At 36.4% G+C, this 130993-nt stretch overlaps 4 protein-coding genes across 6 annotated transcripts; 3 read left to right on the forward strand and 1 right to left on the reverse strand.

The window, feature by feature from the left end:
- The first annotated feature begins 1629 nt into the window (after positions 1-1629).
- On the forward strand, positions 1630-26383 carry bace2 (beta-secretase 2). Its single transcript, XM_058745155.1, has 9 exons — positions 1630-2225; positions 11804-11892; positions 12106-12322; positions 12827-12958; positions 18531-18665; positions 19025-19126; positions 19248-19397; positions 20106-20274; positions 23748-26383. The coding sequence occupies exons 1-9, from the start codon at positions 1950-1952 to the stop codon at positions 23987-23989; spliced, it is 1512 nt and encodes a 503-aa protein (XP_058601138.1). The 5' UTR covers positions 1630-1949; the 3' UTR covers positions 23990-26383.
- A 2306-nt stretch (positions 26384-28689) lies between these two features.
- Positions 28690-88526, reverse strand: atm (ATM serine/threonine kinase). Of its 3 annotated transcripts, none has more exons than XM_058744496.1 (63): positions 88380-88526; positions 88097-88201; positions 87215-87327; positions 86988-87133; positions 86674-86838; positions 84203-84365; positions 82361-82599; positions 81631-81800; positions 81185-81357; positions 80056-80430; positions 78412-78615; positions 76867-76968; positions 75726-75960; positions 75457-75588; positions 73813-73938; positions 73341-73433; positions 72912-73101; positions 72605-72798; positions 72351-72433; positions 71366-71530; positions 71123-71198; positions 70862-70992; positions 70632-70746; positions 69217-69387; positions 68943-69118; positions 68480-68723; positions 68239-68345; positions 66524-66650; positions 66225-66424; positions 65196-65370; positions 63293-63457; positions 62675-62807; positions 61772-61867; positions 61211-61382; positions 60915-61056; positions 60323-60499; positions 60009-60186; positions 59780-59891; positions 56993-57151; positions 56731-56839; positions 56388-56476; positions 55268-55370; positions 55034-55182; positions 54703-54807; positions 54164-54283; positions 49614-49848; positions 41313-41480; positions 41098-41217; positions 39728-39945; positions 39385-39592; positions 38221-38343; positions 37983-38123; positions 37535-37673; positions 36252-36334; positions 36019-36159; positions 35584-35700; positions 35162-35311; positions 34221-34386; positions 33939-34025; positions 33739-33853; positions 31745-31808; positions 31511-31656; positions 28690-29350 (listed from the first exon to the last, which is right to left on the reverse strand). In XM_058744496.1, exons 2-63 carry the CDS (start codon positions 88166-88168, stop codon positions 29170-29172), a joined length of 9273 nt encoding a protein of 3090 aa, XP_058600479.1. In that variant the 5' UTR covers positions 88169-88201; positions 88380-88526; the 3' UTR covers positions 28690-29169. The 3 variants fall into 3 exon arrangements, with proteins under 3 accessions (XP_058600479.1, XP_058600477.1, XP_058600478.1); XM_058744494.1 differs by having other exon boundaries at positions 62660-62807; XM_058744495.1 differs by having other exon boundaries at positions 62660-62807; positions 88385-88432.
- Positions 88527-89615: 1089 nt separating this feature from the next.
- Positions 89616-98196, forward strand: nop53 (NOP53 ribosome biogenesis factor). The gene is made up of 12 exons (XM_058745589.1): positions 89616-89852; positions 90236-90324; positions 90404-90491; positions 91438-91646; positions 91731-91786; positions 92176-92271; positions 92387-92485; positions 93461-93622; positions 93710-93885; positions 97698-97764; positions 97844-97920; positions 98049-98196. The coding sequence occupies exons 1-12, from the start codon at positions 89647-89649 to the stop codon at positions 98107-98109; spliced, it is 1386 nt and encodes a 461-aa protein (XP_058601572.1). The 5' UTR covers positions 89616-89646; the 3' UTR covers positions 98110-98196.
- An 8001-nt stretch (positions 98197-106197) lies between these two features.
- On the forward strand, positions 106198-129133 carry LOC131554028 (gap junction delta-2 protein). Its single transcript, XM_058799043.1, has 2 exons — positions 106198-107046; positions 122731-129133. The coding sequence occupies exons 1-2, from the start codon at positions 106976-106978 to the stop codon at positions 123572-123574; spliced, it is 915 nt and encodes a 304-aa protein (XP_058655026.1). The 5' UTR covers positions 106198-106975; the 3' UTR covers positions 123575-129133.
- Positions 129134-130993: the final 1860 nt, after the last annotated feature.

Genomic DNA, 130993 nt, shown 5'->3' on the forward strand with positions numbered 1-130993 from the left:
GAATTTAGCTCTGACTGGTTCTCTGTCTTGCCTCTCAAGTCTTGTTCCAATCAGGGTTCGGCGAAGATTAGGAAGCAATGTTCCAGTAAAGGCGATTTGGACAGTAAACTGTTAGCCTGCTCACTCCGATAATCTCCCTCATTTACCGCACAGTTTGATAGGCGGGGGGTCGGTGGGTAAGCGGTAAACTATGCCCTCATCTGACTGTCAATGGTACTGCAAGACAATAGGCTGAATGGAAGGAGAATTCTGGATATAATAGGCCTACTGCTCCTGCAGCCTATACACACACAGCCAAACCAACATTTATTCAGACACCAGATATAATTTTTGATTTTTTTTACTAGAGGGTGCAGGACACTATAGTTTATTTATGTAAGTGAGGATAGCAAAATAAAGTAAACTGTGACATATTATATCCCAAAATGCTTCATAAATTGGACTACCAGAAAAATTGATACAAATTTGGGACCAAAAATTATTCAGACATTTTGACTTGACCATGTTTTGCTTTAGTGTTTTTTCTTTAATGCAAACTTTTTACACCACTGACTGATGTAAATTGGTTGGTAATTGGTTGACCTAACTTGGTATTATCTAACTGTGTACTTAAATTTAACAGCTGACAGCTACTCAACCTAATTCATATTACATACCTTTCTATCAAAGGATGAATTTGTTCTTGTGATGAGTTCTTGTTATTTTATTACCATTTTCTAAACTATAGCAAATAGTCTGTGCACACGACTACAACAGAGGCTCTATTTTTTAAGAAGGCTGAGACTGTATGGGTAGCAATATATTGCTTGTTTTTTACTGAGCCATGTTTGAAAGTCTCATTTGCTATGAAATTACAGTCTGGTTTGGAAACTTGTCTGTTCAACTGAAAAACAAATTGGCTCATATCCACAAAACAGCCATGAAAATCATAGGAATAAAACAATATGTGCCTGTACAGACTTTATATGAACAGGCAGTGGTGAGACGGGCAAAAAGTATTAGCACTGATCCCGATCATCCTCTTTTTAGTGAATACCAGTTGCTGCCATCAGGAAAGAGACTGAGAATGCCTATGTGTAAATCTAATAGATTGAAGCTTTCATTTGTTCCTGCCTCCATAAAACTATTGAATTCTAATAAGAACAATGCACCTATTAGCACTTTACTGTGTTTTTGCATTTATTTATATTACACATTGTTGTATTTTAATGTATACATAATTGTTTTATTTAATCGGTTTTGTCTATCGTTATTGTATGTATTATTGTTTAGAGCAACATTGTAGCACTCTGCCCGAGACAAATTTCCTTTCGGGGACAAATAAAGTTTATCTTTATCTTTATCTTTAACTGTGATAATGTGAGAAATGTTGAAGGTGTCTGAATAAATTTTGATTTGACTGTATATATATATATATATATATATATATATATATATATAACAATTTAGCATTTATGTATTCTTAGTTAGAATATGCTACTTATTAAAACAGCCAGATTAAACATTACTCTCCAAAGATTTTTCCCTGTGCGTTCCAGGCTGATTCTCAAAACATACAGAGCTGTCTTCTTAGACAGCATTTTAAGCGTCACCGTCGCGTCCTCAGCCTAGCCGCCCAAAAACGCTGTCTAGCGGCCGCGGCACACAAGCTTTTGAGACACAACCCAGTCGTCTTTCCCTCTCCCGCGCCTCGGGCCCTTGTTAAACGCTGGAATGTTTGGATTTGCTCGTCATATCCGTCATATGCTCCTTCAGGAAGTTATCAATTGAACACATTACACACATAGCCTACTTTATATCCCTGCGGCATCTGTCTGGTTCACATAGCCTACTCTCTGCCGAAGATTATTCCCATAACTAATAATGAGAATGGAACTATCAGCGACAGAGTTCTGCACTTTGAAGCGAAGCTGAGTGTTGTCTGTCTGGTCAACGTCAAGTTTGGCGAGATGCGGCTGTACGGGCTTCTGCTACTTTCTCTTTCCTTCTGGACGTCTCATTCAGTGTTTAAAATACCTTTAAAAATGTTTGCGGGGAAGTTTAACGCGTCTGTGCAGCTGGACCTCAGGCCTTTGAGAAGGTATCAAAGCGCAGTGGAGAGTGGACTTTCCCTGGCATCGGATCCAGCTGGGATTGTCGACTTTCTGGACATGATCAATAATTTAAAAGGAGACTCAGGTAGGGGATATTACATGCAGATGGTCATTGGGACTCCGGGACAAACGGTATGTCATTTTTTCAACATTTTGATACCTCTTTTCTATCATTTGTACATGACGTGACATGTTTTGTAACGGTACGTTTATTAATTTTGTATCTGTCTCCAGATAATGTTACATCGGAACTGTTAAATAGCTATTTAAACTAGATTCTGCATTTTTATTATACGGTGGCCTTAAAAGTATCTGGACATTTAAGTCGCACGAATGTCGTTGCATTAAACAAACATCAAACCAGCCATTATTTGTTTTAAAGAGAGATAGCAGAAGCACACTTACAAAAAAAAAAAAAAAAAAAGGAAGTGTACCAACAACCACACCTGTGTTATACTTTAGATACAATACTGTTCTGTTTGTCAGACATTAGTGAAGAATTGTTGGGATGAAATACAACTAGTTACTCTGCAAGAAAGACCTGTGCGAATTTGAGAGGATGACCACTAATGACCTCTCATACCTCCAATAAAATTACTTTGGGACCAGAGTCAAGTTAGAAGATTTAAGATATTATAATTCTGAGAAAATGTGTTATATTTTATATAATGAAATGACATTCAGACATTCGTAAGTGTGGCTTTATACATTTAGGGCCACTACATCGGTTTCAACAGTTTTCATATTGTTTGCCCTTCACGGTCTTATTTAAAACTCAGCTGATTTCTGATCAGCTGTTAAACATCAGAGTAGATGGGTACTGTAGGCTAAGGCTGATCTCAAAGCAGCGTTTCAGCTTTTAAGAGCATATCAGTTCAAGAAGCATGTGATGTGAAAGTCTCTATGAGATGCCTTGGGCGCAGGATGGAGACCAAAGAGCCCTTGATCTTTGTACTGAGAATATGTTAGAGCCAGCTCACATGGGTTCACATGACAGCGGGCCCCTCGATGAGAGCAGCTGACTCAGATTAGGGCCTGAAGCAGACGCGTGTGTCCACTTGTATGTACAGGCTTTATGGTCAGTTGGTATTGCTGTTATTAATTACTCTTTCTTATCAAAAACCCTGCAAAACTCTAAGTATTTGATTAATTTTAGATGTATTTAAAAAAAAAAAAAAAACATTGAAGTGAATCTCGCAATCTATTGATTCAGCTGTACCGCGCAGCGCCATTTATTTTCACAAAATGGCTAAAAAATGCAATCTAACTTGACTAACAAATTCTACCAAAATAATAGAAAACAATATTCAGCCTACACAGTTACTCCTCGTGATTGCTGGATAACAGCAGGGAAAGCACAATATTAGTGATACAACCGAGAGATCGTTGTTACATTCCTTAATTCTTCCTCTTTACTACTAGTTGTAGCATGAAATAAACATGAATGAACATCAGAAGGTATGTTGAAAGAAACAGTTCAACTTTGTATGAGTTATACAAGGCATATTTGTACATTCAAAACAGTACAGAATTACATTTACAATGGGCTTCTCATCTAATTCGTTTAAGCCTAGCCCACTTCCAGTTTTAGCTGAATACAGATAATTTTGAGATTGATACAGGTAATGGTGATTTATGATTCATAATAGCTTGAACCTATAATTAATTCATAAATATCATTAGGCCTACACTTTGCACAACATGATATTTTACAACCTTATCTAACCAGTTGACCTTGTCTGCATGTTGGTTGCACTACATGATTTTGATTTGGCACACAAACGTTTTTCAAATATTAGTCTAATAATCAAAGCAGTGAAGCAGTTTTGTTTAATTATTTTTAAAGAACTAATATAAAAGATTAAGCCATACTACTATAATTTCATTCTTTTAATGAGGCTTTTTTATTTTATTATGTTGTCAAGTCAGTTGCATCACCTTGACATTTCTCCAAAAATATTAAATATATTTTCAGGTTTGTTTTCAGTTGTTGAACTCCCTAATTCTAAAATTGAAGGGTTCAAACAATGAACACCACTTCCTAAATTCTGTTTAAAAATTGATGCATTACTTTTTCATGTAGAAGCATTTTAAACCCCTGCTATAACTGTAATTGCATTCCTCTCTCTTTAGAAAATCAAGCTTGAATGTAAGTGATCATAATTCATCACGTGGTGTGTCTCTCTGGAAATATTCTAATGAAATCTGCAGTGTCATTGAACATCATGTTTATTCTCTCATCTCATCACAATTGAATGTGTAAGGTGAACTGCGAGAGGCCAGGATCTTCCCACATCCTCTGCGAATATGTAATTAAGGGTACTCATGTTAATTGAGGCGCTCTTTCTAAACGAGCCACTAATTGCGGAATCTGTCGTATGTGAGGAGGCGTCGGACTGGAGTGGCTCACATCTGCTAATTGGTACAAACAGGTAGCAGATGCGTTCCCAGTGACATAGCGCCTGCCAATTAGCTAAGCCACCTCGATAGGGGTGATTAGAGCCCGCTTCACCAGTAGAGGAGCCATGGGAGCGCAGTGAGGAGGAGTACAGGGAGAGACAAGCACAGGGAAGGGGCCAGATTCTTGGAACCAAAGGGAGTATGTGTGTGCCAGGGCCCTGTTGCGGACAGACTTCATGTTTACTGGAAGTAGCCAGTAGTCATGGCTGTGGCATGGCTGGATTTTTCGTACCAGACAGGAAGTGGCAGGAACATTGCCAAAGTGAGGAAAGTGTCCTTAATGCATTCTCCAAACTTAGTAGTGGCGAGGCAAGCATTACTTTTACTGTTGGTTTTATGAGCAATTTTACATTGCTATTGTAGTTTTGTTTTTTTAACCAATGATAATTTGCACTGTGATTTTTAATTGAATAACCACAAACACTTTCTGCCTTTCCCCGCTGAAGACTGTGATTGTAGTCGTATGGGAAACAGCGGTTGTACTTTGTGCTGTTTGTCTGAAAATTCGTACTTAATAATTGCCTTGAGTTAAAGCCGGCAAGGAATGAGGAATTATACACAATAACTGGCAACTTATTTGGAAAGGTCTCTAGTTAAACACAATAAGAAGATTATTCCTCTTGAATTTCTTTCACACCCTGCAAAAACAAGGTCTATGCTTGGAATAAATACTATTCATTCTGTTCATGCTTGGAAAAACACACTGTTCATTCTATTTCTGCAATACTTTACAAAGCAGACATGTTATTAACCACTGGTTGTTCTAATCAGTTTGCTTATTAATGTGAATAACCAAGATTTGTAATATTTAACCCTTGTGAAAAAAGATGTGAGCTTAAATGTATTGAATGTGCACTTGTAGTGTACTTCAGATCTTAAAGTATTTTTTTTTTCCAAAACTGTATTTGCAGATAATAAAATATTAATGAAATAAAAGGCCACTTAAATGTTTCTTAAAAAGTACACTTTTGCACTTTCAGAAGTAAAAGTTTACTTTAAAGTACAGTTTAAATCATTAGGCTTTAATAAGCTGCTGTTGTCCTACACCCCTAAAAATAAAGGTGCTTCATGATGCCATAGAAGAACTTATTTGTCTAATTGGTTCCATAAAGAACCTTTAACATCTGAAGAACCATTCTGTTTCACAAAAGGTTCTTTGTGGTGAAAACATTTTTTTCAGATTATAAAAAGGTAAGAAAGAGATGGTTCTTTAAAGAACCTTTGACTGAATGGTTCTTCTATGGCATTGCTGTGAAGAACCTTTTAAGCACCTTTATTTTTAAGAGTGCAAGTATGCTTATTTTAATGTGTCGATTAACATAAAGCACATGTAAAGTACTTCATTATATTTAACTGTAGTGTGTTATTCGATATTACATTTAAAGTTAATGTAGGCTATTTTAAATGTCCTAACTTGCAACTGCCTCATTACAAATGTGTATTAGAAATATATTAAAATATATGACATACAAGTTTCAATAAAGTTGACCTTAAAATGTGTTTTAGTTTACCATCATCAGTATACTTTTGGCAGTACACTTTATCCAAATCAAAGACAATATATAAGTAATTCTGTAAATAATGTAATACTTTGAGTAAAACAAAACAACAACAAAAAAGTTCAACTAATTGCATTTATTATAAATGTAAACTATAATAAATTTCATGCAATTAAGCATCCGAAACATTATATTTAGTATATTAAGTACAATATTTCCATTAAAAGTATATGCTAAAATATACTTCAAGGAAAGCGTTTGCCTTCTCCTGTTTAAATAGCCAATCATTATCAGTGGTGATGTGTGGATAATAGGAAAATCCAGTTATGCCTTCAGAAAATACAGCACATTGCATTTGCTATTACAACAGAGCACTGGGTACTGTATATACAGGTGCTGGTCATATAATTAGAATATCATCAAAAAGTTGATTTATTTCACTAATTCCATTCAAAAAGTGAAACTTATATATTATATTCATTCATTAGACACAGACTGATATATTTCAAATGTTTATTTCTTTTAATTTTGATGATTAGAGCTTACAGCTCATGAAAGTCAAAAATCAGTATCTCAAAATATTAGAATATTACTTAAGACCAATACAAAGAAAGGATTTTTAGAAATCTTGACCAACTGAAAAGTATGAAAATGAAAAGTATGAGCATGTACAGCACTCAATACTTAGTTGGGGCTCCTTTGCCTGAATTACTGCAGCAATGCGGCGTGGCATGGAGTCGATCAGTCTGTGGCACTGCTCAGGTGTTATGAGAGCCCAGGTTGCTCTGATAGTGGCCTTCAGCTCATCTGCATTGTTGGGTCTGGTGTCTCTCATCTTCCTCTTGACAATACCCCACAGATTCTCTATGGGGTTCAGGTCAGGCGAGTTTGCTGGCCAATCAAGCACAGTAACACTATGGTCATTGAACCAGCTTTTGGTACCTTTGGCAGTGTGGGCAGGTGCCAAGTCCTGCTGGAAAATGAAATCAGCATCTCCATAAAGCTTGTCAACCGAAGGAAGCATGAAGTGCTCTAAAATTTCCTGGTAGATGGCTGCGTTGACTGTGGACATCAGAAAACACAGTGGACCAACACCAGCAGATGACATGGCAGCCCAAATCATCACTGACTGTGGAAACTTCACACTGGACTTCAAGCAACATGGATTCTGTGCCTCTCCACTCTTCCTTCAGACTCTGGGACCTTGATTTCCAAATGAAATGTAAAATTTACTTTCATCTGAAAAGAGGACTTTGGACCACTGAGCAACAGTCCAGTTCTTTTTCTCCACAGCCCAGTTAAGATGCTTCTGACGTTGTCTCTGGTTCAGAAGTGGCTTGGTAGCCCTTTCCCTGAGTGTGGTGACTCTTGATGCACTGACTCCAGCTTCAGTTCTCTCCTTGTGAAGCTCTCCCAAGTGTTTGAATCGGCTTTGCTTGACTATATTCTCAAGCTTGCGGTCATCCCTGTTGCTTGTGCACCTTTTCCTACCCAAATTCTTCCTTCCAGTCAACTTTGCATTTAATATGCTTTGATACAGCACTCTGTAAACAGCCACACCTTTCAGTAATGACCTTCTGTGACTTGCCCTCTTTGTGGAGGGTGTCAATGTTCTTCTGGATCATTGCCAAGTCAGCAGTCTTCCCATTATTGTGGTTTCAAAGAACAAGAGATACCCAGAATTTATACTGTAGGGATGGTCATTTATTCAAACTCAAATGTAAATATTCTAATATTTTGAGATACTGATTTTTGACTTTCATGAGCTGTAAGCTCTAATCATCAAAATTAAAATAAATAAACATTTGAAATATATCAGTCTGTGTGTAATGAATGAATATAATATACAAGTTTCACTTTTTGAATGGAATTAGTGAAAGAAATCAACTTTTTGATGATATTCTAATTATATGACCAGCACCTGTATATGGGATACAGTATGTGGAATGCATTGTGCATGACTTGACCTTACACATCCTTGTAATGATGAACAAGCTGATAATATAAACCATGATTTCCTTTTTTGACTCAACATTTATGATTGTGAAGAGTTACATTTTTATAGACATTTCATGCAAAGTAGGATTTCAAATCTTTCTCGCTTTTTCTCCTCCTGAAAAGAGACATAAAAATCATTACTTAATAACAACTCAAGATTTTCTATAATGTTTCATTCAAACACGGCATTAAAATGCGTTCCTGGGTTTAAGAGTTTAAGTGTTTTTAAATTAAGCTGTTAGGATCAGTGCAGTGGAGCAGATCTGTGTGTATATTATGATGGTGTTAACGATGAGGAATGCCCATAATGGCCTCTTTGGCAACTGGGTGAGATGGCACAGCTCTGTTATCTCATTAGTTCCCCCTCGTTGAACCAGCGCTCCAACAACATTATTCCAACTGCCGTGACCGCCTCGCAAGCGCCTGGCAAACAGAAACATATGTGTGGAGAGGCTAAATTGGAGGGCTGTGTGCCAGCAGGGTTTGATGGTATTTAGGTGGTTGACATTTAGGTATAAATAATCTAAAACAATACCATATAGTTGTTTGCACATACTTTTGGGTGCTCTGAAAATTTCTGATTTTCAATTTGTATTTTAACCTAAGCTAAGATACATGGGTTTTGGTGTTTTATGCCTTTTTGTTTAGATAGGACAGGAGGTCAACAGGAAGTGAAGTGTGTGAGGGGGGTGGGATCGGGAAAGGTCCGTGAGTCGGGACTCAAACTCGGGACGCCCGATGCGCGACGGCGCTACATGTCGGCGCAATTAAGTATTTGTATGCTAATAATACTTTGTTTTTTGTTTTTGTTTGTTGCTTAGATAGAAGATATTCTGATATAATGTATTATTATTTCTACTATTATTGTTGTATAGTCTTGTTTCAGATATATTGCACATTTATTTATTTATTCTGTGACATTACTTTCTTTCTTTTTATTCAAATTCAAAATCAATTAATGGCATGATATACTAATTAATCAAATTAATCATAATTGATCACTTATATCAATATTTGCTGAGAACAGTTCCAAGGCATTTATGTGACATTTAAAAAACTTTGTGGCATACAAAAAGTGGCTTTAAAAGTGCATGTATTGGTTGTTTTATTTCCGTATAATTGAACATGCGCAATATGGCCAAAACTATGTGGAAACTCATAGTTACTTCAGTTACTTGTGTGAAGTCAGTTTTTTAATGCTACAAAATAAAATGACATTCTAGAGATCTCTGTGCTTACAACTGTATTGCAGCAGCTTGGGACGGGTCTTTTTCTGTTCCAGCATGACAATACCTCTGTGCACATGAGTCTGGAAGAACCTGACGGGCCTGCAAAAAAGCATTGACCTGAACCCCATTTAATGCATTCAGGATCAATTGAAATGGGACCAAATCTCAGCATGTTTTAACAGTGAAAGACCTTCCCAGAAGACTATAAGCTATTATTGCGATTGATAAACCCGGTAACTTTTATATGCTACAGGATGTGACTTAAAGGTACTTACGTGGAAATAACTCCACCTACAGGAATTGCATTGCTAATGTGTAACCAAAAAATGTGTCCGCCCAATAAAGCAGTGCAAATCATTTTGGAAATTGGTACAGGAGCTAGACATTTCTGCTTTTAAACCTCCAGCATTTGACTTTTTGACTTCCATTAAAAGTACATAACTGTAAATGTAATTTTTATTTATTTATTTTAGCTGAGGGATGTTGTTTATTTTCTGTAGTAACATGTCACAGATGATCATAAGCTGTATCTAATGCAGAGTATTCCTCTGAAACTATTTCCAGCTAATGCATAAAAAATGACCCACCATTTAGTGATATATGTTAATACATACAGTGGGGGAAATTTTGTACGTTTGCCCACTGACAAAGAAATGATCAGTCTATAATTTCAATGATAGGTTTATTTGAACAGTGAGAGACAGAATAATAACAAAAAAAAAATCCAGAAAAACGCATTTCAAAAAAGTTATAAATTGATTTGCATTTTAATGAGTCAGCTATCAATCAGCAAGATTTCTGGCTCCCAGGTGTCTTTTATAGCTGAGATTAGGAGAAGTCTCTTAAATCTGTCCACAGAAGCAATCAATCAATCAGATTCCAAACTCTCCACCATGGCCAAAGACCAAAGAGCTGTGTAAGGATGTCAGGGACAAGATTGTAGACCTACACAAAGCTGGAATGGGCTACAAGACCATCGCCAAGCAGCTTGGTGAGAAGGTGACAACAGTTAGTGCGATTATTCGCAAATGGAAGAAACACAAAATAAATGTCAGTCTCCCTCGTTCTGGGGCTCCATGAAAGATCTCACCTCGTGGAGTTTCAGTGATCATGAGAACGGTGAGGAATCAGCCCAGAACTACACAGGAGGATCTTGTCAATGATCTCAAGCCGGCTGGGACCATAGTCACCAAGAAAACAATTGGTAACACACTACGCCATGAGGGACTGAAATCCTGCAGTGCCCGCAACATCCCTGCTCAAGAAAGCACATGTACAGCCCGTCTGAAGTTTGCCAATGATTCAGTGGAGAACTGGGTGAAAGTGTTGTGGTCAGATGAGACCAAAATCCAGCTCTTTTGGCATCAACTCAACTCGCCGTGTTTGGAGGAGGAGGCAGAGCCGATACTCCCTATACGCAAAGTACGCAAGCTGCGTAGAGCCCCCAAAACACCAGGGGGGGGCCCCCTTGCTCTTGAAGATGATTTAATTTTTTGGCGGTTAAGAAAACATTAATGTTAATTTCTTTTAATGCAGTGCACTGTCGCCCTTTCTATGTAAAATTCAGTCAAATCATGTAACGTAAATGTCATACAGTCTGTTGCTCGAGACAAAAAAAAAATTGAGTAGAAAGCATACTGAGAGACGCTGTTTCTCAAATGCTTTCCGTGAGCATGATTCAAGACCGAGTGAAACACGGACAAAGACGTTTCATTCATTCACAACTTGCCATCCCTCCCCCTTCCCCCCAGTTTTGCATAGGGCCCCCAGAAGTCTAGGATCGGCACCGGGAGGAGGAATGCTGCCTATGACCCCAAGAACACCATCCCCGCCGTCAAACATGGAGGTGGAAACATGCTATGGGGGTGTTTTTCTGCTAAGGGGACAGGACAACTGCACCGCATCAAGAGGACGATGGACAGAGCCATGTGCCGTCAGGGCCAGGGCATTGAAAATGGGTTGTGGATGGGTATTCCAGCATGACAATGACCCAAAACACACGGCCAAGGCAACAAAGGAGTGGAAAGAAGAAGCACATGAAGGTCGTGGAGTGGCCGAGCCAGTCTCCAGACCTTAATCCCATAGAAAATCTGTGGAGGGAGCTGAAGGTTCGAGTTGCCAAACGTCAGCCTCGAAACCTTGACTTGGAGAGGATCTGCAAAGAGGAGTGGGACAAAATCCCTCCTGAGATGTGTGCAAACCTGGTGGCCAACTACAAAAAACGTCTGACCTCTGTGATTGCCAACAAGGGTTTTGCCACCAAGTACTAAGTCATGTTTTGCAAAGGGGTCAAATACTTATTTGACTCATTAAAATGCAAATCAATTTATAACTTTTTTGAAATGCGTTTTTCTGGATTTTTTTTTTTTTGTTATTCTGTCTCTCACTGTACAAATAAACCTACCATTAAAATTATAGACTGATAATTTCTTTGTCAGTGGGCAAACGTACAAAATCAGCAGGGGATCAAATAATTTTTTTCCCCACTGTAAGATAATGACGTCATTGTTTTCTGTCTTTGCAGTTGAACATCCTGGTTGATACTGGAAGCAGCAACTTTGCTGTGGCTGCAGCAGCACATCCCTACATTACACACTACTTTAACAAAGCACTGTAAGATCACATCCCTACATCACATTCTACTACAACAGAGCACTTTAACATCAAAACGCACATTACCACTACATCACATTCTTTTATAACAGAGCATCCAGAAAAAAATTGCATTCATTATATTCCAGTTTTTTTAGTTTTTTTTTGTGTGAGTGATGTTTGTAAGTTCAGCAGCGCATTAGTGATGAATCAATGTCATGATGATTTGCTCAGTTCCAGTACATATCAGAGCTCCGGGAGGGGAGTTGCAGTAAAATACACACAGGGAGAATGGGAGGGGGAACTGGGAACTGACCGCATCACCATTCCTCAAGGGCCCAGTGGTACAATCACCATCAACATAGCCGCAATCCTCACCTCAGAAGGCTTCTTTCTGCCTGGAATCAACTGGCAGGGAATTCTTGGACTTGCATATCCTCTACTAGCTCGGGTAAGTGACATGTTATTGAGAATAGGTGTGTTATTTTAGGGATGGGTGCTACTGTTTGATTTAGCTCAGGTATAGTTGTCACGTGTTAAATTTTGGTGTCACAAAGGTGTGGCTTAGATCCTCAAACAGCAGTGCTATTATCTGCAAATGTCAATGTATATTTGCTATTACTTAGAGCCATGTTTCAGAAAGTAATGGATAATGTACCATGGTAAATGATTAGTGCCATGGTACATTTCTAATATATTACTGTGCGATAGTATCAAACTTTTTTTTTTCTTCTCTTTTAGGGACTTTTTTTTTTACATTTATGAGAGCATATTTTTTTCTCATCTGTTCCTTGTCTTTTCTTTGTCTTATATTTTTTTCTCAATTATTAATAAATACTCAATACAAATATTGATTTGTACTATGTTAGGCGTTAGTATTATATTATTTGAAAATGCATATTTAAAAATTGGTTTCAATTTCCTTAAGATGAATTTTGTATTTTTCTCCTCCCAGCCTGACCCATCAGTGGAGCCCTTCTTCAACTCTGTTGTGAGACAGACTGGCATTCCAGATGTGTTTTCTCTCCAGATGTGTGGAGCAGGAGTCTCTGCCAGCTCTACAGCAGACCCGGCAGGCGGCAGCCTGGTGTGTACCAAACCAGAAGCAGTCTTGCACCCAACTACAAAAATATACAATCTAAATTAGTTAAAAACTAATCCAACTTAGTGCTATTGAGTGTACACAACTCTGATCGTGTTAACATGAAAACTATTATGTATTATGTACAGGACCTCTAACATATATAGGTAATAATTTTCATTGCAGATGTTTGAAAAAGTTATAAGTTTTGTTTATAATGATTTGTCAAGTTAGTGCCAAAAATTAAGTATTTGTATTAATAGTTATTAATTCAGTCCAAAAAAAAAAACATTTTATTTTAAAAGTCAATTTAAATCATTGTATCTATAAAATAAATTAATATGTCCTTGTTCAGTTAAAAAAAATCCAGAAAACTTCTATGGCACTTACTTTTAGTTTGTTTACATGGTGTTTAGGTAGAGGTTTATTAGTTTATTAGATTGAACAAATACACACACACACACACACACACAGTGCTGGATAGAGTATTTACAAATTGAAATCAGTTACTGATTCCAAATGAATACATGACAAAAATTGTAGTTAGTAACGTAATCAGACGACTTTTTAATTACTTTTAGATTACTTTTGACCTATCGATCTCGTTATCACATTGTTTCAATAACATAATCTTGTACCATACTGATATAAAAAATACAAAGAGAAAGAAAATGTATTCCATTATTAACAACATGAAGCGGATTAAACATTACATAACGTCAACATTATGTTTCTTAAACTGGGATTCGAGAGTTTAATGAAAAGCGAATAAGTAATTAAATAATTTAAAAAGGAGAATTAAAATAAATCACTTTAAAATAACATCAATCAAAATTAAAACGCTTATTAAAAACATGAAAAAATTGTATTTGTCTACCTGGATGTCATATGCCCATTAACCAATGTCAGAGAACTGCGAACATGCAAATGTGATACTTAATTATTAAAATATTCATTTTAAAATATAATAAAGTAAATATATTAGGTGAAAGAGGTTCAGATGACAACAAGTTTAAGATTGCCTGCATTACATGTCAATAAGGAATACTGTAAATTGTGCATTTTAATGTGTTTGACAGACCAAAGCCTTCCACACACACACAAGTGTTGGGGAAAGTTACTTTTAAAAGTAATGCATTACAATATTGCGTTACTCTATAAAAAAGTAACTAACTGCGTTACTTAGTTACTTTTTATGGAAAGTAAAGCTTTATGTTACTTTTGTGTTACTTTTTGTCATCTGGGCTGGGCTCGCTTATTTATTTTTAATAACAGAAAACCCAAAACTTATATTTTTGGCAACTGTAAAGGCCCTTTCGGACAAAGAGTATAATTAATAAGCCTCAGGCTGAAAAAAATGGCTCTGCCTCTACACTTGCTCCCAATTTCTCTTAACGCGAGGACAGGAAAGGTGTCAGTGAATAAATAGGAAAACAGTAACTGAATTTGAAAAAGTAACTCAGATATTTTCTTGTTAATTTAAAGTAATGTTACTTTACAAGTTACTTGAAAAAAGTAATCTGATTACATAACTCGCGTTACTTGTAATGCATTACCCCCAGCACTGTATATGAATAAAGCTTTACCGAAAGGGCTCTCATTGCATTGGCTACCAATCGCAGCTCGCATCAAGTTCAAGACACTGATGCTTGCTTATAGAACAACCACAGGCTCAGCACCCGCCTACATGCACTCACTATTAAGAATCTACATCCCCTCCAGAAGTCTGAGATCTGCTAGTGAGCGACGCCTCGTGGTACCATCACAAAGAGGCTCAAAATCACTCTCCAGAACATTCTCGTTCACCATTCCTGGCTGGTGGAATGATCTTCCCACCCATATTCGGAGTGCTGGATCCCTGTCAATCTTCAAGCAACAGCTGAAAACTCATCTCTTTCGACACTACTTGACTTCACCCTACACATAAAAAAAAAAAAAAAAACTCTTTCTCCTTATTTATTCCTTCCCTTGCTAGCTTGTACTTATTTAAACAATGCCTGAGACTTGGAGTTACAAGCACTTCGTTTGTCGGATTGCCTCTTCAAGATGAATCGCTTTATGTATTCCCCAATTGTAAGTCGCTTTGGATAAAAGCGTCTGCAAAATGACTAAATGTAAATGTATTGTCCACAATTTGAAGCAAAGTGGCTAGACCCATAGTCTACAAAATCTGAGACTCTGATCAAAATTGGCCCCTAGTGAAAGATTTGAGACGGGAGTCTCATGTTATTAACAGGTAAACTGGAGTTTAACCATATGAGTTGCTGCCGTAGGTAGCGTTTAGGCTTCCAGCTTTCATAAATCAGATCAGTTAACTCCTCTCAAGGACAGATGAGATTGGGTTTCGCAGCACTACTCATGAAACATAATAGCTCAGCGCGTCTCTGCGTCTCACACCTCCGCTGCCTCCTATAGGACGACGTGTCTCGTTAGTGAGAAGCTAATTAAGCTAAAGAGAGCCCCCTGCTGCTGGCACATTCTGTTAGCAATACGGGAGCGCTGGAAGAAGAGGCGGCCATGTGTCACGCAGAGAGGAGCAGATGGTAAGCACGGTGGGGAGGGGTGTGTCCTGTGTCCACCGCTGAACAATGTCCAAAGCCTTTTGGAAATATTTGACTAGCCTCTTAATTGGATGCTATTTGCAGAAGTCAGAAGCTCCAGAAAGTCCATTTTATTTTTATTTATTATTTATTTTTTGTTTGATCTGATATTCTTAGACATAAGCTAAGGAAAAATAGGTAGATGAGCAATCGTATTGTAAGTAAAACAAAAATCTGATTGATTGATTGATTAATAATAAAAAATGTACTTTTAATTTTTTTTTAGATTTTATACAAAGAATTACGACTTTTATTTTCGATTAGGACGACAGCAGTAAAACAGATAAATAAACACAAAATACAGCTAATAAAAGTAGAAAACAGTGTTTATCTAGATTAATTAATTAATCAATCAATTAATCAATTTCACAGTAGGTCACTGACACTGGTCAATTTTGAGATTTAAGTATATTATGCTTCCAAAACTTGCCATCTTTCAGACTAGTGGAAATTTCTAAATATACCTACAGTGGCATGCGGAAGTTTGTGAACCCCTTGCAGAATCTGTGAAAATGTTAATAATTTTAACAAAATAAGAGAGATCATACAAAATGCATGTTATTGTTTATTTAGTACTGTCCTGAGTAAGATATTTGACATAAATGATGTTTACATGTAGTCCACAAGACAAAAAAATAGCTGAAATGATTAAAATAACCCCCTTCAAAAGTTTGGGAACCCTTGGTTCTTAATACTGTGTGTGGTTACCTGGATGATCTACGACTGTTTTTTTTTTGTTTGTTTTGTTTTGTGATGGTTGTTCATGAGTCCCTTGTTTGTTCTGAACAGTTAAACTGAGCACTGTTCTTCAGAAAAAAATCCTCCATGTCCTGCGGATTCTTCAGTTTTCCAGCATCTTTTCCATGTTTGAACCCTTGCCAGCAGTGACTATGATTTTGAGCTCCATCTTTTCACACTGAGGACAACTGAGGGACTCAAACACAATTATTAAAAGAGGTTCAAACATTCACTGATGCTCCAGAAGGAAACACGAAGTATTAAGGGCCGGGGGTGAAAACTTTTGAACAGGATGAAGATGTCCACATTTTTCTTATTTTGCTGAAATATCATCTTTTTATTTATTTATTTATTTATTTATTTAGTACTGCCCTTCGGAAGCAACAGAAGATACTTTGCATGTTTTCTGCAAGACAAATTAAGGACAATTTACCTTCATCTTCAAATTCAAAAAGTTTTCACCCAGGTGAAAAACAAGTACACTTCCATAATGTATGATCCACACATGGATCATATTCATGGTGTCTCAAAATATCACAGTTGAGAACACTTAGATGATCTTAAGTTTATCTTAAGAAGTACTAAAGAATCATTTTTAGTATATTAAGTACAAAATTAGTGCGTGAAAATAGAGCACTTTAAGTACATTATGGAAGTGTACTTGTTTTTTACCTGGTGGAGCATCAGTGAATGTTTGAACTTTTTTTTTAATAGTTGTGTTTGAGTCCCTCAATTGTCCTCAGTGTGAAAAGATGGAGCTCAAAATCATATAGTCACTGCTGGAAAGGGTTCAAATATGGAAAAGATGCTGGAAAACTGAAGAATCTGCAGGACGTAGATGATTTTTCTGAAGAACAGTGCTCAGTTTAACTGTTCAGAACAAACAAGGGACTCATCAACAACCATCACAAAAAAACAACTATGGATCATCCTCAAACTTTTGAAGGGGGTTATTTTAATAATTTCAGCTATTTATTTTTTTGTCTTGTGGACTATATGTAAACATCTTTTATGTAAAATATCCTACTCAGGACAGCATTTTGTATGATCTCTCTTATTTTGTTAAAATTATTCACATTTTCACAGATTCTGTAAGGGGTTCCCAAACTTTCACATGCCACTGTAAATATCAAAAATCCCCTTGGTGAAGAAAAAATTTAATAATTTAATGTCAACAAATTAAAACAAAAATGTATCCAATGTTCACATTTCTGTTCTCAAAATGTATGCAAACCTGCATATTTTAATAATACCTCATTTGCATATCTCAACATAACATTTCAGAAATCTTGTAATATAAAACAACTGTCTTAATGTACTGTGACTGATCAACAAAGGAAATTATTGGTAAAAATTTAAAACCCTGTTAACCTGTATTGTCTTGCCTTAATTTTAATTAATTGTTAATATCTTGGAAGATTTTTAATACAGGTGCTGGTCATATAATTAGAATATCTATAGAATACTAACTTTCATCTGAAAAGAGGACTTTGGACCACTGAGCAACAGTCCAGTTCTTTTTCTCCACAGCCCAGGTAAGATGCTTCTGACGTTGTCTCTGGTTCAGAAGTGGCTTGGTAGCCCTTTTCCTGAAGACGTCTGAGCGTGGTGACTCTTGATGCACTGACTCCAGCTTCAGTTCTCTCCTTGTGAAGCTCTCCCAAGTGTTTGAATCGGCTTTGCTTGACAGTATTCTCAAGCTTGCGGTCATCCTTGTTGCTTGTGCACCTTTTCCTACCCAAATTCTTCCTTCCAGTCAACTTTGCATTTAATATGCTTTGATACAGCACTCTGTAAACAGCCACACCTTTCAGTAATGACCTTCTGTGACTTGCCCTCTTTGTGGAGGGTGTCAATGTTCGTCTTCTGGATCATTGCCTAGTCAGCAGTCTTCCCCATTATTGTGGTTTCAAAGAACAAGAGATACCCAGAATTTATACTGTAGGGATGGTCATTTATTCAAACTCAAATGTAAATATTCTAATATTTTGAGATACTGATTTTTGACTTTCATGAGCTGTAAGCTCTAATCATCAAAATTAAAAGAAATAAACATTTGAAATATATCAGTCTGTGTGTAATGAATGAATATAATATACAAGTTTAACTTTTTGAATGGAATTAGTGAAATAAATCAACTTTTTGATGATATTCTAATTATATGACCAGCACCTGTATATACAAAGGAAAGCTGATATGTCTCAGATTACATGCTTTGATGTCTTTGTGTTGTATTTCAGATCATGGGCGGAGTTGAGCCCACGTTGCACCGGGGTTCAGTTTGGTACACGCCAGTCCTAGAAGAATGGTACTATCAAGTGGAAGTCTTGAAGCTTGAAGTTGGAGCCCAAAATTTAAACCTAGACTGCAAAGAGGTACATGACACAGCCCAGCTCAAAAATATGCACTTTTGCATTTATTATGAACAAAGCCAATTCAACCAGAAAATATAGTCCATCCTGGACTATGATGGAGTTAAAAACACTGTGGTTATTTGACCTTGTGAGGACAGTAGAGTCGTGACTGGAATTGCTCCAAGGCTGAGCTGAAATTGTACCTTTAAAGGCTGCCAGTGGAGTAATTCCAGCATTCAATAAGATATACGGCAGAGAATATCACTACTAAGAATGCAGTGATCTTGTTCATGAAATCCTGAGAGGAGCAGAGCAGGTATTGCTTTTTGTTTGATGGAGGCCTTGACTGATCTTTCTCTCCCTTTGGTCGTTTCATTCAGTACAACTCAGATAAAGCCATTGTGGATAGTGGGACGACTTTACTGCGACTTCCTGGAAATGTGTTTAGTGCTGTGGTGGAGGCCATTATGCAAACATCACTGGTATGACCTTCCATTTTGGCAAACGAGTTGCCTCTTGTGCATGCTTAAGGGCCTCGGTCTTCAAAATGACTCCTTAGTTACAATTGATTGTGTGGAACCCTGTTCTCTCCTGCTCTGCCAGATTGAGGATTTCTCGGTGGGATTTTTTGATGGGACCAAGCTTGCATGTTGGATGAGAGGTGAATCACCATGGAGGTTTTTTCCGAAAATCTCAATCTACCTCAGAGCAACAAACACCAGCCAGTCCTTTCGCATCACCATTCTTCCACAGGTTAGGACTAAAGCCCAAAGTATACGTCAGGTTTTACGCATACGCGAGTCCGCATATAGTGCATTTTGTCACCAGAATAATGTGCACGTCCTGTAACCTTACTTATTTTGTAACCTTACTTTGTAACCACAGGTCACACATGCGCTTTGAATTTGTTGTTACACAAGTTGGCAACACTGTTGTTATTTCACAGTAGAAGACCAAACTAAAGAGTCAAAACAACAACAAAATACTGGAGACTTTAACAACAACAGATGTCTGAAAGGCTACGCATTTGAAGTAGTAGTTAGTTTGGTAGTAGTTTATTGTTAAAAAAAATAAAGATTTTTAATTTAAGTTACTCAAATTTAAAATTGAAATTTCAGTTAGTTGCCGCTGTAATATTTCTCATTTTCATTTAGTTGTAGTAAATTAAACCAAACTAAAACTAGAACTGAAATAAAAATAAACCTAAATTAAACTTGCTTTTCAAGCAGGTTTGGTTTTGGCGTATTTGTCATTCATTGTCTCTTTCGGGATTGAAGAAATTGTAGCTCTCTTTTGAACAGTTTAAACATCATCATCATATTGCGCACTATTGTACATGGGCTCTAAATTAATAATATACTTTGTGGTTTTTGATGTGATGTTACACAATTTCTTAAAATTACCAGAAACCAGGATTGTAAATACTTGCTCTTTCCTTGACACCACATTTTGTCTCCGCAGCTGTACGTCCAGCCAGTCACTGATATTGACGGCACATTGGACTGTTTCCGTTTCGGAATCTCCCCTTCAGCAAACGGCCTAGTCATTGGAGCCACTGTGATGGAGGGCTTCTACGTCATCTTTGACCGTGCACAAAAGAGGGTGGGCTTTGCCGTTAGCACTTGTGCAGGTAGGTGGGTTCAAGGGTGTGCAGATTAATATTTCAAATTCTAATTTTGAAATTGTTTCTGATAGAAACGGTTACCGCTGTACAACAGTGTATACAGTGGGTACAGAAAGTATTCAGACCCCCTTAAATTTTTCACTCTTTGTTATATTGCAGCCATTTTCTAAAATCATTTGTTCATTTTTTTCCTCATTAATGTACACACAGCACCCCATATTGACAGAAAAACACAGAATTGTTGACATTTTTGCAGATTTATTAAAAAAGAAAAACTGAAATCACATGGTCCTAAGTGTTCAGACCCTTTGCTGTGACACTCATATATTTAACTCAGGTGCTGTCCATTTCTTCTGATCATCCTTGAGATGGTTCTACACCTTCATTTGAGTCCAGCTGTGTTTAATTATACTGATTGGACTTGATTAGGAAAGCCACACACCTGTCTATATAAGACCTTACAGCTCACAGTGCATGTCAGAGCAAATGAGAATCATGAGGTCAAAGGAACTGCCTGAAGAGCTCAGAGACAGAATTGTGGCAAGGCACAGATCTGGCCAAGGTTACAAAAAAATATCTGCTGCACTTAAGGTTCCTAAGAGTACAGTGGCCTCCATAATCCTTAAATGGAAGACGTTTGGGACGACCAGAACCCTTCCTAGAGCTGGCCGTCCGGCCAAACTGAGCTATCGGGGGAGAAGAGCCTTGGTGAGAGAGGTAAAGAAGAACCCAAAGATCACTGTGGCTGAGCTCCAGAGATGCAGTCGGGAGATGGGAGAAAGTTGTGGAAAGTCAACCATCACTGCAGCCCTCCACCAGTCGGGGCTTTATGGCAGAGTGGCCCGACGGAAGCCTCTCCTCAGTGCAAGACACATGAAAGCCCGCATGGAGTTTGCTAAAAAACACCTGAATAAGATTCTCTGGTCTGATGAGACCAAGATAGAACTTTGGCCTTAATTCTAAGCGGTATGTGTGGAGAAAACCAGGCACTGCTCATCACCTGTCCAATACAGTCCCAACAGTGAAGCATGGTGGTGGCAGCATCATGCTGTGGGGTGTTTTTCAGCTGCAGGGACAGGACGACTGGTTGCAATCGAGGTAAAGATGAATGCGGCCAAGTACAGGGATATCCTGGACGAAAACCTTCTCCAGAGTGCTCAGGACCTCAGACTGGGCAAGGTTTACCTTCCAACAAGACAATGACCCTAAGCACACAGCTAAAATAACGAAGGAGTGGCTTCACAACAGCTCCGTGACTGTTCTTGAATGGCCCAGCCAGAGCCCTGACTTAAACCCAATTGAGCATCTCTGGAGAGACCTAAAAATGGCTGTCCACCAACGTTTACCATCCAACCTGACAGAACTGGAGAGGATCTGCAAGGAGGAATGGCAGAGGATCCCCAAATCCAGGTGTGAAAAACTTGTTGCATCTTTCCCAAAAAGACTCATGGCTGTATTAGATCAAAAGGGTGCTTCTACTAAATACTGAGCAAAGGGTCTAAATACTTAGGACCATGTGATATTTCAGTTTTTCTTTTTGAATAAATCTGCAAAAATGTCAACAATTCTGTGTTTTTCTGTCAATATGGGGTGCTGTGTGTACATTGAGGAAAAAAAATGAACTTAAATGATTTTAGCAAATGGCTGCAATATACAAAGAGTGAAAAATTTAAGGGGGTCTGAATACTTTCCATACCCACTGTACATCAAGTTATACCATGGTCTCTCTGAATACTTGATTCTGACTGGCTGGCAAGGTATGCAGTAAAACCGTTTAATGCACAGGTAGTTCCAAGTCAGTTTAATCACCGTTCTATATATTAATGCGCTGCTTTAATTGATGCACACACACACACACACACAGAGGGGGAGAGAGAGTCAGAGATCACTCTCTCTGCACGCACGCACAAACTCGTCAACGCTTCCCTGTGACTTTAATTAATAAAATGGCCTAGATACTAGATTGCTACATTATATTCCTCAGCAAGGAGTTGTAAAATCGCTCTTGTTGACCGCTTCAAATTGTTTGGCACACAGCTTCATTGTTTGGAGAGAGATGCGCAGACGCAGGTAATTCACAACTATCATCTCTCTCAATCGAAAAATTCATTCAAAGACTATAATTCTTTCAAATAAATGTGATCTTACCGCACTATTTCATCTCTGAGTCTGATTTGAAGCGGGCAGAACGCTAGTGCTAACGAGCCTTAACTGATGAAAATAACCATCATTTTTACCCTTCCGGTCAAATATTGCACTACGAACATGGTTAACAGGTTTAACTTGTCAATGCTGGCAAATAACCAAGTTATAAGCGAATAATGCAGGGCTAGCTGTGGATTAAACGATTTTAATGCACTTCGCGGAGACGCACTCCGCTTCGCGTCGGGTGGTTCTTGGCCTCCACGTTGTGCATTAAAATCGTTTAATGCGCAGCTAGCCATGCATTATTTCTTACATATGTCAAAGACAAAGTAACTTACAGTTCAAGATAGAACCTGATTATTGAACAATTTCTAATTTAATAGTTACGATAACACGCATTGTCCTTATATATTTACTTATAAGCAGTGGTGGATGAATTACAAAAATCAAGTACTTCAGTAAAAGTACAGTAAATACACTATCAAAACATTTAACTTTATACTAAACACGTTAACTTAAAGACATTAACAAAACATTGAACAATATACTAAAATGTCAAAAATATACTAAAATGTCAATTTAGGTTATTCGTAATTCAAGTGTGCAAACAAGTGTGTAAAAAATGATTATGGTATTAAAAAAATATACTGACGTCACATGGGGCAAAATATGGTGGCTGTACCTTTTAAGAGATAGGATACTGGCTTCATATATGCATGGGCAATACTTCTATTTTTTTTTTTTTTTTCCTAAAATAGCCTAACCCATACAACAAATGCATCCATATTCAAGCATTTCAATGGGCTTAAACTGCTCTATTTACAGCAGATTTAGTTCACAAATAACTGATAGTCATGACCTAAATATGATTTTCATTTACAATAATCAACTAAAATTCGGTATTAGTAACTTTTTGTACCATCAGCCGCGCACACATTTAAGCTCTGACGATATCCCGTTTCTTGCCCATTTTGACTGGATCACTGAGTCTGAGAATTTGCTGCTATCGGATCAGCCTGAATGAATCAATGAGTGAACGAACGGGTTCATTACAAAGAATCGTTCTTGCATCTCAGAGGGAGTGGTGATTTCTTCCTTTCAAAATAATGAGGAATAACCTTTTTTTTTATTTTATTTTTTAATGAAAAGTGGTGTAAAAACTTTGATACTATGCTTTGGAATGTAATGAAGTTTGTCAAAATAAAAACAATCTGAGAAAGTAGAGCTATTGGAAAAATGTGCTTACTGTCCACCATTGCTAAATCTGGCCCTCAGATCCCAGACCTCTCAAACTTAAATTACCTAAGTAAATACCTCTTCTGTCTTTCCAACAGAAAATGGTGGTGTGCCATTTGCAGAGATCGCCGGGCCGTTCCTATCTGAGGGCGTAGCGTCAGACTGCACGAGTGGCGTGCCTCTCAGGGAACCGGTGATGTGGGTGATCGCGTACGCTCTGATGGGCATATGTGCCTTGGTTTTGATCGTGCTCCTCTTCTTGCTCATACTGCCTTGCCGACCGCACAGAGACGGCGAGATTACAGACGAATCCTCGCTGGTGCGGCATCGCATCAAGTGACGTCAGGCGTCAACTGAAGATGAGGAGGCACCAACTCAACAAAACAGGGCTGAAGGAACTCAGAGCAGGTAACGGGGTGAACACACTGCACTGAGCTCCGGGTGAGATTACATACATTCCTGATTGTCTGGGTGGAAGATGCTGGGATTTGGACATTTGTTGACACTTGTGGACATTTACAGTTGACTGAACTTTAAGGAAGAGGATAAAACTACTGAAAGATGAAGGAATCATGATTATACATGTGATTCTAATAAAAAAAAGAAAAAAAAAAAGAAATCATAAATAAAAGTGCCAAAATATTAGTATGAATATGGCATTGGAGTAAATGGTGATGTTGATGCTCCAATGTTTCTTCAAAGTATGCTGCTCTTTTTATTCTTAGTCTTCAATATAATTGAGTTAATAAAACTACTGGAAATCAGCAATGGTCTCTCTGAGGACTGAATGAGGTTCATGGTTCAATGAAGTAAGTTTATTTACTGTTATTGTCTAGAGGATGATGTTTCCTTTTAGATGTCCCTTTTTAGCAGTGCACTGAAAGGAATAATTCAGCCAAATATGAAATTTGTCATAAAATTCTCCCCTATGTTTTTCCAAACCTGTAAATTGAAAATGTTTGACAGAGTGTGATGCTGCTCTTGCTTATAAGAGTACAATAAAAAAAGCAATGGGAAGGGATGCTGTTGAGGTCAAATATAAAAAAAATATGCTATTGTATGGCTTCAAAAAACTTAGTCCATATAGGTTCTGTGCTATATTATTATTATGTTTATGATCTTCTTCATTAAGCAGTTATCTGCTGTAAACTTTATTCAGGAACTTTCGCTGAAAATCAACAACGCACAATAAAATAATAAACCTAGTTTCACATTTCACTGGGCAAAGACGGCAGGAGAGTTCCTTGTACAGAGTTCCTTATTCCTTTCATTTAAAGTTCACTCCGAATGTCTGTATGCCCCACTGAGTGAATTCATTGGGTCTCATTCGCTAAGCATGCGTACGGGTAAATCTGTGCATGAAATCTGTATACAAACAAATCAAGATTCACCAAAAAATGTAAGGTTTCTCTAAAGAATGATGCAGGCATATACAGTATGTACAGTTGGCTAATGAGAGATCTGTAAACTGGGTCTATATAAAGTTTTTTTTTTTATTGTGTTTAAAATGTATAGTGACTGACTCATGATATTCAGAGAGTTAAATGACTTGGCACAAGCTGATTGGTTTATGTTGCATATGCAGCCAATGAGCTTAATGTCTTGCATTTATATGGCTGACTAGCATTCACTTGAGATTTTTGCAGCGTGCTTTCAGAGTTTTTCTGAAACCCTCCACCTTCCCCAGCTCCACCTGTATAGATCTGCTGTGGGTTATTTTATATGCTATTTGTGCAGCAGCAGCATGTCTTAAATACTCACAGCACCATATCAGTATTGGCAGTAGCAAGTTCCTGTATTTGCTCACAGAAGCAGCAGCAACAATCTACAACTACAGCAATAACCAACAGCAGCAGCAGTTCAGCAGCAGTGTAGCAGATCTATTCCGACAAGACCAAATAAATTAACATTGTCATATCCATTACCATGCTAAAATCTTCAGAGTTGTCATGATTGAACTGGTTTTGAGGACTGCGCACTTGACATTGCACACTATACACACTCTTGCAGATCCTTAAGCAAAGGCATATGTTTGATGAAAGGCTGTAAAGAAAAGGTAGCGAGTAAGGCCCATATATAGAGATGGTTATGCAAATGACTAACATGTTGAATACTCCAAATCCACTGACATTAGAAAAACGAGGGTAAGAACAAATTTGTGTGCATATGCATGTGGTGTGAATTAAGTGGAAAGTTTTCGTGAGAAGTTCAAATGTGCATGTAAATAGGAATAAGCTATGCAATTATTAGTGAATGAGACCCATTGTTTTTCTCCTTCATGTTTGGTAGCCTTTTAAATGTGCTTGTGTGATTGGTACAACAATGTCATTCTTATAACATTAGATCAGATCATAATCATGAAGATTTAAAAAATTAGGGACTCTTCTTTGTTTTTAAGGGTGTGCCGCCTTGTGTAATATCTTCCTTTTATTAAAAATTACATTTAGGCCTAGATCAAATTTGACCCCTCAGATCAGACGGAAGATTTTTCTTGAATTTCAAATTTCTCTAATGTGGGTTTCTTAAGAAGACTGGAAAAAGAGCGAGGAGAGAATCTTTAGCCAAAACTCCTGCACATTTGCAGTTTGTATTTGTATTCCCAGGTATGCATCTTTGACCTATTTTTATGCTTTTATGTTTTATTTGTGTAATTGATTTTGGATTGATCTTTTATTTCTTAATTCTTTCATTTACATGTGTAGCCCTACCTGGTGAATAAACTTGTCAAACTTGATTTGTTCTGGAATTGTGATTAAATTATTTCTAGTAGATTCTATGGCTTAAAATATTTCGAAACCCCAGATTAATGCAATCCTGGGTTATCTTGGTTTATGTTACACACTGTTCATACCTGGAGTTAACACTTAATCCTGGGTATTAAAAATGTGATGTTTTACACTATATTCCTAAAAATAGTTGTGAGTTACCTGCGTCTGAATTAACATTCTTTTTCCATATTTGCAGTGTCAACAACCATTATTGGATAAATAAAGCATATGAACATTACAAATAACGGCTCATGCTTCTGTATCAATTCAAAACACCCATGATTTGAATTGAGAAGTGGCCACTTCATATGGGACCTTCAAATTTCTTCTTGTTATCTTTTATCTTATTGACTTAGCAAGTTGTACAAGCTGTTGGAAGTTAACCACTGAGTATGATCAGACTGGCTTGTTTGTGACGGTGTTTCTGACCAATGTGGAGTGTTTTGTTTACTGCCTTTAGAGATACTCCAGGTGTACTGTATCGTATATTATAAATTGCGTGGGATAAAGCATTGGCTAAATAATTACTTGTAAAAACTAGTAATAGTAACTAGATTGCATTTTCTAAAGGAGAAGAGTGTTACAAGTGGTTTTTAGGGTGTTCTGGGTGGTTGCTGATGCGGTGCCAACCAGTGGGGACATTTGCTAGAGCCAAATGCGATGTGGCAAATATAATGTTATACTGCTAGAACCATACTGAATAACGTACTTGCATTACAAGGGAAATATAAATATGCTATGAACTCTTGTTCATATATGCTACATGCTGTACTCCTGTCTGAAATCAGCTGGGATATATCAAGAGGGCATGATTCAACTGCGCACACACATACACACAGGCTCAAGTCTTTTTGTGAGTTATGTAACAGCCTCTCCGCTGCTGTTTTAAGTAGGTTTGCCTCATGAAGCCACTAATGAACCTAAAGCAGCTCTAATCATCCTGCAGCTCAACTCCAGACTCGTTCACTCTTGATAACTTCATTAACTGCACCGACACATTGATTAATGAAGCAGAGATTGTACAGTATGTGGCTAACAGTCTCATGGGATACTGCAGTCGGCAGATGTGTACAGTAGAGATAGTATGCTGCTATCAGGAGTAAAAATTAGCTTATATATTCAGGCATACAGCACCTTCTAAAAATTTTGACAATATCAGCATGAATCCTTATTTCTCGCCATAAATGCATTAAAGTAACTTTAAAAATTAACACTGGGAAGGATTTTTGACTACTTTTATTGTGCAGTCTTGTTCTTTTTGGAGCTTGACAGTTCCTGGTTGCGGCATGCTTTCATATGGAAGAGTACCTTGGACATTCTGCTATATATCTCCTTCCTTGTTCCATGTTAGAAATTTAGAAAGTATGATAATAAACTGTCAACTTAATTTTTTCCCTGTCAGCGTTAAAAAAAAAAAAAAAGAGTTGCCAGCAAAACATGGAAAAAAGGCTACTTCATTGTGGATGATTTATACATTTTAAAACAACAACACCACAACAAATGCTCTGTATTTTTGTATTTAACATTCATTTAATAAGGTGCTCAATTTTTTAAAGACCATTTGGCCTTGTCTAATCATGTCCACTTTTTGAGTGTATAAAAAAAAACAACAACAACAACAAAAAACACTAACATCAGCATCATTTTCACCTTCTATTCTATCCGTCACAACTTGTGAAAGATAAAAGCCAGTCCTCGGTCACTGAGCTAGTATAAACATTGTCAAGGTGATCAAAAATGATGCACTGCTTTGAATGCTTGGAATCCTTTCCTCAGGATTGACCTGATGTAACTTTATACCTGATTCAGTGTTAAAGACCGCAGGTTTGATTCAAGGCAACTGGTATCGTATTCCTCTGCTAACATTCATGTTTTCAATAAACCGAAAACACTTTAAACAGCACCATATTGTTCATGCATGTGGTCTCTTTCACTTGAAATAAATTGTGCTTTTATCAGAAAAATAATGTTAAAATGCTATAGTAAGTTAAATGTTAGTTTCCCATATTTTGGTTACAATTTTACTTTAAAATATTGAAATAAGTTTGTTAATATAATTTAATTAAAAAAAAAATAATAGTTTTACATGAAACCACCTTATAATTTGTGGTGAATATACATTTGATTATATTTTATATAAATGTTTTAATTAGACTTATTCATGTGTTTTCATCAAATGTAATTTCATCTAATGTTAAATAAAAGACACGATCTACTAACAAAAGTTGTTTTACCGTAAATTGAAATAGACAAAATGAGAACTAAACGGTTTAACCGTGATTTATTGTGCATCAAATATGCCATGAAAACAACAACAATTTACAGTATGAGCAATATCTGTACTGTACATTAAGTACACCTTACAAAATGAACCAAACAATGAGGACTTATGCATGTGATTTTTAAAAAATTCTCTTTCTTTTTAATACATACAATTCAAAGCTTGTGGTGTTTTGAAAAAAAAGAAGATATTTTCATTGCAGAAGCATTATCATTCTAAATGTTTTTTAATTTAGAGTAAGACAACAGACTGTTCAGCCGTTCACCATAAGTATTAAGCTATAGTGATCATTGCTACGTACTAAATATATTTATTTAATTCAATTATATACAGGCAAATAGTGCAACAAGTATTAAAGTATTTCAATCTTAACCAGCTATTTGTTACATTTCTACTGTCAGATTGCATTAATTTTCTTTGGTGTGCGATTGTTCTATCAAGTGGTAAGTGCTGCATCCACACAAGCACGTGTCAGACCCAGGCCTGCCAGCCGGGGAAGAGGCGGCTGAGGTTTTTGGGGTCCATTGCCTGCTGAATGAGGAGGTTTACCTGGCCGCCCACGCTGAGCACCGTCCCCTCCTCAACACCCTTCAGCTTCTCCTGCAGTCTGAGTAACACACGCTCCGCCACTTTATTAAAGCTCTGACTGTCACTGCAGAAACACACAACACATCAACCTATCAGAGAAGTCACGTCTATGCTCTGAAGCAATCTTTGCTCCTTTGAAGAAATCTGTATTGTAGAAAGTATATAAATAAGCTTGGCGATGTTGGCCTTGCAATGGAGAATGGTAAATATGTGTACATAAGCTTAATACATCTGTATTTTCATTTAAAGCCTTTATTCAAATTAGTGCATGTGTATGGTATACTTTTCTCTTACTAAAACTCTTACTGACTCTATACTGCCCTACGAAGGCAAAATACTGTAACTACACTTGTACTTTTTAAATTTAAAAGGCTTTTTTCATTTATTTATTGGGTTTGAATTTTCACACTGGCTCTGAATCCTTCGGAATCAAATCATTCTGTCTCAGAAAAATCACAATTTTAGCACATTTACAAGACAGGTGACATCGATTTAACCTTTTAAAGCCTAGTGTATGATACTTGACTGGCAAATTTCTAAGGCCTCTAAATTATCAGCATGATCAAAAGTTTGCTGAAAAATAAAACATTATACACAATCTACTTGCCTTCTCTCATTAAAAAAATCATACTTTTTTTTTTACGCACATGAAAGTTTTAGTATAATTGTAAAAACATCCCCTTTCAGGTTGTGGTACATGTGTCTTTATGCTCCAAAATCTTTAATGATTTTAAAATTAGCATTAGCAATATTTCAAGATAAACATTTATTGCATTAAAGCAACTTAGGTTTACTTGATTATACATCATTTTTTAGAAAAATAAAAATAAAAATCTATGAAAATTATGAGTATTAAATATGATACATACGGCTTTTGAACAATATTTGGTAACACAAATTATTTTTGTATAATGCATTATAAAGGTATTCATAATGTATTTTGTAATGCATTATATCTTTTCATAAATGCAACCAAAGTCAAAATGCATTATAATATTTGAAGGTTTGTTTGTCGTGTTTTAATGCATTATATTTTCTAAAGAATAGATAGATAATTATTATAATGTACTATAACTGGTTACAATGAGATCATACAATGCATTACAAGGTATAATTAATGCATTAAAACTACTTTTATAATGCATTATATATTAAGGCTTTAAGCAAAGTGTTACTGAATGTTTATTTGTACATCTATCAAATCATCATGCATTGCATCGCATTATACAATATGTTTTGTTCCCCACAATAAAAACTATGGCGCTTTTATCATAAAACGAATCATTTAAATACCATCTTACTATGAGATATTATAGATATAGATATATATAATATATATATAGAGTTATAAATTATATTAATATGCATTTTATGTTAGTAGTCTGTTATACAGTTTAAAGTTCTCATTGATTTGAACTACAAGCTATCGATTTTCTTCTTACTTTATGGCCATACAAATATGAGGAGGAACTGCACCAAATTGCATATTTTCACTCAATTTGGGCCTCTAAACAAATTTTAATTGTTTTTTCCCCCTCCTCGAGAGTGAGCTACATGGTCTCCTGTATCATACTATATGATCCAAAATAAATAAATGATGTAACAAAAATAAAGTTTTCAAATTTGGACTGAAGGTTCAATAAACTCTTTCATTTCCAACATTAGATTTTTCTGACTAATATTTCATATGTCAGGCTTTACATGGTTTAATACAGCATGCAACCTGTTTTAATAACTGAAGATGTTGCTATTAACAGTTTGACATTTTTACTTCCCACAATTGCTTAAACTAAATAGGATGGGGAATGTTTCTGTGCACAAAGCTCAAGAATATGTAACGAGGCTCAGTTTATGATTGGTTTTCTGTTGCTGAACAACATTCTATAACAGAAGTTGTTTCGCATTGTATGCCTTCGTCACCTCAATTCAGAACGGGTTAATGTTCAAGGGTTAAAAGTGATGTTAAAAGTGAAATGACAAGTAAATGTTGCATAAACCGTGTAAAAAAAAAAAAAAACAGGTTTAGCATGAAAAGTTGATATTTGTTAATTCTCAATATTACATTTAAGTGCCTCACATTCAATGTACATTACATTATTTCAGAGATAAACAGGACGTGTTCATGTAGTTAAACAGAACAGAACACCGGGGTTTCAAGACTCAGTAAAGTCTTGTGTGTTTACCCCATATGTTGTGAAATTGGGCTCCAGACAGAAGGAGATACCTGGCCTTGCGGTGGGCGTCGATCTCGTCTCCTCCCTGCGTGGGGTTGAGAGTGGCATTGAGCTCTGCGTGCTCGTCGTGCTGCTGCAGGTAGAAGGCCTTCAGAGGGTTCATGGTCCAATCAAACAGAGGGTCGTACAGCAACACCTGCACACACAAAAAACAAAAGCAGCATTCATTTACTGACGAATGACACCTGTCCGGTATGAGATGTGATGAATTAATTCATGTTTACCTCAACAATGGTCAACAGGGCTTCCTGAGAACTCCTCATAACTTCCATTGTTTTCTCACAACATCTAAATAATAATAATAAGAAGAAGAAGAATCGTTCAGCTCCTTTCACAGAAACCCAAATACTTGTAACAAAACATCTGGAGTCTCATTTTGGTGTTTTCACACTTGAGTCATTTCAGTAGCCTGTTACATGAAGCTGGATGAAAAAACTCGGAGTTTCAGAGTAGGTTTAGAGTTGCCAAAACCAAACAAATGCAACCTGGTTTAGATCAGGATCAGTGAGCTCAGAAAGCTTGCTATAAACATTCTCTGTCGACTCAGGATTCGATTCAAAGTTACCTGAAATGCACACCTGAAAATGTGACATCTGTAGCAAACAGCCAATCACACAAACCATGGAGAGTGTCAGTTTGATTCACTGACACTTGGGGTTTAATATTCAGTAATATTATTGATTTCACTGCACTGCCTGTATCAGATGAGAACAACATTTGAACTGAATTGAGCAGGATAATGACACAGTCACACTTTATATTAGGTGGCATTAACTACTATGTACTTGCATCAAAAAATAAGTACAATGTACTTCTTGTGTTGATATTGTATTGCAAAACACTTTTGCTGCTACTGAGGTGGGATACGGGCAAGGTTAGGGGCAGGTTTGGTGGTATGGGTAGGTTTAAGGGTGGGTTAAGGTGTAAGGGATGGGTCAACAGTGTAATTATAATTACAGAAATTAATTACAGATGTAACTACATATAGGTATTTTTTAAAATATAAGTACAATGTAAAAACATGTATGTACACAATAAGTGCATTGTACCAAATTAATAATTTAAAAGTACGTACACAGTAGTTAAGGCCACCTAATATAAAGTGGGACCAATGACACTAACTTTGCAACACTGCCACTGCGCTGAATTGAGTTAAATAATGACACTCTAATCTCCTGTAGAGCTACTAAAATTGAATTCGTTTTACAATTTATGAATTTTATAACATTAACACTGTTATTTTCTTGATTATTTATAATTATGCCATGGTCTGTCTGAATTCTGGATTCTGATTGGCTGGCAGGTGTTGATTAAATTCGTTGAACTGCAGGTAGTTCCAGGTCAGTTTAATCACGTTCTATATTAATGCGCTTCCTATAAACATTGGTAACCATAGTAACATACAGTTACAGTTGAATAGTAATACAGACGAAAATAACCATCATTTTTATCGTTCCGGTCAAATATTGCAGCACAAATATTATTAACATCTTTAATATGTGAATATTAAAGATTGCTGCGCGTCGGGTGGTTCTTCGCCTCCACGTCGTGCCTTCAAATCGTTTAATGCACAGCTAGCCGTTGATTATCCCTTACATGTGAAGCTGCTTTGAAACAATCGATATTGTATAAAGCGTAATATAAATGTGACTTGCCTTCTCACAATAGACTCAGCACAATTAACTTCTCTCCTGAAGATTAAAAGATTGTTATAAATATATATTAACCTAATTTATTTAATTTATCTAGCTTCAAAAAGAGCTTTTATTTATGTGTATATATTTAAATTAATTTAAAGGTCAAATATTAAATGTCAAAATATTATTGCTCATGTGTAATGCATTAAGGATATAATATTACATAATACATAATTCATATGAATTAAATTCTTAAATAATTACCAGCACAAACTAGGAAATATTCTTTTGCTGTGAACTGCTTTAATTTGGTTTTGCTTTCCAATCTCTTACCCAGAATAGAACCTGCTCCGGAGCAGGTTAGCTGTGTAGTGTAAGACATCACGGTGGTAAACATAGCTAAAAACCAATCCATATTCTTAAACCCGTAAAACTAATTTTGGCTCAAACTACACTCAAACCTACCTGTGTAGCCACTGAAAATGGCTTTGAGAAATGGGCTATAGGAGTATAAAGAAATAACATTCTTTTAAAAATGACTGAAGTGTGAAAACACCCAAGGTTGCCCCGTGAAGACTCGCCTCCTGAAGACGCCCTCCACCCCTGTGATGCCCATCCCATCCACAATGTCTCGAGACAGTCTGAAGGGAACCGTCTCAGGGGTGGGTAAGATTTTGCCCTGCTCAAACGCAACACCTGTGTGGAAAGATGATGAAGGTGAAAATTAAAACATGAAGAGAGCGAAGATCTTATGCAGCGTTAGTTTTCTGTGTACACATACCCAGGTCTATGTGGACCAGTTCTGCAGTCTGTTCATCAATAAGAATGTTCTGAATGTGCCGATCGCCCAGGCCAACGATGTAACCGACTGTCAGACACAAACATGTCACTATTTTAACATCATTTCAAATTAATTGCCCATGAAATTCATAAAATAATACTGTTAAAAATGAAAATCTCAGGCCAGATGCAGCTCTTTTCTCTCCCCACAGAAATGACACGTCAGCTATAATAATATGGTTAAATTTAAAACTGTGAATAATAGTATTATGTGTGTGTGTACCAATAGAAGAGGTGGCCACACTGCGGGTGTACGCTAGCTGTCTCTCCAGCCACACCGCAGGGTCCAGAAAGCGCTCCATGCAGAAGTATCGGAATACCGGCCGGAAGTTCTGACACACTTCGGTGAAAGCCTGGAGTTTGTCATCAAATTCCAGCCGTTGAGCCTCCTACACAATTACAACGAGAACATGAGGCAAAATGCTTCATTTTTTTGTGGAGACAATCTCTAATACTCAAGTCACATTTATTTCAAAAGTTTACATACACCTTGCAGAATCGGCAAAATTATTTTACCAAAATAAGAGGGATCATACAAAAGGCAGTTTAACTGTTCAGGACAAACAAGGGACTCATGAACAACTATCACAAAAAAACACAGCTGTGGATCATTCAGGTAAAAACACAGTATTAAGAATCAAGTGTATGTAAACTTTTGAACGGGGTCATTTTTATAAATTAGAAAATTATTTTCTCTTGTGAACTATAAAAATCTTTTATGTGAAATATTCAGGTCAGTACTAAATAAACAAAAACATGCTTTTTTTATGATCTCTCTTATTTTGGAAAAATAATTAACATTTTGCAGATTCTGCAAGGTGTATGTAAACTTTTGACTTCAACTGTATATAGCACTTTACACAGTGCATTTTGTTTGAAAGCATCTTCATATTAATAAGCAGATACCAGTGTTAATGTTGCAAAATTAATCAATTAAGAAACAAGCTGTAAAGCAGCTCTACAGAAGTCAATAATGTCATTAATCAGCTAATTAATTTAGTTGAACATTGATTCAATTCAGTTCAATAAAAGTGTTGCAAAGTTCATCAATTACAAACTAGAATTCTTCTACTCTTACAAAACAGTTTAGGACTATTAATAGTATAATGCCTGTAAGAATGAATGTGCAGAGTGAAAATGAAATAAGCCAAAAAAATTCACTACCATCATTTTCTTGCGACAGGACATGTTGGGCCAGTCCTGTGGGCGGAAGCGTTTGTGTGCCCCCTTCTGTGGGTCGACCAGGAACTCTCCAATGGGCACAGTGCCAGAACACCACTCCAAAACACCACTGCGCTGGGAAAACGGCACCACCTGGTACAAACACACAGAGCAGGGCTGATGAAGTCATGTTTACATATATTATAGCTGTGGTCTAAAAAAATGTATACTGGGTATTTGACCTAGTAAGCAGACATGCATTGCCAACACACTTAACAACACAAGTAATATTTAACAATTTAACAAGAAATGTTTTTTTTTACATATATTTTAATTCATAAAATTCCATCTGCTGGATACAGTTGGTACATATTTTAGATCATAAAAACAGATCTGCTAGGATAGTGGATTAATGGTGTCTTTACTTTGTAACGGCGGATGTTGAGTTTCCTTTTGCGAGTTTCTGCGTTGCGCTGCAGGAGGGTGGAGCACATGTGAAAGACCTGCTGCATGACTGCGTCCTGCCTCAGATCATCCTGACCCTGTGTCACAACACACAAACACACTTCAGATTCAATCAGTAAAGACTGACCAACAAACCATACATTTCAAACAAGTCAGCACTTAAGCAAAACAAAACACGAAACAAAAAATAAAAAAGAACAAAAAACGAAGCAAAACAAAAAACCAAAACGCAAAAACAAAACAACACACAAAACAATAAACAAAAAATACAAAACAAAAAAAACAAAACAAAACACAGCTTTTTGTATGAAATTCTAATTGGACGTAGTTAGACTTTTTATTTGAGAAAAAAGCTAAATTCTGAAAAGGTGATGTGTGTTCTTTAATAACCAGACCTTGACTAGCTGTCGCCTGCTCTTGCCGTCTGAACCCACACAGTCGATTATCTTGGGTAGGTTGACGCCTCCAGCCAAGTGAAAGTGAGGTTTGAACGAACTGACGGTCACAAGGTCTTCGTATCTGCCTGATGGATCCACCTGAAAGAAATGCCAACATATACAACAAGCTTAAGTACCCACATCACAAAGAGCACAGGCTTCTCTGACAAAAAAAGAGAGAGACATGTCACCTTGATGTCCATGGTGGGAATGATAACATCATCGAGGTCTTTGATTTGCATGATGGGTTGTTCAGGTGGAATAGGTATGGCTTCTGCACGGAACAGAATCATTTGACAGTATATCAGTCAGTACATAACAGTCTGGCATTTCAGTCTATTAGTACCCCTTTTTTTAAACAACTCACATTGTAAACATTGATAGGAAACATAAAACGAAAACAAAAGTTTGTGAACCCCTTGCAGAATCTGTGAATAATTTTAACAAAATAAGAGCGATCATACAAAATGCATGTTATTTTTTATTTAGTACTGTCCTGAGTAAGATACTTTACATAAAATATGTTTCCATATAGTCCACAAGACAAAAACATATCTGAAATGATTAAAATAACCCCCTTCAAAAGTTTGGTTCTTAATACTGTGTGTGGTTACCTGGATGATCTACGACTGTTTTTTTGTTTTGTTTTGTGATGGTTGTTCATGAGTCACAGTTAAACAGTTAAACTGAGCACTGTTCTTCAGAAAAAAATCCTCCCTGTCCTGCGGATTCTTCAGTTTTCCAGCATCTTTTGCATATTTGAACCCTTTCCAGCAGTGACAGTGTGAAAAGATGGATCTCAAAATCATACAGAGGACAATTGAATGCTCCAGAAGGAAACATGATGCAGTCGTAGATCATCCAGGTAACCACACACAATAATTAAGAACCAAGGGTTCACAAACTTTTGAAGGGGGTTATTTTAATCATTTCAGCTATTTTTTTGTCTTGTGAACTATATGTAAACATCTTTTATGTAAAATATCTTACTCAGGACAGTACTAAAAAAAAAAAAGCATTTTGTATCATCTGTCTTATTTTGTTAAAATTATTCACACTTTCACAGATTCTGCAAGGGGTTCCCAAACATTCGCATGCCACTGTAAATTATTAGTCCACTACAGGATATTATATATTTGATTTATTTCATGAGATATGCAAAAAAAAAAAAAAAAAAAAGAAAAAAATATATATAAAATTTTTTATTTAAATAAAAATGCCAAGGTGGATAACAAAGATTAACAATGTTTAAATATATTGTGAGAGAAAGAGCTGCCAGGATATACACTTTTTTTTGTTCCACACTCATATGGGTTTGGGACAACTCAAAATCTACTCAACTTACAACATTCCTATTAGTTATCAATAAACAATGGATTTGTTGATTGATTGATTCAAAATATTGGGACACCAAATTCCTTATAATGCAAAATGAGTTAAATCATCAGAACAGACAGGAAACACTTGTACTCACTCTTTTCAGTTTTATGGCGACTGGCGTCCATGTATGCCAAAGTGATGTAGGCATTGCAAAGCATCTCAATGTCTTTAACCATCTTGGCTCTCTTTTTACGAACCACATCAATAATCTTACGAGCGACATTAGCCCGTTCCTACATATCAACACATTTAATCAAGGTTAATCGTTTAGTTAAAAAAAAAAGGTTATAAGGACACAATGCTACTGTAAAATGTCTGGATTTCTACATAGCATTTAGACATCATCACTAGACATGAAAAACTCAGAGCAGTGCAGAAATGACTTCTCATAACAAATGTTTAGCTGTAAATGACAAGACTATTACTATTACAAATATAAATATCAGTAATCAGGTTCTTGGATTCTAAACCTAAAGCTATGTTATTGTATTTTTGGTGGAACTAATACTTTGATTTATATTTATTTCACGGAGTTCTCATACCAGGTCCAGAGGTGAAGGTTGGCGAGCAGAGCTCTTGGACGAACGACTGCGAGAGAAACTCTCATCCTTGTTGGCGTTGACCAGTGCCAAGATGATGAAGAGAGTGTGGTGGGGGTGGTCCAGAGACGACTGACAGATCAGCTGACGACAGGACACATTTCAGTTGTGAGTGTATATTTTAGATTGCACTTGTGAGGTTAAAATTCAGAATAAAAATAAAGGAGGAGATGAGCGTTACCTCGTTTAGAACGTGATGGAATCCCACGTCTTGTGAGGAGCTGGACACTTTGGTGCCCATTCGAGCCGCTAACTGATACATCAGGGGCAGGAACTTATACGACGGGATTTTCTTTACACCACGCTAATATAAACACACACAAATTATCACAAAGAACTGAAAGTTGTATGACCCACAAAAGTGCACAGTGCAATCCATAGGTGACTCTAGTCCCTATTTAGAGCGCTTCAGTGTCAGCCCATCGAAAATATGTGATTATGCAATTTCTCTTAAACTCACCATGAAATCAAAATTATTTATTTATTTATTTTAAATGTGACCTTGTAATCTTCAATTGAAAACATTAATGCTATAACATCTCTTCTGTGATGACGTGTATCGGGCTATACGGTTACTGGGCAGTAACTCACAGGATTGAAGCAACAATTTTTTTTTTATTACATTTTTTAGAAGTAGCATGTTTAAATGTATCTAATATGATACATCAGGCTTTTGATGAACGTTTATTTGTACATCTCTCAGTCATCATTGTATTATTATTTATTATATATTTTTCCCACCACAATAAAAACTACAGAGCTTCGATCGTAAAATTAAGCGTTTAAATATCTTCCTACCAAGACGATATTACTGGGATATATAGAGCGATATTTAAATCCATTTTATGTAAATAGTCGGTTGTACCATTATAAAACTGATTTACATTACAAGCTATTAGAATTTCATCTTATTTTTTAGCCATTTTAATATCAGCAACTGCGTCAAATTGCATATTTTGTTTGGTTTGGGCAATTTTTTTCTCCTTGAGTATAAGCTCCATATTCTCTTATACGAGTCACAAAAGGCTGATATATCAAATATGATACTCAAAATAAGCACGTATACAATTTATATACGTATACAGTTTCAATAAATTACAATTTTCTGATTATTAATTCATGGCCCGGTTTCACAGACAGGGCTTAGGTTAAGCCAGGATTAAGCCATGGTATAAACATGCCTTAGATGAAAAAACACTACTGGTGAGCATCTTGAGACAAAACAATGAAATCGACATATTTTAAGATCAGTCAGTGCAAGTGTTTCTTTCAGTTAAAACAGCCCAGACATACATTTTAGTCTGGGACTAGGCTTATTTTTTGTACATGGGAGATGTTGTTATACCTTCATCACATCATTTACAGCTTTGACATCAGCATTCTCCAGCCAGAGGGAGGCCAGTCTGAAGACCCAGGTGTCATGTTCCTCTCCCAGTTCCAGGCACTGAATGTAGTTCTCTACAGCTTTGAGGAGGAAGCAGTTGCGGTCGGCATTCAGGTTAGCCAGTGCCTTGACATCGAGCTCTAGTTCCCTCTGAACTTTCACTGTATATCTGCACATGAACAAAAGATGTGTTTTTCATAATACCGTATATTACATATACATCATATATTTTGTATAGTCTTTGCAATGTATATCTGTAAAAGGTGAGCAAAAGACTCCTAAGACAGATAAGTTTCATGCTGACCTGTTGTTGCTGACCTTCCTCTCCCGCATCAGGTCAACTTCCTCTTTGGCCTTTTCCAGAAGAGCGTGCTTGTTTTCAAACTCCGATGACTTCATGTAGTTTTCGATGCTCTGGTACTGTGCATCAGAGAAACGGGCAAGCGAAAAGAAAGCCTGGGTCTTCTGGCTCTGAAGTCTAGCGTTTGAATCGCCACAGTGGTCCTCGATGACCTCCACAGCCTGTCCAACAACAAAAGATCATTGACCCAAACACAAAGACCATGACTCTTTGACACAGGGCTGCATTTTTCTTATTAAAAATTGTGATTGTGGTTTAAATGTGATTTTAAAAAAATCCAGGTTTGCTGCGCTTGTTTGTAGTTGGACTGCTTAATTTGACCAAAATTGTGAGATTATATATTAATATGGATATAAATTAAAATTATTATTATTAATAATTATTATTATTATTGTTGTTGTAGTTATTATTAAATAGAATATAAATTACATAACTATTAATATTATATTTATTAATAATTATTATATTAAATTAAATAGAAATGAAAACAAAATAAGAAATATTACAATTTAAGAAAAATAATATAATGCATTTTATTTTACATTACAACTGTGAAATTGCATCACTAATAACTGTCTTAATTGGACCTCCTACATATATATATATATATATATATATAAAAGTTATATATGTAACCCTGGAGCACAAAAGCAGTCTTAAGTAGCACAGGTATATTTGTAGCAATAGCCAACAATACATCGTATGGGTCAAAATTATCCATGAAGTTATTCCATGAAGATATTTTGTAAATTTCCTACCATAAATATATCAAAACTTAATTTTGTTTAAGTAATATGCATTGCTAAGAACTTCATTTGGACAACTTTAAAGATGATTTTCTCAATATTTCGATTTTTTGTTTTTTGCACCTTCAGATTCCAGATTTTCCAGAATTTTCCAGAATAGTTGCATCTCGGCCAAATATTGTCCGATCCTAACAAACCATACATCAATGGAAAGCTTATTTATTCAACTGATGTATAAATATAAATTTCAAAAAATTGTCCCTTATGACTGGTTTTGTGGTCCATTAACCTTTTAGGGTTTTCCTTAAATAGACTCTTCCTTAAATAGTCACTTTTTTTTTTCTTTGATTTTCACCATATTAGCCACATCAATTAATTGTGCAGCAGCCCTATTTTGATATTTACCACTGTACAGAGTTAGAATGATATTCATACAGAATAGGCTTTATAACATGACAAATGCAATAGACACTAGAAAGGAAACTTCATAAATAAAGGCTATTTATCTGTCACTGAAATCCTTTTATTTCATTTAATGATGCCTTGCAGAATATGTGAGTGCTTTACCCTCTCCAGATATTTCTCCAGTATGACAGCAGGGCTCTCCAGACAGGATTCAGCCAGCCAGCTTCCACACAGTCTCAAGCACTCCGAATACACCGGCACCACAGCAGGGTTCACACACACCTGCTCACACGAAGAGTTATTCAGCAGATATATCTGGCATTATCTACACCTGTGAAATGGACTATGGATGCCACCTTAACCACACTTCAACTCACCAGATCCTCTAGTTTATGGATCATCTGTTTGAGTAGCCCCAGAGCCAGCCCGTGCTCTTTCTTCACCCAGAACACCTGTGCCTCCTCCAGCTGCCAGGCCCATGAGCTGCTGCCGCCACCACTTGCCAGGCTGTGCCGCTTCATGTGGAAAACTGCTCGCTCTGCCAGCTAGAAGAATGTATGCGGAAAATAAATGTCTTTGCATTATATAACGAAATACCAAAAAAGAGGGTTTTATTTCGTGACATATACCACAAAAACCACTTTCAAGCTAAATAAGCTTGTTAGGTCTTAAAGCAGTCATGAAATGGAAAATCAGAATGTCCTTGATATTTACACCTATAAGAGGTTATTCTACAATAAAAACATACTGTAAGTTTTATACCTTAAAGGTAACTCCACAGCTTAAAATACGGGTTTTTAGTTTTTCAGCCTTATGAAATGAAAATTGTCATCATTTACTCTACCCTCCACTTGTTTCAAACCTGTAAGAGCTTTTTTCTGCTGAACACAAAAGAGGATATTTTGAAGAATGCGTGTAATCAAACAGTTTATGGCAGCCATTGACTTCCACAGTATTTTTGTCCATACTGTCGTCATACATTCCATACTAAGTCGATGGTTACAATCAGCTGTTTGGTTACCAAAATTCTTCAAAAAATCTTCTTTTGGATTCAACGGCTGAAAGAAATGTATACAGGTTTGGAACAACTTGAGAAACTGATGATCGAATTGTCATGTTTTGACGAGCTATCACATGTGCAGAGGTGGGTAGCCATGAAGTCCATTTCCTCAGTTACATTTACTAGTAGGGATGCCTGGTACCGAGAACCGGTATTTTTTTGGATCGGTACGTAATTGGGTCACCAATAAGCTTCAGGACAAACGATACTGTTATCGATACTTGCGTTGTTTTATCTCCGTGTACTTCAATGTTAATGGCGAATTAGAAGCAGCTGCTTGGCATTTTCCTTCAATGAATGATGTGGCCGATGTTTACTCGACGTGCGTGTGACATCCGTGCACATGTGCGGTGTGTGTTTGCGTGCAATCAGTGGCAGCAAGAGTGAAACATTCGAAAGTGTGGGCTCACGTGACAAAACCATGAACACCAGTGTCAGATGCAATATATGCAGTAGTGTAATCGTGAACAAAGGAGGCAACACCAGTAATATAATGAAACATTTACTAACAGGACACAACATCTATCTCAAGCAATGCACTATAGCAAGCCGTTTTAACTTTTATTCATTCTCAGGATATGACTTCTTGATATCAACAATTACATTTTCACTAGTTAAAATGTTCATTCTTGATATCAGGAATTAGATTTCCACTAGTAACAATGTTAATTCTTGATATCAACAATTACATTTTCACTAGTTAAAATGCTAATTCTTGATATCAAGAATTAAATTGTTGATATCTGTAATTGTATTTTCACTAGTTAAATGTCACCATAGGCTGCCATTCAAAATCAATTGTTGATATCAAGAATTAATTTCTTACTAGTAACAATTTCATTCTTGATATCAGAAATACAATTCTTACTAGTAAAAATGTCTATTCTTGATATCAACAATTAAATTGTTGATATCAACAATTAAATTCTTGATATCAAGAATTAAATTCTTGATATCAACAATTTAATTCTTGATATCAACAATTTAATTCTTGATATCAACAATTTAATTTCTGATATCAACAATTGAATTGTTGATATCAAGAATTGGGAGGGTAATTTTGATATCAACAATTTAAATGTTGATATCAACAATTTAATTATTGATATCAAGAATTAAATTGTTGATATCAGAAATTATATTCTTGATATCAACAATTAAATTGTTGATATCAACAATTAAATTCTTGATATCAATAATTAAATTGTTGATATCAACATTTAAATTGTTGATATCAAGAATAGACATTTTTACTAGTAAGAATTGTATTTCTGATATCAAGAATTAAATTGTTACTAGTAAGAAATTAATTCTTGATATCAACAATTGTTTTGAATGGCAGCCTATGGTGACATTTAACTAGTGAAAATACAATTACAGATATCAACAATTTAATTCTTGATATCAACAATTTAATTGCTGATATCAACAATTAGCATTTTAACTAGTGAAAATCTAATTGTTGATATCAAGAATTAACATTGTTACTAGTGGAAATGTAATTGCTGATATCAAAAATAACCATTGTTACTAGTGGAAATCTAATTCCTGATATCAAGAATGAACATTTTAACTAGTGAAAATTGAATTGTTGATATCAAGAAGTCATATCCTGAGAATGAATAAAAGTTAAAACGGCTTGCCATAATGCACTGTATTTACTATGTCTCCCGGCTCTGACTCCAGCTCCAACTGCAACTCGCGAGACACATTCACATCAAATGTTGATTCAGTGGTAGAGTTACACTCACACTGCACTTATTCGCAGTCACAAAAGTACATTATTTGTGTGTGGTTTAGTTTAAAGCCTTGCCGGTTAAACCTTTCATTCACGTGCTGTTCTGACATTCACTTATTCAGAGCGCGTACACCTGAAGCGTGCGGACACTAAAAGGCCAGTTAAACAGCACATGATTACTTGGTTATCGTCTGATTGCGCTAATACTGTCAAAAACACACAAGGTTTACATATAAACACAGTTAGTTATGTCTAAAGTAAAAGTAAACAGTTGAGAGAGAAACAGATGCGTTCAGGTCTTAACTAAACATGCTGCCGACTGTCATTAAAGGGATAGTTCACCTAAAAATTTAAATTCTGTCATTATTTACTCACTGTCGTGTTGTACCAAACCTGTATTAATTTTTATTCTTGTGCTGAACACAATAGAAGATATTTTGAAGAATGTGGGTAACCAAACAGTTGCTGGTCCCCACTGACTTTGATAGAACGGGAAAAACATATGGAAGCCACTGGGGACCAGCAACTGTTTGGTTACCCACATTCTTCAAATTCTTTTGTGTTCAGCACAAGAATAAAAATTAATACATTCTTCAAAATAACTTTTATGTTTAACAGAAGAAAGAAACCCATTCAGGTTTAAAACAACTTGAGAGTGAGTAAATGATGACAATTTTCATTTATGGGTGAACTATTCCTTTAATGTTGTTAAAATAAAACACAGAGAGAAAAATAACTCCCAGCTCCTGACTGAAGAACTTTAATACAGTTGCTAAAGTTCAGCAGTAATAAAATAACTTGAAATCTTCAACAACGTTTCACATCCTATCTTTTTGCACCAAATAGTATCGATATCAGTATCGATAAGCAGTATCGGCATCGATAAAATGTAAACGATACCCATCCCTATTTACTAGAGTACATTTTTGGAAAAATTTTACTTTTAAGTTAAAGGTGGGGGATTCTTACATTAACTCAAGTACATTTCTAATGAAAACCTGCACTTTTACTTTATTACAATGGGTGATGTTCCTCTCGTTACTTAATTGTAATGCAATACATGTTAAGAAATGCATAGTTCATTCCAAGCACGCTGTCTCTTTTTTTTCTGGGGCATGAGTGATGCCACATTCGTGAATGAATCACTCTTTTGAATTGATTCAGTTTGCAAAACAGTCTGAATTAGTTCACAGATCAGTTTGAATGATTCGTTCAGTTCCCTGCACTCACTGAATCATCTGAAGCACTTTCTCACTCGTAACGGAAAAGTTAAGAACAAGGAGAACATAAGAAATTTGAATGAAGTAGCCAGGAACCTACAGTCAACTGAAACCAATTCTGCAAATGCATCCTATTGTTTGCCATCAAGGGAGATCTTAATTAGTTTAACACCAGTGTGTGATGTCTGTGAATGATTTCTCAGGTATGCATTCGATTTTATTGTATACAGATAATACCATTTACAACCAAACCGATTGTAACCATAAAAGTAGATCCGTCAGTGTGCATTTGATTTGTTGTTTATGTTCACTCTTTCTTCTCCATGGCAGTCATTCCCTTAGATGCAATCGAGCGTAAAACTCAGCAGATTTATTTTTGATTTTGTCTAATAATCCAAACATAGCTCAAGCATACAGTTGTGTTCAAAATAATAGCAGTCCAATATCACTAACCAGATCAATCACTGTTTTTGGTAGAAATTATATTTCTACATGGCAAATATTTTACTAGTAGGTGTGGTAGAGTAATAGAAAACCAACAGACCCAACAGTCATGACATGAATGCTGTTGATTCTGTGTAATTGAATCATTAATTGAAAAGGGCATGTTCAAAATAATAGCAGTGTGGAGTTTAATTAGAGAGGTAAATCATTCTGAAAAACTGGTGTCAAACAAGTGGCCCTTATTTAAGGACGAAGGCAGCAAATGTTGTTCTGTGCATTTCTCTCTGAAAATCGTTCCAGACATTGTTCAAAACAATAGCGTATTTTGATTAAAAAGTTGATTAGAGAGGGGAAAACATATAAAGAAGTGCAGAAAATGATAGGCTGCTCAGCTAAAATGATATCTAATGCTTTAAAATGGCAACCAAAACCAGAAAGATGTGGAAAAAAACAGAAAACTACCTATCGAATGGATTGAAGAATAGCCAAAATGGCAAAGACTCAGCCAATGATCAGCTCCAGGGTGATCAAAGAAAGTCTAAAGTTACCTTTGAGTTCTGTAAGAATTAGAAGATGCCTATGTGAAGCCAAGCTATCGGCAAGAAGCCCCTGCAAAGTCCCATCGTTGAAAAAATGAAGAGGTTACAATTTGCCAAAGAATACATTGACTGGCCTAAAGAGAAATGGTGCAATATTTTGTGGACTGATGAAGCAAGATTGTTCTTTTTGGGTCTAGGGGTCGCAGCCAGTTTGTCAGACGACCCCCAAACACAGAATTCAAGCCACAGTACACTGTGAAGACAGTGAAACATCATGATATGGGCATGTTTCTCATACTACGTTTTGGGCCTATTTATTGCATTCCAGGGATCATGGATCAGTCTGAGTACTAGGGATGGGCGATATGGGCTTAAAAGTATATCACGATATTTCTGGTATTTTATTGCGATAACGATATCAATGACGATAATTCAGGGAATCCTGTTTCTTTAGAGAAAAGTATTAGGTAACACTTTATAATAACTGCACACTATGAATCATTAGTTAATCATTAGTAAATAGTCAATTCATTATTTATAAAGCATTGTTCCAACATTAATAGGCATTAGTAAGCAGTTTATAAAAACAGCTATAAATGTTTTGTTCTTGAGCATATCTATAATGTTTAATAATCGTATTTTCATACTTTATTAATGATCAATTTATCATTTCTAAATTATTACGTTATTTACAAACCAGTTATTTAGGAGTTGTCAGTGGTTCATAAGATCATTTAGAAAGTGTAAGTAAATGATTAATAAACTATTTAAATGTACATTTATAAATCTTATTATTTAGACACATGATAATAGTTGCTCAGTGTGTTAATAAATGCTTTATTAACACATATTCCTGCTGTAATTCATGATAAAGTCAGGTAGTTATAAAACATTTAGTAGTTGCCAGCCATCTATTTTTGTGAGCTCATCTAAAGTGAGGACTATTCATACCTCGTAAAGCATTTACAAAGGAGATTTAAAGGCTCATTCATCTTCCAAACAGACAAGTTAAACAAACACAACACAGAGGGATACAGAACACAGAAATATTTTTTCAAGATGCAAAAATGAAACTGTACAACTAAAAAGAAAAATTAAAGTGTACAGTTGGACAGTTTCATTTTTTTTTTCATCTTGAAATAAATATTTTTGAGTTCTGTATCTCTCTGTGTTGTGTTTGTTTATTTTTATCTGTTAGGAAGATAACTGAGCCTTTAAATCTCCTTTGTAATAGATATGCTTATAAATCAAGAACAAGGTATTTATAGCTGTATTTATAAACTGCTTACTAATGACTATTAATGTTGGGACAATGCTTTATAAAGGATGAACTGACTATTTACTAATGCTTACCTAATGATTCATAGCGTGCAGTTATTATAAAGTGTTACCAAGTATGATGTTTCCTATTTTTACTCAGAATAGGGTGTTGTGAGCATTACTGAGTACATGTTTTGACTGTTTAATTCACACTGGACACTCCACATATGTTTATCTGTGTTCTTCAATCTTGGGTATTTTTTTTATAAGGAAATTATATGTACAATGCAATGCTAATCGACATGGCCTTTATCACTGTATATAATACTATTATTCTGTAATATGAAACCATGTCTGGTCACAAAAAGAAGTTAATTCAAACACTCAACTATGTTATTAAGTTAATTTGGACAAAAAGCATGTCAATAAATGATATCTTTGTTGGACAACAGGTTTGTAAACAGGCTCATACACATGCAAAACTGTATCACACACATGCTACTGTAGTACATTTATTCAGAAAGATTTTTTTTTGTGTGTGCACAGTACAGCCCTAACCAAACCAGGTCCAGACTGTAGAAGGAGCTCCTCATCAGGGTTATTATAGTTTTTATATTTTTTTTATTCGTTTTATTTTAATATCGTTTTCAAATTTGCTATGAAATTTAGTTTAGTTTTTATTTGTTTCATTAATATTTTTTTTTTTTTGTGCGCACATTTTTATTTAGTTTTATATAGTTAGGTTAAGAAAGACTTAGCATAATTTAACCTTAGTGAGGCAAACGTTTATAGAGACAAAATTATCCCATGCTGAGATTGATAGATGGTAAAAGTAGCCTATACAAATATACACCAAAGGATGCAAGCCTTTTTACTAAATGAATCTACACAAGTTGCACTTAATGTCATATCTAATGGTGTGTTGAGATATTTAATATGAAAATAAACGTAGCCTAATTTGGTTATATGTCTTTTTTCTTATTTAACCATAATCGTGATATTGTAACTGTCGTGCCTTGCGCACTTTTCCGTGAACATCCGCGCATAAATCATAACTGGGACTAATGAAATTCAATAATAACGGCAATCGTAGGCCTATTTAAAGGCTCACATTTGAATATGTTATTTTCTTTATTTATGAAAAATTATAAGCATGAGTATGATGTGATTTAGCCTTTGCATATTTATTTGTTCAAAAGTTTGGCAGTGATCACAAGATGTTATGGCACGTTTTGTATTGTTTACAGAAAGGTGCGTTCTCATTTTTTCTTCTTCTGTTAATTATCATGTTGCGTATCTGTTTTTCTTCAAAACACCAACTTGCCTAATGATGGTTTGATTGCTTGTGTTATATGAGAAAATTAATAAGTTTGCCTACCTGATGTTGTAGATTAATGCGGGTGCGGTTCGGCTCGGGACTCGCGGTCTTTATGTCAAACGGTTCTGGTACAGAAATAAATTAGAGCTGCTGTCGGGTAACGGGTCGGGTGTTCTGTTAAGTACTGCTGGTGCACGTTTACCAAACAGGACCCGTGCAGGACTCTGCTTTAAACCGCTTTGCGTCTCTCCGTCAGAGATGCGCCATTTACATGTATTTCCCATACCGCCACACAGCTCATATATTTTTCAGCCAAGGGGTGAGAACGTAATGATTACGAAACAGATCATTTATTTTTGTTAATTATTATCTTATTTTATTTCAGTTAGTTAATCAATAACTGTTGTTAGTTTCGTTTCGTTTTCGTTTATCAAATATTTTGACATTTTTATTTTATTTCAGTTTATGAAATTGTTTTTTCATCAATCGTTTTTGTCTTAGTTTTATTTTTCTTTTACGAAAATAACCTTGCTCCTCATTTAGCGATAAACTCCTCAATTTCAAGTTCACCTTCAACAACTAGGCCTATATGTCAACAACTAGACTTTATCGTTATTATCGCAGGAAGACAAATTTTTATCGTGGGGAGAATTTTTAACAGTATATCGCAAACGATAAGATATCGCCCATCCCTACTGAGTACATTAAAATACTTAAAGAGGTTATGTTGCCTTATGCCGAAGAGGAAATGCCCTTGAAATGGGTGTTTCAACAAGATAACGACCCCAAACACACCAGTAAGCGAGCAGCATCTTCGTTCCAGACCAACAAGATTAACGTTATGGAGTGGCCAGCCCAATCTCCAGACCTTAATCCAATAGAAAACTTGTGGGGTGACATCAAAAACTCTGTTTCTGAGGCAAAACCAAGAAATGCAGTGGAATTGTGGTCTGTAGTGCAATCGTCCTGGGCTGGAATACCTGTTCACAGCTGCCAGACTCCATGCAACAAGAAAATTCTTCACGCGAAAAGCCAAAAGCCATGCTAACTTACATAAGCAAACAAGACATCAAAGACACGCATAAAACCATAGAGAGACCTGTGTGTTGCCTGCAGAACGAGCCAGCTTGCACAGCTCCATCAGGTGGGAGGAATAGGCAGAAATCAGGTAGGTCTTCCGGTCTGGATCCGTCTCTGAGGAAATCAATGTTTCCTGTATGGAGGAGCGCAGGGCTAAGACAGGCTCGACCAGGCTGAAATCACTGTCGGTTAACAGATCTGAGTGCTGTTGCCACTTCCTGTACACTTCATTAAGGCTGGAGTCAGTTACAGGCCTGTCAAGAACAGAAACATAATATTATTAATGTGTAGGTCTATGATATTACACTAATTTATTGTGTCTTGATCTATAATAATAATAATAATAATAATAATACTACATTTAAAAAGGAATTCATAAGAACAATAAAATAAACAATTTCAATTAAAGGGTGATTGAGCCATTTTGTTTCTTGATGTTTCAGCTATTTATGTGTGATAATGTGTTATTTGGGGAAAATTAAGGGGCAATGCACTTCCAGATTTCACAAAAAGCCTTGGCATTAGCTTTGTAAAACTAATTTTTTAAGTTTTTTTGATGTCTATATAATAGCTAAAGATGTTTCTTAGCATTTCCATTGATCTCAATGACAGTAAATAGGCTGGCCCAGGTCCAGTGTTATTTTAGTATAATTTATATATTATTATAGTTTTTGTTAATATTTTTAATTAGATTTTATTTTTATATTTTGTTTTAATTTGAAAGTTTTAGTAATTTTGTTGTGTATTTTTGTCATTTTTATTAGGTGTTTTTTAATTTTTTTTTTTTATGTCTATAGTTTTTATTAAGTTCAGGTTTATTTAGTTTTAGTTATTTTAGTATTTTAACCTAAACTAAACAAATGTGTGAATGTTGAAATATAATAAGCACATTTCCATGCCATTAAACTAGCATCCATCCTGAGCTATGTCATCAGAACACACAAATAGTTTAAGAGACTATCAATAATCAAGTTTCCATCCAGTTTTTGCTAACAGTTTTGTTATCGACAAAGATGCGTAAATATGCGTAAAAATAAAAATGTGCGAAATTTGCTGTCTATTTGCTGGCCTGTTTCCATCTAACTGGCCTTTTACCGATAAAATGGTGTGCGTGATGACGTCATCCCTAAAAAAACAAATTGTCGCATAAGTTTTGGTGTATCGCAAAAAACAAAAACAAAAACAAAATGCCCTTAAACTGTTTCCATACATAATTTCACCTATTGCATAAATTATAGGCTAGTAGCCTGTTCTTCATCCATTTGAAACAAAACAGCCTATTATTAAATTGTATAGGCCTACATGAAATTATTTTTATTAACAAGTGTCATGAGTTTTTTTTTTTTTTTTTTTTTACTTTGTTATAGACTATTAGATAGATAGGCTACTTCATAATCAAGCAATAATCATAAACAGGTGCAGTTGTATTATTATTTTTCTGATTAACGTTTATAGGAAATAGGAATGTTCATTTCGGTTATTTTATTTCTCCTAACCGACGGTCGATAAGAAATATTAACCGTTAACCGACAACATTATTTTAAATTAGCCTACAATTACTATTTAAAAGTTTTTTTTCTGTTCTCATGTCAGATGTGTATGTATGTATGTATGTATGTATGTACCAGGAGCACCTAAAAAAAAACACAACAAATTCCTCGTGTGTTTGCACACACCTGGCGAATAAAGCTAATTCTGATTCTGATTCTGATTAAATTCAATTTAAATTGATAGGTGGCTGTGATCCATTAAAAATACCTAAATTTGTTTTCCAGGGATTAATTTTATACACGCCAAAAGCAGCATAAACAACATGAATGTGAGGATTCACGTGCACGTCGCGCAACAGCAGCGCTTCTGCAATATTTTTATATTTTATATTTTTATATTAAATATATTTTTCTAAATAATTAATCAATTAACAAAATGAAAGAAAAACAACTGCAACAATTAGCAGCCTATATGCAGAATTTTGGTTCATTTTTGCGATGCGCATCTGTCCGTTTCCTTTATTTCACAAAAGCGTTTTGTTTTTATTGTGAATGTACACAAATAAAAGAAATATTTTTAATAGTTTTGAATAATGTCTTACTCTTATATGACCACAAATGAAGGAGTAGGCTATTGTAAGTTGTTTCCACTTTTATAAGGGAAAAATAAAAAATAAAAAAATAAATCAAGTGATCGTGCCGGCGTCTCACGCGCGCAGTTAAGCATTAGCCTACTAACTCAACAACGTAGCCTGTTCATTGTCATAATAAAATACAGTCAGCCAAACATATTGAAAAAACATGCTATTTTATTTCCCCTCACTCCACAACAAATCCTTTAAATTTAATGGTAGAAAGAACTCAGAACAAAACAAGAATAAAAATATAAGAAGCTAACAAGCCAATACGAATTCATTTAAAATTTTGTACTTCGCGTTCCAATATCCATGTAAAACAAAATGTGCTTGGCATAATATCACAGGGGTATGTATGGTGGTCAAGCTGAAAGGCACGGACTACAGGCTATTTAGACTGAACAGTGCACTGTCAAAAAATTATGTAAACCTAGGCTTGCCTACGAAAGGAACATCAAATTAAGATAAGTATGTTTGAGAGGTAACTCGTCTTTTTCTTACCATGTATAAAATAATTTTATATAATTAATAATATGAATATGATTTAATGCACTTTTGAACTACAGGGAAACGGTGCTTTAACGTGAGCAACACCATGAACATGGACGCTGCCTATAGGCTAATTCTGTCATGTGACACCACATTTATTTGTGTTAAAGCCTCTTTTCTTGACAAAAAGTGTTTCCAAACAAATTTTTGCAACATTTGAAGTATCGATATAGAATTTATGTACTAAAGTTAAACGGAAAAAGATTGTGTCGACACATGAGAAATTTAATCGATAATTGGCATTTCCATCAGCTATATCGTAAATATTTTAAAGCGCTAAATATTTTTGCGCAAAAAAATCCTTGGATGGAAACCTGATTACTGAGAATGATGCTGTTTGTTCCCCGGATAGTGTAGTTACAATATGTACAAGCAGGGGCAATTCTAACCAACAAAGAATTGACCTTGACTTGATACAGATACAGAAATATTTACAACACTTTTAAGTTCGAACATTTCTTAAAGCTGTAAGTTTTGCCTCTTTGTCGCCATCTCTGTTTGAAAACGTGGAATTGCAGCTGCTTGCGGAATTATCTTCCTTGTGTGGGTTGTGTACGGCTCCAGCGCGGATTAATCTAATGTTTTGAGGTGAATGTGTGGCAGTCAGTCACCGGTGTGGATGTTTACTGTACTTCGCAATCACAGATTCTACGTCTTGGAATATATGACCCAAATAAGAATTTTCACCATATATTGCCATCTGAACAAGTAACAAGTCTTTTTTTCTGACCAACTGAGGAAAAAAGAATTACAATACCAATGGTAATTAAACGCTACCAATGGTAATTCAATCTAAAGATCGGTTAGCTCATATCACATCAAACCGTGTAAATGTTTATTATTGTTATACTTTATTCTCAAATTATTCACGTTAAAAACATCAGCATTGCATTACTATGAGTATAGTGTGTATTAGAGTGTAGATTTCAATTTCTGTACAGTCTAATATCTAACTGTCATACCAGTGTTTCCCATACATTGATTTATTTGTGGCGGCCCGCCACAATATCAAAACTAACCGCCACAAATAGATTTTTTCAAAAAGCTTTGACTTTGTTGAATAAACGAGCACTGCACGTTTCAAAATCGAAACAGTGCGGGGGGTTTTATATCACTGTATTTCTGAAGGAAACTGACTTTCTTCGTTTGTGAGCAGAGCTCTGCTTTGTGTACAGCGTTACCGGGGAAACCGCTATTTCTCCTTGCTCTAAAAACGCCTCCTGCTGGCAGATAATGAATTTGCATATATGCCACCACAAATAGAGTCCAAGTCTGTGGGAAACACTGCATACCATTCGAATGTCATATTAAGAAATTCTTTTAACCCAAAAAGCAAATTATTCTTCCTTCGAACTGGTTTTCTTTAAAATACAAATCTTGTGTAATCCCAGGCTATCTGTAATCAGAAGCACATTTAAAACTGGAATATAATTTAATTTCATCCACATGTGTTTCATAAACACATAATCATTTATGTGGATTACAATCCGCCATCAAAATGATACATTTAATTATTTTAGCTGCTGTGAGAAAAGGCTATAAACGATCCACCACCTGCAGCATCCGCACATGCGATAGCTTACTAGCCGGGACAACTTCTTTATGTTTACAGACATGACGCAGTGTCATGCTCGAATTTCCCGCGAAAACCTACCCGTACCACTCAAATGAGAAAACATTACTATAAGCTAACTGCTGTGAATCAGGCTAAAGTATGGCAATAGTTTTGAACTCTGGCTGGTTATGTACTTGCTCAAATATTGAATATTCAAAAAAATTACGGACTGCAGCTTTAAGGGGGTTTTTTTGGGGGGGGGGGGATTAAGATTTTATTTGGTAATTAGGAAACAGAGCTTTTGCTTCTATGATTCTAAAATTAAAATATGGAATCTGACCTGGAGAAAAGCTCCTCGACACTCTGGAGTTCACTTATTCTCTGCAGGTTACAGAGAGCAGGATAGAGTGAAGACACGGCCTCCAGACTACCACGACACAACTCCTCGACCTCATGACCTCTGACAAAACATACAAATCAGATGGAGGACCCTCTATGGACAGGATCTATATCTGTAATTGTTACTTATGGCTATTCACATCAAGAACAATAACTATAAAGATAACTATTAGCATCCATACCAACACATGATAACGTTCTGTATAAAAGTGTGCTGCAGTTAAGTTGTCTTCCCCTTTAAATACTCAAGCTTTTTAAAGTCAGGACGATTCTAATTGGCTGTCAATGTTTTTATCATTCATCAGCTGGAAAAAAAAATAAAAAAATCGAATGATATTTTTCCTCTGTGTCTTTATCATTACAGTTATGGGGTAGACTTTGGTATTCTCATAGAATTAGAACAATTATTAAAGGTTTACAGTTACAGTTATTGTTTTTGGTGTGAACAAGCCTTAACACAGGGACGAGTAATCTAGTTACCTGGCGTAGTTGAGGGTTTGCCCAAATAGGGAGAATTCTCTATCTCTCAAAGCTTGGACAGCACTGAACAAGGACTCATTGATGCCAGGCTTCAGCTTCTCATTTCTGAAAATAAAAATAAAATGTAAAAATAAAACATAACAATTGTATTTTCATATTTCACATTTTATTTATTTAATTATACATTTATTTTAGTGGCAGAGTAGACTATATATACACCACAGTATAAAACATACAATAAAATCTCAACTGACTGACACGTTTCTACCATAACCCTAATGCAAACTTCTACTAATGCATAATAATGATTAAAGTAAATACAAACCCACACCTCTCAGGCAGGTCACAGTCCCACTGCGTGTTTCTCCACGCAGCCTGAAAGCGTAGCTCTCGTAGTTTAGGACCCCACTCCATCCCTTCTTTCTCCAGCCCATGAAGATACGTGTTTAGAATACTACACAAACCAAAGTTCTGCAGACCCTGAGAGAGACACAGACTAACCACTGTTGACCCGAGATCACAAATTTAAATTGCAACTATTCTCATAATTTTGAAGAAAATGTACCTCTACTATGCCAGTCTGCCGTGTGACCTCTGGGAGGTTGGAGTGGAGGTCGTATGAAACCAAAGCCTTGTCCCACATGGCCTCATGTTCATATATTCGAATTCTGGAGACCACAAAGAAAGAAAAAATCAGCACTTCTACATTTAGTAAAATAAGGACCTGTTAGTTCAAATTAATTAATGCATTAACTAACATTAAACAGTGAGCAACACATTTGTTTCATTAATCTAAATACATAAAGTATTCATTCTTTTTTGCTAACGTCAGTTAACACAAATGCCAAGTTAATTCTTAGCACATTAGCTCAGCTCCATTAAATAATGTTAACAGATACAACTACCAGATTTTAATAATATTTCACCCAAAAAATTTTCCAAACCTGCATGAATTTCTTCTATCGAACACAAAAGAAGAAGAATTTTTTGAAGAATGTTGGTAATCAAACAGTTGCTGGTAACCATTTACTACCAAAAAAATACTATAGAAGTCAATGGCTTCCAGCAACTGTTTGGTTACCAACATTCTTAAAAAGATATTCTTTTGTGTTCAATAAAAGGCCAATAATGCCAAAATTTTTAACAAGAAAGGTGAGCCCACTAACTGTGCATGATTAAATGTGGTCTTCTGAGCTCAAGTTTGGACTAAGTAATTGTTATAGTACTCAGAAACACCATCTGCATCCACTTCTGAGGAGATTTCAACATGTCTGCATTATATGCAGCAGTAGCCTAACAACATGTCTGTAGCTGTTTGGCTATTAGGCAGTAAGTTATTATGCAAGTTATTATATTTTGATTAAAAACACTAACTTTTTTGCACTGATAAATCATTTATAATAAGACCAGGAATGTGTATTAACAAAGTAAATAGGGTCAACACTGCTTTATGTTGACTTAAGCTCATAATCATTCATCAAACAAAAGCAAAAAAACAAAAGCATTTGGGTAAGTTGCTTGTAAAGATGTTTTTGTGTGAAGGTGTGTGAATCCTTTTCAGACAAATTACTCCAATTTTAATTAATTCATATATTTATGAAAGTTTTGTGAATGAGGCCTGTTGTGCATATAATACATATTTACATTTATTAAAATATCTGGATTTCCTTCAAGATCTGTCTCACCTAGTCAGAGGACTGATTAACTTGCCTCCTCCACATCCATACAGGCTGTCAGGTTCTCCAATGCATCTGTACACTTCAATCAGAAGATCCTGAGACAGGAAAATTAAGCCATGTACTTAGTCTTACTTAATATCCCCAGTATTTTACTGCATTATGATCAATGAAGTACTGTAGAGTGTTTGAGTGGTGCAGAGTGTAAGCAGAACACGGAGTGAAACTGCAGTGAAGAGCAGAAAAATGTAACAAGAAATGATTTTGAGAAGTGACTGCAATATGTTTTGAGAGAAAAAGAGAAATGGCTGTTGCTCCACTCTACTTGCGTACTCTGATACCCATTACCCACCTGGAGACTGATGCCAGAGTCTTCTAAACTCTTTTCATTCACACTGCTGATGGACAGTGTCTGGCTGCTCTCCTCAAACGTGATCCGTCTCGACACTCGAGACTGTGACCTGAGACAAACACATGCATCTTGTCACCACACAGCTCTTCAAAACAACCAATGAATCTAGAGTATAGAACACTATGATCATGATTACAGTAGACATGAAGTAGATGACACATTACATATAGCCTAACAGTAAGCAGAGAGTCGCTGGCAGTACCTTCGGCTCTGCTCCATGTTGGATCTGATCTTGTCCACGTAGATCTCAGAGTACAGGAGAGCAGTGAAATGGGCAGAACACATCTGAGCGGCTCCAGCCACCTCCAGATAATTTAGATCCAGCCAAAAATTTGAATCACACACCGTCCCATATTCATTACTTTAAAAAACAAAATGTCAAAGTTTCATGCAAAATTACTGCAGTGTACAATTAGTGAGAATGTAACAATGTGTTTTAACTATTTAACCAGGTGTCATTACAAATGATCAACAAAGAAAACTGAAAAGATACACAAGTTCTGCGTCGTGCCAATCAGCAACATTCATCTTATTCATTTCGCCAATGAGTTTTTCTCAAATAAATTTTAATTGGTTTACTAACAAATGTCAAACAGTGTATGCAGTACATACATCATATTCATGTCAGTTATGCCTTTTTTCAAGTCATCAGCATTTCCACCACATCTCAAATTATGTATTGTTTTGGTTGTTTTCATATTTCATGGTGGAATATCTTAAGTCACGATAAGGCTAACTTCAAAGTAGCATTTTTTCTACACCCTAAAATCACATTTGTATTGATTTTGACTGCAAAATCCAAATACTTTATGGTTGTCATTTTTCATTTCAAGCATACTCTTAGTGACAGTTGTTTTCTTGGTAAGCAAGTACACTAATGCATATAATACTTTTAGTCAGCAAGGATGTGTTAAATTTATCAGAAGTGACAGTAGACACTTACAGGGTTAGTTCACCCAAAAATGAAAATTAGCCCATGTTTTACTCACCCTCAAGGCATCCAAGGTGTATATGACTTTCTTCTTTCAGATGAATCCAATCAGAGTTATATTAAAAATTTTCCTTGCTCTTCCAAGCTTTATAATGGCAAGCTTTATAATGTTTTTGTTCAACAGTCCAAAAGTAGTCAAATAAAGCGCATCCATCCATAATAAAACGTGCCTCACACAGCTCCGGGGAGTGAGTAAAGGCCTCCTGTAGTGAATTTATCCGTTTTTGTAAAAAAAAATAATAATAAAAAATCCATATTTAAAACGATATAAACAGTTTTGTGCAACTTCCTCTAACTGTTGTACGCGCGTTCACGAGAGACTGCCTTTCTGGTGGATGCCGCCAGACGTAGCGCATGCACATGTGAGTCGCGTGAAAACCAACGTTTGTTTACAGGAGCAAAGGAAGCAACGTTTCCTTACTTTATCAAAGGAAAACCAATCTCGTCAATCCTCCAACATTTTTCTTTACTCATTTTGTGCTTCTAATTCGTGACCGGCGTTTTGTTTTGTTCTCTCTCCATTGCGCTTCCGCATTCGTCACTAATCATCGGTGCTTACGCTACGCATACGTCTTACGTCATCCGCCAGAACGGCTTCCGTCTACGACAGTTAGCAGAAGATAAAGATGTTTATATCGTTTTAAACATGGATATTTTTCTTTAAAAAATGCATCAATTCACTAAAGGAGGCCTTTATTCACCCCCCGAAGCCGTGTGAGGCACACTATAATATGGATGGATGCACTTTATTTGACTACTTTTGGACTGTTGAACAAAAACACCCAGCCATGCCATTATAAAGCTTGGAAGAGCAAGGAAAATTTTTGAATATAACTCCGACTGGATTTGTCTGAAAGAAGAAAGTCATATACACCAAGGATGCCTTGAGGGCATATGTCCTACGTTATCCGCCGAAACGGCTTCCGCGTACGACAGTTAGCAGAAGTGAGAAAAAAGTATTTAACATTTTAAATATGGATATTTTTCTTACAAAAATGCATGGATTCGCTACAGGAGGCCTTTATTCGCTCACTGCAATTCATGTTACACTGAATTGCAGTTGCACTTATCTGTACATAGTAAATGCAGTTATTTTAAACTAAAACATGATTTCGCCCCAAAAAAAACAAAAAACAACAACAATAACGTTACCACTCTATTAGGTCTTGCAATATCCGTACGTGCAAATCCCACAAAAAGAACTCCGTAATATATGTATGTTTACATGCTCATGCACTACAAATCATCCTGCACTGTTCCCCAGCCAGCTGCTTGAACTCAATGTTTCTCCTTGCACATGTACAGTACTTATCTGAAGCATTCGTATAGTTTGTATAGTTTGTATTTTTTAGTTTGTATAGGTACTTTTTTATAGATAGTATATTTATATTTATAGTCAAAATCTATCAGTAGGATAGTTGTGTATAGGTTTATATTGTCTTACTCCATTGTTGTATGCCTGTATTTATGTAGCACCGTGGTCCTGTGAGGCACGACATTTCGTTCCACTGTATGCCCCGCATGTAGCGGAATGACAATAAAGCTCAACTTGACTTGAACTTGACTTGACTAAATTTTATCATCGCACAGACCAGTTTTTCCGCATATATGTCGCACTGTACAGCTCTGCTCGAGGGCGAGTAAAACATGGGCTAATTTTCATTTTTGGTTGAACTAACCCTTTAAAATGACATTTAAGACTTTGTTAAACTATATTAGACTTTTTTATGGCCTTAAATTTGATCATACCAAATATAAGACTTTTTAGTACCTGCAGAAACTCTGGCATTAGCAAAAATTTCACAGACAGAAAAGCTCCATTGTTCATTGTCAATAGTGTTTCGATATTTAAATCACTGAACAATGATTATGATGAATGTAACAGCACCTATACTTTCAGCAGTGGCAGTAAGTGTGCATGCATATTCAAAAATCACATTTAGAATTATATACTGCTTTGGATAAACAGAATTTGACAGAAATGAAAACCTGTCCAACCTTCCAGGTGCCACTGGGCGGCTCTGTTGCCTGAGATAGTCTATGACTGCCAGCATGCTGCGGAGTGAGGTTTTGTCTATCTGGCTCTGGTTGCCAACATCAATACTGTTTCCTGTTAAAACAGAAAAAAAAAAAAACATTCTCTTGTAAGGAATGAAAATTAAGGCAGCACTGCAGCAGACCAAGCTGTTATGTCACAGTCAACAGCTCCTAACAAATAGCTTTGTACCTGAATCAGAGAGCATGGGGGTGGTGGGGCGGCTGGTGGGGGTGGAGGGTCTGCGGCACTCACTGAAGAAACTCTGGATGTGTGTGGATAACAGCTGTCTCCAGGAACCATCCACATCTCCCAGAAGAATATCATGAACAAAGAGTGGCAGCATCCTCTGACAAAAATCTGTTTTTACCTACAGCAGTAAAAGAGTTTTTCACTCAGACTCTGTTTCCATTTGCATTGAGACTTTGGGTCAGACAAGTACTTGTGTGTAAAACCATTACAATGGATCATCAAAATACAGCATGGCTACTATTTCGTCAGTGTACCTCACATAAAGGTCTGGTGAGAAGCAGAGCCTCATTTTGGACACCTCCACTGTCTAACAGGGCCATACACAGGTTCTTTATCCAGTCCTTGTGTCCACCAGGTTGCACTAACCAGAGTTCAGAATTGTCCAGCCTATGTCTGGACTCTGAGGTCACTTCCATACTCACGATGGTCTCCTGTATAAAAGACCAGATAAATCCTATAAGGCAGTGCTTCCCAAACCTGTCCCGGGACCCCTGCACATTTTGTATGTCTCCCTTATATAACACACCTGATTCAAGTCACCAGCTCATTAGTAGAGACTGCAGTTTGGTGCGTCTGACAAGAAAGACATACAAAGTGTACAGTGGTGGGCGGTCCCACGGACAGTTTTGAGAAGCACTGCTATAAGGAATGGACAGCTTTATGGATAACTTTTTTTTTTCTACAAAGATTCTTTTTGATGTCAGTTATTAGTTAATTTATTTAAACATCCGTTCACTCGTTTGATCATTAATGGTTTAGCAGTTCACAAATATTTTATGTGCAGTTGGAATCAAAAGTGTCCATAAAAAGATTTTATGTAGACGTATGCCAATGTGAAAGACTTGCCCGTTTCTTGGCAGAGCGAAAGGGGTTTAGGTATGCAAGCAAAGGGTCCCTTTTGCTTTTATACATTTCCCCAAATTCAATCCCACACTGAGTGGCCAATATATCCTTCAGACATATGCCAGCAGCCTGACGTACCACAATACTGAAATAAAAAGAGAAAAGACACAGAATTATGGTCTAATCGGTGTACGCACATTCATAATTATTGCTATTAGAAAGCAAAGTCTAGAAAGAGTTTCTTGATCTAAGGACAGTGTGAAAGTGTATGATCTGATGATTAAGTTGTAATGAAGTGCCTGTGATGTGTGAGTGCATTGTCCATGCAGTTCAAGATGATGAAGATCCACTGAAAAGGAACGTCAGGGAACAAATCGGCTGCTCTAGCATACAGCTGGTCTTTCCCATGGTGCAAGGCAATGGATGATAAGTCAACTGGCCCAAGTTCTCCTAGGCACCGGCCAGCAGCCTCTGAAGAGTAAATGATAAAAAAAACATTTGGTAAAGTAAAAAAGTAAAATAAAACAGACATAGGCTACACAGCTTAATGAATGACTAAATTAAATAAAAATTTCAACAAAGTAGTCTTGCTGTCCTATCAGAATTGAAAATGGTATTAGTATACAAGTTGGTATCGTTTTATTATCTTGCACGGGCGTGTAGAAATTTGTGTCCAGTAAAAAGCTCCACCTGCCTCCAGCTAATAATGTAAACAGTAAATTATGGTTTATATATAAAAAAAAGGAGGACAACGTCCTTCTGCAATTTCATCAGGTAATATATATCAACATGTCATAAAAACTGCACTCGTCATGCCATTTAATTTCTTATATTGCATGTCAATACTGAAAAACACTTACTCAAGATGTCTCCTCCACCAGGATGGTTAGCTGCGATTTTGCAAAGCTGAAGAAGGTTAAGAACCAGCTTAACCAAAATACAGCTGGCAGGATCAGCTAAACAAACACAACATGGACATGAAGCATTAGGAAACTGCTAGCAGGGTTAAAGATTTAGGGCCAGTTTTACTAAACAGGGCAAATTAGCGCGAGAGGGCAATTCCAAAAAAGCACCGATGGGCGTGGAAATTTCTGCGGGTGATTTACTAACAATGCGCAAATTAAAGAACACAGACGCAACATCTCATTTACATATCGACCAACGCAATTTACCAAGAAAGAAATAAGCCACAGTCTCCTAGATGAGGGTACCAAGTCATCTTTTATTTCCTGAAGCAAATTAAAAATAACATGGCTTGGCAAACGATATGTTCAGATAATGTGTTCTTTCCAAATAAATAAATACGTATGAAAATGTGTATTTTCTCCCTTCTACCACGCACTCTCTGTTCTCTGTGGTGCCTCCTCCTAGCAACAATAATTGCATCCATTTCAAGCGCAAAATAGTTTAAGACATGCTTTTTTTGGGAGTTAAATAATGGCACAAATGCCAGAAATTTGACGAGCGCAAATGTTAGTAAAACACGTTGCGTGATTCATTTGAATACTCTACTCTCCTCCCATAAATTTTGCGTTTGAAAGCGAAACTCCTTGAAATGCATATTCAAGGTCAGGCGCAAAAATAACTGTGTCCACGCCTTTTCAGCGCTAATTCGTCACTGGGCGTCTTTAGTAAAACCTGACAGTACAATTTTAACGCCAAAAGACAGTTTGCGCTGGTGCAAGCTGTTAGTAAAACTGGCCCTTAAAGAGCTATAGCACATTTAACAATTTCGTAAAAATGCTCACTAATGTGATTCTGACCATGGCATTCTTTCAAGAGTTGTCCTATCTGCTGTTTATGGCTGTGAAGTTGCCTTTTTAGGTCTTTCAACCCCTCCAAACGGGCCAGGGGCAAAGAATCACAAGATGTTACAGACAGAAAATGCTCAATTTCCTGCAATAGACAGAAAAATGGGAGGGAAGAGCAGAATTGTCAATGTTCAGGCATATCTTACAGTATATCACCTGTGTCAATTGGATCTGAAAAATATGATCATGAAACAATTACAAATTACTTAAATTCAAATTCAATCCTTAACTTCAATTTCTACTTAGTTCATGGTAATCTCACAATACAACAGATGGACTTTTGATATTAAATAATGTATAAAGGGCTCTAACACTAGCTTGCTCTATTCTTTTTCTATTATATTGGTTTTCTTTTTATTTATTATATGATTAAAAAAAAACAACCTTGCTATGTGTACTGCGTAAGGCTAACTGAGACTTGTCATAGCACTTGCATATTGCTCTTTTGTTGATTTTGATTGCTTCCATTGTCCTCATTTGTAAGTCGCTTTGGATAAAGCGTCTGTTAAATGACTAAATGTAAATAATGTGGGTCTACACAGCATTTCTGAAAAAGACTATAATATTGACCTGTCTGAGAGTGAAGGCTCCTGAGCTGTATTTGAGAGCGTGTTGGGCGGCTCTCAGCTCTCTAAAGAGTGCTCGGTCAGGAAAAGGCTCCAATAGGGGTATGGAATTTCTCAACATGATGTTCTCTGGGTTTTCAATGACCAGGAACCTTAGTAGACAGAGGACCTAAAAGCATACAATGTGTTAGAATTCCTTGCTGAATAATAAATCAAAACACACATGTAAATAGGGCTAGGAAATATATTTACAGTATATTTATTATTATTCTGTTAGTGATATAAAATTAACCAACATTGTTAATAGCGTAACTGACTTTAAATCAGTACTGCAAACCAGTTTTACATTCAAAGGGTTACTCCACCCCAAAATGAAAATTTTGTCATTAATCACTTACCCCCATGTCGTTTGTCTTCAGAGCACAATTTAAGATATTTTGGATGAAAACCGGGAGGTTTGTGACTGTCCAACAATTAACACTGTCAAAGCCCAGAAATAGTCAAAAAAGTCCATCTGCCATCAGTGGTTCTATCTGAATTTAATGAAGCAACGAGAACACTTTTTCTGCGCAAAGAAAACAAAAACAATGACTTTATTCAACAATTCGTCTCCTCTGGTTCAGCGTAGCACCATTTTGGAGAATATCCACTGGACGCAAACTGCGTATGCTGTTCTGTGTCAGCCGAGCCACAAGGATACGCTGTTTTCATTCAAATCAAAGCGTAAACAAATGTAGAAGATGTATCCGTGCGGTGCTGATGGCATATGGACTATTTTGACTATGGTTTTCATACTTTTCTGGGCTTTGACAGTGTTAATTGTTTGGCAGTCAATGGGACAGTCACAAACCTCCTTTGGATTTCATCCAAAATATCTTAAACTGTGTTCCGAAGACGAACGAAGCTTTTACGGGTTTGGAACGACATGGGGGTAAGTGATTAATGACAAAATTTTCATTTTGGGGTGAAGTATCCCTTTAAAACCTCAGCATCTAAAAAAAAAAAAAATCCATGTAACATATCCATTAAATATTTTAACTTTTTTTTATTACAATGGTTAAAATTAAGATTTTTTTAAAAGGAGTAATTCCAGATATTAATAATAATAATAATATTGAGACATCAACAAGGGTGAAACATATTATGAAAATATTAAATATAATGTCCTTTAGCTACAGTGCCAAGCCCTGTAAACACATATACATAGAGGACAACTTATCTCATAAATTTAAGGCAAAATAGCTATGGGAAAACACACTAGAACAGCAGTTGTCAACCTTTTAGGCTATAAGGTTCCCACTGCCCACTAACCAAAATGTTCCTCTGCAATAAAAACATATTGCAAGTTTCAAAACTCCCCAGTTTAAAATATGAATTGTTCTATTCTAACCTCCAGAAATGCCTGGGTTTGAAATCGGGAGAATACGCCCCTTAACATGAATCATCGTTTTATGTAATTATAGAGGTGTGGTTTCAACAATTAAAAACAATCAACTTAAACACTGTTCCTGCTATTTGAGGTTAAACCCATCTGTTATCCATACTGTAATTACCGGTATTTTATATTCAGAAATCGATCAAAGATCATTCTCTTTATAACTGCTGGAGCAGTTTAAGTCTATTAGTGATTTCTGCATTTTTGCCAAAACACCCATTATAATCAATGAAACAATTTACACTGCTCAACGGATCTCTTATTTACATTGTGTTTTCACTCAGTAGACAAGACTGTGTTCAGCTGCAGCGCAGCGCTGCAACCTTAAATGCTACAGGAGTAGATCTAAATATAATGCAATAATCAACACTTTTCGTGACTAGCTAAACTTAGCAACTGATATAGTACATTATACAATAACAGACTGTGACCTAAAGTTAACAGGTCATGTTCATTCACTCTTCTCTCTCACCTGCTGAGATATGGCAGATTGTTCAGTGACCTGTGCTGTGAGAGTACCAACAATAACCTGCAGGTGGCTCTCTAGAGCATCATCACAGTACTGAACAGCTGTCTGACAGACCAGCGACAACAAGTCACAACACAGGGAGACACTCCGAGAGGACACCTCATCCTGCTGACATGACCTACAGCAGAAAATAAGACCTCAATTATCTGTTTCTCAATGATTTTTGATAACATGAACCACACAAAAAACATCCTGACACTAATACTAGAAGATATTTTTGTGAATTCATTGCACATACAGTGGTGGCCAAAATGATTAGAACACTAGTACTTTCACCAGCTAAGAAATGGTTTTAAGTCAGTTATTTCTATCTTTTGCTGTAGTGTGTCAGTAGGAAATATCAGTTTACACTTAACTCAGACTAAATCCAGAAGAACTGTGGCAACGTCTCCAAGATGCTTCAGGAGACCTACCTGCAAAGCTACAGTGCTGTTAAAAGTTTTAGGCAATTGTGTAAAAATGCTGTAAAATGAGGATGCTGTCAAAAATAATGTCATAAATTTAGTTTCTTTATCAATTAACTTCTATTAACTAAATTAAATCAGCATTTGATGTGACCATCATTTGCGTTTAAAGCAGCTTTTGCCCTCCGTGCACTTGCGCATCGTTTTTCAGGGAGCTTTGCAGGGAGGTTTCTTGAAGCGTCTTGGAGATGTTGTTCTCCACAGTTCTTCTGGATTGAGTCTGTCTGTTTCTTCATGTCACTCCAGACAGACTGGATGATGATCAGATCAGATCTCTGTGTGGAGCACTGGCTGGTGTCAGACAAAAATCTCACTGCATTATTAAAATTAATGGCAAAATGAATGTTTGGACATGTTAACATATCTCCAGCTGTCACACTACAGCAAAAGACAGAAACAACGGACCTAAAACCATTTCTTAGCTGCTGAAAATACTAGTGTTCTAATAATTTTGGTCACCACTGTGTATATAACCCTAAAACATCCCTAATTCTGTGTGCGCACAGACCTGCTGTTGATGTGGTGAATGAGTGTATAGATGATGTCACGCAGCACGAACGCCCAGGCTCCGCCCAGTCCGTCCTTCACCTCTCTGAGCAGCAGGCTGACAAACAGGTGGTACATCATCAGTATGCGGTGCCTCTCGTAGCCGTTGGTGGTCTCAGCAGCCTTCTGACAGATTGCTATGAGAATCCTCTGAATGGACATCTGAAGCATACAGAACACAGACAGATGCAGGAGTTTTATAAAGAAATAAGCAGATGCTCAGGTGAAACAGCAATATGTAAGTTTGCGTGGAAGGCTCACAGGAGTCTTGGACAGGATGGCAACCAGAGACTTGTGATTGGCACTGTGGCATTTGCTCAGGTAGTCCAGCGTGGCTTTGATCACATATGAGCTGAAGAACGGTGGGTTTGGAGCAGGATCCAACTCTCTAATTACAAAAATAAAGCATGTTTATGAAATTTCTCTCGATTCATATAGCGTTGCTTATGCTCGATGATACAAAAACTGAAACTGAAAGACAGTTTGAAAAAAACAAACTGAAAGACAGTTTTCATTTTTGAGTGAAATGAAAATTTGCTCTTTTTTTAAACGGCATGTCAGCTTCTAAGGCTACGTATGTTCATGGTGAGAGCCAGGTTTAGTTATTCAAGATCGCATACAGCCAGTCTGCCTCTATCAAATCAACAACTGATAGATTTTTTTTTCCTTTTTCAATAATCATTTTCACTCAGGTTCAAACAAAATATACTCCCATTGCATCAAGACTTTAAAACAATGGCATTTAAACCTGCATACCAAACTGAGTTGGCAGTACCATTACAATGCATAATTTGGCATCTTTAAATGTCTTGGTATTATTCTGGTATTGACTTGGCACTAAAACATGGTTGATATCACTATTTCATGCTAAATTAGTAAATGTACATTGCCGTCCAAAAGTTTGGGATCAGTAAGATTTTTTAAAGATGTTTCTTATGCTCGTCAAGGCTGCATTTATTCTATCACAAATACAGAAAAAAATGCAATTTTGTGAAATATTATTGCAATTTAACATTCTATTTAAATATACGTTAAAATATAATGTATTCCTGTGAAGCTGGAAGCTGAATTTTCAGCATCATTACTCCAGTCTTCAGTGTCACATGATCCTTCAGAAATCATTCTAATATACTGATTCCTAATCAATGTTGGAAGCAGTTGTGCTGCTTAATATTTTTTTGAGACCCGTGATACTTTTTTCAGGATTCTTTGATAAATAAAAAGTTAAAAAGAACAGTGTTTATTCAAAATATAAATTTTGTGTTGCAATATACACAAATATTCAAACATTTAGGGTCGGTAAATTTTTTTTTAAAGAAATTAATACTTTTAATCAGCAAGGATGTGTTAAATGGATAAAAAGTGATAGTGAAGACTTATATTGGTAGAAAAGATTTCTATTTTGAATGAATGTTTTTCTTTTTAACTTTTTATTCATCAAAGAATCAAAGAAAAAAGTATCACAGGTTCCAAAAAAATATTAAGCAGCACAACAGGTTCAACATTGATAATAAATCAGTATATTAGAATGATTTCTGAAGGATCATGTGACGCTGAAGACTGGAGTAATGATGTTGAAAATTCAGCTTTGCTTCACAGGAATAAATTATATTTTGAAGTATATTAAAATAGGAAACCAATATTAGAAATTCCAATAATATTTTACAATATCACATTTTTTTCTGTATTTTTGATCAAAAAAATACAGCCTTGATGAGCATAAGATACTCCATTAAAAATCTTACTGATCCCAAACTTTTGAACGGCAGTGTACCTGTAATTGTACTTATATTGACTGCACAGGACAAGTTATGGATCACCCTATAGGCGCCACTGAAGTAAATGTGGAGAGTCAGAATGAGTTACAGAAAGAATGTTTTCATAGTGCATCAATTATTTTATCTCAAATAGAAAATGGAAGTAGATTCCTCATGATATAATCCCTTTAATGATCTGTACATGGCATAAAAATATACCCAGTAAATTTCTGTAGGTCTGCCGCTCCTTCTGCTGTCTCATGCAGTGTCATTAACAGCTCCACCACAATGTCAGCCAGGTTGTTGCAAATCAAACTGTCAATTTGCTGAATGACAAAAAGAAGTTGTAGAACACATTTATCTGTGTATATAAATAATTCTTAACTGCATCTACAGAAGATATAAGCCAGTCTACGTGTAGATCAGCATTGTACTAAAAATCAGTTATCTGCATCCTCACCTGTTTTCCCAGGCAGTTGCTGTTTTTCAGTATATCATACACCCTGTGAGCTTTCTCTCTCTGCTGGGCCACATGGGTGTCTTGCCCAGCAAGGGCAAAGTGGGGCAGGATGTTGACCATAAGCTTGGGAAAGCAATTGGCCAGCAGCTGCTTCCAGTCCTGATCCAAGTGAGCACCAATGGATTTCACCTCCTCAAAATCATTCAGGAAGACCAGGTGTGGGATCAGCACATGGTAGGATGACCTGAAATTTGAATACAAAATTACAGCATAATTACAGAAGAACCCAGTTTGTAATATACATCTAAAAAGTGATAACACATCGTTTAACCGACATTAAATAAATGGTCCTAAAATAGGCTTCTTATACTATACATGCAATATATTATTCATCTTGATTTAAGATTTCCATGAGAGGTGACCAGTTCAGAGGTGTAAACAAGAACATTACAGTAGCATATACCTGTAAAACTCTTCCAGACTGCAGTAGTCCAGCAATGTGTAGGGGAAGGACTGTAGTGTGTAACTTGCATCGGACTGTTTTTGGTTCAGCCACTCGGCCACTAGATAATACAGGTGTGAATGAATTAAACTCTTAGAGTCCCTGTACCCAAGTGACTGGGAAACACCTCTCAGCACCTGCAGGGGCCACCACAGAAAAAGTTCTTAATTTCTCTTTTAATGGAGTATAGTCAGGAACATCTGAACATCGTTGAGTGTTGAACATCATTACATACCTTTTTGATTAGCTGCTCATCAATGCTGTTCTCCTTGTAGGACTGAACGAGTGCAAACAGGGCTTGCTTCTCACACACAGGACTGCAGGACATCACCACTGAGACACTTTTGAGCAATACTGCCCGTCGATTAAAGGTCTCGTCAGGTGAGTCTTCTGAAGGACAGTTTTTCTGTAGAACAACAAAAGAGTCAATAAGACAAAAAAATTATGTTTTAGTTTAAATTTCATTTCTTTTTTTATTTTTGGGTGATTTCTCTACTTGAATAATTACTTGGAAAAACGTATTTACTTAATTGAGAAATTGATGGCTACTTGACATTGTTTTAATTTAACATTAATAAATGTACACAATTTATTTTATTTAATATGTAAGTTAATGTTAATGTTAGGGTCAATGTTATGTAAAAATGAGGGAGAGTGTTCATTAGCATATTTGTTTTTCCTGTGGCATTGATTCAAAACATATTTAGAATCCTCAAAATTCACTGGTATTGATATCAGCTACTGACATTTTGTGTTATAACAACCCTAATGTTTCATTTGATTTTTTATATCATAAATTACTTTCACCTAGTTCTAAGAATATATTTTAATATCAATATTTGATTCACCTTCTTTATGTCATCAAAAATTGTCAAAGATATATTTGTTTGAAGGTAATTCAAACAAATCAAAACAAAAAATTTGCAAATTCATAGCAAATCAATTGACACCATATTTAATTTTGATTAAAGTTTTGATTTCTGGTGAACATAAAATGGTTATGAATGGGTGTGTCTGGTTATAAATAAGTTTATATTGAATTTGTTAAACTGCAGTGTTATTCATCTTGGAGTACTGATGCTGATAATAACCAAAAAATAATCTTTAATTATGATATATAATAATTATAAAAACTCTTTATTAGAGTTTACATGCAAATCAATATACTGCTGAAGCAAGAAAACCACTGGATTTTTAAAAGATTTTTTCAGCTCTCGACAACAAAATTCTCACAGAAGTCAGGTACAGTATGTGCGCACAATAATCTTACACAATGTTGATAAAGAATGCAAATTGCAATCAGAGTAACTAAAAACTCGGGTAATGCTAGCATATTAAGCATAATGAGTGTAATACGATAGTTCATCTAAAAATGAAAAGAAGATATTTTAAAGATTGCTGGTAGCCACTGACTTCCATATTATTATTATTTTTTTTTTTCCATATTTTAATACTAGGACTAGCAACTGTTTGGTTACTCACATTTTTCAAAATATCTTCTCTTGTGTTCAAAAGGAAAAAAAATCATACAGGTTTGGAACTTGAGGGTGAGTACAGGATTTTCATTTTTTGTTGAACTATCATGACTGCATGTCACTCTTTACTTACTCTGAGTCTGAAGACATTCAAATGAAAGTAAAGGAGTTTTACCTGCCCCCTCATTCCTTCCTGAGCCTTCAGGTAAATATTCTCAAAGGCCGTCTGCTGGTTCTTAAGAGGAAGCATCATCTTCCCACTGCCATCCAGGCCTTTTTTGAGGAACAAGCTAGAATTTAAAAGTTTGTGTGAATAATGGAAGACCAGTTTCAAGTGAATTAGGTTAAATTAGCTTATTATTACAGAACAGGGAATTCAGTAGAATGCAGGTATGCTCAGCTAACCTCTCCAAGGACAGTGCTGCCAACATACACACATGGTGATGGGCATCTGCTAAATGAGAGGAGAGAACCACTGACACCGGTAGCTCCTCCTCCCGCAGTGATAGCTCCGCCCACTTACAGCATGGGTCCACCTTATAAAAAAATGAATAATGACGTAACTGACTGTTATTTAAAATAGTACTATTACAATAGCAAATCAATAATGTACAGTACTATTTATTTTCTACTATTGTACTAAAATAAACATTATACTGTACTTACCTCCAGCAAAGCCAGTAAACATTGCCTTAGTGCCACCCTCACAGCTGAAGTACATTTGCCAGATTTAGTTAAGATGCTGTACAGAGAAAGTGAATATAAAGAAGTTCTTAAAGAATCTCTTTTCGTCGTGCCTAACAACGTCCATTAGCTGTTATAAATTCACTGTAAACCACAGCTTCTTGGGGCTTATTGCTTTAATATACCACAGTACTACCATAGTACATCATAGCCTCTGTAGCTCACCAGAATCCTGATATGACTTTGAGCAGAGCTCCTTTGATATGTGCCATCTCATCTTCCTGCTCGCTCACAGAAGGAGTGCGGCCCAGACAGCGGATGGATGGCAGAAGAGAGCACAGGATGGCAGCACACACCTCCTGGTCTTGCCGATATAGAGAACAAACATCTCTGTATGGAAAACCAAAAGACATCACAAAAAAGTTATTGGAACAGTTACTTACAATTTGACATCCAAGATGTGGATAAGTCTATCATTGGAACAGATTTGGAGAAATGTAGCATTTCACATCACTTGGATCCTCTGCAGTGAATGGGTGCCGTCAGAATGAGAGTCCAAATGGTTGAAAAAAACACTTCAATAATCCACACAACTATAATCCATCAATTTAATGTCTTGTGAAATAAAAAGTTGTGCGTTTATAATAAACAAATCCACCATTAAGAGGTTTTTAACTTCAAAACATTGCTTCTGGATGAAATAGCCCTCTAAATCAAGTCCTCTATCAATAATATTGCTTTTTCCAGAGAAAAATTATTTTGTCTGAATCAGAAGAGAAATATGCACAGATCAAGCAAGGAAAAACAGTCCAAAATGTTCTAAACAAATGTGTTGGTGAATTTTGATGTGAGAGGACAACAGAATGGACTTTTTCCACTGGAGGAAGCGGTATTATGGATTATAAGATATTAATTTCGCAAGAAGTGACGAAATAAAACCCCTCATTGATAGACGTTTCTTACAAACATTTCACTTCACAAAATGTTTATTGATGGTTTGGAGTGGTGTGGATTACTTGTGGATTATTGTGATGTTTTTATCATCTGTTTGAACTCTCATTCTGATGGCACCCATTCACTGCTAATGGTAAGCAAGTGATGTATAAGTTCAGCATAAACTTTTTACTGCACTACATATATATATATATACAGTATATATATATATATGATTCTGAATTTAAGAACATAAGGGAAATTGAGGTATCCTTACGCCAGAGGCCTTAGAAGAGTATCAAATTCTTCAGGATCCAGAGATGTGATTTCTGCTGGGACTTTCTTCAGCAATAAAAGATACTACACAAGTAAAGGATGATAAAGACTTTAGATGCATTAGATACACCCAAGATGTGCTAGTATAAAATGTGGACCATATATCAGGACAACAGTCAAGAGTCTGATTTATGTTCATGACAGCAGCCAATGTTTAACTTATTTGAGAATCAGTACATTAAACAGCATAATCACCATATGGAGGTGAAGCATCTGAGAGAAGTCTATGAGGTCCAACAGTTTGAGCACTTTGCGTTGGGTGTCCAGAGGTTTGAAGGAGAATCCACCGTTGAGTTCTGAAGATGCACATAGTGACAGGAAACCAAGCACAGACAGGAAGGCCAAGTCTTGACTGGATAAATGCTCCTTAGATAATGCACTCTTGGTCCCTACGATCAAAAATGAAGAAAAAACTCAATTATGTGATCTCAACTGCTGAAGAACATTAAATCACACATTAATCCCTGCTTATATCTTCGAGCTTTCCAAGCTCTCTGAGCACCTGTTGTGTACTTTGAATCAGCAGCTTCTTCATTAGACTGGTGAAGTCTGAAAGTGCTGTGTGTCCCATCTCCATCTTCAAACAGATCAATCTCCTCCTGATTGTCCATTTGGGTTCTGCTCATATCCGTATCTTTATCCATTGGGTCGTTCTCCATGACTGTGTTGTCCTTTTTACTTGAGTTGCTTAACTGCAAACGTAAAAGGCGTGCTTTAGATGAGTGTCGATCAGCAAGATAAATAACAGTTTGGTTCTAAAATCGGAGTATAATTTCTAACTGAAAGAAACCATGCTTAAATGCAATGTGTTAAAGTGTATCATTTCGGCGGCACTAGAGGAACTAAATCATAAAAATACTGTTTGTTTTCAAACACACTCAGGAAACATTGAGGAGAAACTGGACAGAGATGAGGTGCAAGTAAGTCTCACCAGTTGTTTAGATATGTCACACAGGTCATTTAGCAACCTCACAGGCAAAGTCTTCATGAATAAATTGCGAGAAGTGGTGGAAATTTTGTCCTCCTAAAAAAAAAAAACAATTAAGCGGAATTATCCTGGAGTAACTAGACAAGGAGCTTTAAAAAATAAACCATTCTGAACAATCTATCAACCTGTCTGCAAACAAATTAAAAAGAACTGACTTTAAAGTCAGAAATCACCTTGACACAAGAAGTTTTATTCCACACATATGTATATATCAGCAGAAGAAAGAAAGTCAAACAATTTTGGAACAACATGAACGTTGACAGCATTTTTACTTCTGGGTGGACTATCCCTTTAAGAAACACTGAAGTTTTAAAGCATAAACTGAAAAAAAGATATAGATAGATAGATAGATAGATATCAACAATTGTTAGAAATGACAGTCATATCTTGTATGTATATATATATTGTCCCTTACCTTTTCTCTTCTGCTAATACTATCAGAGCACAACAGCATCGCTGACTGAATTGCTTTGATGGTATCATTCTCACTTAGTTTGCTCTTGGCCGTTGATATGTAGTGACTAAATTCATGAAACAATGCCTACAAAAGAAGGAAAAATCAATTAATTACCAGGGTCCAGATTAATTCAAATAAACGATCACAGATTTCTGTAATTATTTGTGATTATCCACACCTAACATTTGTAATCATTCAATATATTTTTATTGAATCTCCAAATTAATATGCAAACAACATGAAGACAGGATTTCATATAGTGAATAATTTTAAATGCTTGTTTAAATGCTTTTTTTTTTAGTATTACAATGAATAAAGGGTGATACAAATACATGATACAAACACTGATACTGATTTGTTTATTAAAGTGATTTTTTTCGCATTTCTGAAGATAAAATCAGTAATTATAGCAATTCAGTATTTACAGTATAAATGAAAGCCAGGTCTGATTTTTTATTCTCAATTAGAGAACAATGAAACTACTATAACATCTTTTAATTTAAAGCTGCAAGTCTGTCAATTTTGCCTCTTTGTCGCCATCTCTGTTTGAAACCTGCAATTGCAGTTACTTGCGGAATTATCTTCCTTGCGTGGGATGTGCACGGCTCCAGCACGGATGAATCTAATGTTTTGAGGGGTATGTGTGGCAGTCAGTCACTGCACCGGTGTGGATACTGTAGTCAGGAATCACAGATTCTAGCCTACGTCTTGGAATATATGACCCAAATAAGAATTTTCACCGTATATTGTCATCAGAACAAGTAACAAGTCTGCCACGTTTGTTCTGACCAACTGAGGAAAAAAGAATTACAATAAATCACGCTACCAATGGTGATTACATCTAACGATTGGTTAGCTCATACCACATCAAATTGTGCAAATTATTATTGTTATACTTTGTTCTCAAATTGTTAATGTTAACAACGTCAGCATTGCGGGACTACGTGTATGCAGTGTGTATTAGCGTGTAGATTTCAGTTTCTGTACAGTCTAATCTCTAATTGCCATACCATTCGAATTTCATATTAAGAAATTCTTTTGAACCAAAAAGCAAATTATTCTTCCTTCGAACTGGTTTTCTTTAAAATACAAATCTTGTGTAATCCCACGTAGGCTATCTGTAATCAGATGCACATTTAAAACTGTAATAATTTAATTTCAGTCACATGAGTTTCATAAACACATAATCCTTTCTTGATTACAATCCGCCATCAAAATTATACATTTAATTAATCGAGCTGCTGTGAGAAAAGGCTATAAACGATCCACCACCTGCAGCATCCGCACATGCCATTTGGTAAATAGCCTATTAGCCGGGACTCAATCTTTATGTTTACAGACGTGACGTAATGACGCAGTGCCATGCTCGAATTTCCCGCAAAAACCTACCCGTACCACTCAAATTAGAAAACATTATTATAATCTAACCGTTGTGAATCAGGCTAAAGTAAGGCAATAGTTTTGAACTCTGGCTGGTTATGTACTTGCTCAAATATTGATTTCGTATCATTTTTAACCAAAAAAAGTTACGGACTGCAGCTTTAAGTGAACTTAAAACAATATTGATGAAAATTGACGGATGTCATTAAAGGAAAATCCCACCTTGGCCTTCAGGAAGAGGGGAGAGTGACAGGCCTGCTCTTCTGTGAGGAGCCCGATACACACATAAGCAGCCAGAACTCCAGTGAGCAGTGAAACACAGCGCAACACACACACGTGGGGAGTGTTTGAACTCTGTAAAGTGAGGTAAGGCAGAATCTTGCATGAGATACACAACACTGACGGAAACGGTAGTTCATTTATATGAAGACACTACAGATACTGTACTGCTTTTGACATTCATATTCTATAGTACAGCCAGCTATACTTACATCAGGAGAGTAGCAGTTAAACAGCTGCTCAGCAACAGACAGGAGACTGTGCTCCAACTTGCTTCTGAGAGCTTGAATAACAGTGAACTGTGGTTTCTCTGAGAAAACAATGTCTTTGTCAACTGTAGCACCAGTATTGGAGTGTGTGTCATCAAAACTGAACTGAAGGAAGAGACTCTCAATCTCCTCCAAATTGTCTTTCCCCTCAGTGAAGGAAAAACTCTGTGGACAGAAACTGTATAGGACACAGATACATAATATTAGACTTAGCTATTAATATTGTTAGACATTAGAAACAATTCTCAACCACTTTTAAGCATTTAATTCTCACATTGGAATAACAATGAGATACGGAATAGCACATTCACAATGAAATAGTTGAATACTGCATTTACATTTCTGCATTTAACATTTTTATTCAACTCGACTTTCTGCGCTACTAGTAAACAGGGCAATGACATGACACTCATTTTTTGTCCTATTTATTTATTCAAGAATGCAGTTTATTTATACGTTGACTTGAATACACATTTTATATGATAAGTATGCTTTTGATTTCTGAATAAAAATTCAATTTGACATACTGTGGGTTAGTTCAAGTTTTAAATTGTCAAGTGATGCAACTCCCCAACAGGGTTAATTATTAACTAAAACTAAAAGAGCGACCATAAAATAAATAAACAAATAAATAAAAAAAACTTAAAAAAAAAAAAAAAAAATATATATATATATATATATATATATATATATATATATATATATATATATATATATATATATATATATATATATATATATATACACATACATATTTTTTAACAAAAGATTAATAATAAAAATGACAAACATTCACGACATTTCTTCAGATGTATTGCCTGGAAATCAAATCAGACATTTCTAGTGCCACACAGTTGACATTATTGTTATCAATATTTTTATTTATTTTTTGTTGTTGTTGTTGAAATAACATGAATCATAAAAAAATTAATAAAATAAAAATCAACAAACATTTAGCGGTAACCCACAAAAAATAAAATAAAACAAAACAAAACAAAATATAAACTGATATGCATATTATTCACAGTATACAACACTACTAACTACTTTTGTTACAGCTGGTCTCTGAGTGCACCACACTCACCTCTCTGGCTTCAGGCTGCCCATCAGAAACGTCAGTCCTGCTCTGCTGTCTTTCAGTGTCAAAGAGACCAGAATTCTAGGAATGAGGTTCAGTGGAAAATCCCTGCGAAGAAAAAATAAATAAATAAATTTTGGCATACTTACATTAATAGCAACTTCAGCTAAAATTCAAAGGAGAAATGTGACCTTTCTGAAATTGAATAAAAGGACTAATCACTCAACCTAAGTTTTTTGCAATTTTGAAGAAAACCCAAGCGGGCCTTGCGCATAAAAAACTTGCCACTATGCTATGCCAATTAGTAATTGAATTGAATTGAAACGTTTATTTCGAACATGTAAATAAACATAATAAAAACAAAACAACACAACACAATACAATCAATTTCAACTTATACATGTCCAAAAAGGAGTAGGAAGAACCATAAGCTTATTTAATCCTACCCCTTCTCCCCTCCACATTGTTAATAATAATCAATAACAATAATCATCCAATCAACTTCATGATAACAATAATCAATAACTATAATCATCAACTTAACTTCATAACTCTGTCATCTCATCCTTGTCTTAATATACTCTTTTGACTTTCCTACCTATATTTACATTAAATATACAAACAAAACCTAAATAAAAACTATAACTAAATCTATATGAACACCTAATCAGATCCGTTCTTCCTCCTGATAAGTTCTGAGAACCATACGTTTATACTCCCTTTTAAACTGTATCACACTTGGGCATTGCTTGAGCACTAGACTTAGTCTGTTCCACAATTTCACTCCACATACAGAAATACAAAAGCTTCTTAATGTTGCTTAAAAATGCTTAAAATTACACTCTCTCCTAAAGATGATATCTCTCTTCTCCATTAAGGAACAATTTTTGTATATTGCCAGGGAGTAAATTATTTTTTGCTTTATACATTATTTGTGCTGTTTGAAAATAAACCAAATCAATGAATTTTAATATCTTTGATTTTAAAAATAATGAATTTGTATGATCTCTATAACCAATTTTATGAATTATCCGTATTGCTCTTTTTTGCAACATGGATAATGATAATAGTCTGCATTTATATGTATTACCCCAAACCTCTGAGCAATAATTTAAGTATGGTAATATTAATGCACTATAAAGAATGTAGAGTGATTTGTGGTCCAGAACATGCTTTGCCTTATTCAGTACCGAGACACTTCTAGACAATGTACATGTATTATGTACATGGTTTATATGACATTTCCAACTTAATTTATCATCTATTATCACCCCAAGAAATTTATTTTCATTTACCCTTTCTATGTCCACACCATCTATCTGTATCTGAACTTGTGTACTATTTTTACTGTTACCAAATAACATACATTTAGTTTTATTAACATTTAATGATAATTTATTTAAATCAAACCACCTTTTTAATTTACTAATTTCTAAAGTAATAGTCTCTAATAATTCCTTTAAATCCCCCCCCAGAACATAAAATGTTTGTATCATCTGCGAACAAAACTAACTTAACTAATTTTGATACAGTAATATAGCGATGCTGGACCTGGTGATAATGAGGTGAGGTCTGCTGTTCTCCTCCGTCTCCTCATTCTGTTCGTTCATGACCAGCCAGCTGATGATTGAGTCTGTCAGAGTGGGCGGCTCTCCACCCGGCTCCATCAGCACTCCACTGGTGACGTCTTGATTGTGAACACTTTTAGGGATGGAGCACTTCAACAAGGCCTGGGCCAAGCAGAGGGCACCGACGCTAGGAGAAACAATAAAAAATGAGCACTACTGAGAGTTTATAGACATTAAAGAAATATTACTAGTTAAATACAAATGTGATTATTTTGGAATCTTCAGTGAAAATGTGTATATTATGTAAGGGATAATCAACGGCTAGCTGTGCATTAAATGATTTTTATCCCGTTTATGCCATGGTCATTTGCCAGCATTCACATATTAAAGATGTTAATAATATTTGCATTGCAATATTTGACCGGAACGATAAAAATAACGGTTATTTTCGTCTGTATTTCTATTCAACTGTAACTGTATGTTACTATGGTTACCAATGTTTATAGGAAGAGCATTAAAATGGAATGTGATTAAACTGACCTTGGAACTACCTGCAGTTCAACGAATTTAATCAACACCTGCCAGCCAATCGGAGTATTCAGACAGACCATGGCATAAAAATAAATAAATGGCATAGAATAAAAAAAAATTATTTTCTATTATTATTTATTTAATTATTTATTTATTTATTGCAAAGAAAACTCAATCTAATTATGCATATATTTATAAACAGTGTTGGGGGTAACGCATTACAAGTAACGCGAGTTACATAATCAGATTACTTTTTTTCAAGTAACTAGTAAAGTAACGCATTACTTTTCTAATTTACAAGAAAATATCTGAGTTACTTTTTCAAATAAGTAACGCCAGTTGCTTTTTTCCCATTTATTGATTGACAGCTCTGCTGTCCCCATGTTGAGAGAAATCGGGGTTAAATTGAATTTTGTGTCTTGACAAGACAAATAAAATTACAAATACAGTTTTGTGCAGACTACACTTTTATTTGTTAGCCTATCGCTCTCTTAGTAGCGGAAATTTAAATGTGAGATTCTGGAAACGACATCTAAATTTAGCAGGAACAGTCGGGTCGGGAGGAAATTTATTCTAAGCGGACAGCGGGCGAACAAAGAGTGAATATATCGCGTGAGCAGGGGAATATAACCTGGCGGGAGCGGTATTAAAAAAAACAGTCCCGCACAGACCTCTAGCCGGAGGCATATTCATTTCACTTTTGGTGTGAAAAGGCTTTTACATTTGCCAAAAAATACTTTTTATATTAAAAACAAACAAGCCCAGAGTTAAAAAAGTAAACGCAAAAGTAAAGTAATGCATTACTTTCCATAAAAAGTAACTAAGTAACGTAATTAGTTACTTATTTAGGGAGTAACGCAATATTGTAATGCATTACTTTTCAAAGTAACTTTCCCCAACACTGTTTATAAATATACAAATTATTTTGCTAAAAATGTCACTGATAGTCACAGTAATATATATATCATTCAGTAAATTACTTTTAAAAAATGAAAGATGACTGCAAATTATTTTCTGCATGAGAGATTAAGTTGTTTTTTAATTCCAATATTTTTATATTCAAACTAAGCTTGTAATGATGCACTGTGAAACTCACAGAGAGGGCTTGCAAACAGCACCAGAGAAGACTTTCCAGAACTCTCTATCAACAGGCACCAAAGATTCTTGCACCATGATACGTAACAGCTCCAGACACAAACTCCCAGTCTGGACTGAGCCGACTCCACGCAGAGCCAGAGCCCAAACTCTGCCCCACAGACGGCCCGCCTCAGCTGCGTGAGCAGAGCAGTTTGCTGAGCTCTTGGCATGGCAGAGCGCCACCTCCCTCAGACAACGCAAGACGTACGGTCCCCTCTCGCCCCGACGCTGCTGTTCACCCTGAAGCTGGCAGAGCAGCCCCAGCAGAGGCACAAGATCATCAGCAGACAGGATAGATGGGTATTTGGATATCAGAGCAGCTGTGACCTGTAACCTGTCAATTGACATAAAGAAGAACACTACATATTACTTCAATATTAGACACTTTGCTCAAAAGGCACATTTCATGTCATGCGGCAGACAAATAATTTTGTTGACAAATAAGCAAGAATATTTCATTGCAGATAACACAGAGAAAGAGTACACATTGTTTATACTAGTGACATTGTAACGATACAAAACTCTGCAAAGTTACCCTTTAACTGAATATTAATTAATTCAGTAATGACTTAAAATAAACAGTTTATGCCAAAAACTACTGGATGCAGTCCAAATGTCAAAACCTGAGGCAGTACAGGCCAACATCTGTATTTTAGAATTGTGAAGAGTGCCAATAACAAATTGTAATACTGCCAATATGACCTCCCTTTAATCACCCTGCTAGAATAGAATAATAGAAGCCCAATAGAAACCATCACAGATATTCCAATGGTTTCCATTAAAACACCATTATGAACCATTAGCTTTTTCCAGTAAAACCATTACAAAATTCCTTTTTGTAGTGTGTTTTGGGCATTTTTCCAATAGGATTTAACATCCCACTAATAGAATCCATCACATACCAGTAGACACCATTATAGTTTCCATTAAAACCAATACAATTCCCATTATAACCATTAAAACCATTACATTTTCTGTTGTGTTTTGGGCAGGGTTCTATTGTTTTTTTCAACAGGGCAATGCTTAAAGGATTTATGGATTTTTAAATTGAGAATTATTTAAGCTTTAATGTTTAAATAAAACCCTACCAGGGAATCATGTCAAAGTCGCTGTGGTGGGGCTGCAGTTTGGATCGTATCACCTCCCAATTTATCAGTGATGGCTCAATTCGTCTGCGTTTACAGCTCTGCGGACTGTCCCGCTGAGTATCCCGACAGAAAGACGTTGTCACTTCCGAAGCAGGAGTGCTTTGATTGAACAACTAGAGAAACACAGCACATTCATGAATACTGTAAGCATCTAATGAGTGAAATAGCAAAGGACTACATTAACGCAACAGACAATGGGCTTTCTCATTAAATAAAAGCATTGTTATGTACCATGGTACAGTGATGATGGTAATACTGTGGACCCTTAACAAATACAAATACCATGGTATTATTATTGTACTCCAAAGTACTGAATTTATATTAATTACAAGCAAAACAAGTTAATGAGCAGCAACAGATTACTGAGCAAAACAACCGTTAATCACCTGGTGGCAGACATCAGCTGTCAGTTCAATGAGATTTTCTTTCACAGCTGTGGGACGAGAGCCGGTGGCATATTTCCCTCTGCTGCCGATCTGACTGATCTCACTGACAAGAGCATCATAGAGGGTGCAGAGCTGACCCTGCCATCTGACCCAGTCTTCTGCATAAGCACCTGTGCCAACAAAGGGTTTTGGTAAGTATCTGTTTGGCTCATATTGTATGATATACTGGAGGAGAAAATGGAGCTCACACTCAATGAAGAAAAATAAACACTTCAATTAGGGCTGCATGATAAATCGCGTGCGATATCCAATGTGCATCTTGTCAGTAAAGCCAGTTCTGTGATCAGTAGTAAATCAACATGGATGGAAACATGGATGACAAATCTCTTGATTGTGTGATATTCCTTAAATGGAAGCCCACAGAACCGTTTGTGGGAAAGTTATGAAATATAGCAAACTGATAGAAGACAGTCTGAAAAGTCTGAACATTACTCACACCAACTGTCCAAATTTGCTCTAATGTTTATGGTAAAAACCTTTGTAACTGTACAAACAAAATTCCTTTTTTCCCAATATCATTATTTGTACTACTGCTCTGAGAAGTACATTTTGCTAAATAATAGTAATATATTTCTTCAAAATATAGTTGTATATTTTGTCCCTACAAGTTACATTCAAGAGCAAAAATATTAAAATGTAGTCATTTATTAATGATTGTTGTATTTCTTACCTATCTGAAGAGTCTTTGCCCCTTTAGGGTGATGAACACAAAGCTGGAGGTGGAAAAACTTCACTAGCTCCTCTTTCAGCACCAAGCTGGGTCTCATCTCAGTATAAACACGCAGCATAGACGACAGAACCTCCTCACCCAGACCACACACCCTCTTTCTGCTGGACAGAAGCACTGAGCGCAGAAAAACATTCACAGCAGATACCAGGTTCTCCAGAATCATTAGCTGTCCATCCGGCCTGAGGAAGAACATCAAAACACAAGTAGGGCTGTCAACATTAACTTGTGCGATTAATTCTTAACCTTAATACGTTCAAATAATTTAATGCAAATAAATTACTGAAGCATGTGAAATCGCGTCATTAATGGAATTTACGTCACGCAGTTAGATAATCTTGGAAGTCAGGAGTTTACCACACTGAGCATCTACAATACCTGTAACACTGGTAGATGGAAATTACTATCAAACCCTTTAACTGGATTTCACTTCTCTGTCTGCAAAGTTTCTAACCTCTGATCCAGTAAGCAAATGCCTTCAAGCAATCAGCCCAAAACAGTGCTAATGTAAAGAATACCAGGCTGATTACATCAGAGATGGCAGACAGAACAGAGACTCACGTTGTATTTTCAAGTGAATTATTCATTTAGTGCTGTGTGAAATACAGACTGAACAGAACGTCAGAACATCCCACCACTATATGATGCAGCCAGATGATGCACAAACTATCAAAACTTCTCAGCTGTATTAAGCAAACCATTCTCTCGCTAGTAAAGTTTTGATGGATGAGGACTGCAACCAAAGTAAAGATGATGCGGTGACACAGGGGAAGTCGTGGCCTAATGGTTAGAGAGTCGGACTCGTAATCCAAAGGTCTCGGGCCGGCAGGGATTGTAGGTGGGGGGAGTGACTGTCCAGCGCTCTCTCCACCTCAATACCACGACTGAGGTGCCCTTGAGCAAGGCACCGAACCCCCAACTGCTCCCCGGGCGCCGCAGCATAAATGGCTGCCCACTGCTCCGGGTGTGTGTTCACGGTGTGTGTGTGTTCACTGCTGTGTGTGTGCACGTTGGATGGGTTAAATGCAGAGCACAAATTCCGAGTATGGGTCACCATACTTGGCCGTATGTCACTTCACTTTCACTTTCACTTTCAAAAAGTAAGCATGTGAGACCGTTATATTAATGCGCAAACAAACCATCTGCGCTCTTGATGCACTGATCGCACATTGTATCTATGCACATTCATGTTGTTTCCACACATTCAGGATGTTTTGATTTGTCTTGTGTCTGTTGCTGTGTTCAGTAGTTCTTAATGGAACTGTGCACTGTAGTTGGTACTGTATATTCAGTCAGGTTAATGCGGTTGGTTTAGGTTTTTTGGCATCTCCATGTGGTTCTATTTGGAACTTGACTTGTCTAAAATGTAAACAAGCTCTTTGCTGTTGCACTGTACACATACTATATACACTGTACATTTATGAATTATAAGACTCCTTATATCAATTGCTTATTTGGTGTCCTTTTGGAGTCTCCAAGTGTCCTTTTTTGGTAAGACACCTAATATTACCATGAAAAAAGCTTGCAGAAAATATAGTTTATTAGAATCACCCTTCAATATGATGGTTTACTTTGCAGGATAAAGCAAATGATAACAAAATATTAAACAGGATAAATGGTGTGTGTTTAATTTCATGATAAGTGTGCAATTAATCGTGATTAATCACAAAAAAGGTTTGCATTATTCATAAAAATTGTGTGTGTCGACAGCGCTAAACATAAATTAAACATATGATTCGTCATAAGATTAAAACAAAAACATGTGTAACATGTATTAAATGATACCTTTTCAGAGCCTTCAGGAAGAAGTTAAAGAGAGTGTGGGATAATCCCTCTGATTGGACACAACAGCCCCAAACGACCGTGTAGATGATGCGACTCACTTGGACTCTATTGGTCCCTGACTTGGATCCCTTATTAAACAGCCCGCAGTACAAATCCAACAGACCTGCACAACAAACAAAACAACAACAGAAAGAGAAAAACATTCAAATAAACACTGACAAGGCAAACAAAGTGATCTCGTGTCAACATGAACTGGGTTATTTTAGGAAAATAATTAACTGATTGCATATTATCATGCTTATTATTACATGACCACTTTCCAAATAAATAAATACATGGACATTAAATAAATGAGTTTAAATAATATTATCTTATTAAGCTCCCCAAGCACCCTAGCAATAAGACATGCATTGCAACAGTCTAAACTGATTATATTAATACTATTTAATATTAAATACAAAATATTTAATACTAAAATGGAGCGCAGCTGGAGGAAAACAAAACTAGAGGTATTTCGTATTGCTTGGCGGGAAAGTACCCTATCCTACAGAAAAGCATTAAAAACTGCTAGTTTAGTGTTGACATTTCCCAACAGCACAGCAGTGATGACTTTATGAATTATTTTACTTCCAAGATCGATACTATTAGAGATAAAATTGTAACCATGCAGCAGTTAGCTACAGTATCACATCAGATATATGCACTATAGATCCCCTGAGGAACAATTCCACTCATTCTCTTCTATTGTATAATTGTATAAACTTGTTAAATCATCTAAACCAACAACATGTATGTTAGACCCGATTCCATCTAAACTACTAAAAGAGCTGCTTCCAGAAGTCATAGATCCTCTTTTAACTTTTATTAATTCATCATTGTCATTAGGATATGTCCACAAAACCTTCAAATTGGCTGTTATTAAGCCTCTCATTAAAAAACCACAACTTGACCCCAAAGATCTAGTTAATTACAGACCGATCTCAAATCTCCTTTTCTGTCAAAGATACTAGAAAAGGTAGTATCCTCACAATTATATTCCTTCTTAGAGAAAAATGGTATCTGTGAGGAAGTCCAGTCAGGATTTAGACCGTTTCAGAGTACTAAGACTGCTCTCATTAGAGTTACAAACGACCTGCTCTTATCATCTGATCGTGGTTGTATCTCTCTATTAGTGCTACTGGACCTAGAGCACCTAGAGATTACCTCTACAGCCCTGAATGCCAGCGGAGGTCAGGACACCTAGATGAGCCCCAGAGACAGATCCCCAGTGAAGACCTTGTCACATAGACGGCCATCGGGACAAGACTACAGGAAGCAGATGAGTCCTCTACACAATCTGACTTTGCTGCAGTTGGAATTGAACTGTGGGTTTTCTCTGGCCAGAGGAGAACTGACCCCCCTACTGAGCCTGGTTTCTCCCAAAGGTTTTTTCTCCATTCTGTCACAGAGGGAGTTTTGGTTCCTTGCCGCTGGCGCCTAGCTTGCTTAGTTGGGGACACGTAATTTCCAGCGATATCGTTGACTTGATTGCACAGATACTATTTAAACTGAACTGCGCTGGACGATGACATCATTGAATTCAATAATGAAATGCCTTTAACTGAAAATTGAGTGTTTAATCTAGTCATTTTACATTATTGACACACTATTTTCCTATTTTGATATTGGAAAGTTGCTTTGACACAATCTGTATTGTTAAAAGCGCTATATAAATAAAGGTGACTTGACTATTTTTTTTTTTTTTAATGGGATAGTTAGCCAAAGTACATAGCCACTATTTTAAGTTCACTTTCATCATTTTTGTTCCTCATCACCTCCTTGCTCTTTAGAGTGATTTGAAATGCTGCCAATTATAAATTGGTCATTATAAAAAATATTTGACCGTTTTTGCATTGTGACTATTTTCAAGATACTTTCAAACCAACCACCAGCAAACACATTTCCTCCAGTTCTCATTATCATAATGAGAAAGCAAAAACTATGAAAGTTTATAAAGTAATTATACATCACGGTAGCATTTGTAAAACCAGCATTGGGAATAAAATTGAGTGCTAAACAAGGATCAAAAATCTGGCACATACAAGTCAGTATAAAGAAACTATACATAAATACAGAGGGAAAATATTAAAATTAAAAACGTTCACCCAAAAAGAAAATTCTGTCATCATTTACTTATATAAACCTGTATGCATTTAATTCTTCTGCAGAACAAAAAAAATAAGATATTTTTGAAGGATATTATTGTGTTCTGAACAATGCTGGCCCCATTGACATTCTCTACATGGACAAAAAATATTGTTAAGAAAATATCAACTTCTGTGATCCACAGAAGATTAATAAAATGCATGCAGGTTTGGACATGAGGGTGAATATAGACCATATTAATTCCTGTGAGAAAAATTAAGAACAAAATAATGCAAAAGGAAGAATTATACACACAAATCAACATGTTACACTGGTCATGCACTCACTGTGCCACTGTTGCTGGCTCATCTCACACCAGTATTTACGGACAGACAGGATGTTCTTTAGAAGAATACTGCTGTAGTCCTCGCCATACGCCGCACAGCTGAACGGACTCTGTAAGACCTCCACCACGTGAGAAATCAGCTCTGCACACTTTAACTTTGGACCGCCTGCAGAACAGAAGTGCGATTTTCTTTAATGGATTTCATGGACATTTATCTAATGCGCAGTAATAAACACCCACATAGACATCTACTATGAATACAGAGAAAATATTATATTCTCTTGTACTGTCATGAACAGCAACTCAGATAATTACGTTGGTTGGCGCATCTGATGAAATACTTCATCAGGCTGCTAATTTCCTGCATCTTTTTCTGTCGGTTTGCATGCGTGGTGGCGGAAACGTTGGCTTTTCCTGACTGTAGAAGTTCTGTTTCTTTTTGAAGAAACTTCTGTAAAAACCTGTACAGAAGAATCAGTATAGAATGAGCACATTGTCAACTTGCACCATAGAATAACAATGGATTGAATTGAAAAACAGACCGGAAAACAGCATCCCAGGTGAGTTGCTTGGAGCCTTTGCATCCTGACGTACGATCAAGTTCCTCCACCGTGTCTGGTGAACGGATGAGTCTCCTGAAGCGATCCACCTCTTTCTGGAAAAACAAATGGTCCGTTTTGTGTTTTTATTATCCAGAATATTTCCCAGCTCAATGGTTTCTGGATCAATGACTTGATGTTTATTTATGTGGGTCCAGATTTAATAATTTACTTTAAAAAAACTCACATTTAGACCACTTGATTCATTTTGACTAAGTCTGCCTATCATTCACTAATAAGCAGAATTTATTTTTGATTTGATATATTGATTTAATATACATTGTTTGATGTTGTCAAAACAATCAGCACTGTAACAAATTATATTACTAATAAATCATGGCAACTTTTTACATTATTTGAACTCATTGAAATAAGTATATTATAAAGTCATTACATTATAATTTAAGTTGAAATACTTACATAACCAATCAAGTTGATTATACTTAAAAATTTAAAGCAGCAACTATTGATTTTTTTGTATGTATACTGTAGTCATTAATAGTGATTAAACTACAAAATATTTGACATCAAATATTCAATAAAATTAAATATATATACACTGCATACATTAACATACTACATAACCTAAATACAAATTTTTATACTGTTAAATATTAATTATTAATATCATTCAGGTTTTTTTTTCTTGAAGTACCTCCTGTTGATTTATAAAATTGATAATTCATAATTAAATTCTAAATAATTATTAATCTTTTATTGTCAGTCCATTTTAATTCTACCTCTTTGACATTTCGAAATACATTTAGCATCATCAGGCCACTGATTTCAGAGTATGCATAAGAATGCAGAAGATGTTTCACACACCTTTCTCTCTGTGGCTTTCTCATTTTCAAGTCCTCGGCAGCACACTAGCAGCTCATGCAGCGCCAGACTCATTGTCTTTCAGAGGCAATTAATCCAGTTCATCAGCTGTATAATGGATTATGAACAGAGATATCTGTGACAAGTGTCTGTCTGTGTACATCCTGCTGTATCTGCTTACTAAAGCATCATCACGCGTCAAAATTATTGATCCAGCGTTCAGATTTGATCTATTCAATACAGAAAATATGCTTAAAAGTCGTGTATCTGTTATGTGCCTGCTTACAGTACTTTATTTATCATCCGCTTCTTCCACTTTCTTTTCCATGCGTGTCACATCAATACCGCCTTCCAGCTCTTCTTCACTCAACTCCTGCTGCTTGAGCTTCATTACTGCCATCTGAAGGACTGAGCAAGTACTAGCTCATGCTGATGGCACTGATGTGTTCATTGACATAAACACTTACTTTTGAGAGATGAACTAAAGATTTTGAGTAAGTTACAGGCTTTTGCAGGAAATCCGTTGTGCGGTGCTGTTTGTATGAATTGTTTTGAGAAATGCATATACTTCTTTGTAAATATTAAGGATGATTCGAGAAATGCATCAAAGCAGCTGAGAAAAACTGTAATCGCTACGGTACAATGCTAGTCCTTTTTTGAGAATTTTATATAGGCTACTTACAGTCAGTAAACAAGTAGTTTAGAAATACTAAATACAATATGACCTAAGAGAAACAAAAAAAAGTGCACTTAACTTCATGAAACAATGAACAATTGTGCCATGAACTGAAATGAATTTTGACTTAATTTTCATATGCGGTAATTGGGGCATTTCATGCCAAAAGACATGTGAACAACAGGGACATTAAAAATATTCAAACTCAGTTTATTTTACTGTGTGTTGTATTTGTTCTATAGATATGGAAATAATTGTAAAGGGGCGACAACAAAAGAAAGAAAGAAAGAAAGAAAGAAAGAAAGAAAGATATTCTAGTAAAGATAGATAGATAGATAGATAGATAGATAGATAGATAGATAGATAGATAGATAGAAATATATTCTAGTAAAGATAGATAGATAGATAGATAGATAGATAGATAGATAGATAGATGATAGAAAGATATTCTATTAAAGACAGACAGAAAGATAGATAGATAGATAGATAGATAGATAGATAGATAGATAGATAGATAGATAGAAAGAAAGAAAGAAAGAAAGAAAGAAAGAAAGAATTATATTTATATTTATGTTCTACCTATTAGATTGTGGTTTATTAACGTCTACACCTACCTCAACCCTAAACCTACCCCTTACAAGAATGAAAAAATTGTTGTACAGTGTGACAAAAAATTACGCTGTATTGATGTGCGCGTGCTCAGCAGCGCCATACGGATCCCTTCTAGCCTTAACCAAGGTACAGGGTTCCATTTTGGAGATCCCGCCCCTTTTGCTCCCTTGTCCCCTTGTCACAGAAACTCATATAATATTCATGAGTCAAATAAATAGACGTGACGTAACGCTAATTTCTTCGTCTCTTTTTTTTCTGTACCATCATGGCGGCCGCCAGGAGACATAAAAGCGTGGCCGCGGCTCAGCCGGGGTTTTTGCCTTTTAAATCGAGTCTTGACGGCAACAGTTCGGCTATTAAACGGCGTAAACGCGTGAACAAAAATAAGAAAAAGAGCTGGAACAAATTCAGTGATATCCAGGATGTGGAGGAGTTTCTAGACGACGTGCGGCTTCAGGAGAGAGCCACAGGGTGAGATTGTTACAAAAAAATAAAATAAAATAATAGAACTTATTAGCATTCTAATATTTATGTATGTTAGCACATGTGTGGTATACTTTACACCAATAATCTATTATTAAAACTTTATTTTGGCAATATATGGTTGTTTACAATATGAAGCGTTGCTGAGCGTCACGTGGCTGGTGTACGTTATGTGTAAAGTCATTAAGTTTACATTAATATCTTTAGTTTAGAATACACTTGACGTGTTTTGTTTTGGTAAAGGGCACGATATTGTTTCATCGATTGCTCGTGTGTGTGTGTGTGTGTGTGTGTGTGTGTGTGTGTGTGTGTGTTTAACCACAGCAAAAATAAAAAAATAACGCTGACTTTTTTTTTTTTTTTGTCCATAGGGGGTTGATATCTGAAAAAACAGATGAATCTCTCTTCTTTGTGGACACTGGCATAACAGTTGAAAAAGATACAAAAGATACACAAGCAGGTAAGTGTATAAACTCCTCTCTTTACTAACTGTAACTGTTTTTTCCTGTGCAGTCCATAACTGCTGTTCTTGTTAATAGAGACAACAGTCAAGAAAGGTAAACACTCTAAACCTCTGCGGATAGATCTTATCCTTCAGCCAGATTCCCGCATACCGGCCCCAAAAAAGTGAGTACAGTACGACTACCTATAAGATTTACTTTCAAAATGAACCGTAGCCTGCATCCTCTTCTGGAGGGAGCGTCTGCCCACTGATGATCTCATCCTTGCGCTCCCAGTATTTCTTTGGGAATGTGAAGACAAAATAATGGGACTTGGAGGGCTGTTGTGTGAACAGCCTTCCGGGATCTGAGGGCATTTTCTCAAAATTTGGTTTGAGATTGTTTATTTTTATTTTTTTTCCTTTTGACCAGTGCCATTTTATCTAGATAACAGGGTGATGATTTAATGGTGAAATTATATATTACAGTACAGTAAAATAACAGCATATGAAATATGCGCACAACTGGGGATTAATATTTTATTATAAGCATATCATGTCTTTGCTGTAGATTTAAGTCTATTTTATTTGTATAGCGCTTTTCCCAATACATTATTTATTTAATTTTTTTTAATGCAGCTTCACAGAAAATTATGGTGTTAATATTTGTAATATCTTAATGCCTTATAGTCACATTTAGCAGATAAGCACTGTGCTATAATAGTTTCATTTTGTGCCAACATAAACAGTCAAGAAGTTGAGATTTACTATATAGTAAATATCACTTTACTTATACTTGCTGATACTTGCGTATCCAACATTATATCCTGCGCAATGATATAAACGATCACACAGCCGAAATGAGCTATATAAGGTATATTTATTTTTGTTGGGTACTGTATTTATGTATGCAGGTAAGTTGGATATTCTGTATATCCAACTTTAAATATATCTCTGATCGATAATATAGTTTAGGTTTTGTGGTGATGGAAATGAGAAACAAATGAGATTTGCTATAAAGTGTCATTAAATAATGAAATTGTTGGATTTTATACTGCACCAGACATATTAGGATAATTTGATAATCTCCAGCCCTATTTTTACATGACCCTGATTCTCCTAATATTCTTTTAGTGTCTTGGCATTCCAGCAGCCCAATGCTAAAAAGCAGCGGCGCATATCAGAGAGAGCAGCAAAGTTGGCGGCCACGGGAGTGTTGCCACGGAGGGAAAAACTTCTTCAACTCCGAAGGGCTGCAGCCGCCTCTGGGGTGTCAGTTAAGGAACATCCAGTGGCCAATAATAATCCAGAAAGAGCTTTTTATGACCTGTGGAATGCAGGCAGTGAGTAGAGTTAGTCTTTACACTTTCTCATGTGATGTACGCAAGTACTATAATGTGACTCAATGTCTTCTCAATGTCCAACAGCACCAGAGACGGCTGATCCCTACTACCTCGAACAGACTAAGAAAAAACTTGTCAAGGTCAGAACAGTGTGTTCTCTTTTTGTTGTGATAATGCATAGCCATTTTGACAATGGTGTAGCTTGTGGCCGGCCAATATATCAGCCATTATTTGGTATTATATAATTATCAAAGATCAGAAAAAGCCCATACATGCACTCACTCATAGACCCAGGACAGAAGTGGTCATAAGTGGACAAAACAGATGGATTAAAACACCAGGTGCAAACTAGAACGTGTCTGCCTTGTCTGCTTGCTTCTTATTAGCTTCTTAATACCAGGTGTATACGGGGCCTAAGGTATTGGCATCGGCAATTTAAAAAATCCATATCAGTGCACCACTAGATTTATCTGATGTTGTGGTCATGTGCTGAATTTGTTGTTCATCTTTCACTTTTTTTTTTTTTAAGAGACCAGAGAGACTGAATGAGAAACCTTCTGTTCTTCCTGCGATTGAAGTTATCGCTCCTGGAGGTTCATACAACCCAGACTTCTTTTCTCACCAGGTAAAATACTGCCTGTTTCTGCTACACAAAGCTCATTGTATTAGAAAACATTTTGATTTGATGATCAAATGGCCCATCTGTTTGTTTTGAAATCAATGTGTGTGTGTTTCTCTAGGACCTGCTTCGTGAGGCCCATGAGGTAGAGGTCAAGAAGCAGAAAGCGGAGGAAAAGTTGGCACGTCAACTAGCTGTGAATGAGGATAAGGCCACTGAGGTACGACTTCTTAACATAGGCTAACACCTTTAGGTGTTGTCAAGTTAGCTAAAAATTTTCAAGTTAAAAAATGTCTATTGTAGATAGTATGAAGAACAGCTCACACAGAATTCACTTTCAAACCAAACCATTTTGCAGCAAATATGCATGGCCAACTGAATCCCTTGCGCGAAATTCCCAATCATGAGAATTCCTGGTGAGATGACTGGATTCTGGCTGCAAAAATTCATAGAACAACAGTAAATGTGACCACATTTACTATAACTAGGAATGACTAACGTCTCCTGCCTCACATTATTTTTCTGTCCTTGCTGAAAGGCTTACCGTCTGAGATTTAATAATTGCATTTGCAATTTTGTAATATTCAGCAGAAAATACTATATCTCAGTGTAATGCAATCAAATTGTTTTCTGCATGAAGAATGAGCCAAATATAATTGTAGAAGTCATTTTTAGCATCTTTCTCGACTCCAACTGTCAAAATACTTTGTATTTTTTGTTTTATTTCAATTTTTTCTAAATATAGTTTTATTTTACTTTCACCTGGGTACCTCACATTTATTTATTTATTTATTTTTGGGTCACAATTTATTTTAAGGTCCATTTATCGCTATTAACAAACCATTAATTATGATTTTTGCCTCAAACTCCTAATTTGCTGCTTATTAATAAGTTAATAAAGCAGTTATTGGTATTGGGTAGGTCGGATCAGGGATGTAGAATGTGGTCGTGCACAATATTTGCTTTATAAGCCCTAATAAACAGCCAATATGTAAATAATAAGGCATGCTAATAAGCCACTAGTTAATAATGAGAATTGGTCCCTATACTAAAGTGTTACTTTAAAAAAATAAAATAAAAAGGGTAAGCATTATACAGTGCTTTTTAGTGGGCATACTATTTTGGACATAATCTCCAAGTTCAGATTGGAGTGTGTCCACATGCTGTCCTAAATATGCATTTGTTTGTGTTTTAGGAAAGCACCTTTAAAGAGCAGGTGGAGGGGTTGATTGATGAAGAGGAGATTGAACCACAGGAGACAGAAGGGGACACCGAAGACACCGTCATTGGGCCAACTGCAACAGAGGAAAAGAAAACTGAGAAACAGAGGAAAAAGGAGAAAGCTAAAAGGATTAAGGTAAAGAAGCAGAATGGACCGGCCTGTTGACCAAGGAGAAGGTATAAATCTCTTGATTAACATTCAAAGCTTTAATCTATTGAACAGGAGTTGCAGAGGAAGGCAGAGCGTCAGATGATTCATAAGCAGCAGCAGTTGTTCCAATTGCGATCTATCCATGCCAGCGTGAAGAAGCAGGAACAGAGGACCAAGATGAGGCAGGCTCAACGCAAGGCCCAACAAGAGACACAGAAAAGCATGCCTCGCCGACTGGGCAGACTCAAGTCAGTTCTCTTACATTTACATTTATTCATTTAGCAGATGCTTTTATCCAAAGCGGCTTAGAATTGAGCTATCGGTAAATCGGTAAATTTGCACTTAACAAGCCTAAACAGACAGCGAATGAGAGAGAGATCGACTGATCGTGTGCGATTACCTGCGTCTGTCCTTCAGGCCAAATCATATGTAAAAATAGGTTGTCATGTCCAAGGAAAGCTAAATCTGTCTTAGCATCGATGCTCTGCTGGTCAGCTGAGCCTTTAAAAGTGGCGCTCAAAGTTAAAATGATTTAAAAAGCGTGTTTCATTACAAATCTCTGAATGAATCAGCGCTTTTGAACGTGTAGTTGAATGAAGACTCACTCAAAGACAGTCTCTTGCCGCCACCTTGAGGCGAAACAATGAAACTGCACTGACTGACAGCCCGTCTAGAACACCCAGGTGAAATATCAACAGAAAAAGTATCTTGTCAGTCAGATTTGAGGATCAGAACTAACTGTTATAGGCTAACAATATACTAATGATCTTATTGTCAGGTTTAAGTTTTGTTATGTGGACCGTTATTTTGTCATTCTCTTCTGTTTACTTCACTTCCTGTTTCAACGCGATTTAGTTTCGGTTTTATTGGTTTCTGAATGGCCTCCTTACATCGTAACACACATACACACACCGATTTTTATATATATATATATATATATATATATATATATATATATATATATATATATATATATATATATATATATATATATATATATAAAATAAATAAATATGCGCGGTAATACCGCATACCGCGCTATTAATCCACTCAAAATTACCGCAAGGGAAATTCCTTAACCGCGACAGCCCTAACTTGATGAGAGTATGACAACAAGAAAATTAACGTTTTCGTCTTCATTGGGATTGGGGTTGAATGCTTGGGGACATTTTGCTCTGTTCTGTTTGGGTTAAGGAAATAGAATAAAATAAATTCTATTGCCTATCCTCTCAGGATACCTGGAATCCGTGTTACAAGTACCCAAAGCACATTGTTTTTCCATTTTTGAAGCATAAACCCCATAAAACCGACGCAAGCTTCAGATCTTCCAATGTTTCTCTATGGTGCTGAAACCTAAAGATGTCAGAGTTCTGCTCCCCGTGCAACTGATACTCGACTGCCATTGGCTAGTCTGCGTTCGAGGGGAGGGGCTTACCGATAGGTCAATTGAGCAATACAACAAGCGAATCATCATAAAGAGGCAAATAACCACTGGAAGTAGGGATGCACCGAAATTAAAATTCTTGGCCGAAGCCGAACAAAATGGAACACTGGGCCGAAGGCCGAATACCGAACACGGTTTTTCGCATTCTTTTCCCCAGGACTGTTTTTCCATTTTTTTTTATTTTTTTTTTTTGTCACCACTGCATAAATTAAATATCCAAAATGTGCTTTTTACTGTTTTGTCCTGCTTTTCAAAAAAATAAATAAATAAATTACAAAACACCAATTTAAAAATATTTACTTAACACTGAACATTTTTTTAACATTCTATCAGACATTATACCAACAAAGCAAAATTTAACTAAAAATTAATAAGTTACTAAAATAATATTTTTGGGCCATTTTGAGACCTCCTTCTTGAATCAGGCATGTATTTTTTACTGTACAAATAAATGCAGCCTTGCTGAGCAGAAGAGAATTCTTTTAAAACATACTACAGATCCCAATTTGAACACTATTGTGAATGTTATAATAAATGTATAGAGCTGTTGTAGGGTAATTTATTATTATTTTTATTTTACTTTACAGAACAACAGTAAAATTACAATACTAACATTTATGAATGTTGATGGAGTTGTTGCTTTTCTTAGACTTTATTTTGGCAGAAACCCGCTGGAAGATTTTAGTGCTTCTTTTGTTGACAACAGCATGCAGATATTTAAATGATTCTCATTACGAATTTGGGAAGATGTTTGTAGCACTTATCACATTGTCATGTGTCTTTAAAAAAAAAATGTTACTGAGCAAAAGACGAGTAGGCTACAGTGTTTTAACGCAGATGTTCCTCGCGCTTTGGACTTTGAACCCTGGCACCATGAGCTCGTGCAGCGCTGTTTGAATACATGCAATCCCTGCTTGTATTAGAAAACATAACATTCTGCAGTTTATTTACTAATCAGTTGAGGCTATTTCGCGATTTCAATCATCATAGTAACCAGCATCAACCACCTCTTCCTCTTCTCATCGGAGACATGAGATGCAGCGCTAAGCATCTAACTGTCGGTGCTTCGTGCTTGGAATGATTTTTGCGTCTTTCTCTGACAGTTTTAAATACTTTCACACTGCAGACGTGTTTGCTGCATTAGTGCGCGCCTCTATTTGATCGCGTCACGTCATTGTTCGGTTCAATTTATTCGGTCTTTTCGCTTATTCGGCCGAACACCGAAAGAGATTTTTTTGCTATTTTCGGCCGAACAATTTCGGTTGCCGAACATTCGGTGCATCCCTAACTGGAAGTGCTCATAATACAAAGTTTCAGGCATTGTTCAGATTAGCATAAGCTAGACAGGGAGGGATTAAGGAAAGTGAAAGGAAAGTGTTTTTTTTTTTCTTTGTGCGATGGTACCACGAGGCATCGCTCACTCGTTGATCTCGGACTTCTGGAAGGGATGTAGACTGTGGCTGTTATATATGCAAGCATCAATGTCTTGAACATAAGAGCTGCAACTGGTAAAAAAAGATTACACCAGGATTTCTGACCGAATTGATGGGGTAATTGTTGAGGAACCTAACTGGATGGTAAAATCATGCTGTAGAGTTGGAGTGCCCGGGAAGATGAGAAGCTCAATCTTTGCCAGGTTGAGCCGCAGGTGATGTTCTTTTATCCATGCCGAGATGTCTGCCAGGCAGCCTGAGATTCGTGCTACTATTGGATCATCTGGTTGAAATGAAAGCTAGAACTGTGTGTCATCAGCATAGCAATGGTAGGAGAAGCCATGTGCCTGTATGATGGGTCCGTGATGTAGCGTATATGGAGAAGAGGAGTGATCCAAGAACTGATCCCTGAGGAACCCCAGTGGCATTTGTTTTCTGGCACACTACATGACATCATGATAGAGAAAATTGTTTCATTTGATTTGAAGTTAGTCTGCTGTACTATCCATAAATGCAGTACAAATGGGTAGTCTGTTATTTATTTTATTAAATAAGGCCAATAGTATTACATATCACTGACACCCAGAATGTGACAATTTTAACCATTTTTTACAGAATGCTTTTTGGGAAAAGTTATTAATTTTTTTTTTTTCTTGCGACGTATTGTAATGTTAACTGCATTAAACAACAAATATGTTATTATGGGGGGAAATTATGGCATTTTGTACACCATTTGCAATTCACAATTTTTCTCAGTTCAGTTAAACTTGTAAATATATCATATAAAGATAAATGGTTGTTTAAATTATTAAATGACTACCTGATTGTGATGATGCATAATATGCAGGTGTTTTATTCTCTAGATTGACTGTATTATCACGTTTCATTAGAAGTGTTTTTTATTTATAACACATAATGTTTCACAAATGTTTTCACACATCCAGTGGAGAAAAACATATTTCAAAAAATATCGGTGAGATCAATCTGACAATCATTTGGCCTCTCCAGGTACGCTGTTTTCTGATGGATGCTGGCTTTCTTAAAAGGGTGTTTAGGATCGCCTATTCCTGTCCCATATTGTTCAATAGGTCCCTACATGAAAAGCTATGAAACAAAAACACAAAGTTGTAGTTGTAACCTGTTGTTCTTTGATTGGAATTGAAAGCGTTTTATTTTTCCATAGGTTCCAGACACCTGATCTAGATGTTCAGCTTAGCAATGAGCTTGCCAGTTCTCTTCGCAGTCTAAAGGTATGTTTAACTGCTAGTGTTGAGCTCTTACTGAGTTGCAATTATTATTTCTAACAACATGTGTTTCTTTGTCATGCAGCCAGAGGGCAGCATCCTAAAAGACAGATTTAAGAGCTTACAGAAGAGAAACATTATTGAGCCCAGAGAAAGAGCCAAGTAAGTTCATCATTTTATTGCTTTATTTGTATAAAATCAATTAAGCATTTAAGTGGTGTTAGCTGCAATGCTTTCGGTTTAACTTTCATTTGCATGTCCATTTTTAATCGTTCTTATTCTCCTCTCAGGTTTAAGAGGAAGCACAAGTTGAAGTACTCCGAGAAGAGGGCCTTCAGGGAGATCGAGTGATGCACAGTGTTGTTTATCCTTTCAGTTTTCCAACAAATGATGCTGTGCTATTCATACTGCAATAAAAAAGCTGTTATATTCCAACAACCTTTTGTCTCGGTGTCTAAAAAAAAAAATAATAATTATTAAATTTATTCCTATACTGTGATTCGCAATCCACACTGTTGCAATTATGCTTCAGTTCCCCCAGTCAGCTAGCCAAAGGTGACTCTGGCAAGGGGGAAAAAATAAGGGGGGACCCTTGACATGAACCAGACTGTACTAGAGCAGCCCATCCCCCTCTGAAAAGGCACACATTACAATAAATGTTTTGCATATGCCAAATATTTTCTAGTTGCATTGTTTGTGCAATACTAATTTGTATATCTAACACTGCATTTTAGAATTTTTTTTTTTTGTATTGATTATGCAATGTATTTTTCTTCAGTGTAGTTATAGTGAATGCAGTTAGTTAAAACTAAATAATACACCACCTACATGCACAGCTGCAGATTGGTTGCAGTTGTTGCTCCAGGCATCGCCTAATCCAGGTCTACTGCCTGCCAAACAGACTTAAATTAAGGTCATTAATATTTACTGTTTAACTGCAAATGTAAGGACTTAAACTAATTTGACCCTTTTGTGATTCAATTTGAAATACTATTTTAACCCCTTATCGGTCACCCCCATTTTTTAAAATTCATGAAAAAGTGCACTATCCAAACTTAAATTATTATAATTCATGAACGCTTTTGAATACAGACCTAAGGTTGGTCTCTTGTTAAAGACAATTAACAGATAATTACAGAAGTGAAATAATTTAATAAAAAGTATTAAAATGTTATAGAAGTTTAAACTTACTGTAAAGAAAATGTATTAATTATTTTATATAAAATAAATATTTTAAAAAAATAGTTAAAAATCCAAAATTGCTATAAATTGAAAGCCATATGTCTACATAAGTTGTGTTACAAATTTGAAGTTGATATTAAAAAAAATTGAGGTTCATATGCAATTTTGTTTAGGCATTATACCAAAAACAGCCACCGGGTGCCATCCAAACTACATTGAATTTTTTTGATGCATTTCTGTCACAAATCTATCAATTTCTCACTCAATATTACATCTATAACAAAATAACCACCAAATATGGAATCTTGAGACTTTTCCAACGATATGTATTTTGTCAAGATTATAAAAGGTTTTGATCCTAAAAGACCATAATACATTTTGTAATATGACACCCCTGCTAAGGAGGAGTAAAACTAAAACATTTTGAAGTACCATTTCTATGGCAACGCAATGTCCGATTTCAAAATGGTTTTCACAGGATGAATTTTGAGATTTTAAGCTTTCAAATAGTTTATAACTTATAATGATTGCTAAAACATGTGATAGGGAAAAGGCAAGGAAATAAAGACTTTTTGTGACAAAGGTCAGAACTCCTGTTATGATGTAGATTTATCATAGACTCTTGGTGCACTCTTGTCATAAATTAATCTATTACTGTTACTACATAATTTGTAACAACAAAATAATAAAATATCTATTTAGGAGTCTTAGACCTTTCCAATGATATATAGTTTGTCATGATTACATTAGGATTTAATTGTAATATAGTGAAATAAACGTAGGTGTCCCGTATACAGTTAAGGGGTTCAAGAATAAAGTATTTTATTGTGGAAGTTGCAATGTCTCCAGTGCAGTGAGGAATCCAGAATTCCGCAATGCATTCAACTTGACCTTTCACTTTCAGGGTGATCAATGGATTGAGTGAATCAAGTGAGTAAATGATGACGGAATTGTCATTTTTGGGCGAGCTGTCCTTTTAAAGCAATGTGATTTCATTTAAACATCTCAAGACATCCAACACAGAACTGCTGAAATGTTTTAGGCTTTATAAAGATTTTCAGAGAATGGGCATGTTAGGGTTTTTTTTTTTTTTTTGGTTGTTTTTTTGGAGTATTATGCAAAAACTGCATATTGTGCAAAGTTTTATATATTTGTCAAATATTTTATTGAAATATATGTACTTATGGTGTTAGAGTTTCATTATTATTGTATTAGTTTTTTAAAATTTGTATTTATTCATTTATTTTAAGTTTTGCCGTGGAGATTAAAATGGCATAAAATTATTTCTGTGATGATAAGTCTAGTATGAGGAAGTGGGGGATTTTTTTCAGTCCCAATATCTTAAACTTTAAGGCACCTGCCGGGGAAATAAGGGCTTTTCCCCTTGCTTCTCTCCTGGTAGCAATGCGCAGGCAAAGCTGATTATCATGCAATCATGGGTGGGAATGTAATCTTACCTAAAGAGATGCCTGCCTTGGTCATCATCTCTGATCCTTGCTGTCCGCCGGATGGTCCCTCCAGTAATCCTGTCCTGTTGCACATGCCAGATTCACTTCATTAAGTTCCTATTAAGCTTTTTATATCTGTGAAGGATGTTAATGACTAACACAGTAATTGAATCTTGAGTTATAGGGTTGAAATATCACATTTAAAGAGGTGTTATAAGTCATTAAATTCTCCTCTTAAGTATTTAAATCAGTGCCAGTCCTAGACTTCTGGGGGCCCTAAGCAAAAGTTTGTCAGGGAAAAAGTTTGAAACATTCAGTAATAAAAAAATAAACTGCAAACAATAAGACAAATATGCACTGCATATTTAAGTCACCTTCACCATATGAAATAATTATAAAGTACATTGACTTGTATTAAAGTTATTCTGAAGAGCAGTGAACTATTATTTGTTGTTTGATTAACATTAAGTGACAGAGACAACAAGCAAGTTTATTGGGCTGCTGTAACTTTAAGCTCAATAAAAATGCTGGAAACTTAACTACTTTTTGTTTTAGTAAGACTTCTTACAGTAGGGTGAATTGAGGCAAATTGAGACACTGTTTGCTATTGACTGGAAACAATTGATGCACTCTTATTCCCTAAACCGTTTGCATTGCTCTTCAAAATTTACATTTACAGTAGGCTTCCTTCAGACTGGAATCTCATTTTAAATTGTGGGACTGTGAAGTCCACTTTGCAGGGCAATTACAATTGCCTATACTGTAACGTCAGTGGGATTCGTCAAAACAAGATTAGAGAAAGTGGACAGTGTCACAAGAGGATTGAACTGAAACAACAGGCTAACAAGTTAAGAAGCCAAAAGCAAATGGTATGAAAGCTGCTGTGAAAAGGTGCTGTATCTGTTGTGTAAAGCTGCTTGATCAAGTAAATGTGGAGTAAAGCTGATCTGTTGTGTAAGCCTGCTCTGTTATGGCCTATGGGTAGTGTAAAGTTATGTTGTGTAGAGGTTTGTGACCCTGTTCTGTTATGTAAAGATGCTGTAAAGTATTTTTGTTTTATAATACTGATCTGTTGTGTAAAAGTGCTCTGTAAAGTAAATGTAAAGTAATGTAGAGCTGCTATGTTGTGAAAATCTGCTCTATTTTATAAAGGAAGTGTAAAGTTCTGTTGTGTAGAGGTTTGTAAAAACTGATCCATTGTGTAAAGTTGGTGTAACTGCTGTGTAAAGGTGCTCTGCAAAGTAAGTGTGATTTACTTGTACAAAGATGTACAAAGTACAGCTACTCTGTTGTGTAAACCTGCTATGCTACATAAAGGTGGTGTAAAATTGTTAAAATGTGTACATCTTAAGCTATGTTGTGTAAAGCTGTTGTAAATCTGCTCTGTTTTGTAAAACTGATATGTAGTTTAAAGGTGGTGTAATTGTTGTGTAAAGGTGCTCTGTAAAGTAAATGTGGAGTAGAGCTGCTCTGTTGTGTAAGTCTGCTCTGTTACATAAAGGTGGTACACAATTGTTCAAATGTGTACATATTAAGCTGTTCTTTTGTTTAAAAGTGTTGTAAATCTGCTCTGATTTGTTAAACTGATGTGTTGTGTAAAGGTACTCTGTAAAGTAAATGTGGTGTAGAGCTGCTCTGTTGTGTAAACCTACTCTTTTACATAAAGGTGGTGTAAAGTTGTTCTGTTGTGTAAAGGTGTTGTATATCTCTGTTTTGTAAACTGTGTAAAGGTGCTCTGTGAAGTATTGTAAATGTGGTGTAGAGCTGCTCTGCTGTGTAAGTCTGCTCTGTTACATACAGTGGGTAAAATAAGTATTGAACATGTCACCATTTTTCTCAGTAATTATATTTCTAAAGGTGCTGCTGACTTGAAATTTTCACCAGATGTCGGTAACATCCCAAGTAATCCATACATACAAATAAAACAAAACAAAAGTTCAGAAATTAAGTTGTGTGTAATAAAATGGAAAAAGTATTGAACACATGAAGAAAGGGAGGTGCAAAAAGGCATGGAAAGCCAAAACACCAGCTGAAATCGATCAGTAATTAGAAAATCCTGCCCCTAGTCAGTGGAAATGAATATTAGCTGGTTCAGTCCCAACACCTACAGTACCAAGATGGTAAAGATGAAACAAGGGTGGACATTTCAGCAAGACAATGATCCCAAACACAGCCAAAGAATCTCTATTGGTTTCAGAAAAAGAAAATAAAGCTGCTAATCACCTGACTTGAATCCAATAATAAAAAAATAAGAACTAAAGATCAGAGTTCATAAAAGAGGCCCACGGAACCTTCAAGATTTGAAGCAATGCATGCCACTAGTTTCTCCATACAGGAGGAGTCTTGAAGCTGTCATTACTAACAAAGGCTTTTGGAATTTCAGCAGTTCAGTACTTTTTCTCCTTGTCATTCCATTTTATTACACAAAACTTAATTTCTGAAATTATTTGTTTTATTTGTTTGTAATATTACTTGGGTTATTACCGACAACTGGTTAAAATTTCATATCAATAGCACCTTTATAAATATATTTAATGAGAAAAATGGTGATGTATTCAATACAGGTGCATCTCAAAAAAATTAGAATATCGTGAAAAAGTTTTTTGTAACTTATTTCAAAAAGTGAAATATTCTAGATTCATAACATGTAAAGTAAAACATTTCAAAAGGTTTTTTTTTTGTTTTAATTTTGATGATCAGAGCTTACAGCTCATGAAAGACAAAAATCCAGTATCAATCTAAAAAAGCATTTGCAAAACAGAAAAGTTCAAGTTCTTTAAAGTATGTTCATTTATGCACTCAGTACTTGGTCGGGGCTCCTTTAGCACAAATGACAGCATCTTTGAGGTGTGGCATGGAAGCGATCAGCCTGTGGCACTGTTGAGCCTTCGGCTCGTCTCTATTGTTGGATCCACTGTCTTTCATCTTTCTCTTGAAAACATCCCATAGATTCCATTTGGGGTTTAGTTCAGGCATGTTGGCTGGCCAATCAATCACAGTAATATCATGGTTAGCAAACCACTTGGAAGAGGTTTTGGCACTGTTGGCAGGTGCTAAAGTCGTGCTGGAAAAGGAAATCAGCATCTCCATAAAGCTTGTCAGCAGATGGAAGCATAAAGTGCTCCAAAATCTCCTGGTAGACGGCTGCATTGACTTTGGACTTGATAAAACACAGTGGACCAACACCAGCAGACGTCACGGCACCCCAAATCATGACTGACTTCGGAAACTTCACACTGGACTTTAAGCAGCTTGTTCTGTGCCTCTCCAGTCTTCCTCCAGAATCCAGACCTTGATTTCCAAATGAAATGCAAAATGTACTTTTATCTGAAAAGAGGATTTTTGGAAGACTGAGCAACAGTCCCGTTCTTTTTCTCCTTAGCCCAGGTGAGACGCTTCTGCCGTTGTTTCTGTTTCAGAAGTCCTGAAGTCCTGATCTTTTTCCTGAAGATGTCTGAGCGTGGTGACTCTTGATGCACTGACTCCAGCTTCAGTCCACTCCGTGTGAAGCTATCCTAAGTGTTTGAATCGGCTTTGCTTGACAGTATCCCAAACTTACGGTAATCCCTGTTGCTTGTGCACCTTTTCCTACCCTATTTCTTCCTTCCAGTCAACTTTGCATTTAATATGCTTTGATACAGCACTCTGTGAACAGCCACCCCTTTCAGTAATGACCTTCTGTGACTTACCCTCTTTGTGGAGGGTGTCAGTTATTCTGGACCATTGTCAAGTCAGCAGTCTTCCCCATTATTGTGGTTTCAAAAAAAACAATTGATACCCGGAATCTATACTGTAGGGATGGTCATTTAATGAAACTCAAATGTAAATATACTAATATTTTGAGATACTGGATTTTTGAATCATCAAAATAAAATAAAAAATAAAATAAACATAAAAATCTTTGAAATGTTTTACTTGACATGTAACTGTGGTGTAAATGTACTCTGTAAAGTAGTCTCGCATAGCCAGACCTTCAGACTGACGGCTGAAGGTCTGGAATCTATGGTAGCTTTCATTGGCCAAGGCCTGCCCATGAGGCCGTTTGACTGACTTGTCAAACAACTAATCACAGTTCGTTTCGTTCAGCGTCACATTTCGGGTGTGGAAATGTCGCCACAACAACAGACTGGTGTGTAAATCTCTCATACGCATTTTAAAGATTATATGTCGCAAACTTTAAATATTTCACATACTTTTGAAAATCCAGCGTTTAGTTGATTATGATATGTGCTCGTCGTCACAGTTGTAAACATGATGGCTTTCTTTTTTCGTGAGGGGGTTTGGCGTCACGGGATCTTTGTTTCCAGGCGGAACGTTAAAGAACGCGACACACACGTCTCAGAAATCCTGTATAATTCAACCAATCCGACGACGACGTTCTGTATCTGTAAAGTAAATGTGGCGTATAGCTGCTTTGTTATGTAAGTCTGCTCTGTTACATAAAGTTGCTGTAAAATTGTTCAAATGTGTACGTTAAGCTGTTCTGTTGTGTAAAGGTGTTGTGAATCTCCTCTGTTTTGTAAAACTGATCTGTTGAGTAAAGGTGGTGTAACTTGTGTGAAGCTGCTCGATCAAGTAAATGTGGAGTAAAGCTGTTCTGTTGTGTAAAGGTACTCTGCAAAGTACATGTGGTGTAGAGCTACTCTGTTCTGTAAGTCTGCTGTTACACAATACAGTTGTTCAAATGTGTACATATTAAGCTGTTCTTTTGTTTAAACGTGTTGTAAATCTGCTCTGATTTGTAAAACTGATCTGTTACATAAAAGTGGTAGACAATTGTTCAAATGTGTGCGTTAAGCTGTTCTGTTGTGTTAAGGTTTAAATATGCTGTTTTGTAAAACTGATCTGTTGTGTAAAGGTGGTTTAACCGTTGTGTAAAGGTACTCTGTAAAGTAAATGTGTTGTAGAACTGCTCTGTTGTGTAAACCTTCTACATAAAAGTGGTGTAAAGTTGTTCTGTTGTGTAAGGGTGTTGTAAATCTCTGTCTTGTAAAACTGATCTGTTGTGTAAGGTGCTCTGTAAAGTAAATGTGGTGTAGAGCTGCTCTGTTGTGTAAGTCTGCTCTGTTACAAAAAGATGGTGTACACTTGTTCAAATGTGTACATGTTAAGCTGTTCTGTTGCGTAAAGGTGTTGTAAATCTGCTCTGTTTTGTAAAACTGATTGCTTTTGTAAAACTGAAGCTGATCTGTTGCGTAAAGCTGCTCTGTTTTATTGTAATTTAATTTCCCCCCATTTTTTCGTTTCCGGTTTGTCTTTAGATTATCAGCCTTTAACCTGTGTGTGAGTGTAAAAAAAAATCAAAAGCACACTATTTTTTTTATGCTACACCTCTGTTTCCTCCTTTGTGAGAGACAGACAAAATCGGGATTGGGATTTGCGATGAAAAGAAGAGTTTGGTTGGCTGTGTGGTGTTTGGATGAGAGGAAAGGACAGGAGGGGTAGTGTGATGATTGCTCACACTAATCCTCTGGACACACGCACAAGCCAGGTGCCCATGAGAGACAGAGAAAGAGGCTTGTAGAGTGAAAGGTGAATGAACAGGGTTAATTCAAAGAAGAACTGTTTAAGTAAAGGATGCCATCAGTTGGCGCCACTGCTTGAAGTAGTGACTCGTGCAACAATTTAAGAACACTGACTTGCATATGTGTGTGTGTGTGTGAAAGAGAAAGAGAGAGAGGCGGGGGGAGGCGGCACACTTATCTGGAGTGACAGAGAGAACGTCAGGCGAACAGAGTGGAGGGAGGGAGAGGAAAGCAGAAAATGAGAGTGTGGCAAGACAGCGGCTCATAGTGACAGCAGGGGCAGAGGGAGGCAGAGCGAGCAAGTGAGCTGGGGAAGAGAAAACTGACAGTGGGGGGAAAATGCAGGAAAGACACTGAAGCTGAGCTGGTGGAGGACAAAACGAGAATACAGCCAAGGCTAGAAAGAGTCATTAGGAAGCAACAGTGAGGAAGCAGAGAGGAAGTGTGGAAACTGACTGATTTGTCCAAATGTGTTTGTGATGTGCAATTGGCGGTGCTTAAATCACAGCGTGGAGTGTGTTTGCGTGAGCGGGTCTGATTGTGCTACCAGCACTGCCTGGAAAACGTGCTTGGTGGATTATGAGAGATCAAGACGAGGACGATTGTGTGTGTGTCTTAGAGAGTGTGTGTTTATTGGTGAACAAAAGGGCTAGGTGCAGCTTGTCCGTGAGTGTGCGTGTATAGATGAGAAAACCGTGCAGCTGGAGAGTTGCTTGAGGAAAGGGAAAAGATAGTGCAGATAGCTGAAGCACTTGAGGATGCCAGGGCATTCAGGGACAAGCACAGCTCTCCGATAACTGCCGTCTGAGTACTTCAGACCCAACGAGGGAAAGCAAACCAATAAACAGAGACTGTTGAAGGCAAATAAGGCGAAACCATGGGCGCACGTGTCTTCTTGAGCCATCATCGGAAGTATTTGTAGGACAAAAGCATTTCTGTTGCTGCTGACTACCTCAAAGGGTAAAGACACGAAGACTGTAGTTTCTTCGGAGGTCTACGTGAAGGATCGGTGGGGGTCCATTATAGTGTCCAGTGATCCCTTGATGTCTTCAGCACCCAGCCATGGGAGAGTGGACCATTTTAGAGCGCCTCCTGGAGGCCGCTGTGCAGCAGCACTCTACAATGATTGGAAGGTAAGAAATGCGAAATCAATGCAATGATCTGGTTCAGTTCTCTCAAAGTAATAATTAACTCCGACCTTTGATCAGGTTCTAATAATTGATTTGTTAATGTTAAATACGTTCTCCTCTCCCAGTTTAATGTGTAGAGACAACTGCAATTAAGAATGTCTGAAAAGTGTAAACACTGGGGCTGTTTGTTTGCGCAGCCCAGCATGTCAGTTTCAGTGTCTGCCTTAGCTAGGGATAGAATGCTTTAAACCCAAACAATGTAATGGCAATTTGTAACAATTGTAAAATTTTTGCAAATTGGTGACTAATTTGTATGACTTGTGCGATCTCATTTGTACATTTGTTCATTTGTTTCGTTGCGGTTTCGTTTAGGGGTGGGGTTTAGGGTGGACCTTAGTGATTTTTTTCTAAAAATTGTACGTTTTCATAAAATTCACATTGTACAAATTCATCTGAAATCACCATTTTGTAAAAAAGACACGTTTTCCGTGAGATCAGGTTGTTGAAACCTGGACATGAGTGATACTTCAAACCATGTGGCTTATTAAGTAGTAATTAAACAGTAATTACTACTTAAGTAATGTGCTAAAGCAATGTGCTATATAAATAAATTTCACCTGGCAAATGATAAAACTGGCATCACAGAGACTGTTTGATTGAACAAACGTATTAGATACAAGTTAATAATCAAAACCACGTAATGATTCAAATGCAAAAAAAAAAAAACTGAAAATACAAGAAGAAATGGCATATATTGGTGGATTACAAGAATTCCTATGTAGTGGTTATTAATCCTATTTCTGGGGACCACAGCACTGCACATTTTGTCTTTCTTATCTGACACACCAAGCTTGGTCCATAAAGCTTTCTACTAATGAGCTGACGAATCGATTCAGGTGCATTAGACATACAAAATGTGCAGTTCTGTGGGTCCCCAGGACCAGAATTAAGAACCACTACTGTATGGCGTTATCGGTCCATAATGTTGGCTTATGGCAAAGAGAGAATGACCTTGCGGCTGAGCTTTTAGTTAATCCTGCGGGCACCATGAGTGCCTATTGGTCAATCTCAAGCTTCAGTAGATCCAATGTTTGAACCACTGAAGCTTGTGAGACCTCAAGTGACATCGCCTGCTTGGGTGATGCTATTTCTTCTTCCAGTTTAGCCCCTCACGTTCTCTTATTCATTTGTATTTTGAACACAAATGTCCTGCCAGATTTATCTAAAAAAAAAAGCATTGCATCTTTTTTTAAAGATGCATTGTTTGATGCTTGTTAAAGCTACTTGTGGTTTTATCTGACATTGTTTGAGGTGTCATTTTTCTGTGTGCAGCGTTTTGTCCATAGTGCCCTGTACTTAAATCTCTAATGCAGTTTTCTAAAAAAAATACACTAATTAGTTTCAGCCTGTCATATGAAATTATCTTGAAGGCAAACACTGTCAAGCAGTGTACATTAAGGCAGTCAGCCAGGAGACAGTGGGTGTGAAATGGTATTAGACATCCAAACAGCAATCTACCGATGCTTAGCATTCAGGTTTTTGGTGACTCACCTACTGACAGTGCTTCATTTATCATATGATCATCATAGGTCACGACTATCCAAAGTTATGATGTAATGGATGACTCTTCCTCATCCAGCAGGGTCTGGTTCATTGCTACACTAGACCCCAGAATGCATATTGATTCCATGGCAACAGATGCTTGAATCTGTCTTTCTCCATTCCATTCACAAGACCAAATGGTAGGAGGTTGGCATTTGCCATGTATTTCCTCCTGCCATTGTCAGCCCTGGCATCAATTTGGCTGGCCATACATTGAGCAACACTTTCATAGAGGTGCTGTTAGGCTGAATATGAATGATTACCCTGATCAGATCTCATTCACCAGTCACTGCCCCCACACTCACACTTCAGTGAGCGCAGGCTGCTTGGCAGCCAATGGTGAATTACACTACGCCTGACAGGGTATGCCTTAGTCTCAAGGGACTGTTTCATTCATTATGTTTGGCATTACTGAGGTGATGTGGGTAGTTTTCTGATGTGAGCTGTTACAAGGAGGTTAATGAATGTGTGTAATTATGGAGGGTGGTTGCCACAAAAAGATCCTTCAACGCAAGGCTCTTTTTTTATGCTACAAACATGAATGATACCTGTACTTTTACATTTTTTAGTGTTCAAACTTCAGATGTTTAGCCATAGGATGGTAAAACAGGTGAAAAGCCATTTGGCTTCCATGAAGGAGGAATCCGAGACATATTTAGAGACCAGAATATTGTAGGAGACCTGAAGGTGTGCTTTTTTTCCTCACAGAACAACCACATAGCAATGACACCACAATGGTTTCCAAATCTCGCAGCATGTTAAAATTGTTTTGAAGTCATAAAATAATATTATGCATGGACTGGTATGAAAATTAGGCCTTCTTAATCAAAACTCTGGCCCTGTAAATTATGCTTTGTGTGAAAAGGAATAAAAGAGTTTTACTGCCTCCAGTGTAATTGGAGCGATTTGTATGTATAGGCACATTTTTAAATTTTGCAGAAATGTAGGCAGAGGCACATATTTCCAATGAGCCAATGAGACACTGCATGAGAATTTTGCATGTTCAAGCACTGCCCCAGATTTAAATATCTAATATATGAAGTTGATTAGATTCAAAACGTTTTTTTTTTTTTTTAATTGGTAATGGTAAAGTTTAAGATTCATTTCATTTGAAACTGATTTCATTCATCTTGTGGAAGACGAGAGCACAGAATTCTTCATGCAACAAAAGACAATGCATGTTTTACATACCTCAGTGAGGCATGATAGGTATAGCATGCATCTTTACATTATTTAAAATATTACACACATCAGGCTGATACCTTGGTTTGCTACAAATATGCTTGGTAATTACGTTTTTAGAAAATGTACAAGTCCAATTTAAGGTCATGTAATTCCAAGTGCTTCAGACATATTTATAGCCTTTGAGCTAATATAATTACCTAATAAATCCTCTCATAACTAACTGATAATTTATTTTGCAGTACTTCAAATTTATTGGTGGCAGTTTTCAATTAAATTCTCATTTAGGGAAGGGAGTTGGGGATGTGGGCAACTGGTATTTGTTCTAAACAGCTGCATCATTTACAAGCTATTGTTCAGCAAAGTATGTCTTGAAACAGACAACGTAAGATGTGCAGCAGACAGTTGGCAGTGCTGTTACAGTTCACAGTGAATATTTATGGAAACAGTATAAGAAATGTTTTTGTCAGATAATGAAAAAATGCATTTTTTACGCAGTGACATCTAATTTAACTTATTTCATTCAAGTGAAAAATATTATTCAATGGGACTGAAATTATATGGCCACATTAAGTTACACCAATAAATGTGATTTTTAAGAGCCAAATCCGATAGAAATAGCCATGGACAGCAAGAACAGCAAGAACCTTTTTATAGTGAAAATCCATCGAACATAGATTTCACATTAGTGTCATTCAAATTTAGTCAAGTTTAGAGGGGTTTTTTTCTGGTTGAGTGTGGTGAGGTGACTGAACATGCATATAGGGCAAATTCCATAGCATTTTTTATTTTTTGAAGGAGGCACTACTGTAGAGTCATTCCCAACAAAAGCAACTGAATCCCATCATAAAGGGAAGGGATCACAAAATATGAGACAGCAATGCCCTGAAACCCTACCCGCCACATCCCCTCACTTCAATTGTTCTGCACTACAGAGTGAGTCTGGCAGAGGGATGCTCAATTTTGAATAGGGTATTTATAGCTGCACAGATTTCTGGGTATCATGTGTGCTTCTCGATGTGTATCCGTGTGTATTTTTAGAGACTGATACCTTAAACACAGTGGATTTGACTTTCCATTCCGCATGTCCATCACACCATCCAGTCATATTTGGCCGCTTAGTCATCCATTTGTACCATATCATTTCTATACATATTTAAACATCCATTTACAGATTCATTACAGCTCTATTCACTTACACACACACACACACACACACTTGTGCGTGACTTGACTCACACTGAGACTTCCTGAACCACAGGCTGTTGGCTGTTATCCGTCCTGCTTTTCCAGTCTCTCTCAGCCCTCCATCCACGTTTTCATCTCTTTGTCGCTTTTAGCCCTTGGATTATATTGGTTATGCATTTGATTCTGTGCAAAGAAATAACATGAAGCCTCGAAGGAGATGTGTTGTGACACACATTTCCAAATCATCAATCCGTTTGCCACTCAACATCAATACGGATTTCATTCAGATTAGACACTACAAATGTATACTGTAGACACAATCATCTTCAATCTCTGTTACAGCAAGATTATACACAGTGAAGACAGACGTTATGCCAAAGCGTGATTAGTAATTCAGAGGACAGACTAAAATAAGAGGCATTTAACACAAAAGAAAAAGAGAAAAATGACTAGCGCATATAGAAGTGTCTTTTGTATGTAAAAGCTCAAGCTGTTAAAACATTAGTTCACCCCTAAATGAAAATTCTGTCATCATTTACTCACCCTCATGTTGTTCAAAACCCGTATGACTTTCTGCTGAACACAAAAGAAAGAATGTAGGTGACAGTTTTGGTGATCTTTTACCTTTCTCTAACTATTTTCTTTTATGTTCTATAATATATGAGTTTGAATAAATGATGATTTTTGGTTGAACTATTCCATTTCAAATCAAGCCATTTGTTGTCAATGCCATTGGTTTTCATGTACCTCAAAACCAAACGCTAACTTTCAATATGTGCAAATGAGATTTAATTAGATTGTACGTACATTTAATTAATAATAAACATATAATTATGCCCTCTTTACATTGCAGAGTTAAATAAAATAAAAAAAAACCTACAAAAATATGCCACCTCTGCCTCTTGGTTCCATATAAATGAAAACCATAAACCCGAAACGGTTGCATTTAAAGGGGATTGTTCCTCTAAAAAACCATACCGCTTCAGAAGTGGCTACTGTGCTGCGTTCAAAGTGTAAAGCTTTATGGTAGCACATCACCTAGCAAATGTCTTCATGGGAAATAAATCACAGATATTCTGCCAACACAGTCATAATAAAAAAGACAATATAATTTTTACAGTCAGATTTTGAAGTTGAGGTGTGTGGCAGTTTACCGCAAAGAATTATGGGATCTGGGATGACATCTAACTGCCTCTCCTGAACAAATAAAGCATAAATCAGTGTCTTATCACTCTGAACCGCATCAAAACCTCAGGCTGCTCATGGACGGTGAAATAATAAGGGAAAGAAGGTCCTGTGAGGACAGGAGAAGCACATGATGGTTGTCAGAACCAATATAACACAAAATGAGGTTTAGAGCTGATACTGTACGTCTCTTGAGTACGTCTCTCAAGACCGAGGCTAAACAACTCTGTAAAATCTGTAAAAGGGTAATACTTTACAGACCACTAACCATTATACACACAAACACACACTGACTGTACAACATCACAAGCAAAATCTTCATGTAACTGCTTTCACACAAAGTGAAAACAAATACTAGATCACACACACATTCATCATCCACCGCGCACACACACACACACACACACACACACAGGCGCCTGTCCAACAGTATGTCACCATTTACTAACACATCATATTAGTGAGACAAGCGTTCTTTCAGGGGCACGTCAGCCTCCTGTTGCCTTATATACGTAATTTAACAAGTATGCACACATTCACATATGTGGCAAACATGTAGGAGGGTTGGCATAAATATTTCTCCATAGCAACAATCCTATACACCCAATAATATACTTATCACTTCATTCAGATGTTTCTAAAATTAAAATAGAAGCAGAAAAAAAGACATAAAAGTGTATCATTTAATTACACTTTATTTCAACAGTCTACTTTAAAGATTCTACTAACTATAAGTAACTTTGCAACTACATAGGGTTAGTAGAATAAGTTGAAGTACTTGCGTAGTTACTTATAGGCGGTAGAATGTTTGTAGGTCACCATCAAAATTGTGAGCAGATATTAAGCAGTAAGTTACTTATAGTCAGTAGAATGTCTACCAAAATACCTTTCATATTGAAAACTCTTGGTTTAAGGTTAGGTTTAGGCAGAAGTAGGTGTCTTGGCAAATCTAGGCACAGTGACAGAGGTATTTTATTTCTAAGATTACTGGGGTCTTTGTCTTGAGAAGCAAAAATAGTACTGAGTCTGAACTACTATTGAAATTAATTTGTGATTTTCGTTCTTACACATTACAAAAATGTACAAACATCAGCTTGGTTTTAATAAGTCTGTATTGACATATTTCCGATATTTCTGGTTTGTGATGATTTTGGTGAATGATGATGGAGTTGTAGTCTAGGTTTGGTATTGCAGCAAATAATGCGGTTGAATGTGACAAATCTGTTAACCATGTGATAAGGCATTGGTTTCTTCAAGTGACTGATACTGTGATCCTTACAACTACCCTAACTTTCCCTCCTCGGATCAATATTAGCATTGAAATCTCTAACTGCTGTTAGCCTCATTAGATGTTGACAAATCCATCTCCATTCATTACAGACAGACATAATGTGTGTTGCATTCAACTTGGGCTACGTCTACATTAATACGGATACATTTGAAAACGGCAATTTCATTTTAAAACGCACTAGCGTTTTCCAGAAGTTTCTCATCCACACCGAAACGTCAGAAAACGTTAAATTCGCTTTAGTGCGCATGCGTAAAACCTCAAAAAAGCTCACTGAGACAATACAGGTTTTCATGCTCATTTTCTTTAGGAAAATCTTTCACCATTCACTGACGCATTCAGGTCGCACTCACGATTGTCTAATCTAAAATGCAGCTGCCCTCATGTTTTGCCAAAATTAAATTTTCTGTCATCAGAAGTAACACATCTGTAGCAATACTGTTAAAGTGAATAGCACACAACAGGCACAATAGCAGTATAACACATTCATTCATTCATTCATGCATTTAGCAGACGCTTTTATCCAAAGCGACTTACAAGTATATTTAGGCTACACATTTTTTTAATCAGTATTTACACACACAGATGTCTATTGGTACAATATATGTCACATGACTAAACATGCGTCATCTTTTTCAAAAGCCTCTGTTTTCATAGTCCACACTACAATGCGAAAACGGCATTTTCAAATTTATCCACTTTGGAGAGCGTTTTCAAAAAGCTCTGTTTTCCTTGACAAAAACGTTGTCTCAGTGTGAATGGAAGGCCAAAACGGAGAGAAAAGGATGCATTTTCGAATGAAAACGTATTAGTGTGGACAAGGCCTTGGAAAGTTGGAATTTGCGCCTAGGGACCACTTAAAGGCGTACTGTAAACTCTGGCAGAAAATGTAAACCATCAACTATGCTGATATGCAGATGTACATGGCTCACCCAAGGAGATGCACTTTTAAGCAAATAAAATGCACCAGACACGTTAGATAATCATAGCATTGTGTATTCTCCCCTCAATTTAGTTGTAGACATTACATGTCTGCTAAGATAAGAGTTGCACTGTTATTTTATTTTCTTGTACATCATCATCCGAGTGTTGGGCAGGGGAATGCTTAGTCATTCAGTCGGAAGTCAGAGATATATGGGATACAAATATCCCATATCTTGCAACACAGCCAGAGTCTAGGGAGGATGTGACTTCACGGTGAGAGATGAGTACATAAGATGTGCGTAAGATGTGCGTAAACCCTGTATAATTCCACTCAGTGACACACAAACGGAGCATACATAAGCATAGCAGTATAATCCAAAGGGATGCTGTTTTTCAGACCAGCAGAATTAAAACAATAAAGGTTGAGACAGAAAAACATTGCAAACCTTGGCAGAATCCAGGTTATGCAATGTACATACATCACCGCCAAATGTACTCACTGACGCTTCACCTAAATGCATATAAAGAGCTGTAAAAGCTTTCTGTTAGCTCTCAGTTAAAGTAAACGCAAATCTTTTCGAGTACAAGATAAAAATTGACCCAGGACACTCAGTGGTCACTTCCTGCTGCTGACTCGTGGCTGCGTGTGTGCATGTGTGTCACGCAGGATTCTGGAAGTCAGTGCGGGTAAACGGATGGTCGTCCTGGCACAAAACCTTGCGTAGAGACCTTCCTCTCCTTCCTCTCCTCTCTTTCTCCTCTGTCCTTCTGCTGAGAGAGGAGAGATATGGAGCCTAGCCATCCTCTATATAAGGGCATGTGGAAGGAAGTCCCTTTCAAAAATACTGTAGTGATGGATACCATGGTACTTTGGTATAACCATTGTACCGAACAGCTCAGTCTCACAAAATAAATATCAAAATGTCACATTTTAATGTGATTTTGGAGAATTTTGGTTGCGTGATGCAGGTCCAATTCTCACTAATATCTAACTATTAACTATGACTTTTGCCTCAACAAACTCCTAATTTGCTGCTTATTAATAGTTAGTAAGTTACTTGTTAAGTTTAGGTATGGGATATAGGATTAAGGGGTCTAAAATATGATCGTGCAGAATAAGGCATTAATAAGTGCTTTATAACTACTAATAAACAGCTAATAATGTGCAAGCTAGTTAATAGTGACAACTGATTCTTAAAAAGTTTTATCCAATTTTATTTGTATATTCCTCTTTTACACAATAAAATAGCAATGAAACAGGTTCCTGAATCAGTTTTTAACATTCATTTTTTTCAAAACATACCATTAATTTGATGTATTATATTAAAACAAAATACATATAATTAATTGGAGATCAGATAAATTGATTATCATTTCTTAAGAATATATTGACAGAATATAATGTGAGAAAGATAGCAATCGTGATATAGGTCTGTCTCAACACAGAATGGACCATGGGAAATTGATAGTACAGGTAATATACTGCTTTATTCGTGCCCAAAATTATATGAAAGGTCCGAGTAATACTCAGAGCATATTTTACAATGGACCATTATAATTACTGAAAACTACTGCATTCATTTTCATAATTCGCTGAAGTTGACTATTCCACTCATATACATACATTTTGTAGATATATAATGTGTACAATTATTTGCTATTCTAAAATGATTCCATGGATGTCTGTTGACAAACAAGTAAGTTCAGCTGATTGGTCCATGAGAGTGAACATTCTGAGGAGGCCTTCAGCCTTCAGCTCTTCAACACCACAGTCATGCTCAAACTATTGGTACCTTTGCCCATGCAAATCACTATGATTGAAAATGCAGCAATAATTTGCTATTTCTGAGATAAAACAGTTCAATTTTAATGTTAACATTGTATGTTCAGAAGGCATGTAAGTCTTAAAAGTCATAGTTGACATACATGTGGCGAATCCAATCCATGTTATTGTATTTGTAGTATGTTACTGATTACATTTTAGTAAGCAAGTAGTACTTGTATTTGTACTGAAATGCATTTTTGAAATAACGCAGTTCCCAACCCTCCAAGCCATGTATAAAATGCCTTTATACACCCATAGATTATGCATACAGACATTTGTATATGCGTTATATTATTATGGCCTCAGAGAAGTGGGAGCAAGATGAAAATCAAAATGGAATATTAAACAGTTAAGACAATTAATTAATGCAGTAATTTAAGCAATGGTAAGCTATGCATGGGGGGGAAAGAAAAAAAGATCCCAGTCACACTTCACAGTCCACAGCTTAGCTGAAAATGCCACAAGCTAGAACTGCGCTGGAGCACGAGCTTTCAGATTTCATTGATTCAGCCACTAAAATGACAAAAGGAGGGACCGTCATTTCTGCATTTTTCCTTTTTTCCTCTCCTTTTTTTTTCTGAAGCAGCAGGAACAGAAAGAACTGTGTGAAACTGAACGACGTAATGGTTTGTTGCATTAGGAAGAATGCATGTCAAAACATCCTGCGTCTTTGTGCCTCTTAGCTCCTTTATGTTGTCTTAATCAGAGCCATCAGCATGCCAGTGTAATTGCTGCTATCAGAGGCAGTGAAACAGCATGCTGCTAGAGCCGAAATAGAGTCTGAATAGACTGCGACTTCTCAATATAGCAGGTTCTTACCACATAACCAAGTGAAAATCACTCTCTCACTCCCCTTTCCCTTGTTCTCGCCAGCTTTCTGCAATGTGTTGTTGCCATGGTAACAGGCAGCGGGAGGCAGAGTGATGCTGTGGGTACCACTGATGGGGGGAGATTTGGGGGGTTCTCTCCCTCATGGACTGAGCGGCTTCACGCCTCCGTACTACTAAAACATACACAGTCAGTCAGTGGCATTAAAGGCAAGTGGTAGAGACACTTGATATCAAGTGGCATGTCTTTTCTCCACATATTTAGACTGAACAAAAAGTGAAGTGAACTGAAGTGCTTGCAGTGTATTATTCAGAAATATTAGTCAAGTGAATAAGGCTCATTGTATAGGCTCATGTTGATAATGTAACAGATTTTTTTCATAAAAGAATTACATAAAAGAAAATATGTTGCATAAGTGGCCTTAACTACCGTGTACTTACATTTAAATTAATCATTTGGTACAATGCAATTTTTGTGTACATACATGTTTTTACATTGTACTTATATTTTAAAGAATACCTACATGTAATTACAGCTGTAATTAATTTCTGTAATTACATTTATAATAACACCTAAAAACCTACCGAGAACACAAACCTGTCCTTAACATCACCTGTGTTTTGTAATGCAATATAAACACAATAAGTACATTGTACTTATTTTTGATCTAAGTACACAGAAGTTATTGTAGTAGTTGTTGTTGTTGTTAAGGCCACTTAATATAAAGTGAGACACAAAATGTTTTTCATTTTATCAAAAGTGAAAATTCTACTTTCATATTATAGCTAAATTAGCTATAATAAAAAGTTTCACTAATGAAATTAATATAATGAAAATAACATAAAATTAATATAATATGAAATTAAATGGTGAAATTCAATAGTATAAAGCCACAAAAATATTAGACTGAACTGCATTAACATACAGGTTTATGTCTAAAGAAAATATAATGGCTATATCTTTATAAGAAGTAATCTTTTTACTTTGCTTTAATGTTTTTGTCTTTGAACAATAAATATTTTTGATTAATATTAAATCAAAATTTACGGTTTCATCTAAACCTTAAATCTAACATATTGCTTTCATGTTTTAGTCTTTGAAAAATAAATATTTTTGATTCATATTAAATGTTTTTTTTAAGTTACAGTTTTTCTCAATCGATTTGACACATTTCTCCAAACTCAGGTTACTGTTCTCGAAACAGTTAACACAGTGATCTGAACACTTTGTGATTGTCCTAAACAGATTGTACGTTTTCATTCATTTCATACAAATTACAAATCACGCAAATAATTTTCTCAAAACAATGTGCACAAAACTCTCAAATGTTTTCATAATAGTTAATACAACCAACCAATACTTTAAAATAATTTAAAATACACAAATCACAAACATTTATGTACCATTTGTCCAAACACAACAAACAGAGCTCTGTCATTTGTCCTTATATCAAATGAACATGGTGTATTTTCGATTGGCCCTAAACTGATAACTACTCAATTAATCATACACTCAACACAGGAAATGCAGTTTTCCTAATCGTTTACACATTTATCACAATTGCTTTAGAGTAATAAAACTTGTGCTATGATTGTTGACAGTACAGATGTTGGGAAAACTTCTGTTATTTACTGTAAATGTCCACACATTTTTCAGAATTCAAGTTTGAGATCATTCAGGTGATGGGCAATCAAGATTATTTTGAACGGAACAGGAGCATTGTTGACATGGTGGTCCACAATAACAAACAGATTTTAAGTTTAAAGGGGCAATTAGTTTTTCAGATGGGTAATAGGAGTTGGAGAACTATTCTTTACATTTTTACAACTTTTTTTGTTTGTTTGTTTAGATAACAAAACTCCCTGTTGAAGAATTGGAATAAACATGTATTTTCATTAGTGTATTTGTGCATCTACAGCTGAATGTGTTTTATAATCATTAGAGAACAAACCTATAGATTTGATGTTAATATTTACTTTTAATAAATGCATTACTAGAAAAAATTGCAGTGCTTCATTTTGCAGTGAAGTTGAACTGTTTGGTTAAGATGATTTTGTGTTTGGATGGCTGTGCTAATTGTTTTGAGAACAAGTACATTGCATTGGAGAAAAGTGTCAAATCGATTGAGAAAAACTGTAATATTAATTTAAAACTCAAATTATAAATATAATTTGAGAAATTAAATCAACAAATAAAGTCATTTTAGCCCTTTTTTTCCTCAGTGTAGAAGTGACTAAAATAGCCCCTAAATGTGTTTTTGGATTAAGGAAACTGATGAGAGACATAGAACAGGTGAGCCAGACAGGAGGAAAATGAAAAGAGATTAAAAAAAGACAGAGAGAGAAAGCACGAGGGGAAAGAATGAGGAGTGGGTGGGGGTTGGGGAATACATAATCTAAAGCTATTGGATGGCATTAAAGAACTCGTAATGCAAGAATCCCTCTATTGGCTCTAGTACAGATTAAAGGTTGTGGGTTTTGCATGTGGACGCTATTATATAATCCATCCTCTGATGAAATATTTGACCACATTGGCAGTTTTTTATTCACGAAAATCTCATATTATTTGTCAGTGTTGTGTGTGCCTGTGTACATGTGCAATTCCCTGCAATTTCCTTTCTCCCAGCATTCCATGGACTCTTTTGATCAATCTTGCTGCCTACGCTTAACCACACAAAGACAACACACTCCTACAAAGTGCACAGTGCTTGCAATGAGTTGCAAAAGCATAAAACAAGGAATTACACACCTTATTAAAGTCACCAAAGAAATCAGTTTAATCTTTGGTGGGTTTGGATTTCATGTCCATGTGATGAAATGTTAGAGAAACCTGCAATAGAGCATTGCTGGCACATGTGATGTCCATTTGAAACCTGTTTTCCCTTAACAGCCATCATTTTAAAGCAGTGTGTCATTTTGTTTTCAGTGTTCAAAAATCAAGGTTTAATGTACGGGGAAAAAGCAAATAAGTATAAATAATAGTATAAGTAGTATGCCTAGCTTGACTAGTGGGATGCTTTAAAGGGGAGGAACTGAAAGATGCTACTTGTCTGACAAGATTGCTATATGCATTTGTGATAGTGGTCAGATGGTATTGTATGTAACTGTACAGGTAAACCTCACTCCCCTGGCCTCTATTGCCAGTTCAAGCCCCACTTTCATTAATCTCGGAAATACAAATGAAGATACTTTTAATGAAACCCGAGAGATTTCTGTCCCTTTCTGTCCCTCAAAACATCATAGACAACGTGGATTAAAACACTCAGTTAAGTCATATTGATTACTTTTACAATTGTCTTTATACATTTTTTTTTTTTTCATGAAGCACGAAAGTTTTAGTGGAAAGAATTTACAATAGAGTGGTGTACGTTTTTGCCTCCTGTCCAGCCACAGACTCAGGCTGGGCCCAGAAAAACGAAAACACTGTGGCTGATTGGGTGCAGATTAAAGCTGCCTCTATGACCTCACAGCTGGAACAAGAACGCAGTGAATAAATCCATCAAAAGTGAGGGCTCCAATCACATTATTCACTTACCTGATGTGACACCTACTACACAGCTAGAAAGCACCTAGAAAACCATTAAAATGGAAAAACACCCATTAAGATTCAACTTTACAGCACCCAAATATTTACAACAAAAGTAAATAATACAGAGGGAGTATTAGTTTAATTTCTGTAGACATATCAGAATTGGAAAATTTGCATTTTTGGCACTTTTAGTGTTTACATGTACTGTTAGTCTTTTGATACTTCAATAGAGACATTCACAAACTTCACATGCAGATGTAAATAATAATGAATTGAATTATAAAGACCCCCCAATTGCTTGCAAATAATAAAATGCGTTTGCAACTTCATCCAGTGCTTTTTAATGTTCTAATGCATAAAGAGTGAGCTCAAAACGATTCAATGCATGAGATGTGGTTTTGAGTCAAGATCAGCTTTGCCTGATATACATTATCACTGATATATCACTTTATTGAATCGATAAGCAGATGTAGTCTACAAATGGTTGATTAGGGTTTTTACCTCTGCATAGATAGTTCATTACTGGTCATGTACTCTAACACGTTTGCATAAACAAGCGATTGGAGTTATTTCTGACTGTGTTTGTGTCTGCTGAGGTCTGGGATGTCTGGCATGCTCAAGTGATGCTGACTCTGATTTAAAAATTAATGAGATTGGGACACAAAGCAGTATCTGGTAAAATGTTTTCTGAAGAACACAATGTTTCAAATAATCAGTTCAATACAATAAGGTTCCAGTTGTTAACATTATGTAACATGACCTAACTTACAATGAACATATGTATTTTCATTAACTAAAATTAACAAATATTAATAAACAGTGTAATAAATGTATGACTCGTTAGTTAATGTTAGTTTATGCATCATCTAACATTCATAACATTAATCATGAAGTATGCTGCCATGATTGCAAAGATGTCTTTTATTTAAAATTGATCTGCTTTATGCCTTTTTTTTTAAAAACCAGATCTATGTGGTTCGCAATCAGAACATGTTAGATTTTTTAAAAATGCCTTACAAGTTTGGTCAGTTCAAGATTTTGAATTTCTTTTAAGCAATTTTTTTTAATATTCAGAACACTGAATACACGCGCAAACCACAGTGGTGTTTAAACTGTGTCTGTATTCGCTCAGAGTGAGAGCTTGTGTTGGTGTTTATGTTGTCAAGATGTCAAAATGTCTCCTCTGTCCACACCGACAGCTACTCTCTTTTCTCTTTTGGGAGTCAGATTGATGCTAAAGTCATTGCTATGGTAACAAAATTACATATACTGGATATTGACTATGCTCTCTGAATAATAAATCTGATTTCATTACTTCCATAAAAACAGAGTGGATAGTCCGTCCTACAGATGAAAACCATATCAGAATTGGGTAGAGCGTGAACCTAACCTTTCAAGCCTATGAAATTTGGTTGAAGTGGATGGGAATTGCCTTTAAGAAAATGCATGCCATATCCACTCTCCACTTTGCACAAAGCAATCCAAATGTGCACAATTACAGAACCTAGAAGAAAATATGCAAATACCCCATATACAAAAGCAGTCTTACAGAGCCAATCATCTTAAATGTAGAGCGTAAGTCCAAACCCACTGATGCACGAATTCAATCTGTTTTATTCCTGCCTTCCCTTACAAACATATGTAATCTCTCTCTTTGTCCATCTCTCTCTCTTACTCTCTCTTGCTCAATCAAACACTGGTACAGAAATAGCCCTAACGACAGTGACAACTGAGGTGTAAAATCTAAACTGTTGCTATGGGAAATAGAAGAGAACAGGTTTGACTACCATCATGCTACCAAATTAATGAGCAGTATAGAGACTAGCACCGACACAAGTTATTGTACCAATAATACAGGTTACCATGTTAACAGAGTTTAACGGTGCAGAAGGAGCTATAATTAGAGCTTGAGAGAGCAGAATTGTTTCAAAATTAGAGCGCTTAATTAAATGTGCAAAGTTGGTCTTGGAAGTGAAAAACGCACATTTGAATAGCAAATGCGAACATCTGCAATGCTAATTAGCTGGTAGCCTAAATAAGGGACAAATTACATCAATGGAAGAAACTGAGGAAATGTTTTTTTGGAGCCTGTTTATATTGCACATCAAATCACATTCCCTCTTTTCCTCTCCACCAGGATTCTGCTGACGGTTGTGGTGATATTCCGTATCCTGATTGTGGCCATCGTAGGTGAAACGGTCTATGAGGATGAGCAGACCATGTTTATCTGCAACACTCTCCAACCTGGGTGCAACCAGGCCTGCTATGACAAGGCCTTCCCCATCTCCCACATCCGATACTGGGTCTTCCAGATCATCCTTGTTTGCACGCCCAGCCTGTGCTTCATCACCTATTCAGTGCATCAGTCGGCCAAACAACGTGACCGTCGCTACTCCTTCCTCTACCCAATGGTGGAGAGGGACTACAGTCGTGAGGGTACCCGCAAACTACGCAACATTAATGGCATTTTGGTGCAGCACTCTGACAGTGGTGGTGGAAAAGATGAACCTGATTGCTTAGAAGTAAAGGAGATCCCAAATGCTCCAAGAGGCCTCCTGCATAGCAAGAGCTCCAAGGTACGACGACAAGAGGGCATCTCTCGCTTTTACATAATCCAAGTCGTGTTCCGCAACGCACTGGAGATAGGCTTCTTGGCGGGACAGTATTTTCTATATGGCTTTAGTGTCCCCGGCATCTTTGAGTGTGACCGCTACCCCTGCCTGAAGGAGGTGGAGTGCTACGTATCACGGCCCACTGAGAAGACGGTCTTCCTAGTGTTCATGTTCGCAGTGAGTGGGATCTGCGTCGTGCTCAACCTTGCCGAGCTCAACCACCTCGGCTGGAGGAAAATCAAGGCTGCCATTCGAGGTGTGCAAGCCCGCAGGAAGTCCATCTGTGAGATCCGCAAAAAGGACATGGCCCACCTGTCACAACCGCCAAACCTGGGCAGGACCCAGTCCAGCGAGTCTGCTTATGTCTGATCTCCATTCACCTAAATATGGCGTCACAAGCAGTGGAGCAGAGTGGAATGCGGTTATGGTACTTGTGCAAATGTTTATAATGGGAAAGGGGAGGGGCTCCACATAGCCACACCCCTTTCCCACAAGCCACTCCCTCCCTCTTTATGCCATATGACAATGTTTGAGGAAGTTTGCACAATGTTAGGCTTCTGGAACAGCATGTGAAGACAGGGCATAAAAGGCAATTTTTGAGTTTTGAACACAAGGATCAATGGAAGGGTGAAGAGCGTAAGGTACGATACAGGAAGGGGATGGGAGGTCTAACACAGAATGTAATGGAAATGAAAGAATCTGTGTCTGTTTTCCCACTTTTCTCACTTTCGCATCTTGAGGAAAGAGGAAAAAGAAGGATAGTTAGCAGGAGAGCGTAGCATGACAATAACCTCCTACTTTCCTCAACCGTTGTCGCTGAGATGGTGCCAGAAGAAGAATACTGTTTAGGTTTGCTCTCCTGGCAGTGCATCGGCCTAAAACAAACAAAGGGCGGGATATAAACATTGTTACAGCAGTGGCACCTTCACTTTGACATTTGATTGAACAAACATTAGCATCTTCTTTTGTAATCTCTCTCTGGTTGTCGTAAAAGACTAGGAGAGGATTATTACCTCCACGCAAAGTGTGCCCTTCCATAAAGACACCCACTGTTACGTGTTCCAATCAACTATTCATCCTTCTTGTGGTGCATGAATGTGTGTTTATATGTATGTATGTGACCAAATTTGAAAGAGTTTAGAAATCGCAGATTCCTTTTTGTTCATTTTAAGATTATACTTTTTCTGCAAAGGTTGGTGCCATCAACTTAAATGACTGTTTATTTCAGAATATTATTTAAAACATATTTAAAAGTTTATTGCAAAGGTAGATTATTTATCTTTATTGGGAAAGAGAGCCAACCCTGCTGAAAAGAATTTCCATGCTGGGCCAAGGCTGGTTTATGCTGGTTATTGCTGGTTTAACCGGTGGAGAAGCATAGCCATGCTGTGCACCAGCAAAAAAAAAATAAATAAATTTTAAAAAGCCTAGCTAAACAGCATGGTCTCTCTGGTGAACATGATTAACAAAGGAAGTCTTGTGTGTTATTATAAATGCTTGATAGGGACACCCGTAAAAAGAACTGAAGAAAGGTTTTCATGTATCCAAATGTTTTTAACAGATGAATTTATTATCAAAAATTTGCATAAAGGTATCTTTCAAAGGCATGTTTACAAAGCTTTATCTGTCAAATGACTTTTGAAATGAAAAATCGATGTTCTGTGTGTGTTATTAGGAAAAAGGATCAATTTATAGTGTTTTTATTAGCTTTTTTCTTCTCGTCACGTGTTTAATCGGCATGCCTTTACTATTAAGAAAAGAAGAAGCTTAGAAAAAATATATGTATGCATTGCACTTTGTGGGGATGGGAAGAGTGGATAAAAGGAGAAACTCACTCTGGGAAGGACATTAGTGTCCATCCGAAATAAGATCGATGACAAGTGCGTAGGTATGTGCGTGTATGTAGCTGTGATCCACTGTGTGCCTTTGTTTACACAGTGTGGGTTAAAGCAGAGTGTAACATCTCTAACGAACACACACAAAAAACATTTCAGTTGTCATTCAGCCAATTTTAGCACTAGGCCCACTAAAGAACGTACTTGTGCCTACACCGTCCTGACTCCACTCAGCACGTGCACATAAAACAACCCCGTGTAGACAGAACACAGTGCAACTAACACGGACCAGCTCGCTGACATACCGCAGACACAGAAAACACTGTCAGACAAGATACAGAGAGAAGGAGAGGAAACTGCAGAGGCCCTTTAATAGTAACACAATTGTCCTGACTTTGGCAGTTCTTGCAGAAAAAAAGTCTTTCACAGGAAAGTGTGTGTTTATGTTTAGCTTGACATGAAGTGCAGTTTAGCCACAGTTCTGATTCAGGCCAGAAGTCTGTGTGAGGATGGATATTGTTGTTTACATCTAAATTGAATGAGAGGTATAAAATCGGCCACATTTATGAGGCGTCCAAAGCATGTCACATTTGTTTTACTGCAAATGTAAACAGCTCGTAAATGATCCGTAAAAACTTAGAAGCAATTGTGGACTTTTCTGTACTTCATCCAAGATGAGAACATGATTGCATTTAGACCCAGGGTACAAAATTAACACTCATCAAGCGGTAAATGTGATTGGCAAGTACATAAACGAAGCTACTTGCCAGTTTATTAGGAACTGCAACAGTACTGCAATAATATGACCCTCAACAAAGTGATGCAATTCAAAGACATACAAACAACTACTGCTGTTATTTTTCATTTAAATGCAAATACAATTCCATGGACATTAATAAATATTTAGGGCTGGTACACGCTGTAAATTCACCTGGCATTTGCCAGCAATTTATTAAACAGTATTTTTGTAGCATAGAACTAAATCTATCACAAATTTAATGAGGTTTGCGTAAAACAACACAAAATGCCAACAAAAACAAAAATATATTGGTTCTCTTAACCAAATTTGGTTCTCAGGTAAATTAATCTTAAAATTCAAATTTTAAAAGAGTCAACTAAACCTAAAATTCAGTTTTAAAGAGGTTTTAGATATTTTTTACTGGAAAACAAGACTCGCTTTTCATTTAATCAGAACATATAAATAGTAATGGCTGAAAGTAAGGCTCAACAATCTTTCTTAACACAAAAGTTTGATTGTATCTTCTGCAGATCTAATAGTCGGGACCATTAAATGATATGGGACTATAGCCATTATTGTGTGGGGTAGAAATGAAATGCACCCTACACTTGGGACCAAGCATATCTGTTTCTTTCTCCTGTGTTAGAGAATTCCAGTTCTTTTATTCTGACCTACAAAAATAGTAACTCTGCCAAAATCATAACCTCTGTAACTATGCAGCATTAAAGGGCATCTTTCCAAGCATGTTATTTTCAAGTGCAGTTCAGAGATTATGAAGATTGCTTCCCCAAGTGAGAACTTCTTCATGTGCTCAATCCACTCTTCTCCTCAGTCTATTTTTATAAAACCTATATCAGAGTTTGAATACTAGACAAAAAAGGACAATGTCAGATTTTGTTTCTTCTTTTTATTTATTCCAGCTTGTGTTTATATGTGTTACTCTTTTTTTAAAGTGCTGTAATATGAGGGACACAGCAGGGGGTATTTAAAGAGCAGAATTAGGATTTGAAGTAAAATGTGGCTTTACTTGCCAAAGTTTTGTTATATGCAACTTGGGTTTTGGTGAATGGGTTGTTCAATTACTGTAAAGCATGTGTAACTGATATGGAAAGCATGTTTTTGTTCTTTTATTTCGCTCTTTTTTATGAAACAGAAAAGCAGGGACAAGTAAATGGCATGGTTAGATTAGAAAACTGGGTAAAATGGTAAATATTTCAGGCATTAATGGGCCAAAACTAAATTTTAAGACTATAGCAGGTATTTTAAACTACGCAGACGGCAATCTTGTTACAAACATATGCAACACTTGATTTTCAGCACAAACTTTTGACACGAGGGTCAAAAAGTATTTTTATGATTCCACGCATCCTGTAGTCACTGCCAGACAATTTTGTAGAAAATAACTGTTTCACAAAAAGTGTGAAATATAATCGATGTGTAAGTAAGCAACCTGCGTGTTTAATTGACAGTATGACGTTAATCTACTGCCACTGATCGTCATCTTAAATGTGAGATGAAGACATTAAATGCTGATATTTCAAAAAGTCATAATGGTAATTAAACACCCAGAAAAGAATAAAAGATGTCTCAGGCAACAGATTTTTAAAAATGGTAACAGATGTTCTTTCTACAATTATTATTCAATGTACAGTGTCTTTGCAAAAGCCAGTTGAAAGTTTGCCCATGTTTTATAGAGTTGAAAAACAAAAAACTACTGATAAATTGTAAATTATTTGATAACCGAACCTTTTACAAACATGTTTTCGGGATGTATAATCAGAATAAAACATCAGTCTAAAGAGTCTCTCCTGGCAGTGCTCAAAAGATTTTTACAGCAATCATGCTACACAGATTTACATATGAATACAACAGAGTCAAGTTCATTCCCCGTTAGCTCAGGAAAAACAATCGTTCTAATCTCACGTTAATCCTTTTTGAATGATCATCACATGTCCCAGAATGCTCTCTGAGCGTCTGCCAGAAATCACGGCACCCACAGTCACCAACGCCCGTGTCCCAACCGCACTTTTCCATTGCCAGCTCAGGTTTTCCTCTAGAGCTCTGGCTCATGATCAGTCCCTTATTTCAGCAAGGACAGTTAAATGAGATGATGCCGTTTTAGTCTGTTGTCCTTTGCTTAATAACCACTGTTGTAGTTCCAAACTGCTCAAAAGAAGTTTTTAAAATCACAAATAGGCTTCGCTTTCCCTTTCCCTTTCCCTTTATAAAACGGCATTATAAAACTGGGGTCTGGGGTGGAACTTTAACCAATTACAACTCCACGTGTGCTGCCAGGGGTGTTTGACACCCGCCGCACAAGCCGTACTAATCTCTCAGGAATAAGAAGAGTCGCCGCTCCTAATCACTCCCAGCTGCTTACACGGCCGTATAAACATTGGATTAGCGCTTGGCAAAGGCAAAAGGGCAGACGAGTCATTCATCCCTCGTACCTGCACCATCACAGGACAAATCGCATCAACAAACGCCACTATAACTCAGGATCTGTGCAATCCTAAAAACCAACGTTTATACACAGAGAAAGTAGCATGAGAAATCAGAACCCGTTCTGCTAACCAGGGAAACATTATTACAGGAGAACTGCAGGAATGTTACCGTTTATCACAATTAGCCATATGAAACATAGTAAAGTGAAGCAACAGTTCTTCGGTCATTACGAGATTCTGAAAAGCACATTTAGCAGGTAGACTTACATTATTATTACGATCACACCCTATGCCATATGGGAAAGGGTAACGGCGCTACCTGTGGCTGAATGTTGCAGCCACGTCCTTCAGAGATTAAACATATTAACAAGGGCAATGTGCAACCCTTTAATCCACCATGAAATCAACTGTCTGATCACTTTATCTAATTAAAATGGGTTAGATTGTGTGCACGGAATAGGATTTGTTCAATTATCTTCTTTTAAATCAGATTTTCTTTTTACATTTGATTTTGTATTTTGTCTTACTTTGTGTGTGGAAATGATAGGCGAAGGTCAATGCACAATTTTGTTCAACTCAATGTGCAAAATGTGATGTTCCTGAAATGTCAAACAGGTGCTGCTAAAATGCTTAAGTAATAGCTATACAGATTTTACTGACAGCTGTACATCAATTGTCAAATCCACAAATGCCACCGTATCTCTTAGCCCTGTTTTGATCTCTTTCATAGTTTTTGCAAAATTGAATCCAAATGAACGATTCTTACTTGTTTCTATAATTTCTGTAAGGAAATCTGTTGTTTGCGACACAGATTTCTTTTTTTGTAACTGACCTTATTTGAAGGTTTTGTTTCTATATGTTTCTGACTTGTGGATTGTGAACAATTACTTAATTAAACACCTTGAATGAACTCAATGATTTGGCTGCGTCCTTTAGTGTATGTATTTGTGTGCATCAGTTCAGATTTTTGCATGGATATTTGATGCAGACGGAATCTTGACATGTTCATAGCTGAGCACTGGTTCGATCAGGCTGGAAAATCATCTTAAATGATGACAAAACCCGTTTAGATTGGTTTATAGGGAATGGATTGTTTTACCCAGTATTTGTGTTTACTATTTCTTTGCTCATTAGACTGTTGTACCATTAGCTCAAATCACTCTTCTATCTTCTATGCAGAGCATTATTGGTGTGGCATAGTTTCTGCCTATAGAGAGTTTACCAAATCTATGAGATTCCATGATGGTTAAGATGATGTCTCTTGCCTTCTAGTTTTCTCCAAAATTTACTTTCAATTTCTGGCGTCAAGCATGTCAGTCCATTACGTCCAGCTGTTTACCAGATAAACTGATTAAGCTATTGCAGAACATGTTTGGTTGTTTGAGCAGCAGAGTGTTATTTGATATTTATTTAATAAAGTTATTTGCAATGAGAGTATAACAGTTGGTTAGAGAGAGGTAAGAGTAAAAATGTGGCATGTGATGCAAACTATCTTCCAGAATGGCATTAAGTGAGGGTAAAGAAAAAACAATTTTTTGATTTGCTGGAGCCCATCCAGCCTGATCAGATGTATTTTGGGGAACTAAAAAAAAAAAAAAAAGATAAAAGAAAAATTATTGTGTACACAGTTCATTAAATAATTTGTATGTAACTTAATTTCAATTGGGTACATTTCTGTTCCTCATTTCCATTCAAAAATGCATGCACTGTACTTTATATGACACCATACTGTATATTCAGGAAAGCTCAAATCAGGAAATCTGAGAAAAAAAGGATATTGTGTAGAATAAGATCACTAATCAAATGAACAAATTTGTCACAAAAAACTCCTTTGAACAAAAGGTCAAATTTTACAGAAGATGCTCTTTGGAACATCCTCAAATCATGCTGGGATAACATGGATCATCAGATTTAGCACAAATTTGTGAAGTCCATGCCAGCTCGAGTGCTGCTGTCATTAAAGGACAAAGAGTACAAACTAAACACTCACACATTCTCAAATTCATGTCCATCCTCATTATAAGATTTGTACTGGAAAAAGAATAATTACAAAAATGCAAAACAGAAGAATTTTCACTAGTAGTTTCAGACTTAGATCCAGCTGTATGTTGTTTACAAGTAATCAGCCGTGTGCTAAACTGCATAGTAACCTAATCACATATGAGTAATTATAACTAGCCTACTATAATAGCTGGAAAAGTTGTAGTTTCCAATGGCTTAATGGCTGCATTAATGAGTTCACGCAGTTCCTACAGTAGATCAACAGAAGAGCACTACGGCTTTCTAATAGCAGCAGTCATAGCAGGAATGATAATTATAACAGAAAGGCTAATGAACTCTCATGAATTAAAGATTAAAACTGATAGGCATCTTTATTAGTTGAATTGGCTTTCCTGCAAGAACATTTTCTTCCACATTTGGTCATTAATTTGAAGCATCAAGCATCGTGTGAGTCATAGACACACGATAGTCAGTGTCCTTTTTATTTTATTATACATGTCTGTGTGTTTCATGTCAGCCCCCTTCTACTGCCCACAGTCACGTGGTTGCGAGCTGGGATTGAGGGCCTGTTGCCACGGCGATAAGCCAGGCAGTAATATCACTAAGCGCTACAGGGATTATTGTGCGGACAGATGGGTGACAGAGAGCGTCACTTCCTAAGAGACGAGCAGAGATCACGGCAAACTCCGCCGACACACGCCGTCGTAATCGTTAGCATCACCACCTGCAGCCATCTGATCTCCCACAGTGAAAGTAAATGTCACTATAA

The sequence above is a fragment of the Onychostoma macrolepis genome, chromosome 15, assembly GCF_012432095.1.
Source record: "Onychostoma macrolepis isolate SWU-2019 chromosome 15, ASM1243209v1, whole genome shotgun sequence".
NCBI lineage: Eukaryota > Metazoa > Chordata > Actinopteri > Cypriniformes > Cyprinidae > Onychostoma > Onychostoma macrolepis.

Excerpts from the sequence above, each read along its gene's own strand:
- bace2 (XM_058745155.1), top strand. The coding sequence starts at position 1,950 with ATGCGGCTGTACGGGCTTCTGCTACTTTCTCTTTCCTTCTGGACGTCT. Across the intron at positions 19,127-19,247 it reads CCATTATGCAAACATCACTG|ATTGAGGATTTCTCGGTGGG; the intron begins GTATGACCTTCC and ends CTGCTCTGCCAG. Across the intron at positions 20,275-23,747 it reads TGCCGTTAGCACTTGTGCAG|AAAATGGTGGTGTGCCATTT; the intron begins GTAGGTGGGTTC and ends TCTTTCCAACAG.
- atm (XM_058744494.1), bottom strand. The coding sequence starts at position 88,168 with ATGAGTCTGGCGCTGCATGAGCTGCTAGTGTGCTGCCGAGGACTTGAA. Across the intron at positions 76,969-78,411 it reads CCTCACCTCATTATCACCAG|GGATTTTCCACTGAACCTCA; the intron begins GTCCAGCATCGC and ends TTTTCTTCGCAG. Across the intron at positions 66,651-68,238 it reads GACCTACAGAAATTTACTGG|AGAGTTGGATCCTGCTCCAA; the intron begins GTATATTTTTAT and ends TTTTGTAATTAG.
- nop53 (XM_058745589.1), top strand. The coding sequence starts at position 89,647 with ATGGCGGCCGCCAGGAGACATAAAAGCGTGGCCGCGGCTCAGCCGGGG. Across the intron at positions 89,853-90,235 it reads CTTCAGGAGAGAGCCACAGG|GGGGTTGATATCTGAAAAAA; the intron begins GTGAGATTGTTA and ends TTTTGTCCATAG. Across the intron at positions 92,272-92,386 it reads CAGACTTCTTTTCTCACCAG|GACCTGCTTCGTGAGGCCCA; the intron begins GTAAAATACTGC and ends GTGTTTCTCTAG.
- LOC131554028 (XM_058799043.1), top strand. The coding sequence starts at position 106,976 with ATGGGAGAGTGGACCATTTTAGAGCGCCTCCTGGAGGCCGCTGTGCAG. Across the intron at positions 107,047-122,730 it reads CACTCTACAATGATTGGAAG|GATTCTGCTGACGGTTGTGG; the intron begins GTAAGAAATGCG and ends CCTCTCCACCAG.